Raw genomic sequence first — 144,179 nt, forward strand, 5'->3', positions numbered from 1 at the left:
CCCCACCCCGAGCTGCTTGTCGGCCCCAAAGCCCTTCTGAAGAAACACACTCAATAAAGTGTTAAATCAAACATCAAGTTGGAGCTCCTTAAAATTCTGGAGCAGAGATGTTCCAAGTGAAAAAGGCTTTTGGATCCAACACCTCCAGCCCGAATGTTCCAGCAGAAACCTCCATCCCAGTTCTGAACACCAACATTTCTGCTTCCAGCTCAAGGAGGGCAGCGCTGCACCCAGCAGCCTGGAGGTGGGAATGCCCATTCAGGAGCCCCAGGATGCACCATCGTTTCCTTTTCTTAACAAACAACGCATGGCTTCTCATGTAAAAACCGGTATTTTAATTGCACTCAAACACCCTTCACAAGCAGTCACAGAATTCACCGACTGATTTCCTTTTTAAATGAGGACATTCATTCCAAGTAGGTAGAGCACCCTCTGCCCGGTGTGATGCTGAGGAAAGAATTCTGCTTTTTTTTTTCTCTTGGAACAGCTCCTGCTATTTATGCAAACAGCGATGTGCTGCTGCTACGCTGGGAGTCTGCATCGTCTGTTTATGAACTTGCAAAGCTTGAAATCTCTCCCATTCGATCTAACGTGAGCCTTACACGTGTGCACTGAGTTCCTAACCAGGCTCTAAAACAGTAGCTCAGAGAACTAATTAGAGTCCTTGTTAAGCAACAAACAGAACACAAGGCTCCAAATGCAATGGGTTTCAGCTCCCTGCTGGGAGCCGGTTGGTGACCTGAGTCTGCTCCAGGACCTGGAAAGTATGGGGAGAGCTCCAGCATCCTGCTTTCAATGCCCAGCCCCGTATTCCCATGCTGTCACCTCTCAGTGCCGCAGAAGAGGCAGCAGAAGGACCTTGCCATGCAGCACAGCAGCTGGAAACAATGACATCCACTGGAACAAACCCAAATCCTTCTTTATGGGCTCAAGGGCCTCACGTCATCCATAAAACATCACTGCAGATGTACCTGTGCTGCAGCCCCTTTGCCTTGGCTTTGTGGTTCGGCAGTATCTCTGCTGTGGGTTTCTGGCTGTGGTGATGCTGCTGGCACCCCAACCTGTGCATCACTGCCCACTGCAGGGGGTTGTGCTGGGCGTCAGCCAGCCATGTGCCATGGAAACACACCTGGCACCAGGGCTGAGTGATGGACCAGCTTATTCTTCCTATTGCTTTCTGCCAGCAATATCCTAAATAACATACTCTCTAGCCTTGGGACCACTTCAGGTGCATCACTGCTGATGTGAGCCCAGGGCTGTCATGGGGCTGTTGGGGACCAGACAGCATCACCCCGTTCTTCCCTTTCATCCCATCCTCAGCCCAAACCTCCCCATGCTCCCCAGGGAGGAAACACGATGGCACAGCCCCTCATCTACCACACTGCTGCTGTCCCTGCTGTGAAACTGGGGAAGGAAGAAGGCTGCACACTGCAATGCTCTGTGGGTTGGTCAAGAGTGCAGCAGGGCAGCACAGACACCTGGAAGCACATGGCAGAAGCTGGTATATGAGCTCAGCAGCAAACACTATAAACAAATCAGATCCATCACAAAGCACCAGCAGGAACTTGAGTTCCCCCTTCCTTCAACAGAGAGTGCAAAACTAATGCATTGCACGCCCCTTCCAGCAGGGCATGGATGTGCAAAGCCCACCCCCAGCCCCCAACCATTCCCAGCCCTTTGCACAGCAGCAGTAAATTTGGGAAAGACAGTTACCTTTTATTAGGCTAATGAAATAATGGCCCTATAAAGCTCCTGGACCTTAAAGGTCGTTCAGCCAAGTGCAGGGCACAGCAGTGCTCCCCAAGGGGTGGAAATGAGGGTGAGATGCTCACAGCATAGTGGGGTCTGACACGCTCCTGGGGGGGGATCTCACCTCTTTGGGGCTCTCCTCATTCACCTGCCAAGCTTTTCATTTCCCCTGTTTTTCCTCTCCCCTTTTCCTTTGCCAGGATCCCTCCTGCAGACTGCTGTGACCACGGGGAAGAACTCATCCCCTACTCGCCCCAAACTCCCCCCCTCCCCACCTTGTTTATATTAACCACAAATTGGCTGATTTCCCATAATGTGACACAAGTCACATTAATGTGGCACATTTGGCTGAGATTTTAAGCTCTCAAAATCTGGAATTGAAAAGTTATGGTTCCCACAGCAACCACAGGTAGCAATTATCCCAGTGCTGCAGATTTCCAGAACAGAAGGAGTATTTGCTTTCTGCAGCCCTCCCCTACCCGTACAGCAATGTGTTCGAGCACAGAATTCAATGTATTTTCCTTTTTCTGTGTTTTCAGCTGTTTGCACCTTGGAAATCTTTTCTTTATCAACATTTTTGAACAGCTTATTTTTATTTTTTTTTTACTATTTTTTTTAAACTACTGCTACAGAATACAGAACGTCCTAAACCACATCGTGCTTCATTTATTTCCACTTGGCCCCACTCTTTGCAACACGCAGAGCTCCCCGCGTTGGCTGCACCGTGCTTTCTCTCTTCGTATCTCATGCAATGAATATCACTAAAATAAAACTCCTTGTTTCTGACACCCCTTATTAATTGCAGCTTCTCATAGAGCAGAATGATCACCATCACTGTTGTGGATGTGTGCAGCCCCTGTGTTTCCTGGCAGGGACACACAGCAACACTGCTGCATGGAGGCACTGCGGATGCCACGCTTGTGCAATGTTTCCACCAGGATTTTTAGGAACTGTCAGGGCTCCCCAAAGTGAGCTCATGGCATCACTGTGGGTAACAGATCAGCAGCTTGCTGCAGAGCTTTAGTTTGTTTTTAATTAGCTAATCAACAGCCCCTTATATCCACGACCCGCTCTCCTGGGTGCAGATCCATCCCTACCCTACATTGGGAGATGCTCTTTTATTTGGTGAAACTCAGAAACATTGCAGTCACCTGGAAAAGGTTCCTGCTTGCTCCCAGCTTAAGATGCAGTTACATGCTCACTTTGCCTCTGCAAACTGCCTTTGGTCCTCTCCCTGCATTACCAGCTAAATTGCAAAGGTTGAGCCCTGCTTTCTAACCCAGCTTTGCTTTCTGCCTGCTTCATTGGTGGCACTCGTTAGGACCAGGAGCAGCCCCAGCACCTCCACCCCGCACAGCTCAGCTCAGCTCTTCCCATGGCGCTCAGCTTGGTGGCAGAGGATGAATAATTAAAGCCCACAGCTCAGCAGCTCGCCTCTGTTTAACGTGTATTAATGTTGCAAACTGTCTCGCCGAGTTTAGAACATTTGTTATAGACTTGGTCCTCTTACAGCCACGATGCAGCACCTGAATTAAATTTCTGCTGTCAGATTTGATTAAAAATTAAGCTGAACACAGTTGTAGGGAAATTAAATTAACATTCTTCTTCAATAATACCATATAATTTAGTGCAACAATTAATACAATTGAGTCACGCAAGAGCTGATGTATGTGCAGTGCAGCCCAGCCTTGGAGGCAGCAGGGAAACCTTGCCGTGTCCTGCTGTGAGGAGCCTGAGATGGAGAGTGAATCCACTGCCATGTGAGCATCCCCACCACAGGGCAGCACTGCACCTCTGGAGGCACAGCCACCTTGCAAGGTGGGCTTCTCCTGTACAGCTTTTGGAGAACATACAGCCAGCAAACAACAGAAATGTCTGGAAATCTCTTTTAGCCCAATGCCAGCTGCTATGATCAGCACCACCATCCTTATCCTTCCCCTCCAACACAACACACGTCCCAGTTGCAGAGGATTTATGCCATCCTGACGGGATGAGCGTAAAGTAATTTGTTCCCCATCATTCTGATGAAACATCCACGTCCCCAGACGCTGCAGACAATGGAAATTACAAAAGCACATCTTGACCACATCCCAGGTGCTGCTCATTCTGCTCAAACACAGTGTGATTGATTTCCAGCCCCCAGAGCACGTCAGGATAATCAGAAAGGCAGCAGCTTGAGCACAGTGCTGACACCCCTGCTCTGGGGTCACTGGGGCAGCTGAGAGCCCAGTGTTTGGGAATGCAGCCAATCCCTTCAGCCCCCTATACTTCCCAAATGAGAGAGCCTTTCCCTGCATGGCACCCCCAGACCACCCCATGCTACACCCCAGCAGCTCACCAGGTGTGCACCAAACACTTTGTTGTGATGCTCCGCGTGCCACAGCCCAGCCAAATACACGGGGCCAGTGATCAGCCTCAGCATCCTTCACCCGACCACAAAGCCATAGAATCATCACAGCATTGCAATAAGACATCCACAGGGAAAGCATTGCCTCTTTCCAGGGGCTGAGCAATTCTGGACAGTTTCTATTTCTTTGCAGCTTTCACAGTGAATGGAGACAGCTCACACACCGGGCTTTCAATGCACGGCCCATTTAGGATTGAAAAATAGAGATGGGTTTATACACAGAACGGGAGCGTTTCACAGAAGCTCTGCACCTCGCTATCTCTTCAAGAATTATTGTTCCTTATTATCCCCCGACAATAGGAGGATCTGCTTTTTTGCCAAGGTGAGAGCGATCGCTTCTCCTGTCATTCTGCAAAATGGAAGAGGAAAATAAAGCCAACCCCAGGGCTAAGCCATGGGCTGGGGCATGGCCCTGCATTGCTCCCACCCCATACAACCCAGTGCCACCGGGAGCAGCAGGCAGAGCGGCCCAACGCTGACTCACCCGCTGTGGGTTTGTGCCATTAGCAGCATTCTGCAAACGTCACTCCGACTGCCCGCTGTTCTGAGGGTATTTTTGGCTGCTGTGAGCTCTGAGGGCCGTCGCACAACCCGCTCATTGCTGTGGCTCTGAGCATCTATTTATACCCACATGCATGCAGGCACGGAGGTCTGGGTCTTCAGGCAGCAATGAATTAACAAGTTGCTGGTCAGCCTGCTTCCTATTGCTGCCTTCTGTGCTGTTCTCAGCCCTTCCACAAAGGCCTGGCTGGGCACTCTGCTGGACAAGGTGTGCACCCAGGGATGGGTCACAATGCTGCATCCCCCCTCCAGGTGACACTGCACAGCAGCTGGGAGCTGAACACAGCACATCCCAACACACATCCAGCTGGTTGGTCTCTATAAGGACAGAGATCACTATGGAGAGAGCTGCCACGACTGGGTGCATCCCACGCCACATCCCAAGGCAACACCCACACCTCCCCCCACATCCCACGCTCACCATGCAGGTCACAGCAGCACATCCCCATACACTGCACACTTCCCAAGCCCTTTCCCCTGACACCATTTCCCAGCAGGTCTCCCCTCCTCTCTATCCATCCCAGAACGGAGAGCGAGCAGAAGGAACCCAATGCTTACATTCTCCCTCCCTAAAATTAACGCCGGGCTGCCAGTTGTGTTTGTTGCATCTCAGCCCACATCTGCCCATGGTGTCTCTGCTCCATCCTCCTCCAGCTGAACGCTTTTGCCTCACGTCTTTAATAAGAGGAGTTTTGCCATAGCTTATTATCGCTAAAATTAAATGTCACCTTGGGTTTTCCTTGCTCACTTTAGCACACTCTGCTGCTGCCTGCTACCTCTATAAAGGGAGATTTTATGGCTCTTCGCTCTCTGCTTCTTAAAAACTGCATGCAAAGAGGAAAATATCACCTTTTCTTCTTCTTCTTCTTCCTTTTTTTTTTTTTTTGATTAAAGACATGCACAAATTGTGCACGTTCACTGCACAGCAACTTTCTGGGAAAACTGCACCACTGTGCAGCACTGATGCGAATGGATTATCAGTGGCAAGAAAAAAAAAACAGGTGGGAAGCAAACATTCTGCACTGCTTTATTCAGACCCACGGGACTTCAAATCATCCTAAGTGTGGGCAGCATTCAGCTACAAACCCCCATCTCAACCTGCTCTGCTGCCCTGACCATGGCATTAGGAGCTGTCTGTTCAGCTGATGGGGCTGAGCTGCAATGGTGTGAGGCTGTTGCTCTTTCAAGCCCAAAGAATCATAGAATCATGGAACCATAGAATGGCCTGGTTGAAAAGAACCACAATGATCATTTAGTTTCAGCCCTCCTGCTATGTGCAGGGTCACCAACCTCCAGATCAGGAGCCTGGGTTTGGATGATGCAATGTAGATCCCATCTGGGTGTGATGCAGAGCTCCCAACTGGAATCTCTTATCTAATAATTAGCGTAATTTGTGCAACTTTACTTAAGGACAGAACAAACACAGAGCTAGACCAGAACCCCAGCATGGCTGTGTGCCACCCCTGCATCCCAGCTCTGCAGCAGAGCTCCATGCACAACCATCTCCCTTTGTGCCACAGCAGCCGCCCAACGATGCCTCTGCAAGAGGTCAATGCACTCCAACTCTGCACTGGGAGAGCCCTGCATTAAATATCACTGCTCACTGCTTTCCTTTCTCAAAGCAGGCTTAGGGCTGGGTGAGCTCAGGGGCTGCACCCAGCAGCTCTGTGCTGCTCTGTAACACCTGCAGATGGATTTTCATCTGTTTGTTTTCAGGAGGATCCCCAGGTAGCCTTCCTGCTCCTGCCACCAACCCTTCCTTTAAACTATTCTCAATTGGATTCTTTCATCCTGGGAGAACACAGCTCCTCTCCCCCAAAATAACTGGGGTACGTTTGAAGTTGTTTTGCCAAGCATCCAGATCGAGCTGGGTTCATTTTTAATGACATCCTCCCGCTCCTGTTACACAGCTACAAAGGTTGTTTTGATACTTCAAGAATACTTAACTCATCCATCAAAATAAACTACTGCAAATGAAATAAAAAACTGCCCCCGAGTACGGAGATCACTGATCATCAACACGAGCACGTTCAGTGGGATGAGATCTGGCCTGACTTCCCAATTAGTGACGATGCTGGAGCCTTCCATTGGAACCAACAGCACGAGGCGGTGGGCTATTAATTAACTGTAGCAGTTTGCTTCAGTTTTTGTCAGCTCCTAAATTGCTTTTTCTCAATGAGACAGGGCGTGTGTACCAAGCAGGCGGGCAGTGAGGAAGGCAGGGAGTTTGGAGCAGAAGGGTTCCATGTTCCCAATCATGGGACCACATGGAGACCTATGGGCCACAGAGCTGTGGGAGCTGGGTAGCAGTGCATGGCTTTGCCTTCCCATTGCCAGCATGCTGTGAGCCCAGTGCATCAATAATCCTGGATAATGGAGAGTACCACATTTCTAATGCACCTCCACATCGCCAAGCCAGCCTGGCTTTGGCTTCTTCATTACTGTTATTGCTGAAAAGCATAAGAATTAGTTCTGCAGTGACTTTGCACTCTAAGCTGCATTTTCTTTCCAGAAACCTTATTTTGATGTAAATGTTGTAAACAGGGGACTGGTTCGTTCAGCTGCTGAACACAAAAAGCTCATCCAAGGAACCAGATCAAGCGTGCAGTTGGCTTGAACAGCCTGACAGTTGAGTGGGGAAGTCTGCATGGGTGGTGGAGGAAGAGACAGATTTAAGGGTTTCGTTGGAAGGAGAAGTGCAAAACAGCAAAATAAAGAAAAAAAAAAAGGATCTGGGGGTAAAACAGCCATTGTTGGAGGCGGAACAAAATGGCTGCACAAAAGCTAAGTGCTGAGGCAAACAGAGAACTCAGACCTTTAGAAAAACTGTTCAATATTTAAAGCGTTTTCTTTGCAATCAGGTGTACCCATTTGGATTTCTTTTCAGGAGTTGTATGCCGTTCCCCAAAATGACTACCAGGGGATAATTACAGCACTTTCCACAAACGAAGCACAGCCACGGAGCAGCAGCAGAGCTGTCGATAGCGCAGCAGTGGTGCAGAGGCTTTGTTTGGTGCACAGCATTGAGCCTCCCCGCGCAGCAATGCGTGGCACTGCACGTGGTAAGTGATGGGGATGCTCAGACCTTGGCTGAGAGCATCCCCACAGCTGCTGTATGTAAGGGTTTAAGTGAAGGGCTGGATCTAAAAAGATCCTCAAAATCCCAAAAAGATCCTCTGAAAAGAGAGGGAAAGGGCAAACAGATGAGCAGATGAACCGCGTCACATCCCTGATCCAATCTGGGTGAAGCCCAGAGTCATGGGAGCACTGAGCTCTGAGCCCTCACCTCTGGGGAAGGAGAAGTAAATGGTTAATGCTGGAAAGTGAAAAACAAACGGCTTCTGCTTTTATCTAATCTTAGCTGGACACAGCAGATTATGCAGAACGCCAAGAGAAGGAGCGCAAGCAAGACGGGTTGGTACTTGAAGTTATCCACATTATCTTGAGAACAGATCAGGCCTACTGCCCCTTTGAAGTGCTGTTACTGTTTTTAAGCGTGGGGTTGGAACACAGCTTTTTGGGTGACTCCATCAGTAATTTGTGCTAATAGATTTCTGTTCTCATGCTTTGTGCCCATCTCCAGCTCCACCTCAGCAACGGCTGCAGAGCAGCAGCGCACGCAGATGTGCACATGCACCGAGCACTGCTGTGCTATGGCTGCACCCCAGCGTGCACCCAGGCTGTGCCACGTGTCCTTCCCACAGCCCAGCATGGCACAGACAATGGGAAAAAACATATTTTTCTTCTTGACATGTCGGCATCTCCCCATTGCAGAGCAGCAGGGCTGAGGAGTGCGGTTCTGCTCTGCGCAGCCCACGGCAGCTGCTGTCACTCTGTGTCTCACAGCCTCGTGTGACACCAGCGCTGTCTTTTATTGACACACAGGAGAGCTTCCTATAAAATGCATGTGTTAAAGTTATGGTGCTGAAAGGAGAACGTTTCAGCAAAAGCTTCTTGTGAAATACAGCAGCGTGGCACAACCCAAGGGCAAAACATGCAAGAATGTACCCATGCAGGAACGGCTGTGGAACACCAGGGGTTGTTTGGGCAGGAGCTCACCTGTTTACCTGAACTACTCAGCCCTGTGATGTATGCAGACCTATCCAGCCTTGGGCACTGCAACATTTGCAGAGTGATCCCACAGTTATGCTAACACAGCATAAAGCAGCACCACCAAACAACGTGGGGGCTGCACCCTTGCAGAGCTCCCAATGCATGCAGACCCCCAGCCCTGCTCCAACAGACAGACTGCACCAGCGATGGGTTAACCTCAGGCTGCAAAGCTGCTGCAGGCTTCACTTCCCCAAAGGAACACCTCCAGACAGAGGGGAGGGATCACAGCACTCCGTGAGCACTGCCCTGCTTTTAAGTGAAGCACTAAAATATAAAGTGAACCGCTTTAATGTCGAATAATGTGAAACAAATCCCCACGGAATATCTCACCCGTGAAGGGTGATTACATTTCCTTCCCATGTAAGGAGGACCTTAAATAACAGCAGGTCTTACAGTTTTCGGGTGGGAGAACGGGCACATCACCTTCATGGCCAAGGGGGCTGTGTGATGGAGGGGCAGGGAGCGAATGGGGCAGGTTAGGAATGGCATGGGAAAGGCTGGGAAGGAGGAGATGTGATTACTGAGCATGGGGATGGGGTGAGGGATGAGCACGAAGTTCTGTCCCCAGGCTCTGCTCACACCAAGAGGCACAGAGCAGGGGCAGTGAGTGGGGGGAGCAGAAATGAGTGGGGCTGGGGAGACCCAACTGAGTGGTACCCAACCTCTGCCATTCCTATTGAGCTCTGAACTTGTACACTTAGGTGTTACACTCCAGAGAAGATGGGGAGCATCCTGTTCTGAGGGAGTTTGTGCCCGTTGTCATAAACTTTCCCATGTTTGTGCTCTCCCGCCTCCTCTGTAATAACAGAAGTGTAAGGGAAAGAAAAAGAGCATTCATAAAACCAAAATTCAAATCAAATCTCCAATTCTACTGGAATTAACTCAAAAGGAAAAGAGAATCAATTGCAGCCCGCTCCCAGCTCTTTAAGGCAGCCTCATATTGTCTCTAATGAAACAGAAATCAATAAGAAATGCTTCTTGTGTTTTTGTTTTTTAAGCTCGATACCAGCTATGCAATTTGGTTGACAATTATGAATGATCTGTTATGTCATTCGGCCCTTTTGCTGCTGCCCAGCTTGCCAAAGCCTGCAATCATGTATTATTGCTTGCGGGGACATCTTTAAATATTGGTTTGCTTTCCACTTTTCTACAATAATCACTCAGAAATGAACCGAATTTGCTGATCAATCCCATTGACTTGAAAGCAGAGGCTATTAATGCCTTCAGCTTGATGCTGGTTCCAAACTCCTCTGAACCATGAGTTATGAGACCCATTGACTGAGCACACACATCTCCCCATGCTGCTTTTTTTTTTCCTCTCCTCGATAAAACGAAGATCTTTTGAGAGCTGCATTCCCCCCAGGAGGTGCAGCTTGGTTTTAAAAACCAGCACGAGATGATAATGCCATTTCATCACAATAACCTCCTTGGCGGGTAAAAGTGACAAAGCTATTTTTGAAGTGCTTCATTAAAGATGATTTCATCTTCTTTCCAAGTCGCGCATCCTTCTCATTCATCTCCTGCTTGCCTTTTTGCTGCTGAGTAGTGTGCAGTGGAGCTGGGAGGGAGCTGGGATCGACCCCATGCAGCCCCATGCTCCTCCAGCCACACTCTAGGGCTCCTCTGCTGCTCCCATGTCAAGAGGATGGCTGGAATGTGATGATGCCCCAACAACGCTGTCCTCAGAGCAAACCATTCCCCTCCTGCTCATGGTCAGGAGGATGAGGAGGGCAAGAGAGAGGAGAGCACGAACTAGAAGCCTGGAAATATATATATATTTCAAGGGGGAATGGCTTTAAACTGAGACAGGGGAGGTTTAGGTTGGATGTTAGGAGGAAGTTTTTCACTCAGAGGGTGGTGAGGCACTGGAACAGGTTGCCCAAGGAGGCTGTGGATGCCCCATCCCTGCAGGCATTCAAGGCCAGGCTGGATGTAGCTCTGGGCAGCCTGGTCTGCTGGTTGGCGACCCTGCACACAGCAGGGGGTTGAAACTGGATGAGCATTGTGGTCCTTTTCAACCCAGGCCATTCTGTGATACGATGATTCCATGATATTATTTCTATTTCTTACCCTTACGAGAGAATTGCATTGGAACAGAAGCACACCTATAACATCAGTGCAGAGCTGTGGGATGGGTTCACCTGGTGGGACACAGAAACTGCCACAGTGCTCCTTCAAACCTGCTAAATATCTCGTAAATCTCAAAAAAAAAAAAAAGGGGGGGGAAAAAATGGAACTGCATCTCATTTGGAAACCACGTTGGCTTGGTACGATTCTGCAAATCATTTAAGCACGCTCTTATCTCAAAGCTAATGAATCAGCTTACTGAAATCAAACGATACTTAAAGGCCTTTGAAGATGCAATGCAAAACACTCAGCCTCCGGTGGGGAGGTGGGAGGAGGGGTCCAGCAGTGCTCCCAGAGATGGGATGGGAGCTGTGGGCACACTGCAGCCAGCATGCACCCATGAACTGCTCCAAATGTCCCAAAGCTTTGCATACATCTCCAAATTGCAAGCAAAGCCATTCTACAAGAGGTTAAAGTGATCGTTTTGTCTCATTTAAGTGAGGAAAAAAACACTTTTTAATGTTGTCACTTCGCTGATGATAAATAATCAACAAACCCAGGGAACCCTTGTGCTTGGAGCACATCTAACACTGTGCACCATCCCCTTCGGTGGAAGATATTCCTGAAAATGTCCTATTGATCCTGAGAGCAGAGCCATTCATTCTTCCCCGAAGGCCGTGCTGGAGCCGATCAGTTTGCTGACAAATGGAAAACTCAGCACTGATCAGCAGCAAGGAGAGGTGAGACTGAACCCATCACCCTGCCTGGGCCCCCAGCACCAGCCAACAGCTCATCCAGGGGTCTGAGACAAGAGAAGGGTTGGGAAAACAGGTTGTGTTGGTCTGGAGTGGTGGGAACACCAACGGCACTGCACCACTGCTCTGTGCTATCAAACACAGCAAGTCAAAGCTGAGAGCCTCAGTGATCCTCCTCAGTGATGGTTTGTGATCTGGAGCATGTGATGTGGGCTGCAGGAGGAGGAAGGAGAGGGAAAAAAAACCCTGAAGCCATTTCCACTTGTTCTCCTTTTGGCTGCTGCTGCACCCTTGGGATCACCCTTCTCTTGGAGCGCGGTGGTTTGGAGGAGAAAGAGGGTGACACGCTCTCAGGAGGTTATTTACAAGGGCTCTTGTGTTGGAGATCAATGTGCGGAGCCGGCTGAAGAACGATTTCAATTTTGCCCTTAAAACTTGGATCAAACACTGCTGACAATGCAAACGTCCCTGCCATCCAGAGATTAAACTTGTTCTGCTGTTTTTAATAGGGGGCTGAGCACACTGCCTGCCAGCGGGCGCTCAACGCTGCACCGTTTGTCTTAAAGCAAGCACAGAGCATGCTGCAGAAATAACCCATGTGTGCCTGCACTCTGCTTGGGATGCTCCTGGGGCAGCAGCATGGACCCAACAGAAGGGATATCCCACAAACTGGGTGCAAAGTGAGGGTTCCTCGAGGCAAACTACCCGGGTTTAGCTCTGGATTGCTTCGTGCTCTTCCCACGACCTTCAGCAGCTCCTGATGATTGAGGACACGATGGCAGCATGAGGACACAAGCAGTCCTGTGCAGTGCTGGAGTCTATAAGAGGTCTATATTCACACATCCAAAGCAATTTGCAGCAAGAGGCACCCCAGGCATCTCCTGGGACACGGCTGTCTGGCTGAGGCTGATCACCCTTGACTTCACCTACAGCTGTTTGCTCCTTGAGCCAGAAATTAATCCCACAACCTCCCCACCCCAGAGCCTCTCTTGTGAGAAGTGCACGTCCAATAAGAGCTGCAGGCAACCACTGAAATGAGCTGTGGGTCCGACCCAGCGGGAGCAGCACCTGGTTCTGTCACATCCACCTTCCCAGCAGCATCGTGCAGAGCCACGCAGGGCACCAGCAGAAATCCCAGAGATGCAGTGACCTCAGAACCCACTTCTGCTGCACCTTTGTGAGGAGCCCAACACGAGCAGCTCCTTGCCTGGGGATGGCTGTGGCTCCAGGCTGTTCTCTGCAGCGTCTCCCAGCTGCAAATGAACACAAGCCAAGGTCAAAGCCTTCTCCTCCTGAAAAGCAAAGGTGTTCCTGCTGTCACCATGTGCCTCAAGGAGGGATTGCGATCCTCCAGTAGGAACATATGACAACGTGTTTTCTGTTGGCTCTAAAATGATATTAAGGGATAGTGGATTAAGCCCTGGCCTGAGCTGAGGAGCTGCCCTGCAGTACCCCCAACCTCTGTAGGGCACACTGTAGGCTGCACACCCCAGCAGCAGCTCCTCTCTCTGCAGGACATTCCCCAGAGGCTCTGACGACTCATTAGTTCCCTTCAACTAACGAGTAATAGCAGCAAACAATGAGATGCATTTTGGCTTTTTTTCTAGATCAGCACCATCCCAAAAACCTCTTCCGAATTACCTCTAAGAGCAGATGGCAATGCCTTATTCTGAGTTACTCATCACAACAGTACATTAATTCATTATTAATAAGAACAGTGTTTGTTCTATTCACAACGCTTTGAGGGGGAGCAGAGCTTTATGTCAAGGATCTCAGCTCTCCTTTCCTACCTGCAGGAGAACACCGACAGGCTCACCCAAGCATTTCACCTTCCCAGGGCTTTCAAGCTTGAGAAGGAACCGTGTTTCCCCTTTTGGCAGTCATCTCTTTGCATGAATTAATGATCCCCAGAGACACGATGCTGTTCACATTGCTTGAGCACGGCGTCAAGGCGTTTTGCTGCAAGGTTCCTGTAGGATCCTTTGCTGCAAAGTACAGAAGGGACAGTTTGATTTTTTGCTGCTTCTCAGACCCAGCAGCATTTCAGCTGCTGATGTGGGGCTGTTTGCTCCCTTATCCCCCCACAGCTGCAGAGCACAGCTGGTACCACACACAGCAGTTTTGCTCAGAGGGGTGTCCCTTCATCCTCACTTTGAAACCCAGCACCAAGAGATGGCCCATGCCAAAGAAACCCTCTCCCCAAGCCAAGAAACTAAAATTACAACAGCAAATTACATATCCATTGCCCTGATCCCTCACACATGGCAGTGAGCTCTTCCAGCAGCACTCAGACTGCTGCAGCAGCGGGCTGTGACTGTGGCACAGCACTGCTGTCATTACTGTGCTCTGCATAACGAGAGGACACGGGCACACAGAGCTTCAAAGACCCCAAATCCACCCCCCACCGCCCTCCCCAGTGCACCTCTCCCTGCCTGGGGGTGCCCCCATCGCAGTGCCCATTGCTCATCCCCATCCCATTGCATTCCCACCACCCTCAGACAAACCCTGCCCTGTCCAAACGTCACAATGCTGCACAAAAATTGGGACTGCGTTCCGGGAAGGATGCACATCCCCTTCTTATCAGAGCACAAAATCACCTGACATCCCTGATGCTCTTCAGCACAATATGCAGGCAAACACTAACCGATGGATTTCATGCAATTTCAGACATAATTTGTTAAAAGCCACTCCATCCCATGTGATTTCAGCCTTAATTTGTTAAGAGACAGGTCTCAGTGCAGGCAGCAGCCTCCCCACACCATGGGAAGGGGCTGAGCCAGGAATGGCAGCACGCTGTGTGCCTCTAGGATGAGAAAAGTGGATTTGAACCCCCCAAAATGGTGCAGAATGCCCAATTTTGGCCACACGTTGTTCCCCCTCCCCCCAGCGAATGCTTATAATACAAAACCACAGTTATGCAGATTTATGCACTGCCTTCTTTTACACTTGAAAAAAGCCAACACAAAGTACTTCTTTATATATGACATTCTGCTTTAAATATCTGATGTTTACTGGACGCTGTTCTATTTTTTCCTTATGCTTGGAAAAAAAAAAAAAAAAAGCTCCCCATAGAAAATCGTGAAAATTTGCTCTAAAGAGAGGCTCGTTGCTTTCCAATCAGGTTTCCACATGCAAACTGTGCTCCCACCATGAAGGGGAACCGGTGCACAGCAGACATGGTGCAGCACAGCTCTGCACACCCTGCCTCAAACACAGCCAGCAAGCAGAAGGAGATGGGGCAGCCGAGAAGGGGAAGCGAGGAGCTGGGGTCAGGTTGGACTTAATGATCTTAGAGGTCTTAATGAGACTCTGTTATGACTTTACAAAGCAAATAGGGTCACATAGATCCAGGCAGCTTCCTACATTGCACCCCCAACTCATGACCGCTGCACCATTCTTTTCTAATGGGATAAACTTTGGGTTACCCAAGGAGGTTGTGGATGCCCCATCTCTGGATGCATTCAAGGCCAGGCTGGATGTGGCTCTGGGCAGCCAGGTCTGCTGGTTGGCAACCCTGCACATAGCAGTGGGGTTGATGTGAGATGATCATTGTGGTCCTTTTCAACCCAGGCCATTCTATGGTTCTATGAAAATGGGATGTAACTCATTGCTTGCTAAGCTGGGAAGTGCCACAGCCAATCCTCTGCCCAGGCACTGAGTGGTGTTTGGAACAGCCCTTCTTTCCTCGTCTTTTGCATGCAGGGCGAGAGGAAGCTTTCTGTGACTCATCCCAACTCTCTACGTGGGCAATTGGACATGTGGGGGGTAACTGCCCAGCCCCACTTTGGGACTGACAGACAGAAAAGAACGCTGCTGGGGGATTTATCAGAAAGCCAGGAGTGTGCCGATGGGTTTTTTTGTAAACTGGTTCCATGGAAAGATAATTGCAAGCAGACTCTAATTCTGCAGCCTCTAATTTTCTTGTCTGACTAAGCAGGCATAATTTACACCCATCAGTTGCAAATGGCTTCTCCCACCAATCCTAAAGATGGGGGGGGGGGGAAAGGTTGCTTTCCTACCTCTGCAGAAAGAGGATGAAACACACACAGAGCTACAGAGCTCCTGGCACAGCTCTGCATTCCCACCTGGCCTCAGCCACACCATCGTGCAGCCCAGGAAAAGCAGCACCTAATGGAGCAGCTCCTGGCTGCCCCTGCTCCTGCAGAGCCACAGGGCATCCTCAGGAGATGCGCCATGAAAACAAGGCTCCCCCTCTGCCTCCTGTTATTCTAAGAGCGTCCATCACAGAATCATTGAGGTCAGAGAGACCTCTGAGATCCCCAAGTCCAACCACCCCCATCCCCTCCATGCCCACTGACAGTCACCTTCAGCCCCCCAGGGCCACAGAGGGATGGAGCCTTCGATCCATGTGGCTCCAGCATTGCCCCCAGCTCCTGCTCTTGTGCACACCTTCCTTCCACAACAACACGCAGCAGAACCAGGCGTGTTTCAAACCAGCTATCAAGGCAGCACCCTCCAACACAAACACACACCGTGTGGGGCTGCGACCTTTCTAGGAGCATTATTCTGGAATCAAGACTGTACCAAAAAGTGCATTTTCCCCCCAGCTCCAGCACTCGCACCACCACCCTCCCCCTCCCCCTGCAGTGCCTTCAATGAGCAGAGAAAAGAGCCTGGGAGAAATCTGCCGAGTGGGAAACCTCCATCTCTACCCATCGCCCACCCAGCACTTCTACATCACAGCACACAGAGAGGACGAGGAGATCGATGCGGTCCTGGGGTGGGCGGCAGCCCCCGCAGCGCTCAGCCCGCAGCTCCCGGAGCCGGGGTGCGTTCAGCAGAGGGCACTCACGGCCCAGGAATGCGCTCCGCAGGATCGCGATGTACGGAGAACCCAAGGAGCTCCGTAACGGGAGCGCTGAGCAGCATCAGTCGCGGAGATCGCGGCTGTACGCGCACGCATGCAAACATAACGCACGTGGGTCGCACCGAGCGGTTCACACAGCGTTAGCAATGAAAAGAACCTCTTTTTGTTCATTGGTACGGAAATGTGTGTCGGCTACTGAAGTATTTGTCTCTCTCTGAGGTCTGCGTACTTCTGAAGCAAGGATCTGAGTGAAGGAGTCCTTTGTCAAGCAGTATTTTCCTCGGATATTAACGAAATTGTTGCAATATTTTTTTTTCCCCCCACTTTGGCAAACAGTTTCATACCCAACACGGAGAAGCCTTGCACTAAATCCACCCTCTTTGGAACAACCGTAAGCCTGCAGCTCTATCTGTGGGCGAGTGAAGCAAGATTTCATGCATATAAAGAATGTAAAGTGTAGATGAGTAACCTCCATGTGTGATATGCACGGCTCCAAACGCCACGAGCAGCACTGAGGGAGGAGAAATCCAACAGAGCTGAGAACCCTCATGCTCAACCAGGAGCATCCAAACTGGTGCTGGTATCCTCAGGGTTGCACAGAGGAGCACACAGAGCCCAGGACAGCAGGTCTGCACCTGAGCTCAGCCCTCTGAAACCCCACCGTGCTGTTACAGCAGCGGGGAGCAGAGAGCAAAGCAGAAGCTGGAGCCTCTCATCATCTGACAGCAAACATCACCCCGGCTACTGCCTGATTCTAACGGTTTACAGAATCACAACTTCTTGTCCTGAGTTACTGAAAACCAAACTCACAGTTCTCTAAGTGTTACAGTTAGAAGAGCAAAGAACAGCTCTCTCTGTAGTCTTCCTCCCGAAAGCATTTTTCTAACTCCAGGTGCACAGATTCACCAGATTGTGACATTTGATTTCACACGAAGCCCACAGCAACAGCTGTCCTTTGTTTAAGCACCGAGTAAAGAAAATTCCTCGCATGCACTTGTATTGAACCCTATTCCTTTTGGTGCCCTGAGAGATAGAAGCACCCTCAGAGCAAGGTTGCTCTCCTTCCCTGGCACTGCCAGGAGGTTTCTTGAGGGCACTCAGCCCCCCTCCCAGAGCTTTTTCCAAAGCTCCACAACAACCACCGCTCCCTATAGCACAGGATCGGCCCCACAGCACTGGGTGCCCCACAGGGGGACCGCCTCACTGCGCAGCCTTCAGTCACACACAGACCCCAAGGAGCTGTGCTCCGACTTTCAGAGTGATGGATATTTGCACACCACCCCCCACCCACCCCCCCGAGGTGCCCGGCGTCCGGGCGGAGCTGCGGCACTGGGATGAGCTGCAGGCAGAGCGAGATCGGCTGCTCTTCCAACGCCGAGCGGAAAGACGGGCAGAATTAAAAGGATGAACAGATACGGACTAATAGTATGTTTGCAAGAATATTAAAGATTTGCTCTCGAGATGTTCCAGGCGATGTAGTTAGCAGACAGCTCGCAAATGGGAGCGATTGGAAATGATGGAATAGATCGAATTATTTAAATGAGAAAAAATAAATTCGCCCTCTCCGAGCCCCGCCGGTTGGCAACGCTTCCTCCTCCCCCGGCTCTCCGTCTCTGTCACCGCAGTCGTTCTGCTCCCCCATCGCGGGGCTCAGTGGTGGCACCGAAATGAAACCCATCCCCAGCCCGAGCCCACACCCAACCGTGCAGCTGTGCGCTGCCCCTCGCCCCGTGGGGCTGCTGGGGACACAGGGAACAGTGGGGACCTCCGGGGACATAAGGGACAGTGGGAATCTCGGGAGACAGAGGGGATGGGGGAATTTCTGGGAGCTCTGGGGGACACAGGAGACAGTATGGACCTCCAGGGAGAGTGGCACCCTCAGGAGCTCTGAGAATAGAGGGAACACCATCATCCCTAGCACAGAGGGGCATAAGGAGACCGAGATTCCCAGGAGTTCCGGGGACACAGGGGACAGTGGGCACTTCTACGAGCATCGGAGACACCTGGGACACCGCTCCGGGGACAAAGGGCGCCAGCATCCCCGCGACACGGGGACAGTGGGGACACAGAGGGGACACGGCGGGGACACGGCGGGGACACTGGGGACAGCGGGACGCCGGGGGTCGGGGCGCGGAGCAGCCGTCGGGGCGGGCCGTTCCCGCAACCCCCCGGGGTGAGCGTGTCGGTACGGGTGTGAGCGCGGGTGTGTGAGTGTGTGAGTGTGCGTGTGTGCACGCTCCACTCCGGGGCTTTGTGAGAGCCGCGCGCATCAGTGGTAGGAGGGGACAGAGCCGCTCCTGCGGGCGCACCGACAGCCCGACTCCGCAGGTGCCGCCCGGCTCGGCACGGCTCGACACGGCACGGTTCGCTTTGGACCCGCACGGCTCGGAGAGGCTCGGTTGGGCACAGCTCGGCGCGGCTCGGCTCGGCACGACGCGCTCACTACGATGTGCCATGGGCGGCCGTTCCGGCTGAGCCCCGGGCCGCAGCCCCCCGCCCCGCTGCCCCTGGGGCCGTAGGGCCGCGGCCCCGCGCCCTGCCCGACGATGACCCAGCCGTGGCCGGCGTTCCGCGGCGTGCTCTGGGAATACTGCGCGGCTCTCCTGCTCGGAGGCTTCTGGGGACACTGCTCGCATGGGATGCCTCATGTCATCCGGATAGGTGAGCGAAGTGCGGTGGAGGGGGGGTGCGGTGCGCTGCCCCGCCCGGGGATGGGATGCGGGGAGCGGGGCTGGAACCGGCGCGTCTCTGTACGGTGCCGGGAGGGAGACCCGAGCGGGGACACGGGGCGGTGCGGGGCTGTGCCGTGTAAGGGGGAGATGGACACCGTGCTGGATCGGAAGGGGGATGCTGAGAATGGTACGAGGAGCGTCGCGGTGCCCGGTGCGAGAAGGGATGCTGCGCCCCGGAGAGGGGGATGCTTTGCTTTGGAAAGCGGGGTGCCGTGCCTGAGGGATAAAGGGATGCTGTGCTTTCAAAGGGGGGGATGCTGTACCCTAGAGAAGGGGATGCCGTGCCTAAGAAAGGGGGAAGGCTCCGCTTCTGGAGAAGGGGTTGTTGTGCTCCTGAAGGGGGGAATGCTGTGCCCCGGAGAGGAGGATGCTGTGCTTCAAGAGTGGGATGCTGTGCACCAAGAAAAAGGGGATTCTGTGTCCTGGATAAGAGGATTTTGTGCACTGGAGAAGGGGACGTTGAACCCCGGAGAAGGGGATGCTGTGCCCCAGAGAGGGGGATGTTGTGCCGGTGCAAGGCGGGTGCTGTGTGGCTGTGAGCAGAGGTGCGAGCCTGCTGCAGGAGGAGCATTGTTCGGAGGAGCTTTAATCCCGGCCAGGAGCAGCCCTCGGCTCAGGCCGGGCACGGGGTGCTGCCGTGGGGCTGCGTAGGGCAGGCAGTGCTGGGAGCCGTGCTGAGCCCGCAGCCTGAAAGGTGCTACGGCGCTGCGGGGGGCCGGGTGGTATTCATTAAATAGCTGAGGTTCTGGGGAAAATTAATTTTTAATGATGTTACATAAAGTAATTGCACAGATAACAGCTTGGGAAAGAGGCTATGATCTTTCTTTCTCTAATTAAACTAGATGCAGGAATGTGTCGTGTAAAGAAAGTCTCTGATTCCCTGCTACATCCCATGCACTTTGCCATCAGTTCACATCCACAGGGATTTGCTGTGTGCCCGTAACAGCAGTCAGGACAGGGTTACTGCCTGCACGGGGACCAGAGTCCAAGCTGGAGAAACCAGTGAAAAACAAATAGATTTGTGGATATTTTTTAGTGTAAAAAAAAAGAAAAAAACACCAAAAAAACGGGACTTGTTTATGCCGATGTGAATGCACAGCAGCCATGGGAAAGCCAGAAAGAGAAAAATGTCAGTCCTGAAGGGCGACTGCGTTCTGAAATATTGCCACCTCCAGAAGGGCTGTGTGAGTGCATGGCCCTGGCACAGACTGGGGCTCGAGTCCTGCAGGGCACACGCTGCTCTCCTGTGCTGCTGTGAGCCATGCAGACGTGTCCTGCGTGTGCTGCAGCACCCCAAGTTGTGATGGGAAAGGCAGATGGGAGATATCCCGAGAGCATCAGTGCTGCTCATGGGGGTGTTTGGAGCCGGGAGCATCCCTGGGGCAGTGCTCAGCTCAGTCAGATTTTCTAGGCAGGGCTCAAAGCAATCGTACAAAGGGATACGGGAGATTCCAGTAGGGAAACTGTGCCAGCCCTTCCCAAAATGCTGTGGTTGGGCTGTGGATCTGCTCCTCCTCACCGCAGGCACCAAGAGGAGCAATGCCAGCACCCAGGAGCAGCGCCGTGCAGGGCTCTGTGCAGCCCCATGCAGCCCCATACAGCACCATGCAGCCCCACTGCCAGCCACAACCAACAGCTCAGCTCCTCACTCAGCCCTCCCTCCACCACTAAAACAGGAACAGAAGGGTCAGAAAGGAGTAGTAATGGGGCTGCAGGAAGATCTGCATTTACCTGTGCTCTCAGCTAGAACTGGAATAATTCCGGCCTTTTTCACTGGGAAACTGCAGCTTCTCAACCCCCCCCCCCCCACACACACCGCATTCATTTGTGCAAAGCTGCTCTGGCTTTCAAGTAATTATTTTAATTATTAGGTGATGCCAAGAACTGGAGAACGCTTACATAAGTATTGTTTTAAAGCCGAAAATTAAAGCGGAGAAAACAGGTGACTTTCCAAAGCTCCCTTGTTTTCCCATGAAGCTGACAATTAAAATAAATACAGCGGGGCTTTGGTTCTTTTCTAGGAAATATCCAGGAAAGGAAAGGAAGAGCTAAAAGCGCTCCTTCTCTCACATGTAAAATATAAATATTTAATCTACACATCTAACCATAATCTACACAAATACGCGTACAAAGGAAGCCTATCTCCAGGTTTTGTTGTTAATAGGTAGGAGCTGGGATCTCAAGCTTCCCCAGCAGCTGTTTAATTATTATGCAATGATAAATATTTGAAAACGACGCATCAGAAAACAGCCCAGCCATGTGCTCGGGGTGCTGCTGTGGCACTGGGCTGTCCCAGTGCAAGGATGAGTGGCCGGGGCTGGGAGTGCAATGCTTCCATTGGAGATGGCAGGGCTGGGCTGGTGCTGGCTCACAGCCCAGGGGTCGGCGTGGGGCAGCAGAGCCCATCCCTGAAGCATTGTTGGGATCCACTTGGGATGACTGTGCCAAAGGATGACCAATTAGCAAGACGTACTGGCTGAGATTAATAGGAAACGGTGCAAGCTGCAGCACAGGAGCACTCAGCACAGCCCTGCTTGCTTGCATTGCTGGTGGCTGTTCCCATCTGCACAGCCCTGCATGGGAATGGCAGCAGCTGCAGCCCTGCAATGACAGAGCCACCCCAGCCTCACTCCCTGCCCTCCTCTTTGTGGATACATTCCATTTTTCTCTCTGGTTTTAGAAGCAACCACCCGCACCGTTGGCTCTTGGCTCTTCTCCTGGTTTTGTGTTTTCTTATATATATATTTTTTTTTTCCTTGAGATGAGAGCCCTGTGGTGCAGCAGCAGCAGTGCCCACGGGATGGGTGGGGACGGTGATGCTTTGGGAACGTGGGCTCTGTTCCTCAGAGCTGTGTGCACCCAGGGAAGGGCTGCACACCGACTGCATGCTGTGCAGAACAGACAACCCAATGGGATTGGAATCGGTGCAGGGGAAAAAAAAAAAAAAAAAAAAAGCATTGATTATTTTATATAAATACACAGAAAACAAATTCCGTGGATAATTACCCTCCTCTGTGTGATTGGCTTTTTGGAGACTCATTACGCCCGCCTGGAATTTAATTCTGCAATCACCTTCCCACACACTGCAGACAAAATTGCCATCAGAAATAAGGCAGCATTGGGAGGGAACTGGGACCTGGGGGGCACAGAGCTCCTGGGCTCAGCGCTGCACAGGGGCCCCCCAGGCTGTGTTCCTTTGGGGCTCTGCTGCTGCTTGCTCCCTGCTGCCACTAAAAGGCTTTGTGATCACCTTCGTGGAGGTTTCTCCTGCAACCCCACCTGCATTTGTGTGGCCGTGCACCCACTGCTTGTATGCTGAGTGGCACAGGGAGGTGTTGTGGGTCAGGAGATGCTCTGTGCATCAGGCAGCGCATCCCCGTGCTGTAAAACTGTTTGGTGGTAAATTAATTCTGAATACATTTGAATAACAATGTTACTTCTTTATGGAGGAATAGCCTAATTGTTTGATCTCGGCATCCTCATGGGAGCATGGTGCGGGAAATTAAGATCAAACCACACACACAAAAATAAATAAAAAGGAAGGTAAAAAAGGTAATCGACCCCACTCCGTCATGGGGAAGGGGTGTCCTGGGATGAGCGGAGCTGCACAGTGCCCAAAGTCACAGATGTGATTGGTACCTCAGTGGGGCAATGCACGGGTCTGTGTGCACAGAGGGGTCTGTGTGCATGCAGGGCTCTGTGTGCATGCAGGGGTCTGTGTGCTCCCTCCATCATTGCAGCCCCCACCTCCAGCTCTGCGCCTGGCTGTGCCATAGAGCTGCACGCTCGCCGCGTGTTGCAGCCAGAATTCTGCTCTACCACCAGCGGGTGCAAATCTGCCTCCACTACCTTCTGGATGCTTTTCTTGGTGAGAGCAAATGGAGGCTGATGTTAGGAAAAGATTTTCCTGGAGTTTTCAAGACGCAATCCTACACAGAACGATACCAAAAGCAAAAACTGCACGCCCTGCGGTGCTGCTGGGATGCAGCAGTGCTCCTGCCCGGCCCCGCAGCAGCAGAGGGCACTGGTTCCTCGCCATCTCCCACTGCTGGGGGTGAAGCAACAGCTCCAGCCACCTCCTCCCCCCAGTGCTGTTGCAACCCTGCATGGGACGGTGCTGCCCGAGGAGCAGTGTTTTGTGGGGACAAAGCTGCAACCAAACCCGACGCTGCGCATCTGTCTGCAGCACGCCTCCTAATGCCTCCTAATCCAATGTAAAGCATTTCTGCACCAGTTTTGCTGCGTGATCTTTATTCCCTCTTTTTGGCTAGAGGATTAATGCGATGCCGTCTAGACTGCTTCCCTCTCCCTTTCCATGTTCTGAAGGTTCTGAGGAAGGCAGAGCACACACAGAGCACCTGAGCTCCGCAGAGGTGAAGGCTGCAGAGGGTGGGCGAAGGCAGGGGCTGCAGTGAGGGCTGTGCAGGTGCTGCCGTTGGCAGTGGGACAATGTGCCACTGAGCACTGCAGCTTGCGTGTCCTTAAAAAGGGGTTGGTGAAGCAGGACTGCCTCATTTCAGATGGATGTAGTATGATGGGGCTGCGCAGCACTACTCATGTTTGCTACCAATAAAAACAGACAACCTGCTTGCTTTTAGCACTCATAATAAAGCCCCAAATAGGCTCAGGTCGTTACCAAGAAGCAACAGCTCACAGCACAGGGCTCTCCTCCCAAGGAGAAGCCCTATCCCACAAGAAGGAGCTTCCCTTCATGCACTGCATCTGAGCACTGAGCACCACACAGCCACGGATGAGACCATTCTGCTATGGCTGGGAGAAGAGATAACCAGCAGCACCCTGCTCTGATGCAGACATTGCTTCCCAGAGCCGTGCAAGATGCAATCCACAGCACTGCTCTGAATTTCGCCATACATACCCCAAACAACTCCAGAGTCAGAAAAGTATCCCCTTTTAGGAAGTCTTTAAGCATACACATAGACCAGCCAGCATCGAGGGAATAAAACAAAGCCTTAAAATTCCAGAAGTGTGCAGATGGATTCTTGAATTTGCACTTTGCTCATTGCTGGGAAGTGGGCACCAGGGAGCCCAGTACGGGGTGTGCAACGCTGGTATGGAGAGCATTACAAAGGAGTGTGAGGCTGATGGATTGAAATGAGCCTTCCATTCTCCACATCTGCAAACAGCAGCTTTGGGAGCATTTGCTGGTGCCACTGCAGCACTTCAGACCATCACAGTGCTTTGGATGTCCAATAGGAAATGGGAAAAGGCCACTGGCTGCCTCACAGGGGCCACTGGATGCTCATTAGCTGGTAATGACATCTGATTGTGAAGGAAGGCTTCGAGGTGAGCAGGTCAGGGCGCTGAGCCCCCCAGGTGTGTGGGGACATCTGCATTCCTAAACCAACAGCAGCAGTACTGCAAAAACCCACATTTCATTAAAGATGGCCACGGATGGTGAGAAACCAGCGAGAGCTGTGGGCGGCTTTACTTTAATGAATAGATGGCTGTCATCTCCTCCTTATCTCCCAGGATGAAACAGTAAATAAAATCTGGTATAACCCACAAATTTAGCTGAGTTATGACTGTCTATTGGGACTGAAGTGTTAGACTGGGTGGTTGGTTTTGCAGTGAATGCAAAGCACTCAGATTCTAACAGCAGCGATCCCGAATCCCACCCCTGCAGGTGGGTGCACACAGCTCAGGCAACCCCAGCACAGCACAGGTTTGCTATGAATGAAGCAGTGGGCGCTGAGCAGAGGATCCAGAGATGGGGTGGGCAGAGCTGCAGCACTGGGAGCTGCACCCAGTGCCTGGATTGAGTTCTTACATCATATCATAGAATGGCTTGAGTTGGAATGGACCTCGAAGATCATCTCATTTCAACCCCATGACAGCCTAACAGGTGCTCTGCTCCATGCTGTGGGCTCCATGCTCCCTGCAGTCCCTCCCAGCTCAGGGTTCTGTGACCCTGTGGTCCTCCTGGGGATACACCATCACCCCAGGATCCCCCCAGCTCCCTGCACAGCTTTCCATTCACCTGCACAAGACAGATCTATGATGTTTTCTCTTTCTTTCCTAACACTTCATTCCTAGCACAGCTGGTGATTTATGGAATAATCCATTTAATACATTGAAGCGATCCATCAGTGGCGGATAATCAATCCAGCTCATGATTTTAAGTGTGCAAGAGTGTATGATATGGACTTGTGTACATATTTTCACCCCGAATCGCACCGTATCGTTGTCAGACCAAATAAAGTCTGCCTTGCCATCTTCCTTTCCCAGTGACTTTTGTTTATGGTGTGTAAAAGAAAATCACAGCATTATATTACACCTTGTAAGTTTTACGGTGCTTGAGAGGTTTATGCAGTATGAATGTAAAGGGCAATGCAATAATGCAAAGGGCAGTGAGACATTTTTAAGCGCAGAAGGATACACAAGGAGCTGCAGAGATAAATCTGGGCGGATAATCATCCCAAAGTGTCTCTCCTATTTATGAGATAAAAAGACATTCGCTGCAAATCATGCTCCGGGTCATTCCTGCCCCACTCTCTGGCTCTGCTTTGCATTACGGGCAGCTCAATGGTTCCTAATGGTGTTCCTGCCCTGGCACACATCCCGGCTGTGCTGTGCCCATGCCAGCTCACCCTGAAGGATGCTGCAGCTCCCAGTGCTGACGGGGCACGTCGGGTTTGCCCAGCTCAAGGACTTGCTTACAAGGACCGCTTTGTTGCCCTCTGTGAATCAGAAAGGGTTCATCCAGAGAATGAACCGTGGGAAGAAGCAGAAGGAATCCCAATTAGCCAGACTGCTGCTCACAGATATGAGGGGTGAGCTGGGTGCTGGCTGCTGGGAGCCTGCTATAAGCTGAGCTGGGTGCAGAGCTGCACACAGGAGCAGCTCCAGGCGTTCGAGCAGTGATCTGTGCTGGGACAAACCCCACAGCACGGCTCTGCTGTTTGGATTTTTAAATAGTGAATAGTGAAACTTGCTCAGATTTGAGTACTCAGAATGCAGCATTCATAACTGCAAGCAGAGCTGAAGACAAAATGCCATCAAAATCTCATTTGCTTTGTGAGCTCAGGAGGACAGAAGTGCTGTGACCCCTCTGGGTCTGATCCACCTCCATGTGCAGTGCTGCTACAGCTCTGAGCTGGAACAGGGGCCCGTAAAAAGGAACTTCTTCATTTAAATTTCTGGTCTATAAATTCTTAAAGACTCGCTCTTCATTTATGGGGAAAGAAAACCATTTTCTTCCCCATTTTACGCACTTTCCTTCTTAGGAATTTTTATTTCTGCAAGATCAGTTTTTGTCGCCTTTACTTTGAAGAAATTCAAAGTGAATCCTTGGGCACTCAGCTCCGGGGTTTGGCTCATCGTGTTTGAATGGAAATGGGCTCTTAAATTTCTTTTCCTATTCACCTGCATCGCGGGGAAAGGGCTGTCCACAAAGCAGCTGCATCACCTTGGATGGAGCTGCCATCAATTCACATTCACACAGAGCCCACCTTTGCACAGCATCACCTTCAATTAGAAGTTAGAAATAAAAATATCGGATAGAAACAATCCTCTGCTCTTCTACCTGCAGCCCTGGTGATGTGTTTTAACAGACAGGAGTGGTTCTGTACATAAACCCATCTGCTGTAAACTCATCAGTAACAACACAGTTATCTTCCACTGGCTTCGTTTCTTCATACATTAACACAGCAGCAGTGATTTGAGGAAAATCAGGAAATATTTCCCCTTCTGCAGCACGACTTTATATCTCAAGTGTGGCCGTTTGAGTTGTTGGATCCATCTCTTCCAATTAGGAGGAGAGCAATGGCACACTAAAATCTGCAACCCAACCTGATTTGCATGCCATTATCGTTACATTATGAATCTGCATTTAATTTTCACACTTTTTGGAGGCGATTCTGACCTGATTAACTTCCACTCCCTTTCTTTCTCTCCTTGTTCCTGCCCAGATCCAACACCCCCTGCCCACCCCCAGCTCCCATTCATGCAAAGCTCCCAGCAATGGTTGGGACCCCACACTGCTGCAGCCCTGCTGTTGGAATTTCTGCTTATGCCAGTGCTGAGAAACAAAGCACTCACTCTGTGCCTTTATTTCCTACAGACCCAGATCCTATGGGTGTCACAGCACAGCCCAGCTCTGAGTTTTGGGGGGATGATTCCCCAATGCACACAACCACATCGCCCAGCAGTGGGTCTAGGCTGCACCACTGAGGTCACTCAGTCTTCTCACATGTCAATTTGTGCCATGTGAGTTCGTGGGGAAAACCTATTTTGCTATGAAATATGGAAGGTTTATGCCAACAGGACCATAATTCGTAAATTGTTCTGACAGCTGCGGTTTGAGAGAAAGCACAGGGAAACTGGAGCAATAAACCTTGCCATTGAGGGAGTGGATCTGGGAGTCCTGCAAAGAATTCTTATCCCGGGATTATTTATGATGACTGCAAAACAAAAATGCATTTTTGCATTTTACTGCTAGAAAATTATTTGTCAACCCAGTAGGGAGCGAAGGATTTTTCCTGTGTGAGCGTGATACCTCAGTCTGATTTTTGTATATACATTTCTGTGACCAGTTTAGCCATCGCTTTTGATTTATAGCAACAGTAATTATTTCTAAATAGTCGGGATGTTCTGGGGTTAACCACTGATTTCAGTCGGCAGAATGGAGGCTCTGACAGTGATGGATTTCAAAGGGGATTGGCTGGCGGTGCGCTGCCGTTTTTCCTCTGGATTGCTTTAATGGTGCTAACGGCCTCTAATGGGGAGCACGGATTATTTATGTTCTTCAGTAGGTCCTCATTAATTTCACAGGGTACTTGGTTGGAGATTCCCAATTTCTTGGTTTCTTAATTAGCTCTTCAAGTTCAACAATGCAGAGCAGTGGAAATGAATTCTGGAAGTACAACGCATTCTGGGTCCCACTCAGAAGTAAGATACTGCAAAGGCTCCTTGTGCTATGAGCACCTCACCTGCTCAGAGCAACAACCCCGAGAGCAGGGATGGATGCAGGATCAGCACCATACACAGTGCCACCTTCCAGACTGACCCTCCTGGCACAGAAGGGCATCCATCCATTGGGGAATACAAAGCCATGAGGATTCCCTCGCCCTGTGTTGGACCCTTAGGGGTCACTGACTCCAAGGAGAAGGGCAGGAGGATGGGTGATGGCAGCTCCAGGGCCAATCCTGTCTCCAAAATGTGCTCCCAGCACCACACATGCACCCAGCAGGGCAGCACCCATCACAGGAGAACTCCTCATAGCAGCACCACAGAAAGCTGTGTGAGGCTCAAGATCGAGCTTAGCAGAAAGGTGAAGCCAGTCCTGAATTACCCATCGCCATGGTTACTGGGTTGGCTACACCTGCTGGTTCTGGTGTGCTGCTCCAAACCCTTCTGATGGAGGCAGGGGGTCCAAGCAGCCCCATTGCATGTCCTTCCCTTCTGCTGTGCCCCCGATATGAGCAACAGCCACCAGAACGTTCATCAGACATCACAGTGTCAGCCACATGACTGACTGCATTTGGGATTGTAACACAATTTGTTAGAGTCACGTTTCCTCCACAGCCTTTCAAAGCCTTATTTTTAGAGAAGTAATTTTTGATCTGCCACTGGCTCCCGTTCTGCCCCGTATCAGACTCCCCACCTGGCTTTGAACAAATGATTTTGCTCTTCCGTGCTTCAATTCTGTACTTGCCAAACAGGGCTAAGCCCACCTCACGCTGCTCTGGGCTGCGGTAATGGGGAGGGCTTTAAAGTGTGGGCATGGGAATGGAAAGAGCTGGGAGAGACAGTGATGGTGGTCTGAGGCAGAGCAAAGAGGGAGAGCAGGCACAGCCCTACTGAACAGCACAGACTGCAAATCTCTCATTTGATTTGTTTGGGGAAAAAAGAAAAAAAAAAACCACGTATCCGAAATACACTCAACTGCTTATTTATTTTTAAAGTTATTTATTGAAATGTAACGACTGTTTGCTCAACATGGGACTGGAAAGCCTGAAAACATACTCTTAATAATCCCTTGGTATTTAACTGACGTACAATAGTCTGTGCTATTACGTCCCAATTACACAGCCCAGTATTACAGCCTACTTGAGACGTGTAATTAGCAAGGAGAAGGCTCCCAGTGCCCAGCTCCTGCTTGGGTCCATGCAATGCTCTGCCTTGGTCATGGGCACATGGGGATGGCTGCTCCCACCAAAGGACTGCTCTGCCTCTCAGAAATAGGAAAATCCCAAGCCCTGTAATGTCTGAAAGAGGAAGTGGTAACAGCTTCGTGTGTCACAATGTGACACTAATTCCTATACGTGACTTTTTTTGTTTGCTTTTAACTATCATCCAGAGAGCCAAAACTAAGCAGTCTGGTGGTGTTCAAGATCAGGTTGGATGGAGCCCTGGGCAGCCTGCTGTACCAGATCTGGAGGTTGGTGGTCCTGCCAACCTGGAGGTTGGTGGCAGGGGGTGGAGCTCGGTGATCCTTGGGGTCCCTTCCAACCCAAGCCATTCTATGATTCCATGAAATCTGGGGACTGCTTCAAGGATGGGGTGTATTTGTCTATTCCAGTGCTTATACAGCTCTTAACTGTGGGGCTGATGATTCTGAAGGATCCCAAATTGTGTCCATCTCACCTGGAGGTGGAGATCAGTGCTCTGGGTATGGGGAGAGGAGAAGTTCCAAATTGAAAGGAGGACTGCAGCATCCACTCCTTTGCTGTTCCAACCCCTCTAAAATAATGTTTGGACTTCATGTATTGCTAATTACATACACTGCTGTTCTGTGCTACTTAATGCCAGCCAGTGATGGATGGTCTATAATCTTATATAAGAGAGAGCACATTTGTTTTCTAAGGGTAACTGCACACAATCTGTTATTGTATAACGCTGAATACTTTGCGGGTTGGTGCCTTTCAGCACTGAGCATACAGCCAGGCCTCCCTGACAATAACCCCCATTAATCAGAGCCTCCCTGTGCTGCAGCACTGAGGACCACGATGTCTTCTTTGCATGTCTGAGCCGGCCGGGATCACGTTCTGAAAAACCTCCCATCGTTTTTCCCTGCTTTTATTTTGCTTTATTTGCTTTAAATGGGAAAGCACCCTCCCGGTGCTGCTCTCATCATTTCAGTCGTGGCTCCAATTTGTCAGCGTTTCCACTGCTTTTAAATGAACAGCCTGAAGGGGTGGGGACATCTGCAACTCGCTGGGAGGACTTCACTAAGAGAGGGTTTGGCTTCTTTGGTTTACACAAGAGCTGCTGAGTGCCCAAAGCTTGAATAAATGCAGCCCCTTGTCCAGATCCTGAGATGGACTTGGGGGAGAGGTGTTCTGAAGGCACTGAGGAGATGGAGAAGTGTAGGTGAAGATCGCACTGAGCTGTGCTGCACGGAGGATGGATTCCTGCAGGAACGTAGCAGGATTCTGCTGCTTCAGCTCGAGGATCCATTGCTGCACTTTGATACAGCTCAAACTCACAGCTGCTCTAAGCAGGTGGAAACAGAGCAAGCCCATCTCCCTAGGAGAGACGGAGGTCTTCCTCTGCTCCTGGGTAGCAGCTATAGGATGAGAGTACTGGAACAGCTGCCCAGAGAGGCTGTGGATGCCCCATCCCTGGGGGTGTTCAAGGCCAGATTGGATGGGGCCCTGGGCAGCCTGGTCTAGCATGAGGTGGGATGGTTGGTGGCCCTGCATGTGGCAGGGGGGTTGGAGATTCATGATCCTCGAGGTCCCTTCCAACCCTGGCAATTCTGTGATTCTGTGATTCTGTGAGGTGATGGCCTCATCTTGCTCCAAGTGAGGGCCAGGTTGGGTATTTCAGGAGCAATTTCTTCTCAGGAGAGCAGTGATGCTCTGACACAGGCTGTGGGTGGCAGTGACCTCGTGCCATTGCACCAGCATCATTTCAGCTCTGGCTGCTCAACACTGCTTAGGAGGAGCAGTGCCTTCCTGCCCTGTGCCCACACGGCTCTCCCAGGTTTCACCACGCACTGAAAGTTTTTGGGTGTCCTCTTTTTTTTTTTTTTTTTTTTGCACGGTACGTTTCAAATGCTTCATTGTCAAACTGCTTAAAAGCCCTTATTTATAAAACGTGTGCGTCTCTTTCAGCTTAACTGAAAAGGCATTAAAATAACTGCAGCTGTGGAAAGAATAATTACAGCGAGTTTTGTCAAGGACTCTCTTGTCTGATGTTGCCATCTGTGACATGGTGAATGCAAAGATCATTTTAAACATAGGCAGTTAATGTAGAGAATAATTTGGGAGCTTTCGATATTTATGGTAAATTATTTAACTTTACAGTTTGGTTTTATGGCCTCATTGTTCCATGTAGGATGGAACTCTGCTCTCTGCACGGTTCTGCACTTGGATTTTCACTTTGTGATGGAAAAGTAAACTGCTGCAGAAGTAACACTTTGCACATTGCAGAAGGGGACGTGGCACTAATCAGATTATTTTCATGCTCTCCACCACCATCCTTGATGCTTCTGAAAGAATCTCTAGAGAGGAATGTTGTTATTGACCACAGGTGTTAACAGGCAGTCCTTCAAGCATGGGCAGCCCTGGGGGCTTTGTGAACACTGTGATTTCACATCTATTTTCTCCCATCTCTTAGCATTTTGTTTTTAAGGCTCCCACTATGAGGATATTGCATTATGTCCTTCACCAACCCCCTAACTGCCAAATTAAGAGCAGTGAATAACTGAATGCCAGAAAGAAGAGGGGAACTTGTCTTCCCCAGAGCTCTTGGCTTCTCCAGGGCCGGTTGGGTGAATATCACAGCTGAACTCAGACCGTGCTTCTGACAGCTGAAATTGCATCCATCCCCCTTTGGAATATGCACAATATCAATGGGAAGGGAGAAGGACCTCCCCCTTGCTCTGACAGCCCCTTCCTGGCTGCTGCCCATAGCTGTGCCCGCTCCAGCTGCTCAACATCTGGCCGTGCCCATGAGCTGCAGTGCATCCCCACCGCCAGCACGCAGTCTGAGGGCGCAAGAAGCAATGTGTGAAGAGTGGCATTGGCACAACCCTGCAAGTTTGGCACTGCTGGGTGCATGAGCAGCAAGATGTACTCACAGTATTTCCCTCGCTTGGCATCCTCCCGTGCACACAGGACATTGCCCTTTGCCAGGTGGGAGCCTCCCTGGGTACATCCACGCTGCAGACAGCAGTTCTTTGGTGGACACTCAAGGATGCCAGGAGCCAGCAGTTGTTTCTCAGCTGAAAAGGCTCTTCTCTGCACCCTCCCACATTTTGTATATACGGAAGAAAGCCATGGAGCGCTTGCTCTGCATTGGATGGAGGTGGGCAGTGCAGGAGTGGGGTGAGTGGGGCCATGTGGTGCCAACGGGGTGGAAACATCCCCAGCTCCACACTGACATCGGTTCCCATCTCATAGAGCAAAGACACCATCAGCTGTTGGTAATACAATGCTGCTTAAAGACGTGTCGTATGGGGAAAGCCCTCCTCTGAAGACCATAGAAGCCTGTGCCAGCAGCGTGTGCTCCTTTTGTCCATACGTTCCCTTTCTGAGCACATAAAGGCACAGATGGCCGAGCCCTGCAGGCGGGCGTGCAGCTGAGAGGACACGTGTGTGTGTGCATGTGAATGCACACTTGTCTGAGGGAGTGGGGGCACACACAGCTCTGTGATGTTGGTACCTCTGAAGGAAGAAGTGACACAATTCCAGGCTTTGCCATTGACACGGGCATTGATTTTTCTTGGTATGACTACAGAATAAAGGTGTGTACAGAGGTACCTGTGCACAGGGCAGCCCGAATGCATCTGACACTGAAAAGCTCACCCACCAAGGCCTTGGTGATGTGGTCTTCATTGGGTCCAAAGACCAGACATTAAGAGCAACTCTGCGCTCTCCCATTCCCATCACTGGCTCTGCCTTTGGGTCTGCCAACAGACACCCCGATCTGAGATACTTCCACATTCTCTGAATGCAACTCTGTAGCTGAAAACAAGAGGAAATGGGGCAAGCCGTTGGAATCGGGCAGCTCTGGGATATGCACTGAAATGCCATGGGGCCAAAGCGCCCAGCACGACGTCCATCCAAACGCAGTGGATGGCAATGGGAGATGGGCCCAGGGGCTGCATGCACTCAGTGCCAGCAGTCCTTGCACTCTTTGGCTTCTTTTCCCCAAGCCACCATCCTCGTTAACTCAAATTAATGTTCGTACTGCCAGATCTATAGGGACATGCCTCCCAGACTCACAGGCATTTCTGTTATGGTCAGGATTAATCACAAGGGATAATTAGAGTATTAAATGAAATAATTAGAACATTATGACTCTAATAACCAAATTCATGGATATTAGCTCCTGAGAGAAGACAAATATGGGAACTGCACAAGTTCTGATGGGTGCCTCCAGCTGCACTTATTTCTCTTTGCATTTTCAATCCCAGCACTCCCAAACATTGGCTGCACTGCACGAATTTCACCGTGGGGCTGGAGGGGCTGCAAGAAGCATTGCTGGAGAAGCAACGCTTTGTAGCACCAATGCATGTGGGCTCCTGCCTACGTTCTGTGTATGCCAAGGAAGAAATGAATGCACAGAAGTACTATGCAATTGCAAATATGGAAAATCATGCATTCTGTGAGCCCACACGGCAGTGCATGCAGCGCTGCAATTGCTGCTGCAGCTGTCAGCATCTCAGAGAAGGGAATGCAATGCTCCCAGTATGCGCTGGGTCTTAAAACGCAGCGAAGTTTACAGCACAGAATGAGCATTTTCATCATCTCAAGAAGTGTGAAGTTCTGGCAGTGGGCACGCAGAGCTCTGTGCCACACACACCGAGCTGTTCCCATGCAGCCCTCAGCTCTGCACTCCATCCCCTGCACAGAGAACACATCACAGCACTTCGGGTCCTGAATTCCTTCACAATAGGCAGCGATAAGAAAAATTCTGCGTCATTCCAACAAAGCAGTCAAAATCCAGTTGCAAATGCTGTGCTGTTTATTGATAGCTCCATAATACAGGCGAGCTAGGTTGCCAGACAGCTGCATTTCCTGGCATTTAAAAAGAATTCACTGTAATGTATTGTAATACATTAGCATAATAATTGGTAAGCATTCGCAGATGAATAGTTTACTGACTGATAGATTTTGTACAGAAACTGTGAAGGTTACATGGAGGGTGAAAACATTTCACTGTGTCAATGAACATACTTAATTTTTCTGGAAGTGCTATTTAAATTGTGCAGCGCTGGGGCATTAGCATAACAAAGACATAATGCATGAGGCTGTGCTGTAATGGGGAATGCTGCCCTGCAGTCCCTTCATTGGGTGACCCATGAAGGAAGGGGTTGGAGCTGCTCGTGTCGGTGCAGGGATGGCTGCTCCCTCTGTGTGCTTATTGGGAGGGTGGGCAGCTCACAGTGAGCGTGTGGGATTTGGTGGACCACAAGTGATGCAGATGAAGCTTTTCCATATGTTTTCCCTATTTATGATAGAATCAGAGAATGGTTTTGGGTTGGAAGGGACCCTTAGAGGCTGCTTGGGGACCCACACCCTGCAATGCACAGAGACACCCACAGCTCCATCAGTGCTCAGGGCCCCATCCCCTGACCTGGGGGGCACCAACCCCTCTCAGTGCAACCTGTGCCTCATTACCCTCATCATAAACAGCTTCTCCCTTACATCCAGTCCAAATCTCCAGTCTGTATCCAGTCTATATCAGGCATTCTGTGTTTTACCAGACTTCCATCACGGCTCAGCACATCACCTCCACCTGGCTTGCTGCTTTACATTTGTTCCCAGTGACATTGCTGAGCACCAACAGCCCTAACTGTGTCCCTGATGTCCCTGAGCCCTCATCCTTGTTGGTCTGAAGCAGAACACCAACTTTGCCATTATCTCAGAGGAAGCAGAGAAGTGGATTGCAAGGGGCAGAGCTGAATCTTTTGGACAGAAAGCTTTTTTTGAAAGCATTTCGAGCCAGATTCTTGCTTGCCATTATATATGTTAATTCCATTGTCGTTTGGAATAAATTGGGGAAAACAGATGTGAGGAGGAATGCGATGTTCCTGCAGATGAGGAGACAAAGCTTTCATCTCTGCTTTGACCAAATGGAGAAGATCAGAGGGACGTGGAGGCGTTGCTGGTGGAGGGATCCCCAGTCGCTGTACCACATGGCTGACATTCATCTCCACATCAGGAATGTGTTTTAAAAATAAATCAAAGGAGCTTTTTGCCCGAGCGACAAACCAAAAATACTTTCTTTCAGTGCAATTATGTGACCCGTGGTTTCAACCAGAAATGTACACATTTTACACTTCCCAAGCTTTCATCTGAACAGCAAACTCTGGGGTTCAATGCATTTCTTCTAGGAGTGATGGAAGGATGAATCAAACCTCATTTGTGGAGCTCTTTAATCTTTGATGGCATCTGTGCTTTTGCTTTTCAGAAGGTTCCTATGCACAGAGAGGGGAGGTCCAACCAGGTTTGTGCCTACCTTTAGATCTGGTAACGCATCTTCCTGTGGCTTTTTCAACCAGGGTAACATGATGTATGCAGGGTGGACAACTGCAGATTAAGAAAAGCTTCCCAAAGGTAAAAGCATTTCATTGCCAGAAGGGATGCTCCAGCTAGGAACGGAGCACCTGAGGACTATGGATAAAGAAATCCACTGATGGGATGTCCCCACAGACAGACAGATCCAAGCAGAGCTCTTCCTGATGCATCCCCACCAGAGGATGAGCCAACACAGCTCCAGCTCCTTTGATTTCAGCCCTTTTCAGCCCTTTGGGGTTAACCTCACACTTGCTGCTGTACACAAACGTGACCCGCCTGGCTCTCCTCATCTAATTGGTAACAAGGAAATTGAAATGCAATTTATGGTAACAGATTTCTTCCTGCTTTACAGTTGCAACGTGTTTCATTAACGCTTCCACAGCAATTTGCACTATTAAGGAGACATTTGCTTCCCGTGAGAAGAGAGAAAATTGAACAATACGGAGCTTAATTATGGGGTCAGTGTGACACGTGTGGGTCCTGCTGCCATGCTGAGGGCTCCCGGCAGGGAAAGCTGCATGGAAAGCTGCAGGAATTGCTGCAGGAATTGCATTGCTGCTTCCTTGCAGTGTCCCTGTGCTTTCTAGGAGCTGAGGAGCAGAGTGAGCCCAGGGCTCAGCAGGTCCACCTTCACAGCCCTGCTGTTTTCAGGAAGGTTTTGATACTATAGATGTGTTTGTCTTCACCAGAAGAATCACACAAACTCCTCATTCTGTTTTAAAGAGTGATAGTGATAAAACTGGCTGGTTTTAGGCAGGGGACTGGCTATAGATCCACCGACCAAGAAGATGCACTGATTCCTAAAAGGTTATCCTTTTTCTTATCCTGATTCCTACAAGGAGGGCTTTGTCAGCACAGCACATAGACCTTCTCCTCTGCTTGAAGGCAGATTTCTCCTGAGCTGGAACAGCCCTATACAGAGCTTGGTACACATTCCTAACACATCTAAGGTACCTCAGGACATGCTTTAGTGGTGGGCTCACAGAGTTAGGCTGAGAGTTGCACCTGATGATCCTAAGGGTCTTTTCCAACCTAAATAACACCGTGGTTCTGCAATATACCTAAAGTCTACTTCATCCTACAGCCTGTATGTTAAGAGCACCAAGAAGGGGCATCCCGTGGTGAGATGCTCTGTGAACCCAACATCATCAGTGCTCCTAAAAACAGCTCTTTGCAAGGACATCAAGTCAGCTCAGCACAAGGACTGCGGTACCCAGAGGGCTGGGGCTGCTGAGAGCAGTAGGGGAAGCCCCAAATCCACCCTGAGCAACCCCACAGCAAGCAGCCACCAAAGCCAAAGGAACAGCAGAAGGACCTGTGCAGAACAGCTCTGCTAATGCAGCTCTGCTGCCCTCCTGCAGCCCAGGCTCCTGCAACTTGAAAGGGAACAGCACCACAAAACACCAAACATCCATTAATTTTTACTTCTGCTGCTTTAAAAGATATCTATTATTTATTTCTGCTCAGATATATTTGATAATTAGCACGAAAGAGAAATCGAGTAGCAGATGGGGACATTCCTGGGGAAAATTTCAGTGCTGAATATTTCATAAAGTACAAATGTAACTTTCAGCCCTTTGCTTTACATCGAGCGCGGTTTTGCAGACAATCGGCGAAGCTGCAAATTAAAAACAAAACAAAAAATCGCTATTTGCCTAACAAATAAAGTGTGCTTTATTAAAAACATCCGTTTTTAAGTAGTCCCGAGGACTACGTGGAGATTCGCTTTAATGCTTTAAGCCAGACAGTGGTGCCTTTCCTGATGGTCTCCATAGGAGCACCGGTGGCTTTGGAACCTTGCAGCCAACCCAAAGCAGGGGCTGCAGTCACCTCTTTGGGGAAAAGCCCACAATTACAGCATCACCTGGAGCCTGTGCTGAGCAGTATCCTCACAGCACCTTCATTGTATTGCCCTGGGGATGCCCTGCAGCAGTGCAGTGCTGCCATAAAGCAGTGCCCCAGCATTAGGTGATCCATGTGCACAACGCTGCCCCATCTAAACAGGGCAATAAATGCCCCTTGGGTATGAGGAGAGAGTATTTCATTGCAAAAGTGAAACATACTAATGGGGGGCAGTGCTATTTCAGCTTGCTGCATAAGCAGCTACACCAAGCAGTGTGCCAGCATATCGTTTGGAACAGAGATTAATAATTCCTGCACTGAGTGGCGGTACCACCTGATTTATGGCAGGGATGGTATTATGGTCCCAGACTTTATTGTCCTCTAAATTATACTGCAGTCTATACAGGAGGCAGACAGGGATCTAAATCAAGGATTATTGCCTGTAAATTTGGAAACAAATAGTAGTTTTCCTCCCTCTAAATCACGGGGTTTGTGGTTTTTATAAGGTGAGCATTACGACTGTTCTGTGACCACGGTACTTGTTTCCTCTTGGCTTTTTCCACCCCAGAACCCTGCTCCCATTCCTACTCCCGTTCCTGCTCCCATTCCTGCTCCCAGCCCTGCTTTTATTCCTTTTCCCATTCCTTTTGCCATTCCTTTTCCCATTCCTGCTTCCATTCTTTCAGCTTGCTGCAGGGTCTGTGACTTTTCCGCTGTCTCTTTGCAGTCCACTTTGCAGCAGTAATTGAAAAGGAGATAAGAGGAGCTGTCGCTGCCAGCCCTGCTCACCCTGCTCTGCTCACAGTGCATTTGCAGGTGCCCTCACTCTGTGTGTTGTCATCTCATGCCTGACTGCCTGGACCCAGCTCCTTTATTCCTGCCCTGCCCTGCGTACCACTTGGTGTGCTCTCAGCCTCCCCAGTGGTTCTCCACTTTGATGGCACCATGCAGCGATGGCAGCACAGAGCTGACAGTCCCTGTGGGTCTGCTTCCAGCCTGGTATTCTGTGATTCTATAGAACACTGTGGATTGCTGGTCAGGGTGGGGAGGAAGCAAGGGCAGGACCCTGCACCCACTGCTCCCAGCCCCATCCCTCCCCAGGAGGCTGCAGGCACCAACCTGCACTGTGTGCTGCCTTTCCAACTGCAGCCATAGTGCAGCCTTGCAGTGCAGTCCTCCACTCAGCACAGTACAACACAAAGGACTTCGTGTGAACAGGTATCAGAAAAGGCACAATCACATACACACCTTATTGTTCAGCAATTTACACACAGCAAGGAACGACCTCATCAGGAACGGCATGCTAAATCCCAGCCCAACACCTCCTCCCTCATTCCTTAAGAGCACAGCGCCCTCACAGCACAAACAGCAACGACACTTCAGCACTCAGAGCTCCTCACAGCCCATCGTTCCTCCTGCTCTTTGCAGTTCTGCTTTGTGCTGAAGTGGGGATCTGCACTCCAGAGATGCAAAAGAGGTGTAAAGTGCCACTTGGCAGAGCTATGGGCATCTGCAGTGCCCTTACGTGAGGAATGGCACCGGGAAGAGCCCCAACCCTGCAGCACTGCCCTGTGCCCCTGCAGACTCCCCCAAAGCTTTGCTCTGGCTCTGAGCATTGACCCAGATGCAATCCAGGCCCACACCAGCTGACGGAGCTGAGCTTCGAGCCTTGCTCCTCAAGTGGCCCATGCTTCTTTCTGGTAGCTTTTTTTTTTTTCCCCCTTTTTGTGATTTATAAAAAGCAGTGAAAGTGCTCCAGCGGGGCACCAGCACCGACGTCAGCGTTGTGAGAGCCACTTCCCTCTGGCTCCTATTTTTAACCAACCTCCCGGCGTCCCCGCTGCCCACACACTGCTGAGAGCTCTCCAAAGCTTAACAGCTTTGACATTTTCCTTTCTGTTTTCCTTCAAATCCATAACATCACCCGACTGAGCACTACAGCCTGTTTGCATCCTACTGCTTGCACGTACACATCCCCAGCCTTAAGGCATCAGTGGGCACCGAGGCATCCTGCTTCCATAGATGGCTGCAGATGAGCCCAACCCCAGCCCACCTCCCCATACCCACTGACCATGTCCCCAAGTGCCACATCCCTGCAGTTCTGAACACCTCCAGGGATGGTGACCCATCACTCCCAGGGCAGCTCATGCATCACAGCTCTTTTGGAGAAGAAAATGTTCCCAAATCCTGACCGAAAATCTCAAAGACATTCGGGGGGTTCATTCTTTGTGCTTCCCATCTCATGCACACCCACCCTTCTCGTGTCTGCTCGGCACAGTGTGCACAGAGCAGGGCTGGCATTACCACAACCACACTTAGTTCTTCCCTTCCTCTGGAGCCCAAAGCTCGGTGGGGTTCAAAGGCCCCCAGCAGCATGCTATCATCTCTGGGTAGAAGATTACAGCCAGTACCGAAAATTGCACAAAATGCCTTCCTAATGATGGAGATTGCAGGGAGCCTGGGAAAATTACCTTTTTCATTACGGCTTAAAAACACCGCAATCTCAGCCTGTGCTTGAGATTCCAGGAACTGCTGCGCTGCTCAGAACAGGGAGAGCAGGAAAATGGAGCCAGGTGTGCTGGGAACCCGTGACCACTCCTCTTAAATCCCTGCACCGTGGCTGCTGCTGAGCTTCCTGCAGCACACAGACAGCAGGGAGAGCTGCATGAGGAGCTGTGCGTGGGGTTTGTGGGCTGCCCGGGCTCCATTCTTGTCTGGGTAAGAGTAAAGCTGACCAGAAGTGCTGGGGCAGGAGCACAGCAGCAGGTGGCAGAGCCCAGAGCTCCAAAATCAAGATGCCTTTTGCCCCAAACCTTTGGGAAATTGTAAAAGCGAACAGTGCAAGAAATGTGGGGGTTCTGAAAATTTACTCAACTATGGAAATATATTTTCTTTGGCAAATTAGAGAAGGAAGACAGCATTGGCTCGCAGCCCATCCGCTTTATTGCTGAACCGAAGCCAATAATAAAATTAAAGAAACAGGAAAAAAAAAAAAAAAAAAAAAAAACAGCACCAAAAGCATAAAGAAATGGAAAAAAAAAAAAAAAAAGAATATATGGAGCCGGTAACAATAAAGATAAATCAGAAGTTTGGCAAAGTAGAAAATGTATGTGAAATGCTAAATAGATCTTGGTAAAATGCTCACGGTCAGCAAGGCAGGTGGGAATAGGTGACATCCCCCCACGAGCCAATCCATCAGTGGGACACCATGAGATGAACGTGGTGCAGCTGCTAACTGCAGAAGCAATATGCAGAATAGAACATATTTTCTTTACATGAAAAACAATGTGCCATCCCTGCTAACTGGGGATAAAACACAGCTCAGCACGTTTTAAAGCACTCCGTGCTGCTGCTGTAAAAAGGTGTTTGGATGCAATGCGCCGGTGTGGCACAGCAGCTCTGCTTCCTATTGCTGCTCCATCCATATTTCCTCTGCCCGGATCAATTTCTTCCCTCATATTTATCAGGCTGCGAATCTTATTTCTTGAAGCAGTATAATAGTGGGGTGCTAAATAATTTCATTAAGGTCGGTGGGAACAGATGCATCCTGGCTTTGAAAGCATTACTTCCAATTGAATCACCCGCGTGCATTCACTCTCAGGCAGTCCATTCTACAGGGACACTTAATAACAACAGTTCCTCTTCTCTGCTTGCTCTCCTAGGGCACAAATCTAATACACTGCTTTCCAGCTTCACTCCCTGTTGCACTGGCACTGAGTTTTTCCCAGTGCAGACGCTCAGTGTTGGCCATGCAGCGCTCATTGCTGCTCTCCTGCTCAGCACCATGCAATGATCCGCTGGTACCTGGCACCCACAGCCAGCATCTTCCCCAAATGAAAGCAGAAAGTGCACGCAGGCACAGACTAATTGAAAAGAGCCCTCTCCCCACCAAGCTTTCCATTAAAAAAGATGTGCAAATAGCCCTTCTGCTGCCACCTGACCCCTACGCATGTGCTCTGTCCCTTTTTATGGCACACCTGTAAGAACAGATTTCATGCCCTGTCGCTTTGCAGACAGCTGCATTTACTGAGCTGTGCTGGGTGAGCAGATTGCCACCTTCAGCTGCTCCCCAAATGTGGGGCAGGGAGGTACAGGGGGGGGTCTGGGACCTGCCCTGAGTGCTCCTGCACGCTGCAACTGCAGACAGCCAGCAATGGACCTGAAGAGCCCTCAGAACCTGCTTTGTATGAAAAATCTTTGTTCTTCCTTTTATCTGCTTGCTTTGTCAGAATGGAGGAGTGCCAGCTGGAAGGGGCCGTGCAGAACTGTGTCTGCAGAGCACTGAACGTTGCCACCATCAGTTTAGCAGCACTGGGAGGGCTGCTCCCATGGGCATGGCAATGCCTGGCACAGACTGACACACCAGCCAGGCTCCCGAGGCCCCTCAGAACAAAATCAGTGCAAGCCTGTGTTCCTGCAGAGCCCACCTGCCCTGCCCTGCCCTTGCTGCCTGATGCTCCCTTAATAGATCCAAAGCTCTGCAGGGTGTGACCTTGTCTGAGTGTCTGAAGCACAGTTTAAAACAATTAATAATAAATGCCAACATCAGAACACAGCAGTGTGGGGGAAAAAAAGGAGCAGCAGGCACAAATCCAATCCCAACCTACCAAACACACCCACCAACCACGTACCCCTGTGCCACATCTCCACGTTCCTGGGAAGCAAAAGACACGAGAGGCCCTTTCTGCTGACTTTCTGAAGATGCTGCATGTGATGTTTGCATCCTCTAAGTCCACTGGCAGCAGAAATACCTGTGACGACGCGCTCTCATTAGATGTTGGCGTTAATTGCAAATGCTGTTGAAAGCCGAGGTGCATTGTTGTGCTGTAGCCTATGTGACCTCAGTGAGGGATGACCAAAGGAGCTTTTCTCCATTGAAGAGCTCAGGGAAGAGATGTCTATCACTGCAGCACTTGGAAACTTTGCTGCATTATTATTACAGGAGCAGAATGAATTTGGCACCATCGGTGCAGTTGGTGATGCCCCCAGCACAGGCACTATTCCTCTTCCCCTTTCCATTCCCTTCCTAGCTAGCCTGACACAAGCAAAATATGTCTTTAAAAACCATCTGATCCAAGTGCCCTGCAGTGGACGAGGACACCCACAGCTCCATCAGGGGCTCAGAGCCCCATGCAGCCGAACCAGGGTCAGCCACAGCGCAGTGAAGTTTCTCCCTCCTTGAGATGAATCCCTGAGAACCAGCAGGGAGGGCTGTGAGACACGTTCCTGTTTGCTTTGCGTGGAGGTGGGGTGGATGTTCTTTTCTGGCAGGGGTGGAAAACGAAGCTCCTGCAGGCTCAGGTTGCTGCTGACTGCTGTAGGAGAAGCACCAGCAGGCAGCGCGCGGGGTGCATCTGTTAGGGCAGCTTCAAGGGTACACTTGAAAAATTAAGATACAAGAGAGCGTCTGCGGATCTGAAATACCACGTACATGTCTGCGGATTTGGAGAACAGGCTCAACAGACAATGGAGCATCTGGTTGCAAAACGCAGACAAAGCCAATAATCAGCCTGATGCTTATTTTTATATCATCATTCACTGCGGTCGCCGTGCCCTGCTTCCCGACAAGCAGCCGATGGGGGGAAGGCAGCAATGGCTGCGGGCAGCACGAGGAGCACACAGCAAAATGCAGTGGGAAAGGCAGCTGAGCTGCTTCCCTGCTGCATAACCTCAGTGCTTCCAGCAGTGCTGGGGCAGCCCCATGGCACGCAGGGTGCCTGCAGCACAGTGTGACCAGGGCAGGGTGCTGAGATCCGCTGCAGTTGGCAGGGAGAAGCAAAACGACCCGAATGTAAGCGACAAGTGGTGCTCGAGCAGGAAACGGTGCCTTGCTGAACTCTGCACATAAAATGAGTGGAGAGAGTGGAAAAACGTCTGAAGCAATTTGAAGGAGTTTATTGAATCCCCGCAGGGAGCTCCAGATGGTCTGTGTGGCCAAAGCCGCGCTTGTTGCTCATGCAGAAGCTGCACTGAGTTTTCAAGAGCATTCCTGACAGCAGCGCTGTGCAAAGCCCCACAGCCACGTTTTTCCCTTCTTTCCCCACCGAAGCACTTCAGGGCCCCTCAGCACTGCCATGGGACCCCTCCTGCACAGCCCCACAGTGCCACGCTCAGCTCACAGCCTCCCCATGCTGTGTTCTTTGGGAATCAGCCCCATTCTCAGCCCTGCTTTATGCTGGCAATCTGTTGTCATTGAGCCGTAGGCTCTTCCATTCGGTTTTTCAGCCACGTTTGGGCTGCGGCAGCAGATCCTCCAGCATTCTTCCTGAAGTAAAGAAAGAAAAGGATCCGGCGTTGTCTTTCTCCTATTTGTGCATTTTTAATTGGACTGTAAATCCCACTTTGTTGTGTTTTAGAAGGTTATTTCCCAATAGAACTGTCTCTTCTCTGATGAGGGCAGAGATTTATTACCCAATTTCCGAGCTTTATATTTCCCTTTCGGTGTGTTGCTTTAGCAGCTCCCTGGTTAAACAGACAGCCCTTTTTCCCCATTATTTTACAGCTGAATTTCCTCCAGCTCCTCTTCACAGCACGGTGCTCTCAGCACCTCCCCAGGACGCACCCTGGTCCTCCCATGCCCCATTCCCACTTTCTCTCTTTGAGATGCCCATAACCAGGCACTGCTCTGCAATATTGCAGTGCTTTTACAGCTTTGGCCCTGGGCGCTCTGCACAGAACCTCATGGAAAGGACATCTGAGGGTTTAATTTCATACCCCCACGGAGAACATAAGGGTGACCTTCAGTCCAGCTGGTGGTCATTAATCAATGGTTACAGCCACCGCAACGCCCTACAGGAACAGTTGGAAGCCTGCACCACTCAGCAATGTCTGAACCACTGAGGAGCAATTGGAGTCACAGCTGATTTGGGTACCAACACCGTGCAGCCCAGTGGTGAAGCCAGTTCCCCAGATGTCCTCATGGTTGGTGTGGTCCCTCCTGGGAGCTGAGCTGCCCGCAGACCCCTCTGCACACCCTGGTGGCGTTTGTTTAAGGAAACACTTTGCTGCCACACGCTGAAGAAGCCTCATTCTCCGCTGTTATATCAGCCTGCTTATACAAAATATCTCAGTACAGACTTCAAAGGTGGCAGGGGAGCCCCAGGAGTTAATTGGCCCCGTTGTTTCCAGCACTGCTTCTGGCACAGCTCTGTAATCAGAGCAGGAGCAGTATCAGCTATTGGTGTGTGACACTGCTCAAAAGAATGAGAGCTCACAGAATAATTCAGCACAGCTGAGAAAAATGGGCTTTCTTCCCCCCTCGTGGAAAAGGCTGTGATGTTTCCACCGGTGCTGAGTGAGCACTGAGAGGACCACAGAATCATTGAGGCTGGAAAAGTCCACCAAGATCCCCCAGCACAACCACAGCCCACCTCCATGTCCCCAAGTGCCACATCCCCACAGCCCTGAGCACCTCCACCACTCCCTGGGCAGCTGTGCCACTCCATCAGTGCTCTTCTGAGAAGCAAATATCCAACCTGACCTACTCCTGGCACATCTTAAGGTCATCCCCTTTCTCCTATTGCTGCCACCCAGGAGCAGAGGCTGACCCACCCCTCACAACAACCTCCTTCCAGGGCATTGGACTGCAGATCCTGCCTGCTCCGGGAGTTTGCATTAGAAGAAGAAACGCAGGAAGAAATGAACTTGTTTAAGTGAGAGGAAATAGGGAGCACAAATCTATGCCTCAGACCCGGACACTTGTTTCAGCAGCACAGCATGCAGCTCAGACAGGATCCCATGGGCTCAGAGAACTCAGCTGGAATGAAGAGCACGGCGTGTTAATCCCGTTAGGGCTTCCACACTCCTCCCGGAGTGTATTGCAGTGTCATTACTGCATTAAGGCTCAGTTACACAAAGCAGGAGCAGGGGCTGAACCAGCAGGATTTGGGGTTTCGTGAAGCCTGCTGTCTCCGAGATAATGCATTATTTTCATCTCCGTTTGAAAGCATTAACAAAAATGTGTTAGCTCAGTGTGAACGCTTTAGGGAGAGCCTCCCAAATGCAAAATGCTGAGCGCACAAGCTTGAGTGCACCCAAATTGACTCACGTTTTTGGGGAAGCACGCACTTAATTACTACAATATAGAGAAGGATTACGGCTATCAGAAGTGTGTGAGGTGAGCGTGGAAGGTTGTGCTGGGAGATGGCAGTGAAGGGGACATGGATGGGGGGGATGGATGCACGCAGCCTGAACCCAGCAGCAGCACCACTGGTGTAAAAAGCCAACAGTAGCACTGAAACATTGCATCCAGTGGAAAGGGCAAGTTTTGACTAAGAAAGCATACATGGCTTCTCCTATCACCTCTATTAGTAACTCTTTACCTGTTCTTCAGCTCATGCTTCTAAATAACATCAATATCAGGTTGGATAGTAGGAGAAATTTCTTCTCAAAGAGCGGTGATGAATTGGCACACGCTGCCCAAGGAGTGGTGGGTCACCATCCCCAGAGGTGTTCAGAACCACAGGGATGTGGCAGTGGGAACATGGTCAGTGGGCACAGGAGGGGTGAGCTGAGGCTGGAGCTGGGGGTCTGAGAGGGCTTTTCTGACCTCATTGATTCTATGTGTGTCCCCAGAAGATGGGCTGCTCCTGCTGAGCAGGAAACCACATGGAATTCTGATCTCTGCTGCCCTGTGCGCTTCTGTACCATCTGAGAGTTTGGCTCTTTGCCTGGGACTAAGCTCCAGAAGTTCTGATGCATTTGCTATAGCTTTCAGCTACAAACACAGCCACTTCCCCAGCTGCCCTGCTGCCTTCCAGCTCCCTGGCCATGCTCGCAAAGCAGCTGCTGTCTGAGCTCACACACCTGGAAGGACACACAAGCATTTGAAAACGTCATTGGAGAGAAAAGCTGCAAAGAGCTCAGAACCACAGGGCTCTGCTTTGCCAGTCAGGCCAATAATTCCCCTTCTTACCCTTTGCTTAATGCTTTCAGTGCCTGCCTGAAACCAGGAGCTTAATATCAAGCACCACTTCTCCTTCCCTGCTCACCTCCATGCTGCTCGGGGGCAACAAACACCCAAACAAGCAGAAGCTGTTATATAAAAATAAAAGTGGTTGTGAGCAGCAACCAAGCACCCCCAGCTCAGCCCTTCACCCCATCCCCAGCTGCATTTTAGGAGCAATGAGTGATCCCCCAGCTGCCGAAGTGCTAACACAGCAACGGTTTGATTCCCCACTCCCATTACTATTCCACCTGAGAAAAGCAATTACAGCTGAGAGCCTGTCTTGCTCTGCCTGGTGCTGTGGCCCTGGGGAGCCAGCACAGTGCTCAGCCCCAGCTGTGCTCAGCTTTGCTGCAGGTGATGATGCTCTGGATGGAACCCAGGTGGAGCAATCCCACAGCACACAGGGCTGGTGGGCGCATGGATGCCAGTTGGATTTTTAGTTGCTGCTGGCAGTCAGTGCACAGGAAGGAGCGAGATGTTGGCTGATAACTGGCACAGATTTCCACCCTGGGAATATCTGTCCTTTCATCAGCTGAGGGCTTTCAGTGTCTAAAACAGCTCACAGGAGCTCAAAGGCAACACAAACCCGGGGTTCCTGCAGAGTGAGCCTGAGACCTTTTCCTCCCTGTGAATTTCCGACTGCTTTCCTGGTGGTCCAGCATTGCCAGGCCACACCGTGCAGCTTTGTGCTGCTTGTTCCATTCACTCTGCAGCCCACCAGGAGAGCACATAACAGCAGTTTCCTTTCTTTTGAAAGGACAGATGGGGGGGGATGGCCCCAAGCAACTGCACTGCCCTGGTGCTGCCATGGGGACAGCACAGAGCTCATATGGACCACGCTGAGCCGGGCTCAGTTCTGTGATCCTGAGCAGAGTCCCATCCTTCTGAGCCACGATTCCACCACCTGCAAACAGATTTCAAACCCACTCCTTCCCCTCCTTGCCGTCGATAGCTGCTGTCGTTTTGTCTCTTTAAACTATAAAGCCACAGCGTTCTCTTTATAGTACAAAGCCCAGCGAAATGCTGAGCAGTGGGGTTATTCCGACTCATTGTCTGGTGAGATGAGATTGAGGTCAGGCCTTGAAGTATTTCCACAAACAGCATTTAAGAAGCAAAATAATTCACATCGTGCTTCCTGTGAGCTGCTGCCTGAGAGGGAACCGCATCCCTGCCCACCCCTCCCTGCATGGGAAACAGGGGCTGAGGGGGCACCCGCAGGAGGAGCCTTCTGTCTGCTGTGCTTTCCCACGTAGTGCTGGGCTGGGAGGTGCCAGAAGCACCTTTTCCAAACAGCCTTTAAATATATTGCACGCATCAAGGATGAAGATGCTCTGTGTGACAACAGAACCGTCTCTCTCCGAATTTGCTTTCACGTGGACGGCTCTGATTCATCTCACGTTCTCTTGCTCAGCACTGTGAGACTGAAGGCAACTTTTGGGTTTTGCAATGAGGGGATAAGAGGGGTTCAGGTCTCTGGGCTCAGTTCCACGAGCGGGAGGAGGAGTGTTTTGCCCAACGTTGTGAGCTTCCCATGCAGCCCACCGCTCACTGCAGACACACCATGGGGAGGAGAAGGCTCTCGGGCACTGCACATGGATGGGGTGGGCAGCGGGCAGCCTTCACTCCCAGCTTTCCTGCTTCTCTCCCTTGAACGCTGTTTAACTGAAGCCAAATTCAGCTCGCTGCACCCCACGCTCCCTCTGCACCTCCCACCCACACGCAGCCCTTCCTCCCGATTTCACCCAGCAATCCTCTTTTCCATTGAAGTCATGCCATTCTCAGCTCATCACTCCCTGCTTACGCCCAACAAATAGCACACAGGAAATGCCAATTCTCCTAAAAGGAAGGGAATTGCTGAAAAAAGCCACTTTGGGAAAAGCAGCAGGCGGTCATTTCCCATGCCAAGGCAGCTCCTCCTCTCACTGCCACACCTGCAATATCTGTGCACCACAGAGCTGCAGCCACGCAGCAGTGCAGACCCCAGGTGGGCAATGCAGACCCCTGTTACAGCACCTGTAACTCAGTGCATGGCCCTCCACCCCATTAACCCCAGCCCCCTGCAGTAGCGTGCTCCTCATGATGCTCGTTACAATGGCATTTGCATCTCATTATCTCTGCATGGATCAATGCCATCCGTGGGAAGCCATCACGCAGCAACACACCACTGAGTGCCCACACAGCCCCCAGGCTTTGGGGTCAGCTCACCCACTGCTGTTCGTGGTAAAGTTGGGAGCCCTCAACAACGCCGCTCCTTTTGCACTGCATATGAATCCTTTAATAAAGTTTTCCTCTTCCACCTCCTTTATAAATGAAGCATTCTTGAAGTTTCCCCTTTTCCGAGCTACCAAACTCATAATTTACCCGCTTCAATTTGCGATCTGCTCGGTTGGCTCAGTGATATTAATGAACATGCAGCTCCATGAGCACGCAGCTCAGGCTGCGCTCAGCTCTGCCCCTGTGGCAGTCAGATCTGCAGCCCCCCCATTGCAGGGGGCACAGACGGCTCCTGGGCTCTGCCACGTGCTTTGTTCTCCTCCTTCAGAGGGAAAGGGCTTTTTTTTGGCCCGTTCTGAATGCTTATGGGACACTCAAGTCCTCCTGCAGCTCCAGGCGCATCCCTCTGCTCCATGTGTGGTTTGTGAGCAAAGAGCGAGAGATGGGGAAATTAAATCTATTACAGAGCTTTCATCTCTTTCCCTGCAGAGAAGTTTGGGCAGAGGGCAGAGGGATGCAGCAGAAACCATCTTTCCAGAGAACTCTTTCCTCTCTCACACTGCTTTCTATTAAAAAGAGTGGGGAGGAATGGACAGGATGCCAACGAGGAGGACCTCACTATGGGTTTGGGATTTTCAGCTTCAAAACACAGCTCTGTTTGCCAATCAAACTCCGTATCTATCAGGAGCAAATTCTCAGCAGGTGGCACAACAATCTTGCAAAACCGAACTGTTAAATATTTAGGGCAGATGACAAACAATATGTCATAATATTTGCAGAACCGCGTTTGCTATTCCGCTCCTCATCTCGCCGTTTTTGGAGGCATCCACGGGAGAATGGGAAACAATTGACTGCCACTATTTGGTTACATTGTGAATGAAGTGTAGGATTTAATTTCGATTCCTTAAGCCTAATATTGCAGTGCTGCACGCCAGGTGGATTTTAACACTTATTAGCTGGGGCCTCGCAATGAATATTGAAGAGGAATTTAATTAACATGTGGGAACTCGGATTTTAATTGGGTTCGGGGTTTTATTTCAGATTTCATTCCAATGTGGGACACCTCTATGTCCCACTCCCACTTCCAGGCAGTGCTGCCAGGACAGCTGCTGAGCATACACAGCCCCAGAAAGGCCTGGGGAGCAGAGCAGTGACAGTGTGGCAGGGCACGATGCAGGGAGACACTATGGGTGAGTTCTGTATTGGTGGCAACCTCAGCAAAAACAGATCCAGATCTACGTGCTTCTGTCCCTTACACCCAGCTCTGCTATCCTGTCTGCTCCCAGTCTGCTTCCACCTGCACCCAGCTCTGCTATTCCATGCACCCAGTCCTGCTGTCCCATGCGCCCAGCTGTGCTGTCCCCTGCACCCAGAGTTGCTCCCTCCTGCACCCAGCACTGCTGTGCCACACTGTGCATTGGGTAAACCTGACTCTTCCTGGCATTTCCATCGCCCTTACCTTGATGGAATCTACTCCTAGAAGACCACGATGACACTTTTTGAAATTAATTAATTGAGCCCGCTTAAAAAAAAAAAAAAGAAAGAAAACAAAAAAAGCCCGTTTCATTTTAATCACGTACTATGCAAATGAGAAATGTAAATATCATTAGGAAATCTGTTGCTCACTTAATTCCTTTCTGCTGTAGCACTGCAGAAGGCCTTTGATCTCCTCTCGGCGCTTTGATCCACTCTTGGCCGGGGCTGCTGCGAGGGCACAGAGCTCACCCCATGCAAACGAGGAGCAGTGCCAGGAGCTGCAGCAGCCTCCACCCCATCCCTCAGTGTCCCCGAATTGCCCCGGTGCACCAGCAGCCCCCCACCCCTACAGCCCCCCTATCACAACCCAGCAGTGGGAACACAGAGCCAGACACATCCCTGTAGCTCCCTGCAGGTGTCCCATTGGGCACAGCCCCTCAGCCCTCCCCGATCTACTCCTCGTTACAGAACGAGCCGCCAAATTCCATTAATTTCTCATTTAGTGAGGCTAAAGTGCTGATACATACATTTTAGCTACAGTGCTCTTAATCAGTTAATTTAACCAGAAACATTAATAATGTATTTCTTTGCCACTTGACTGCTCATCCGTTAAACGGCTTATCCATAGGAGAAGGATGTCACCCCTCGTGACATGGAGTACCTAATACAGTGCAAATGAAATAAGATTTTGCATATTTAATATCGGAATGAAGAAAGAAGGAGATGCCGTCTCCTGGGAGCTGCACTGTGCGGCTCAGCGCCGAGCTGGGCGTGCTGCCCTGGCAGGAGGAAATCCCTCCTTACGGGACAGATTTCATTTTCTGCTCAAATTCATCTCCTTGGCATTACTCAGCAAATACCTCTCTGTCCCCGTGCTGCACACTGTGGGTTGCTCTGATGCTGACATCACCCCCAGGTCCCTCACCAGGGGGGCACAGAGCACCCGGACCAAGTGAAGCTGTGTCCAGGTTTGGAGTGTTCTGTGGTAGCAGCTCGTTAGGAAACATAGTAAAATTTATGGGGGAATAAGTAGTTGTTGCTCTTTTTTTTTTTCTCTGCGGTGATATTGCCTTTGCATTCTGTTGCCTCCATCACATTTGGTACTATTGCAGCAGCCATGTGCTGAGTGGGCAATCCTGGTAGTGGCCTTCAGCTGCACCAGGGGAGAGTCAGGTTGGATAGTAGGAGAAATTCCTTCTCCAAGAGTGGTGATGCAATGGCACAGGCTGTGCTGGGAGTGCTGGGATCACCATCTCTGGAAGTGTCCAGAACTGGAGAGATGTGGCAATGAGGGATGTATGGGCATGGGGGAGAGGAAGGGTGTTGGACTTGGGGACCTGAGAGGGCTTCTCCAGCCTGAATGGTTCTGTGATTCTGTGTTCACTCCATCCTCAGCGCACAACTCAAGGCGCTCCCTTTGCTTTGTTTTCCCATTTCTCCCTGAGGGTTCAGACACAGCCTTGGGAACACACAAAGCAAGGCAGTGCCATCCCCTGACTGCACCACTCCCAGCAATGGAAGCAAAGTGCCAAACCTCCCCCGGTGGATGCACAGGCAGGAGATGTGCAAAGCTCAGCCCTGTGCTCACACCATCCCCAAACGGGGCGCAGTAGAAGAGGACGAAGTGCCAGCCCAGGGCTCAGGGTGAGGGGAGGCAGCAGCTCTCGTGCTGCACCCAGCGAGAGCGATTTCAAACCGAGCACTTCTGCCAGGATGTCACACGGAAAGGCTGTCAGGAAGCTGTCTAAATGTGTTAACAACACTGTCAGCGGGGGAGAGAGAAGTGCTATCGGAATGGTTGTTCTTCAGAGCTAAATAACTCCGCGATTTTGTGCGGAGTAGAAGACGAGATCGCACCACGCACCGAGCGCTGAAGGAAGTTCTCGCTGAGGACGGAGCTGTTTGTTTTGTTAAAAAGGGGGAGGGAGGAGAAAGAGAAAACCTGAACCACACTGACTTTTCGTGACCCGGCTTCCTGCAAAGCTGAAAGCAGCTCTGATTGCAACCAACAGAGCAGAGCTGAGAGGGTGAAGCAGAGGACGGGGACTGGACACAGCTCAGCTCTCCTGGCACAGCTCTGGATTCCCACCATCCCAGGTTGGGATGGGGCAGCAGTGCACAGGTTTGGGCTCAGCTGTGTACAGCCCTTCCCACAGCTCCACATCCCAGGCACAGGTTCAGCCTTTTGCTTTGGGTTCTCGTTATGAATTGCTGCTCAATTCCCACCTCAGCAGCAGTGTCAGTGGCCATCCAGTCAGATCGAGTAACACAAAATAATAAGACATGAAGCAGATCCTAATTAGTGTGCTTTCTCATCTGCTGATTGACATTCTCTGGAGAGCAATTAGCCTACTCCAAAGGGAAAAGACAAACATTTACTTAACCTGCCTGGTGATTGATACCTGAACTCCAAGAAGTCAGAATCCCAGCCATTGCTGGGATGTGATGACTCAGAGTTTCTCCCTATGCCTTCCCCAGATACTGCAGAAAAGCACAGAGTTGCAGTGCATGGAGCCCACCCAACAACCCACCACTGCCACCCACCCCCACCCTGATCATCCCATCCTGCACTCCCTAGTCTGCTCCACCACCAACTGCTTACAGTCAGTGCTGATGATGGAGAGCATCCAGCAGCACTCTGCACTCTGCACTGAGGCATCTCCTATGGGCTGGTTCCCAGATCTGGTTCCCATCGTACCAAACGTGGCACAAAACCAAGGTTTTTTTGGGGAAAAAAAAAAAAAAAGTACATGCAAACAAACACAGTCTGAGTTGAGTGTGTGCTGAGCAGCCCATAGCATTGCAAGGTGGACCTGTGTGTCATTGCATGGAACAGCAAGGTCCCTTCCTGGGTGTACTGTGCAGCAAATGCCCTCTGAACCTGTGCAGGACACTGCACAGCAGCTCTGGGTGCTGCCAGCATCCCTGAACTCAGCACAGCACCGTGGGTGAGCGGGAGGAGAAGCTGTGATCTGCAGAGACAAAGAGCAGCTCTGAGAAAAAGCCACCAGCCCCACATCAGGGAGCAGCAGCCACTGGTCTCCTCAGTGCTGGAAATAACTTCAGCAACACCCGGGTGGAGACAGAAGTTGTTGAATGAGAAGAGGCCACACCAGAGAGCTTTTAGTTTTACTATCTCTGATAAAACTGCTTTACAAGTATATAAAAGTGGAAGCTGCTCTGCTGTTGGTTTTTAACAGCCTGTTGGCTCTCCGTGTTCCACCCAGGAGGAGCGCAGCACAACTCCTATCCCTCTGCAGCCATTGCATCCTGCAGAGCTGACAGCCCTCCGAGCTCCCTCTGCTCTCAGCACCACTGGGAATTCTGGTGTGCCCATGGAATGACCACTTTATGCCCATTTTGAGGGTAAATGCTCAGTTTTCAGACCTTGTACTGACTTCCCTGTGGTGCTCAGTGGAAGGCTGCTTGCTGGAGCCCTGCAGCACGTTGCACTGAGGGGTACAGGGGGTCCCAAGTCTCCCCATGATCTGCAAGCTGATGCCATCCCACAAATCATCTCCACTTCGTTCAAATGGAAAAGCTGCAACAATTATTTTCATAATTAGCTGCCTTTTCAAATTAATGCCAGTTATGCTATGTAATCATGATGAAGATTATGCATTAATCAGCTGCTCCAAGCCGGTTATTAGGCTCTTTAAATAATGATTGCAATGAATATATCTGAAGGAGAGACCCAGAGCCAGGAGAGAGGCAGCACACAGCATCCCTCGGTGCTGAGCACTCAGTGGTGCCTGCTGCTGGCACCTCTGAAAACATGGATTTCACACTGTCCTGGTGTTTGCAGCATCCAGCAGTGCAGTCAGAGATATATGGCTCCTTCCTGCCCTCTTCCACTGCCTGGTACTAAATTCAAGCTATTGGGTGGTTGCACGGAAAATTTGTTTCTGTCAAAAAACCTATTATATCCAATTGGATGTCTGGAATGGGAATTTATTTGGGCTCAAGAAGCAGTAATCCACATAGGCAGACCTTCTGTATTGTGCCCTAATAAGACGTGCTGCAAAAGAACTCTGAAAGCTCTGGGCCTCGTGTCAGCTGCTCAGTGATCGATGTCACACGAAACCAGTTATCATTCCGGGATGATGCTGGAAAACAAAAAATCCTCTGCTACAATGTTCTGGGCAGTAAATCTTTGAACAGAAAGGATGAACCTCATGCTCACTTCATTCCTGTTTATTGTTTCTGGTGTAATATTGAGCAAGAATCTTCCCAACCCTGTGAAACTTGGATGAGCTACCAGTGTGTACAAGCTGATAGGGATGAATCCATCTCTCAATAGCCAGAGGTTACAGCAGGATCCATTGAGCATGGGGCTCTGGGACAGCCCTCCTGGACTCTTGCCCACACTGCTGGGCATTTTACATTGGTCATAAGTGACTCCTTGGAGATGCCATAGGATTGAAATGGGTCTCCAGAATCTTTTCTTTACACTTCCCCCCATTGCCCATGTTACTGCTGAGACCTAAAATATTTTTTTCCCATTGGAAACATTCAGTGAACAACTCCAATGTCTGTAATGAAATACTTTAGATCCACCTTAAATTGAAAAGGAAGATTTTCTTTCCACTAACGAACCCAGAGCCCATCTGTTACCAGTTGCACTTGCTTATCTCTCTCATCCATTAATTATTTTGGTTTACTTTTTAATAAGATGGAGCAAGGTTTGTGAGCCTTTCTGCAGCAGTAAGCTGTGCCTACAACGATGTACAAGTGCATAATTTACAGCCACCCCGAGTTGCTTCCATTAGGTTGGCTGTCAGCAGGGAATTGAGGACAAGACGTAGCAATCCGGAGCTGAGGAGCCAGGCAATGCCACGACATGAGCTCACTGCCCATGGGGAGGTGTAATGGCACGAACAGCTCCTGAGCACGGGGAAGCAGCATCCGAGATGTGCATTATTGAGCTGATATGCTGTGGGGTAGGCAGATCTCTGCTGGTCTGGATTAAGGACTTGGATGAGCAAACACGAGGAACGATGGAAGACGAGAAGGGCACTGAAAGGCCATGAAAAGCAGCAGCCCAGCCCAGCAGTCTGCCCCTCCCCAGGGCTGGACCTGCTCCCACAGCATGCCACACACCTGCCTCATACAGATGCTCCAAGACATCAGATTTGTCCCTGAAAAGCCAACACCAGCACTTCCCCAGGCAGCACCTACCAAAAACCCCAATGGGCAGAACCATTTTATGATTCTGCTGCAGCCTGGGACATGCTGTTGGTCAGCTCACTGATGGCACAGCTCCATCCGAGCCTTCTTGCCCTTGCTGTGTACCACCATAACCACAGCATCCACGGCTCCATCCTGCTCCTTCTCTCTTCCAGGAGGGATCTTTGAGTACACCGATGGCCCCAACACGCAGGTGATGAGCGCAGAGGAGCAAGCCTTCCGATTTTCTGCCAACATCATCAACAGGAACAGAACGCTGCTGCCCAACACCACGCTGACCTACGACATCCAGAGGATACACTTCCACGACAGCTTTGAAGCCACCAAGAAAGGTGAGCAGGCGATGCATTCCCCTCAGCTGTGGGCTCAGTGCACAACTGCACGGGGCCGACCCTCCAAGGCACTGACACAGGGCAGCAACTGCTCCTTTTGTCCTCACAAAGCTCCTTTCAGTGCTCGCTTCTCATCCTGCACGCAGGTCTGTGGGCTACGTTGTGTTTATTTCATTGTATCCCCAGCAATTCAAACCTCCCCGGTGTGGAACGTCGGCTTCCCTTCTTTCAGGGCAGCTTTCCTCATGCGTTGCAATGAAGCAGAGCTATCAAAAAACCCCATGCTGCCCTTTGATTTGGAGGGAGGCAGCAGAGGCGACAGAGAAATAATCTGTTCCTGTGAAAAACTTTAGTGTTTTTTCCCCCCCAAAATGCCTCCAGCCCTAAATGCAGTTGTTCTGCTTTAATTTCTCGGTGAAAGCTTCAGCGGAGCTCAGGGAAGCATTATTTGGCAGAAAAGAAACTCTATTAAAATTGATGGGAAAAAGCATTTGTCAGGGCGATTTTGATCATTTCTGTGCTCATAGCCAACACAGCCCTAATGGCGAGCTAACCGGGCAGCCCCCATCCACACTCCCATTAAGAGGTAATTACCCTCTGAAGCATATTCAGCTCAGATCAATGGAAATGAGCTGCTCCAAGGGGGATATCAATCCCAGAGCACACCCCATGGGGTGGGCTTGGGGGACTCAGCACAAAAGATGCCAAAGAGGCACCCAGTGGCTGGGAGGCCTTCTGGTTGCAGGTGGGTGATGTCTTTGGTATCTCCACAGCTCAGTCTGTCCATCCACCCACTGCCCCCACCCCACACTGCTGCCTTGCTCTGCTGATGGCCTCTCCCACTTTGCAGCCTGTGACCAGCTGGCTCTCGGCGTCGTAGCAATATTTGGACCATCCCAAGGCTCCTGCACCAACGCCGTGCAGTCCATCTGCAATGCCCTGGAGGTGCCACACATCCAGCTCCGGTGGAAGCACCACCCGTTGGATAACAAGGACACTTTCTACGTCAACCTTTATCCTGACTATGCTTCCCTTAGCCATGCCATTCTGGACCTGGTGCAGTACTTGAAATGGAGGTCAGCCACTGTGGTTTACGATGACAGCACAGGTAGGTGAAGGAGGTGCTTTGAAAGGAGGAATCTGGGAGATTTCTTATTGTGGGTCCCATTTAGGAAGTGCTCTCAGGAACCCTCCTGGAAGCCAAATGTCACAGTGTGCAGAACATCCTGGTATCCATCCCAGAGCTTTCCATCCTTGGGCACATAGAAGCCAGGGCTGGGACACGGGGGGGATCAGAGCTGTGGGGCAGTGCCTGGCCCAGCTCCACGGCTGCCATTGGGAATGCACTTTCCCAGCTGAAAGCAAAAGCAGTTCTGCAAAGTTTTTTTGTTTTCTGGCTAATTCTGTAAAAAAATAGCTGACAAAGTTTTTCACTTAAAGAACGCTGTTGATGGTTAAACAAAGCAAAGAGCCGCACAGAGCTATAGATTAAAAAAGAGCAGAAACAAAAGACACATTGGAGAGCCTGTCCAACCTCATTCCACTAAACCAAATGGTTTCTTTAGGGGAGGGCTGATGAGAACACAGTTTGACATTCCTGTTTTGCAAATGTGGGTCACAGTATGTTCCCTTCGTGGCATATTCTAATGCACTTCTACTATGCACGAGGACTCGCTTTGCTTTTCCTGCCTGCGATAGGCATCTGCTGAACTCCTTCTTGCAGCATGAGATACCAATAGCTCCTGCTCAGCTGCATTCAGCACAGCTTTGTACCTTCCACATAAAACAGGAATGAATTCTAAGGACAGCGAGCCGGTTACAAGTTGTGATTAAGTGCCCGCTATGAACCACGCTATTCATAAATCTAAGTGCGTTTTCATTTTTTCCTTTTGCTGTTGCGCATGATAAATACCGCGGATTTTAATTTGTCATGTAGATAATTATCACAGCCTGTCCTTTCTCAAGGGCATATTTGCTTAAGAAAAAAACAGTTTGACAACAGAGATGACCGAGGTTGGGAGCAGCCCTATTTCCCCTCTTCCCACCCAGCGCCAGGACCCAGCTCTGCCCTTTACTCTGATAGACCTTTAGCATCCAGGGCAGGGAGGAACGGCTTGTCTGCATCCCATATTGTTACCAAAAGGAAACATCGTACTCTGATGCCCGCCTGCAGGGCAGGGCAGCCCATCCCGTAACGCTCTGGGTTTGTCTTTGTGCAATGCCTGAAGGCCTCATCCGGCTGCAGGAGCTCATCATGGCCCCATCACGGTACAACATCCGCCTGAAGATCCGCCAGCTGCCGCTGGACACGGACGATGCACGGCCTCTGCTGAAGGAGATGAAGCGGGGCCGGGAGTTCCGCATCATCTTTGACTGCAGCCACCTGATGGCAGCCCAGATCCTCAGGCAGGTGAGCGGGGGGACTTTGGGGATGCGGGGGGATGTGGGGACACGGGGGGTGGGGACACGGGTTCAGTCCTGCCTACAGCAGAAGGTGCAATGCGTGCACTCCATGCTAGCTCTCCTAAGGCAGCCTTTGGGCCATCCTGCACAAATGCAAAAGTGGCACCACTGAGCAGCAAGGAAAATGTCAGCTCTCAGCCCCACTCCTTGCAGCAGGGCGGCAGCCGTGTCCTCTCACTGTGTGCAGCTCTTGCACCCCAAGCCAGATTTCAGTGATCTGCTGTCACCAGGCTCCCCCCCCCCCCCCCCTTCCCTGTCTCCTGCCTCTGTCACAGCTGCTGGCCCAGCTCCCCTCACCCAAGTGCCATTACGTGGCAGAGTCAGCATCAGACAGAGGGAAACATCTCAGGAAGATCGCTGCTCAGATCAGCCCAGCAAGACGCTGCCACACAGATTAAATAGATGCCCTGAAGGGCTGGGAAAGCAAGCAGAGAAAGAGACTTCTCCTGCAACCTGCTTGATGCAAAATGAAGAGAAATCAGAAAGCCTAGGAGGGATTATTAAAGAAAGCAATAGAAGGGACTCATTGTTTCCTGCCTATTATTTTAGCATGCTGGCTGTGCTCAGTGCTGTTCACTTATCATGTGGTTTATTATAGTTTATTGTGCCATCTGCTCCGCTTGTCGCTGCAAGTGCAGCATGAGGAAGATGGAGGAGGGGGGGCTGCAGGGAAGGAACTTCTCCGGAGCCCTTCTGTGTGTCAGCAGGGTTTGCTCTTTTGTCAGGAGCAGCGGCCACTCCATTCCTTTCCTTCCTGGACAAACAAATCACTTTAGGACCTTATGGGAGAGCTCTGCCTGCTCACGGGTGTTTTTTGTGTTCTCCAGCTATGCCCATTTCTGGTCACTTTGTAATGCTGTACGCCTGTTCTCTTGCTTCCCAGCCCCTCTGCTCCCCTTGGCAGCTGTCTCCAAACAGCTGCAGCTCTCCACAGTATGTAGATGTGCTGCCTTCACTTTGATAGAGCTCCCATCCCATCCTGGGGCTCACCCGCAGCTCCCACTCCTGGTTCACCACCGATTTATTTCCCCACCAACCCAGACATCAGCTGTGCTCGTGCTGCAGGAGCAGGGCTGGCTGCCTGCAGCAGGACAGGGCTGCCCTCCACCACCACCTCCTGGACCTGAACCCCCCATTTACTCCTCTGACTTCACATGTCCTCAAAGACACCTATTTCTGCACCCAGGTGTGCAGCTCTGAGAGCCCTGCAAACCACAGGCACAAGGCTCTCGAAAAGACATTCCCAAGAATCTTGGGGTGAAGATGCACCCCAGAGTTACAATTTCAAGGCTTGTGCTCTCCATCCTTTCCTTTACCCGTGGTTTTTGACATCCTGCTTCTTTCCAAACTGTCACTTCCTTCCTCGGAGCGAAATTCTGCCCTAGTAATTTCAGCAGAAAACAAGGGAAGTAAACATCTCCTGGGGGACGTGAAGTTGCTTTCCCATCAGTGGAGATTTTAAAGTGCTCCTGCATGTGTTTTTCTGCATAAAGCACGCTCACAGTCAGCACCACAGGGAGAGCCACGACTGTCTCCCGATTATGGAATCAGAGAATCACAGAATCGTTGAGGTTGGAGAAGCCCTCCAACATCCCCAAGATCCAAGCTCAACCCAACCCTACCATGCCCACTGACCGTGTCCCCAAGTGCCACATCCCCACTGTTCTGAACGCCTGCAGGGACAGTGACCCACCAGTCCCTGTGCAGTCTGTGCTACTGCATCACAGCTCCTTGGAGAAGAGCTTTTCTCCCTCCTTTCCCTCACTAACCACCTTTCCCTCCTCTCCCCAAGGCCATGGCAATGGGAATGATGACGGAGTACTACCACTTCATCTTCACCACCCTGGTAACGTATCTGCTCTGTAACCCCAACTATCCCCCAATGGGGGGCTGCAGGGTGAGGGGTGGGATGCTGGGGAGGGGTGGGAGCAGAGCAGGGCTGAACAACCCAGCAGAAGCATCAGCAGCTCCACCATCATTACGGCTCCATCCTCTGTGCTCTGCAGAAAGGACTCTGCACGAGATGAGCTCTGCTCTCATTATCCATGGGCCACTTCTTTCCAACACCAGGAGCCATTCTGGTCTGGGCTTTCCAGCATGCTGCTTTTGTTCCCACTCGGGATGCTATTGTCTACTCTACTGTTGAGTGTTGCGTGATTTTGAAAATCCAATTTATCTCTCTGCCTTTAGGAAAGCGGCAGACAAAACTAACCCTTAAAAACTGCAAAATTTATTTTTCAAATGCAAAAGACATTTTAATTACCCCTGCTACTATTATCTATTCCAGGCAGCTTTAAGCATTTCCCAGATAACCTCCTATTAATCAGCCCCAGCTGAGCCTAGAGTACATTTCATGTGTAGGTACAGCCTGGAGGCGGGAAAAGAAGAATTATAATAAATTAATAGATAAGCAATCACAATTAATGCCACTTTCCTGAAATAACAGTTATATCATGGGAAAGATATTTTAATCTGTCATTCCTTAAGGCAATGTTTTCCTAGCTTGCAACGCATGTGCTTCGGCGTCTACAGTACTAGACCCATGGGGTGCTAATGAATTAGTCTATTATGTTATACTGAATGTTTCTAAAAGGTCCCCAGTCAATACCGAGTGCAGTGCATCAACACTTGGCACGAAATGCTGCAGCAGTGTGCTCAGCAGCACAGCTCTGCTCAGTGCTCCAGCAGCAGCAGCCCCAATCTGGTCTTCCTTATAAGAGCACAGCTCTCTGTGCAGCTCTGCTATCCCATAATGTCCTGAGCACGGATGGTCCTCTGAGCCCAACGCTTCCAGAGATTTCCCAGCAGCTTTGGAAAGCAGTTCTTTGCAAACATGGAAGCTTCCCCAGTGCTCGAATGGAAGCAAGGATCCTCCCATGCTTTGTGCAGAGAGAAACAGAAATCACAGCCCCCGAGCTCAGGTTGGGGAGTGGGGACATGAGGATGTCATGCATTCGAGGTGCCCACCCTGAGTGCCCACTGCTGCTCCCATGGGGAATGGCATCACCTGGGGAGGAGCCCCCCAAGCCTTGGGAGCAGAACTGTCCTGAAAGCAGCGGGATGGAGAGGAGAATAAATCTGCAGTAAAAAAAAAAAGTGGCGAAAGAGAACGCTGATGAGGTGGAAAATAGAACCAGATGTTCCAATTTGTGGCTGTACAAGAGCGGAAAATGTGGGAGAAACTGATAGGGCAATTCCCCCCCTGAGCCTGCTCTGATGCTTGGTGGGGCTCTGCATTGCCCAGCTGTGCTGGTGGGAGCACAACCCAATGCTGCACGGAGCAGAGGACCCCACAGCAGATCTATGCATGTCTGAGCTTAAGCAGCTCCATGTGCCAGCAGTCACTGTAACCCATCTGAAAGTCAGCTCACAACCAGGCCTGAGCGCTGCCCTTTAATGAGACGTGAGGTTTGCACTTGCCATTTTTCAGCAAGAAAACAAAAATCCAACAAATGCCTACCCAGCCCAGGCCCTGCACTGTGCTGCCTGTGACAAACAGCACTGCAGGCTGCTCCAGCAGGTTACAGCCCAGCATCCATCAGCAGCCAGCCCTGGGTGCAGGGTCATGGGGAGGCACACAGGGAGAGATCAAACCCCTAAATCTTATGAAAGCAAAACAGCTGTAGGAGCTCAGATCTCCCACTGAGCACGAAGTGCTGGCTGCTGGTGAGTGCTGATTGTGTTCTGCTTTGCTCAGGGCGCTGCATTTCAGGGCCGGTGTTTCTGCAGCTGCCTGTGGGCAGAACAGAGCTTGCTGCTGTGTCCTGGGTGAGCACACAGCCCAGCTACATCCTGCTGGTACAGCCACAACATACAAAGCAGCTCCAAAATCTCTGGCTGCCATGCATCCCATGCCCCAACCATGGGTATGCATGCAGCTCTTCCCTCCCATCCGGGCTGTGCAGGCTCTGGGCTGTGCCCTGGGCTCATCACTCGGCCCCACAGCAGTGATGGGGCACTGAGGATGGTCCCTGAGCTGGAGTCCATCTCGAGCTGAGCGCCGGAGCCAGGAGATGCATTAAGGAGTGCCCATCCCTGCTGTGTGCCAAGCCATGTCCGCGGGCCGGCTGCCAGCAGCTCAGGGCTGCCTGGCTGGGAGACTTTTTTTTTCAATTGCATAAAGGGCCCTCTCATTCATTTGCAGACTGTGTAGGCTGGTTGGAATGTCAAGAGATGTGTCTCCGTTCCTCTTTGATAGCTGTCTGCAAACTGGATTCAGAATCTCTCCACCATCCCCAGCACCCGGAGGGCTCCGGTGCTCATAGCAAATTCTCTCCCATCACCTCCCAGCCCCACCAGCACTTGGGTTGCAGCAGACAGCCCTGCAGCATCACTGCCTCCTGCCCACATGCTCTGCCACGGCACACACACAACCCAATGTAAAAGAGATGAACACCCCACAGCTAAACCCAATGTTTAACCCGGTTTCTCTCTTTTTAGGATCTTTATGCACTAGATCTAGAACCATACCGCTACTCTGGAGTGAATCTGACCGGTTTCAGGATCCTCAACGTGGAGAACCCCCACGTGTCCTCCATCATCGAGAAGTGGGCGATGGAGAGGCTGCAGTCTGCGCCCAAAGCAGAGCTGGGGCTGCTCGACGGCGTGATGATGGTACGGGGCGTTGTGGTGTGGGGTGTGCTGAGGGTACAGGGTGTGATAGGACGTGGTATCGTGGGCTGGGGCATGGGGATGTGGGGTGTGGTGGTGTGGGGTGTGGTGGTGCAGGGTGTGATGGTGGTACAAAGCATGGTGATGGTACAAGGTGTGATGGTGGTACAGATGTGATGATGGTACAAGGTGTGATGGTGGTACAGATGTGATGATGGTACAAAGTGTGATGGTGGTACAGATGTGATGATGGTACAGAGCATGATGACAGCACAAGGCATTCAAATCCAATGTTTTCTCTGCTGCCAAAGACAGAGCACAATGGGGTTTGTTACCCCAAGCAGTCCTCAGAAGGAGCAGAGCACATGGCTGGACTGGGTTAGGCAGTTTGCTGAGATTGATGCAGGGAAGAAGAGCCACAGCTATGCCCAGAGACAGCTTCTGCTGCAGCTTTGATGACTCCTTTTAGGGCCTGATGGCAGCTCTGTTCCACTGAGTTACGGCTCGGAAGGTGCAGCACCTGCTCACCCATCTGTCTTCCCTGAAAGACTGTCTCTAGCCCCGTAACTGCTGACTGTCTGCCTCCCGATCCTTCCCACAGGTAGCACAGCTCCCAGACTTTCACCTTGAGAGGGCTCCTCGTATCCCTCTATTCTGCTTTATTTTCCCTCGGAGAACAGTCTCATCACTCTTCTCCTTTTACTCCTCTGCAGTGCTGCGCACAGGGGTGCAGGAGGGTCTCAGCACCACACTAATTCCCCATGAAACTGCCTGGCCACGTCTTTGTGCCCCTCTCCCAGCCCCAAACACACAAAGTCTGTCCCCACTGCTGTGCCAGGAGCCTGCAGGACACACTGCCCACTTGTCACGCTTCGGTGCTGCAGCCATCGGGACAATGCCAGTGCTGGAGGATTTTCTCCACGGCCATGTCCTGATGGATATTCCCCTTTGTTTGCTGTGATATTTGCTTTGTTGTGTTGTACACTGTTCTTCAGCTTTGGGAAGCTAGTAAACAATGTATTTTTTCCCTAGCAGGACTCATCACAGCAGGGTGTAAAATTAACCCAGTGCCCTTGAGCAGTTTGGAGGAGAGGTGGGACACCTTATGGTACCCAAAGCCATCACCTCACAGAAACAAAAAGTCCTCCCTGGTTCAAAAACTGAAATGTGGGCAGATGTTATGTAGCTGTGATGTGCCTGCTGGGTCATTTTGGAAAGTTTTCCATGCACAGGGACAAGCCACTTTGCTTTTCTGGTTCTTCTTTCCCCTTGTACGTGTGCGCATGGCTAAGATGCTCTCATGTAAGACTGCTTTACCCTCCTTAGACTAAGCAGATGAAATAAGAAAGCTCTGTTTCTACCTCCTACATTTAGAATTAGCTTCTCCATTTGACAACACAGCAGTTAGAGCACCAGGAACAGCCCGGATAGACGCATGCAGACAGATGACATTGTGCCAAGCTCTGATTTTCAGGACAGAGCTGTGCTTTTTCAGCCTGAAGAACAGAACCCCGCTCTGCTGCAGCTCTGCCCTGTATGCACGGATGTCACCAGCGCTCTGCAGAGCCACAAATGCTGTTCCCTTCCCTTTAGACAGACGCTGCCCTGCTGTATGATGCTGTGCACGTGGTGTCCGTGTGCTATCAGCGCGCCCCGCAGATGACGGTGAATTCCCTGCAGTGTCACCGGCACAAGGCCTGGCGCTTCGGCGGACGCTTCATGAACTTCATCAAGGAGGTGAGAGCCCAATTTGCAGCTCTAATTGCTCAAAACTGCAATTGCAATTGCTCAGAACTGCAAAGGTTCTGCAGCAGGAGTGGCGCGGCGTACCTGCACACACAGCAGAGGGTTTCGTGCTTCCAGGGCTATGAAAACCCTCCCCAGCACCCCGTGTGCTGCCCTTTGTAAGGACAAATGAAGGCAGAGCTGCAGGAAGATGGTGCAAACCTGCCAGTGTGGCTTTGTAGGAAAGTCACCTTTTTACCCCCAGGCCTTTGGGAGCTTCTGGGGCAGTGGCTTTTTGCATGGGGAGTCAGGGAATCAGCTGCAGCAAAGGACACGTGCCCAGGGTTGCAACTATAAGGTCCTTAAACACGAAGACAGAAGCACACTGCTGGTGTCAGGGTGCTGCAGCATGCCCTGCAGACAGCCCTGCACCCAGCCTGGGCAGCACAACCACGCAGCCGTGGGAGCAGTGAGAGGAATTGCTCCCATCACAGGCAGAGAATGAACCTCCTCTTAATCGGCTCTGAAGATTATATCTCTTCTCGCTCTGCCACTCTCTCTCCCCTTTTTCATGTTTTGTTCCCTTCTGTGGAAAGCTGCTCCAGCTGGCTGCCAAAAGACAGTGTAAATAATTTGTTTGGTTGGTTCCTTTTGCAAATTATCCTGAGCTCACACGCCAGCGCCCTCCTGTCATTTCCCATTCTGGCACCAACACAGCACAGTGCAGAGATAAGTGTGCCCCTATTGCACCCAGAGCAGCACTGCCACACACTGTGAGCACGGCTGCAGGGATGGCCGCAGTGTCACCTGCTGAGGTCACACTGCAGGAGTGCCAGCATTCCCACAGCTGCCCACTGCTCGGGACATTCAGGCTCCCATTCCTCTCAGGAGCATCAGCATCCTGCCAAAAGCAGCTCTTAATTTATGAGCTCAACCAGAGCTGTCCCAGAGCCGGACTCCCTGCAGCCCAGCATTTATCAGCACCACAAGGATAAATGCAGCCCGCAAGGATGCTATGATGAATGCAGGAGTTTTTTACTGAGTCATCACAGCCTCAACAGCTGTCGGACACAAAAGGTGCGAACAAAACCAGCACAGGGACTGCAGAGCGCTCCGAACATCTCCATCTGCAGAACACGGCGATGGAGGTGGTCATTAATTAATCATGTTCTTTAGGGAGAAAGAACCAGGAGTGGGACTAATTAAAAGATAGTAGAGCGGAGGGCAAGAAGCTTATTTACGATGCCAACTGACAGCCCTGTGTTTTTCCTCCCCCCTCCAGGCCCAGTGGGAAGGACTCACCGGACGCATCGTCTTTAACAAGAGCAGCGGTCTGCGCACAGATTTTGACTTGGACATCATCAGCCTGAAAGAAGACGGCCTTGAAAAGGTAGGCAGAGTCTGTCCTGCCCCAGCACAGCTCTGACGCAGAGGAGACGGCTGGTGGTTGCGTTGTTTCTCTGTTTTCTGGGTTTTGTATAGAAAGGATATTTATTCTGCAAGATTTCTCTGATCCCTCTCCATGCCTTCGCTGTGACTCACGGCCCCGGAGCAGCGAGTGGCAGATTACAGATCCCAGCTGCAGGAGTGCTTGTGGCACTTCTTGGGGACACGGCAGAGCGTGGAGCAGAAGGAATGCTCAGATCAGCCATTAACCTCTGCTCGCCCAGCCCGGGGGGGGGGATAAAACCCATCCCACCCAGCTCCTTGCTCAGCTTGCTCACAGAACACCAAACAGCTCTTGAAAGCATCACCTTGGTGTGATTTCCACAAGGAAAATTGCTTGGAAATGGCACTGACTTATTACAGGCTAGGTTCTGGAGGATGCGCTGTGTATTTAATTTGCCTCTGTGTTATTTAAGGGATGATAAGGAAAAAGCAAAGCGTGTTTTCTGGCTGTCCTGGGAGCTGGGCTGCAGCCTCAGCCCCTTGTGTTGCTGCAGGTCTCAGGGGCACAGACACCATGCTGGTCATTGGGTGGTCACTGAGATTTCATTCCCTTTTCTCCAATTACTTTTCAAAAGAAAAGCACCAAAGCCTCTAACACAGCAGACTCAAGGTGAGGTCTGTTTGTTTAAGGCAAAACAGAGCAGCATGAGGCTGCCTCATGGCCACCACTGACCCCCACTGGGCTCCAAACCCACACACCAGGACACCGAGGGCTCCCAGAGCCCTTTGCATCCCAGAGTGATGCTGAGTGCTGGCCCTGCTGAGGGCTGTGCTGCAGGTTTGCAAGCTCCAGGGCAGCCATTCATCTTCTCTCTGGAGCCGTCTGCTTTCAGACACGCACAAGGTGATGGGCTGGCAGCAGTGACAAGGCACTGAGCCCTGTGCCCGTGGGCATGGACAGGGTATGGATCCCACAGGGACACCAGCTGGGAGCAGTCAGGAGCAGCCTGCAATCCGCCGAGGGGAGCAGATGCCTCCTCAAGTTGGGGTTGGGGATCAATTGCAGTGCTCACAGTGTGTTTCCATCCCAGCTCCCAGCTCCTACCCCATCCCATCCCCGCTCCCAGCTCCATCCCAGCTCCTTTCTCTCCAGCAGAGGCTGTCACCTCTTACCCTAAGTGTTTTCATACCACCATAGTAGCTCTGTGCTTCCAGCAACAAATCTCCAGGTCAGCAGAGCCCTCCCCTAGCAGCGCGTTTGTTGCTGCCAAGCACAGAATAAAGAAAACATGATTTCAGATAAACCCTGTGACCCCCAGCCCCATTTGCTCAGAGCCCATCTCACACAAACTGAGCACACGCTGATCTTTGTACCCCAACTGCTTCTTTTTCCCCATAGAGTCTGAACCAAAAAAAGAAGCAGCACCACCCAAAACTCAGCTTTCTGGAGTGCTGGAGTGGCAGAGAGATGTGTGAGGCGCCGCACAGTGCATCTCCATGTTGCACATCTGTCTGCCAGGTGCTCCATAGGGCCGCGTTGTTATCAGTGCTGTGTGCCTCGCACCGCCCGCAGCTCCGTGCATATTGTGTGCAACTTTTGTCTGCAGCAACCCCGACATCTCACAGCTCACCATCTCATTGTCTGGAAGCTTCCTGTGGGCTCAGGAGGGGCTCTCGAGTATCGATGTCAAATCTCCGCCGACGCCGCGCTGCTGTCAGTGGTTAATCTGAAATAACAGAATGCTGAACGGCAAACAAATCCTGCTCGGGTTCTGCATTATGTAGAGCAGCTTATGTCTGTTGAGCTTTAGGATTGCACTCCTGATCCCGATACCTCCTGGATGTTCCAGGGATTACCGGAGCATTAACTAAACCTAATTACAAGTGCTTTGACTATCTGAGCCGCACAGCTCTCTTAAGGCACTTGTTTTCTTTTTCCTTTTCTTTCTGTCATTTTGTTAAACTCATTACTTCTGCCTTAAGTTCCGTGGATTTCCTTCTCCTAAAGAAGCCTCATCCTGCAGAGCTTTGAGCAGGAGAGACGCGCTCAGACCCCCCTGTGCCCATTAGCAATGCAGACCCTTGCATTGCAGCTGCTGGGACAGAAGGGAGGTGAAGGGCAGAGAGATTTCACCTGAAACACTCAGAGCCTTTCACAGCGCTCATGGAAAGTCCTCTGGAGTTTATGAGTTTTCTTTGCCAGGCAGCATCACCCATTACAAAGCCTGCTGACCCCACACCATGCCGTCACGCTCCTCCAGCCTCCAGTGCTGCACGGTCTGGGTTAACAGGCTTAGAGCTGCCCGGCCAGCTTCTCTAAATAGAGACATGTTTTGCTATTTCTGGGTCAATAGACACCTTCAAAGCCTAACGACTTATTGAAATTGACAGCTGGAGAAAAGCAGAGCACCTGGAAGAGCCGGGGGGTGGAGGAGATGTGGTGCTCCCCGCAGCTCCTGGCACCTTCCTGGGAAGGCCCCGCTCAGGGAACTAAAACCAAATTTTGGTATATTTTTGCTCCCTTTGGTTCTGCTTTACCCTGGCCCAGAGCTGACAGTCAGTGTGTTCTGACCACCCACCCCTCGCAGCGCTGCTGCAAATGATGCACTCAGCTCCAAACCCCAACCCTGCTGCCTTCCCCGAGCATCGCCCCACACAGCACACAACCCATTGCACAGCACAGCAGTGACCCATGCCGAGTGATGATTGCAGACTTTGGTTGGGTGAAACAAGCTGATGTCAGCTTTGCTTCCAAAAGAAAGCAATTTCCATTTCCAGGGAACACTGCTGGTGTTCCAGCAGCTCATCTCCTGTCTGCTTGCTTCCTTTCAGGTGGGTACATGGAACCCCTCCAATGGTCTGAACATCACTGAGATCTCCAAGGGACGAGGGCCCAACGTCACGGACTCACTGAGCAACAGATCTCTGATTGTCACCACTGTGCTGGTAAGAAACTGCAACTCTTCCCCCTCTCTGCCCTGAGCTCAGCACACCCTCTGCCTCCCATGTGCATCCTTGTAGACACCCCATGGGGACCCCCACGGCCCCACTGTGGGCTCCCACAGCTGGGCTGCCAAGTTGCCCCCATTTGGAATGCTGGTGTTCTGCACAGTGATGCCAGGAACAGCCCCAGACTCGGGCTGAGCTGTGACAATCGTGTTTCTTTCCCTCTCCTAAGCATGTCTTTGATAAGCCAGCTCTGAGTAATGCCATTACCCAGCAAAGCACGGCTGCTTAGCGGGCCTCTCTGCTGCCAGCTGTCACGCTGCATTTTGTCCGCACGTTGGCTATTGGATTTGATGGCAGGCATCAGATCAGAATGAATTTTTATTTTCTATCTAATGAGTTATGACGAGTGGCTTTGGTTTGGATACGGCCGTATTGCACAGTGCAGGTTTGTGGAGTACCAGCAGGAAGGAACGAGGAGCACCAACCTCACACAGACAGCTCACAACCACACGGTCCTCCTGTATTTTTGGGGAGGGAGGGTGGAGAGCTGCTACTGGGGGGACCTCTGAGGCTGAAAGCTTTAGGCTGTGCAATCCGTGAGACCGAGGGCTGCGTATGGAGCAGAGGCAGTGGGTGCAGCTCCCCAGCAGATACAGGTATGGAAAGCAACAGCCACAATGGGAACTGTGGCACAAGTGCAAGCGAAGTGACAAAGCAAAAGGCAAGGGGAGAGGAGGAAAGGGGGGAAAGGAGGATGTGTGGGGGGCACTGGGAGGTGCAGGAGCCCGCAAGGGTGGGGTGAGGCCATGGGACTGCAGGAAGGGCAGGGATAGATAGAGCTGAGAGCTGGGCTGAGCTGGGGAAGGCATCTGCCAGGATGCACTGCAGGGCCTGGAAACATCCACTTGGGGTGACCCTCCAAGACCAGGGCATAATGCAAACGATGGGGCCAGGAGGGGACCTGTGAGCCATCTGCCTCTGATATGCTTCTCTCGGGCAGCGCTTTCATCCCATGCTCTGCAAGGATGTACAGACTGCAAAACATGCAGACAGCACCAGTTCCTATGAACTGTACTGAGCCAGGGGTTGCGCACGGGGTGGGGAAACCCTGCAGCCCACGGGGAATGTGCTCAGCCCCCGTCTGCAGCTACTGCACCCTCTAAAAACCCACATCCCTAAACTGTTTGTGCATTTGCACTCTGCCTTTGTCCTGCTGTGCCGGAAAGCCAGAGGAGGAGCCACAGAAGGGGAAGCACGAAAGGTTATTTTTTCCCCTTTTTGTTCATATCACAGCAACTTGTTGGAAGAGAAATATTACCCCAGCAGCCAGCAGCGCTCTCCCCAAGCAATATAGGAACTGTGAAGTTATGAAATTGAGGGCACCTTCACTGAGAAATCGATTAGCAAACCGAGAGAGCTTGTGAATTGGATGTCTGGCCATTTTCAGTAATAAATTGTGAAATAGTCCGTGAATAAGTGGTTCACAGAGTTCAGAATTACCCCCTAGGAAATGTTTGAGACCTGCAGATGCATTACTGAAGCGGGCGCCGTGCTAATGTTCGGCGCTTCGGCTGTTAAATATGTATGTAATCCCTACAGCGCTTCCCAAAATTAATAGTGCTTTACAGCTGCTCTGGAGCTGCCGTATTTATATCCAGACCCATCGATCGGACCGATCCACAAACAAAGCACTAATTCTAGAGATAAAAAAGAAAGCCGGGGAGGGGTGTCGGGGAGCGGGGTGTAACAGAGCTGCGTGCCAAACTCAGCCCTATCACAGCGGTGCTCCTGCATCACTCTGTGCTTCTGCAGACACTGCTCTGTGCTGCAGGCGAACACCAGCACCATCCCTGCTCACCAGCACGGTGCCAGAGCCCAGCCCCATCGGCAAGGACACCAGCCTTGTGTGCAGCCCTCACTGTGGCCATCTATCAGCTGCTGCTCCTCCGCCTGCCTCCCAGCTCCTGCTTGCTGCGTCCCAGCCTTTGCCATTCCCATCTGTCCCCTCCGTGTTTCCCCCCTCAGGCTGCCCTTCTGCCCCCCGTTCCCTGCCCTTGGTGGCTGCCCATGCCTGATGCCATCCCAGGCCGTGCCGCTCGCTGCACCCACACCTGCTACATGCTGCCCCGTGGGCATGGAGCACTTCTCCAGTTGGAGCTGCTGCCCCAAACTCCCCACTTCCCAGAGCAGAGCCCTGCATCCCACAGGGAGCACTTGAAAACAGAACAGAACCAAACTGGGGAATCATTGGGCTGCAGTAGCCATGCACAGAGCCTGCTGGGTTCAGCCCCAGCCCCACAGCATGGGGGGGGACCTGACTGTGCAGAGCTGGCGGTCCTATTCATCCCCCTGACCTTGCACTGCCCCTCAGCACTTCATTTCAGAGCATGAAATGGATATTTTTGTCCCTGAAATCCCACCAAATGGAAAACAGTTGGCCGCTCAGAAGAGACAAAATTAAATTTTGTGGGGTAAACAAGGTTGCTAATTAGCTGCTGCGCTGTGCAAAGTTAATTTACTCCCAGCGCGTCCCCGTGCCAGCACAGCCTGGCGAGCTGACCCTGGAGCCAGGCTGAGCCAAAATGGGGTCTGTGCTGTCCGTGCCCAGGAGGAACCCTTCGTCATGTTCCGCAAATCTGACACGGCCCTGTTTGGGAACGACCGCTTCGAGGGCTACTGCATCGACCTGCTGAAGGAGCTGGCTGTCATCCTGGGCTTCACCTACGAGATCCGCCTGGTGGAGGACGGCAAGTACGGAGCGCAGGACGACAAGGGCCAGTGGAACGGGATGATCAAGGAGCTCATCGACCACGTGAGTGGGGCACGGGGCTGCAGTGGGGCTGGGGCACAGTATGGCCAAACCTGGGTGGCACAGCCGGAGGGCACGGGCAGTGTATGGGGCACAGCTCTCCCTCCCCACATCTGCACTTTTAATAAGGCAGCTTACTAAAGCACACTGACACCAGTGCAACTCCAGGGGCAACCCTGCTCTTGCAAAAGGTCACCTAGCCTGAAGCCAGGACACACAGCCAAGGGATGCTGAGCTCCCAGTTGGGTTCTGCCTCCAGCACACTCCATGCCCCCTCAGGCCCACTCAGGGCTGTGGTGTTTGTACAAAGCTCTCCTTCCTGGAAAAGGTCTCTGGAAGAAGAGATGAGGACAGAATTCACCTCTGATCTCCATTTCCCAGGCAGCAGCTGCAGCTCTATAGCTACAGCACATCTCTCCCTCCTTCAGTCCTGTCCCAGTGGTGCAGCACTCAGACCCCCTCTCAGCCTCACTGACACCTCCCAGCCTCACTGACACCTCCCAGATTCATTGGCTGCAGAAAAGAGACAAAAATAATCTCTTGTACGTAGCAGCCGTGATGCTCGTCCAGGCTGTGTGAGAAGGATGCATTTGCTGGGTGAGTCACTTTGGTAAATGAGCTTTGCTGTGAGCAGATAACAGAGCATTGTCTCGCGGTGAGACGGCAGAGCAGGAGCTCAGGGATCTAGGTTGTGTTTCCAGATTTGTCTTGTCTGCCTTAAATGACATTGGACAAGTTGCTTCTGTGCAGTACTTGCTCCATCTGTAAAATGCAGATGATAATGATTATGTCCCTTAGAGGGACACGGTGATGCTCCGTCAGTTTGTGAAGCACACAGCAGTCCTTAGATGGCTCATCCTGGAGAGGCAGGAGGATGGCAAGGGCGCACGAGGACAGCCCTGGGGACCAGGACACGTTGCCTCACAGGGGAGTGTGCCACAGGCTGTGCAAATCTGCCTCCGTGCTTCTGCTTCCAGACAGGTCCATGCAGCTCAGATTGAAGGGTCTCTTACACAACAGCCCTGGCTATTGTGTGCCCTGAGCAATGTGTGTGACACGGATGTGTGACACGGATGTGTGACACAGGCTGTGTCCCCTGGTAGCGTGCCAGATCACAGCATCCCGCAGTGCCAAGCAGGTCCCTCCTCCCAGCACAGCATCCCTGCTGCAGGTCGCTGGGGAAAAGCTCTGAACAGGAGATGAGATATGGGGAACAACAGCCACACTGTCACTTAGTCTGACCCACGTCACTTCCAATGTCCTGCAAGACGTTGCAGGGCTCTCAGGGGCTTTTCTGATCTTCCCAAGACTGGAAGTGACAAGCTGAGAGGATACGGGGAACAACCTCATTAAGTCATGCCCTGAATTCACGGTCAGTCTGCACTGAAGCATTTCTTGGCCACTTAATAAAACAGTACATTAACATTCAGCAACAGCAAAGGGCCAAACCCCTCTTCGTGCAGGTTTCCTTGCAAGCAAGCATCAGGCTTGCACTCTGACAGGTATGGCTGGGTGCACACCGGGCAGTGATTTACAACCGCTGCCAGACCCTGTCTGAAGCCATTCTTTTCCTTATCTACACGTCATTGCTTTTTACAGCAGTGTTTATGTAAAGCATTAAAAAACGAAACTGCAACCAGATGCGGCCCATCCTTAGCAGCAAAGCTCCTTCCTACCATGCAGGGAGAGGAACAACACCTGATTGCTGCTCGGGAGAGTTTGAACCCATTTCATAACTCTAAGGAAAAGTGCTGGAGATGGCATTCAGACACAGTGATGGGAACAGCTCTGCCCACACTGCGAGGCATCTCCTCCTCACCTGCGCAAAGCAGGGGGGTCTTTGGGAAGTCTCAGCACATAGGCAGGGGTAACTCCCACCCCCACGGACCCTTCTGCTGGTGCTGTGAGATGCCCAGGCAGTGGGGCTGCTTGGGAGGTGTGACGAATGAGTTTTGGGGTGGTGGTGCTCAGCTCACAGCAGTGCACACCGCAGCACGTGGTGAGGATGGGCTGTTTGCACAGCTTGCTGCACTGCTGCCTTTGGAGTCGCGCATCTTTCTGCTGTCCCTTCTGATCCAGACATGCATGCCCATAGGCAGCGATGCCTCGGGCAATCCGCCTTTGTGCAATTGCTTTATTTCACTCTGGCCTTAAGCATAAACAGGAAAAGCAACAGCAGTCAGAGCTGCTCACAGCCTGACCCCATTTGTGCCCCCAGGAGCAGATAAGCCCCAAGCAAGCAACCCTCTGCCCTGCGCCCGCCTGCTGCTCACCCTGCACAGCATCACCACCCTGCTCTGCATCCATGGGCAGTGAGCAGCGAGCTGGCAATGGCACATCTCTGCCCCGCATCAGCACTGAGCTATTACTGCTGCTTATTCATAGAAATTATTATTGATACAAGCAGAGCTGCGCTGCGCGCTGTGGCCCATCCATCCCGGTTCTAAATCGTAGCTGTCTGCCAACAGAACGGCTGCAAATCTTCCGTGTTGTTTGTGGGCAGAGCCACATAAAACCACAGCGTGAATTGTTCTGGACATTTTGCACAAACTCGTTCACAAATAAAACTTGTCTTCTGCTGAGACAGTACATATCAAATTTCCATTCCATCTGAAAACTTCTTGTGGGAATAAAAAAGGCGTGAAAAATAATAGGGTTTCTAATGGAAATCCCTGCCAATGGTAACTATAGAGAAGATGTAATGTCTATCCTTAGGGACGATTTATGACAGCTGATTTAACACTTTCACAATAAATGGGCATTTATTGACAGTACATTCTGGCAGAAATACATATTGCACCACATTGCCACGTTCCCATTAGCGCTGTGCACTGGTGGGTGTTTATCTCAAGTGCTGCAGAGAGGGGATTCATCTGGGAGCCACTGGGCCAGCAACAGGAAAACCAATTGCTGGCGGATGAGGCTCCTCTTGTTTCACTTCTTATTTATGCCCTGCAGGAACTCAGTGTCAGGAGATGGCAGTGAGCCCCAGCAGCGGGTTTCATCCCTCCTTTGTGCCCAGCACTGCTAATTGGGAGCATTCAGACTGATCAGACCGATGGAGCGGCTGATTGAAGCTCTCCGTGGTGTGGGGAGCAGCCCCAGCTCTGTGCTGGCTCCCTGCTCTTCCCTCCCTGCTGCATCCATAGGAATTCGGTTGCTGTCACTGTGATCCTTGTGACACCCTGAGGTGTCCCTGTTCCCTCTCTGAGGATCTTCCCTAAAGAAAAGATTGGAAGAGCCTCAACGCTCCCCGCTTTGGCCCAGCTCCCTGCTAGGGTTCCCTGCCAGCATTGCCAGCACAGCGGTGCTGTGGGCAGAGCTGTGCCCAGCAGGGCAGCTGCACCTGGGGATGCCCCAATAGGGGATGAACGTTTGCCAGACAGAGCCTGGATAACAACCCAGCAATGCACGCACTATTTACCTGTCTCTCAGGCAACGCACACCTAATTAGTTTATGTAAACACCGAGCTCAGATTGGCAAAATAAGCACTGAGGCAGCTTACTTTCTTGAATAAATATACGTCCTGGTGCTCTGCTCCAGGGGCTGCAGAGCTGTGACCCAACACGGCCCCACGGAGCAGAGCTGCAGATGGGACTGCATGGTCCATGGGAGTAGTGCAGAGATCTGCAGTGAGCACAGTTCCCCTGCACGGAGCACACAGTGATGCAGCACCAGCGCTGCCCTGTTTTGTGTTGAAAATGTTGGCTCCCTGGCCTCGGTTCAGAGCAGCACTTGAGGAGATCCGTAGCACTTGGAGGGTGTGCAGGCTCCGAGAAGGCAGAAGCATGTGCTTAAGTGGCTTTGCTGGATAAGGGCCTTTAAGCTGTTGGCACTCACCATAATTCCTCATTTCTAATAAAAGCCATCTAACCGTGCAGAGCACAAAGCTGGGGATGGGAGAAAGAAGCATTCAGGGCCAGTATGTGACACCCAGATTGCGGTGACACAGTGTGACCAATGGCAGCTGCACCTATGGGGGGCTGATCCACAGCCTCTCCATCAGCAAAGCCTCAATCAGAGCCACCTCCAGAAAAATCTGCATTGAGAAAAAAGGGCATCAAAGCACCCTGTCCTGCCCTGAAAGCTGTGGGCACAGCACAGCCCGGGCTGCTGCTTCCTACTGGCTGCATGGGACACGTGTTGCTGAGGACGTGGGGCTGCCATCAGATCACAGGAGCTGCTGAAATGACACAGTAAAATTTTATTACTGTGCTAAAAGCGTTTTGATCCTCGGGCATCCATGCAGATTTTTCTCTTCTCATTTTCTGTGGCAAAGCACAAGCTCCTGGCCGGCATTCTGCTTGCTCCATCATTCTGACAGTTCTGGCTTGCAGGATCTCATGCAGGTGGCTGCTGGCCCTGGCCACAGCACTGCTCATTTCCTCCCTCTCTCAGAAATACCAGGAGTGAAATCCTTCACTATTTCCACCAGCTTTCACATTGGGACACACACAGTGCTGGGTTTGAGCACTCTGATGAATGACAGAACCTCTGCATCACTGCAGCATGGGCTCTGCTGTGGCTCCCAAGCCATCCCAGCAGTGCAGACTTAGCCTTTGGGGTCAGGGCATGATGATGCCTTTCAGCAGACCAGAACAAGCTGAACTCAGGCTTCCCACAGCCCAGCACAGCTGAAAGCCAGGCTCTGTGCCTGTGGCCGCGCTGCCCTGTGTCCCAGGAGCAGAGCAGGCAGCAAACACAGCTCCATGTGCTGGGGAGCAGGGCTGGAGGGATGAGGATGCTCACTGTCTAATGGCTTCTTTCTCTCTCTCTCCCTTTGTGTCTCTCCCCCTGCCGTGCACAGAAAGCTGACCTGGCTGTTGCTCCTCTCACCATCACCCACGTACGGGAAAAAGCGATAGACTTCTCCAAGCCCTTTATGACCCTGGGGGTCAGCATTCTGTACCGGAAGCCCAACGGGACCAACCCCAGTGTGTTTTCCTTCCTCAACCCTTTGTCTCCTGATATTTGGATGTACATTCTCCTCGCCTACCTGGGGGTCAGCTGCGTGCTCTTTGTCATAGCCAGGTAAGGGGATGCCCACGGGGCCCCGCTGCTCCCCGCAGCTCGCAGAGGATCCGACTGCACCACAGGAGCCACGATGTTAATCCTGTTTCATTAACGAGATTACCATGACCCATTGCTCCGCTCCACTCCTACCCTTCCCAGAGAGGGAGATCCCAGCATCAGCTGCAGCACAGGGTCTTAGGGCATCCGTGGCTTTGCAGAGTGCAGATGGCTTTGTGCTCAACGGTGGCACTGCTCTGTGTTAAACCAAAACGGGACCAACTTTTATCTTCCCTGTAGTGACCCTACTCTGTGCATTCCAATCAGTGCCTCCCCTCCTGCACAGCCCACTTCCAGCAAGGGTACAGCCAGCCCCACAGCCTTCCCAATGGCAAAAGAACACGCACTGCTACGGACCCGACAATGTGTCTGTTTACAGAAATTAATATGCATCTAATTAACATGTTTAAAACCTCTATATTTAAAAGCAGCAGAATTTGCATACATTTGCATGTGTTATTAATTTCACAGCGTCTTTGATGAGATTCACAGTCCAGGGCTGCTCTGCATACGTGATGCCACCTCCTCAAAGCAGAACAAAGCCTTTGCTTGCTCTTGGCCATATCCCTGGCTATGCACACTCCTTAGGTGCTCAGATACGTGGGGTGAGGCCCAGGGAAGCCTGCTGCACACCTCTAGCCATGCAGCAGTGCTTCAGGAGCCCCTGCTGCCCCCCAGGGCTGTGCTTCCCCACAGCACAGTGTAGAAGGCAGCCCCTGCCTCAGCCCCTGCCATCCATCAGGCAGTCAGAGCAGAGATTAAACATGAAACTGCAGTAACTAGAACCCATTAACCCTCATGTTCCAACAAATCTGCAATTTTCAACCTCCCTCAGGTCCTTGGAGGCTTTTAGAGATGATTTCCTGAGTTTACTATGTAATATCCTAATTACACATCACAGCAGTTGTCAGAGGAATCCCTGCCTGGCAGACAGCACCAGCGCTCCCCAGCCCACCTGGGGGGGGGCAAAGCTTCTCCATCCCTGACCCCCTGATGGCACCAAGGGTCCCCAGGGCTGCAGGCTGTAAGGGAAGCATCCTCCCTCCCAATCCTTGCAATGCACCTCTGCCATGCAGCAGAGCCCTGGGGCAGGGCAGAAGGCACTGAGCCCCCCAGTGCTGGTGCTCTCAGCAGTCAGGTGCTCACCCGGGACAGAGAACCTTGGTAATTACAGAAAGGAGAAATACTGCGATGATTAATGGAATTTCTTCACTTTATGTCTCTGTCAGCCATGCAGAGCACAGCTAGATGGACTCTGCTGCCGTAACGTCTTTGGCTCGAACGCCATCAATTATAGGGATGCTCGCACAGCTTGGAATTAGAATTCAAATACAGTTTTAACTGTTATGAGTTTATTTCTCCCTACTCATCTGAGTACCAAACCCAGCTCGAGGACCCAGATTCTTCTTCCAAAGCCTGTTTGTTGTGCACTCTGCACCCACACAAGGCACTGCAGTACAGGACAGTGCTGGCAGCCCCCAACCCTCACAGCCCCCGCTGTATTGGGACCCAGCACTGCTCAGCCCCACTGCACAGCACTGCACTGCACTGTGTGGGCTACACAGGGGTTGAAACACAGCCTTATAAACGGGTTCTTCTCCACGTGTTCTGTTCCTGATGCTCCTTCTGCCTTCAGACTCTTTTAAGAACATCAAGCATTCCGTGTAACTAAGGTTCTGCAGGAATGACAGAGAGTTAAGAGCTTTCATGAGGGCAATATAGGATGTATTTACCACACTTAGAAGCAACACTGCCAATAACTGCTTCTGACCCCGGCCAGGCCTTTCAGATTCCATCCTCTGGAGAAAAACACTCAGCATCACAAAGCCTCAACTCAGAGCTGTGAGCCCCAAACCAGGCACCAGAGTCATGTGCTGCTGTTGCAGCCATAGGTCAGTGCCACTCACAGCCAACCCAGGGGCTGCTCAGAGGCAGGAGAGGATGGATGTGATCCCCTCCCCCTTTAATCAGCCTTTCTGCTCCCAGCCTTGGAGAACCACGATGCCAACAGCTCTGTGGGATCTCCTGTGAGGGGACACGGTGTGGGGTCACAGTCACCACCCATCACTTCCAGCACAGCAGGGTGGGGATCAACACTCATCTTAATTGCAACCAGGACTGGGTGATCCGTGGGAGATTTCTCTGGAGATGCAATTTAGACTCAGAAGCATTTCGTGTTAGATCTCACCTTTAACTAAGCCTTCTTTGAAATGCTCCCCTGCCAAAAAGAGACAAGAAAGTAATCAGGGGTTTTGATGAAATATTTCTCAGCCCCTGTTCTGCACCTGAGGAAGAGGGATGCCGGCCCATAGCACATCCCAGGCAGCCCAGATTGCAGCTGCATGGGGTCACCAAGCAGTACTCACTGCTTCCTTCCTTCCCCACCCCTTCTTTTAATGGTCCTGCTGCTTTTCAAGCACTGAAGGTGGTGGCTGCTTTGCAATTTTCTGAATATTTCCCTGTAATCTGAGCAGCACTGGTAGGTTCTCACTGAAGTTCTGCAGTGTGCCATCCTGCCTGCCTCATTTGATCTCAGCAATTCCTTTCTGTCTCACAGCCCACCACGGGCAGCCTGAGAAATTTTCTATCCAGCCCCAAACTCCACCTCTACCCCACAGCTGGGGCTCAGGCAGCATCGCTCACACAGCACACATTGACAGCAGGTTGAACAGATGAGGCAGAGCACAGCTCAGCCCAGTGTTTGCTTTTCCTCTCTGATTTTCTCACATCTCAGAGGGAGGGGGGTGGTGGGGGTGGTTCCAAGGACCCCCAGCACAGCTCCATCCTGCTCTATAATTTGGGTTCTGTGAGAGGTACGTGCAGCAAGCAGAGGTTGGGGCAGCTCCTTGAATCGTGAGCTCTTTGTGTTGGGACAGAGGTGTTCTGTGCTCTGAGCACATCCCTCTTCATGCCTGTGGACACGAGAAGCAAAGCACCAAACCTTCTGGGGAGCAGCACATCCAGCATGGGTTATGGGGGAACAGGGCAGCCCTGTGAGCTGCAGGCTGGGCTCTTCCACAGGGCTGCTGCAAAACTACAGGGATTTCAGAAGGAAGCGGAGATGGTAATTAATGCCTGGTTCAAGAACAATTATGTCAATTATGGTTTTAATTTAATCTCTGCAAAATCTGGGACTCTAAGATAACGTAAACAAACAGCTCTATAAACTTCAGCATCCCTCCTACGGGGCATCCTCCCAGCTCCTGGCTAACAGAGGCAGAGCCCATGTACTGCTCCTGGGCAGGATGTGTGCAGAGATGGCTGAATTCCTTCTGTTTTACCCATGAATAGAGGGCTGTGCATGGAGATTTCCCCTGGAGCAGGAGTGCTCTCCCATGGCCCGAGATCACAGCAGCCCTGCAGTGTGCCCACAGTGAGCACTGACACACAGAATTGCTGCTTGTGGGGTTGTGAGGAGCTCCACTGAGTGCAATCCCACAGGCACCAGCAGAGTCCCCTGCACCAGAGCTCTGCCCCAGCCGCCTGCAGGGTCAGTGCTGCACCTCTGCTCAGAGGCACAGGATCACAGCTGCTCCCACATCTGTCACGTCCCATCTCTGCAGCAGTGTGGGACAGAGGGCTTCACAGCCACGCTGGTTACTGCCCAAAACCCAGCACTGAATTTGCCTTTTTCTTTAAGGAGCAAATGGAGCAGCAGCACCGGGTGTGCATGGCCTGTGTTCCGTGCCACATCCCAGCTAATGAGCTCCTGCTCTGTGTCCCCACAGGTTCAGCCCATACGAGTGGTACGATGCACATCCCTGCAACCCCGGCTCAGACATCGTGGAGAACAACTTCACCCTGTTCAACAGCTTCTGGTTCGGGATGGGCGCGCTGATGCAGCAAGGTACAGAGCTCCCTGCTGCTTCTCCCACACCGCCTTTTGCTGCGGCTTTTCAGACCTACGGCTTCATTTCTATGTGACAGGAACAAGATAACATCGCTGTGTCTGTCAGATCCAAGCAGACACCACAAAGGGACGCTGCCAGCCCTTGGGCACAGCTGTCAGGGGATGGGGAGTGGGGCTGCTCTGATCAGGCATAGCCCATAATGGGGTTCCTACATCCGTGTGCCCACAGAGCCCCCAGATTTCTTCTGGGTGAGAGCAGCACTGAGCATCTCAGCCTTTTTTTTCCCCTTTTTTTTGGGCGCTGGCTCAAAGCCCATCCCATGAGCTCACCCTGCAGGGCACAGCCCCTCTGCAGCCAGCTCACATGTGCCCTGCTAACAGTAATTACTCTTGATGACATGTGCAGGTGTTGGAAGGAGCAGCTCCAGAGCAGCTATTGGGAATCACAGTGCGGGGTATGCAGGGGCAGTGCCACACATAGCAGCAGCCTTCCAGCTCTGTTAATTCAGCCATGTGTTTAAATATGTGATCTCAGATCTATTGCAGAAGACAGAGCTTTGTGCATGCTGATCTGTCCCTGTTTCCATCCCTGTCTGGTCATTCTGTGCGCTGGGAAATGGCTGAGAGCCCTTTGGAGCATTCCCAGAGCTGCTGGTGTGGGTTACCAGCATGGCAGGGAGCTTAGAAACGGGCACAGATAGGATTACAGCTGTATCTATGGATGCAACAGAGCAAAAAGAATGTATAGAGATGGAATGAATAGAGCAAATCCATTAGGAAGACAGCACGGAGCGAGCTTGTGAGCAGTGCTGAATGAGGAGCAAAATACAGCTGTGGTCTAATTGCAGAAAATCCAGGAATAGGAATCAGTGGAAAACATCAAACACCCTTCCCATTTTATTTATCCCATAGTGGTGGTGGCAGCCAGCGAGTGCCAGACCCACAGCACTGCCCCACAGCAGTGGGGCTCCTACCCACACCTGCCCCGATGGGCAGCAGCCGTGGATACATGAAAAGATCTGTATTCTTTTTAACTCAATCCCACATCTAAGAAGAAAAACATTTCAAAGGTAGACTGATGTCACACCTCCCCGTGCATCAAAGGGCGAGGGATGGGATGGAAAGGAGAGGCGTCTTGAGAAGAACTAAAGCAAACTGGAAACCCAACGCTTTGCTTCCTGGCGCCTCCTCGCCGCGCTCAGACAGGAGAAAAGCTGCACTCCACACCAGGCTTTGATGCCGCTGCACAAAATTGCTCTGCAAAGCCAAAAATTGCTCTTTGTTGCAAATTCCAGGTTGGATGTATCCTCCAAATGCAGCTGTTTCAAACCCAGAGCTCTTTCCTGGCTCTAAAAGGTGTCTTGGGTGATTACAAAAATAGCACAGCCCATTTAGTCCTTCATGTTTGCTCAGTAAAAGTCATTCCAGTCCTGTTACACCTTTCATGCAGCAGCATCTCCAGCTCCCCTACTTCTAACCACCATTCAAAGCACCGGACCCTGATAGTTCCTTTCTCTCAGTGTTTGATTTTTTTTTTTTTTAAACCTTGTGTATTTGAACACACTCCCTGGAGTGAGCGCTTTGAAAAGCGATCTGTATAAAAGCGAAGCACTCTTTAAATGGCAGAACAAAACACTCATCAAAGTTCATCAATGCCTCGCTATTTAAATCTCATAAAAGCTGCCTCGTTAATTACTTCGGTTTGAATGTTTCCTGTAAATTGTGCACTGTACCCAAGGTCAGCAAGAAAGGGACAGAAGGACCCACTGATCTCCTCGCATGCATCTGTCTGGTTGATGTGCCTCAAAGGCAGCTGGCTTTAATTGCGTAGCTGTTACAGTTTGACAGTGGAACCCAATCCTTGATGTATATGTACGTATGCACGTGGATGATGTATATAAAACAGGTCCCTTCTCTGGTCCCACCCCCCCCTGCCCCCTCCCCCAGGCTCTGAGCTGATGCCCAAGGCTCTCTCCACGCGGATCATCGGGGGCATCTGGTGGTTCTTCACCCTCATCATCATCTCGTCCTACACGGCCAACCTCGCCGCCTTCCTGACGGTGGAGAGGATGGAATCCCCCATCGACTCGGCAGACGACCTGGCAAAGCAAACCAAAATCGAGTATGGGGCTGTGAAGGACGGCGCAACCATGACCTTCTTCAAGGTGAGACCCGGCTCGGGATGCTGCCTCCCCTCTCCAGCAGGTTGTTCCTGCCTGCCATCTTCATTAAGACATTAACCCCGTCACTTTAGCTTACCTAGATTCACATCATGGCTAAATCCTTCTCTCCCAGTTGCTAATTGAAGTCGCAATTATAAAATTACAGCAATCTGACGGCTTTGGGGGCTGTACCCAGCACAGGCTCAGACGCTCCAACCTACAGCAAAGAGGATGGATGCTCCTAAAGCCTACAAAAAACTCCTTCATTCCCTAAGAATCCCCATTTCCACACCTCACCCACTGCTATTCCTCCATCCTGGGCCACACTGCTCTGTGTGCAGCCAAAATGCCCCTCCTGCCCCCAGGTGCCCCTGCTCACATACCCACGTTACCTCCTGAAGCCCCACGCATGGCAATGCCAGCAACGCTTCAGAATCAAATCACGTTTATTTCTGCTGCTTAAAACATAATTTCAGAAGTTAGCCAACACTGCAGAGAAGGTGCTGAGAGCATTCATATTTCACTGCTGCCTCGAAAATGGAAAGAAACCCAGAGACTTAAAAAGACCTTTGGAACCGCAGCTGGCCTTTAAAAACACACTTTTAGAAAAGAGCAAGAGAATAAAGGAATCGAAATGAGGGGTGATTAACCTAAGCAATGAGCATCCCAGCTTGGAGAGGAATTTAAATTTAATGGTGACCTTAAAAAGCTGTCTTGCAAGAAAAGGCCACGGCAGAACACAGAGGCATGCTTTATTCTCAGTGCCAAATGCACGAGGGGATCCTTGCACACTACCATGCGTGCCTTGCACGACTGATCTTCAGCTTACACGCATTGCTTGTGTTACATACACAAAGGTTTTCCTGGGCAGTATGTATGTATTCAATGCTTCCCCCGAAATCATGAAAGCAGGGTTCTGCCTCCTTGCAAATGCTCAGTCTTTGTGCTGCGGGGGTCTTTTGGGGTCTCTGATGATCAGCAGTAGGATTCTCACCATGGCTGCTGGCTGAAGCTGGAGCAGCACAGTGCTGCCTTCTGAAGGCGCAGCCATTTGGAGATGCAGCCTTTTACTGGGGTGTTTTAACTACTCTTTCCAATAAGAGTTTTTATATGGAAATAAAAGGAAACTATCTTTTTTTTTAAACCAAGGACACAGCATCTTTATAGCTTCCTATCATTACGCATCAGGATCGTTCCCTGGGCTTCTAATGGGCACTTTGGCACAGCTTATTGCTGCAGCACATTTCCCTTTCTCTGCGTTCTGCCATTGCTGTTTGGAGATGAATACCAGCGCTGCCCTCTGACACACACAGGGGCACAGCACAGGGGATGCTGCACTCGCTCAGCCCTCACGCATGGGCAGTTGGCAGAGCTGTTTGCTGCCCACCCTGAGACCCCCACACCCCCCCATAGACCGCAGCACTGAGAGCTTCCCGACTGCATCAGCAGACTGCGACTTCACGAGAAGAACCTTGGAGCAGCTATTTATTTCCTGGCAATGCAGATTGAGTTACAGGAGTAAACAGATCAATTAATTTGGGAGCAGCATCTCGCTTTCATTGCGGATCATGCCAGGAATCCTTCATATCATGCAGGAGATGCTGTCTCGCTCCGAACAAACGTGGGGTTTAATGTGAGGGTGTGTGGATGTGTGTACACATACATTCACTTGTACAGAAATGTTAAATCCTCCAGAGTAAGTATCTTCAGTTGGGGAAAATCAATTTATTTTTTCATACAGGCTGGAATTGAAAATCGTCAGCCTGAAAGTTACTTTCTTGCCAATTTCACTGATAAAAAAGCATATATGTCTTGGCAAGATGCCTCATATTGCCTCCTCTAAACTATTCCATTAATTTATTTGGGTGACTGCTCTTGAAGCATTGGTTATTAAAGGCAGCTCCTGAGCTGTGACTCTAAAGAATGAGCTCAGAAACACTGAGTTCCTGCATTCCCTGCATACAGTGGGGCTGCTGCCCACTTCTGCACGCCCCTCACTCCGCTCCAGGGCAGGGGCTGCTTGCCCCTTGGCTGGAAAGAACCCCAAGGATCATTAAGTTCCCTCCAACCTGGTCTTGAACACCTCCAGTATTCACATCCCAGAAGGCGTACACACGTATGTACTCATATTTGATACTCATTGAGTATCAATTTATTGCTAACAAACGGCTGTGCGTAACGAGGACGGGTTTGTTTACGGCAGTGGTGTGTCCTCAGGGGACATCACCCACATCCCACAGATAAATGAGACCCTCTGAAGGCCGCAGCGCCCTGCGAGGTGTGAGCTGCAGCTCCACATTCCTCCTGCAACGCCTGATTGATGGCTGCTCTCACCATGACTGACAATCACTTCTAAATTGGACTCCTAACAAATAGCCGGCTCTATCAAACCGCTGGCGCCGCGCTGAGAATTACAGCTGGTGAATTTTCACTTGGAAAGGGACTGCTCTTATCTCCTGTTAGCCGAGTTAAAGAAACTAACTGGAAATAAATTCCCCGTGGGGAGGTGGAGGGCTGCAGACTGCAGAGCTCCGCCAAAGCAGAGCTGTGCCAAACTGCACCAAGCTATGCTGAGCTGTGCCGAGCTGTGCCAAGCTGCCTTTGCAACCACTGCTCACCCCAGGGCTCTGTTTGGGGAGGACGAGGCCACAGCAGCTTGCTGGGCAGACACAAGGCTGGGGCTGCAGCAAACAGGAAGGTCTGCAGCCCAGGACTCCATGCTGGAGCCATGCAGCATCCATCCTGCTATTTCCACACAATGAAGTCCCTGCAGCAGGTGAAAAGAAGGGATTTAAGAAGAGCAGAGAAGAGAAAAGTGTTTTTCTTTCTGTTCCAAGCAGTCCTGTCTCATGTAATTTAAGCTGCCTGAAGAGCTACAATGCCTCATGCAAGTCCTATTAGCTTCACTAAATGCAGCCTATTGATTTTTTGCCAGTTTATTTTGCTCTGTGCTTTAAACTGGGAGAACAGTGATGTTGTTTAAGAGCCCTGTGTCAACACCCAAGGAGCATTAAATGCAGGAAGAGAAAGAGCAAAAGGGAGAGCCAGTGAACCCAGAGGCCTCTGATCTGAACTATATAAATGTTAAACAAGTCGTTATCGGCAACTCGAGTGCGCTGTTCATTTCAATTACCCATCGTAATGCACAGATATTTAATAATCCTTTTGGAGGCGACATTTCTTGCTGCTCTTTGAGGCTTGATAGATGCCACAAATCTAGCTCACGGGCACTGGACCGGATTTTCAGGCGAGGGAGATTATCCTGCCTCCTGAATGCAGCTCGCTCCTGCACCGCAGGTTCATCAGCGGATTATAACGAGGATGAATTCTAATTGACATCACTGAGTCCGTGGCTGTTCCAGCAGGGATGAGCCCATGGGTCAGCAGCAGAGAATGGCCTTTGTCACCACGTGGCACTACTGGAGTGCTGGATGGGTGACCACAGCCACAGACCCAAAAAAGGAGGTGGGCAGGCAAAGCATCTGAAATATCAATCAGAAAAAAGGACTGTCTGGCTTAGCTCATTTTCCCCTGTATAAATATATGGATAACAGCAGCCAGAACCGTGTGCAGGATGAGCTTTGTGCCTGCCCCCAGCACAGCAGCCAACCAAGAGCATGGTCACAGACAAAGGCTGTATTTAAGACGTTATGGAAAGACCAAAAAGAGCCACATTTCTTCTCACCAACACGTTTCCTAGAAGAAAAACGTGTGCTCTGTACAAAGAGCAAGCTAGACAGCATGCTCCTCCTTTCTAACAGAACGCCTGCTGCTCATGGAAGAATACCAGAGCCTATTTTTAACCATAAGACAATCTTCTCGAATATTTCCAAACCTCTGTTTATGTGGGTACGTTAAATTTGTTTGGCAGTTGCACATACCTCAGAGGAGACGTTTCCTTGTGGTGCTTGGGGAAAGACAGAAATACAACAGAGCGTGTGAAAGAGAGAGAAAAACAGATCCTCCAAAACATTCTCTGTCTTCTCTCACTGTCATTTTTTTTTTTTTTTTTAACTGTAATGATGCAATTTTTTTCTTTTCCCCAGCAAATAGAATACTAATTCTTATTTTGGTATCATTTTCCCAGAAATCCAAAATTTCTACCTTCGAAAAAATGTGGGCTTTCATGAGCAGCAAACCCACAGCTCTCGTTAAGAACAATGAGGAAGGAATCCAGCGGACCCTGACAGCCGACTACGCCCTGCTGATGGAGTCCACCACCATTGAGTACATCACCCAGAGGAACTGCAACCTCACCCAGGTCGGGGGGCTCATCGACTCCAAAGGCTACGGGATTGGGACCCCCATGGGTAAGTGGCTGTAGGGACAGAATCCTCTCCCAACAACCCATTTCCAAACACCAAAGCTCATATGGACCACCTTCCCAAAGAGAAATCTGGAGGTCCCCTTCACCGGGAGGGCATCCCCATTTTTTGTGCTGTTTGCCCCCAGGCTCACCATACCGGGACAAGATCACCATCGCCATCCTGCAGCTGCAGGAGGAGGACAAGCTGCACGTCATGAAGGAGAAGTGGTGGCGGGGGAACGGCTGCCCTGAGGATGAGAACAAGGAGGCCAGTGCCCTGGGCATCCAGAACATTGGTGGCATTTTCATCGTGCTGGCAGCAGGCTTGGTGCTGTCGGTCTTTGTGGCCATGGTGGAGTTCATCTACAAGCTGCGGAAGACGGCGGAACGCGAGCAGGTACCAATCCCCACACCTCCCTGCTAGCCCAGTGCTGAGGATTTCCCTTTCCCCAGCCCCCAGCATAGGGCAGAGCCACAGCACCCCTGGGTGCCCTCCCCGTGCTCCCTGCCTGTCCCATCCTGTGGACAATGAGTGCCCGTGGCATTTAAAGGCTGTCTGTAGGAATGCCCTTCCTGCGTGCTGTGGTGCTGTAATGGGAAGCACATCCATAGCAAAACCACAGCAAAACACTCAGCCTGTGTGTCAGGGCAGACAGGTGCAGACACCTGCTCACTGGCAAGTCCAGCAGGACTCTGCCTCTCTGATTCATAACCGTACCAGCCCCCAGCAGCATCACACAAACCCTCCAGAGCTCTGCCTTCCTGCAGGAGTTAGCACACCCAAGGTATAACCTTACCAGAGCAGAGAGAGTCAACCCCAAAGCCTGCACACAGCTCAAGTCCCACTGAGCACAGATGATCATAGAATCACAAAGTCACTGATGTCAGAAAAGCCCTCTCAGCCCCCAGGTGCAACCCCATCCCACCCCCCCATGCCCAGACATCCCTCAGTGCCACATCCCCACGGTTCTGAAACACCTCCATGGATGGCGACCCCACCACTCCCTGTGCAGTCTGTGCCAGTGCATCACTGCTCTTTGGAGAAGAAATCTCACCTAATATCCAACCTGATGCCTTCAGCACGGCCCGAACCTCTGCTGCTGCAGAGATGAGCTCCAAAACTGCAGGCACGGGGTGGTAACGATGCGTTCTGTGCCTCCTCTCCGCAGCGCTCCTTCTGCAGCGCGGTGGCCGATGAGATCCGGCTGTCACTCACCTGCCAGCGCCGGGTCAAGCACAAACCACCCCCACCCGTCATGGTGAAGGCAGATGCTGTGATCAACATGCACACCTTCAACGACCGTCGGCTGCCAGGGAAGGACAGCATGAGCTGCAACACCGGCCTGACGCCCGTGTTCCCATAAGCAGCAGAAACTGGGGGCGAGAGGGAAGGATGTGCGAAGGATGCGCAGAGAAGTAGGGAAGAAAGGATTAAAAAAAAAAAAAAAAAAAAAAACAAGAGGGAAAAAAGAAAGAAAGACAGAAAAAAAAACACAGGAAAAAAAAAAAAGGAAAAAAAAAAAAAAAAAAAAAGCTTGGTTTGGTTCATTTCGAGAACAAGGCCTTTCAACACAGCTGCATCCATCACCGGCACAGAAGCAACAACGTCAAAGCACAGACTGCACTGTGGGTCTCGGGGCTTTTCTGTTTTGTTCTTCTCGTTTTTCATTCCTCATTTTTTTACAGCTTTGCTCCCTGGCCTCGTGCAGCCCAACGCCCCACCAGAGTCTGATGTTTACACACCGACAACACGCGGAGGCACAACTGAATTGAGCCAAACTGAGCCCCAGCGGGCAGCGAGGAGCCCCCGAGCACAGCTCCTCCAGCATGGCAATAAAGGGACACGTTGTCCATCGGGTGTGCATGGCACACCTGGGAGAAAGGGACAGGAGAAGCCCCCCGACGCACTGCAGCTGCTGGCACGGAGGAGGCACCCCAGCAGCCATTGGTGGAGCCGAGGCAGCCCAGCAAGCTGGAATGGAACTGCAGCCAGGCAGGAAGGGGCTGGCATGGTGTGTGTGGGGACTGCAAGGAACTGCTGCCAGCCTGGGGCTGCCCCAACACCCCACACCACATAGTCTGGTTCCTCCCCCTGCTGCCAGGCAGCAGAGCCCGTGGGCTGCAGCAGAGATGGGAGGAGAGCTGTATCCCAGAGGAGGACAGGACGGGTGCCATGAAGCTGGCCACAGCTCTGTGTTCACACCTGAGCATCCCGGTGGGGTCCCAGCACACGGTGCAGCTCAGCCCAGTGCCTCTCACCCACCCACAGCTCCACGCAAACGCACTCATGTGTTCTTAAGGAATCTTCCATGCACTGTGTTCTTCTTTTCAGGTCGCTAACCCAGAAGGCTGGTCCTGAGCACCAATCGAGTCAGAATTACCAAAGACCCCTCTGCTAACCGAAAGGAATGCTGAGTAGCGCCGCTCCGCTCCGTCCCTCCATGGGAACACAACCCATATCTTCCAAACCACTGCAAAAAGAAGCAAGCAGACCCCGAGCACCACGAGCACCCGAGCACTGCAAAAAGTGCTTCAAAGCTCTGGTGAAGATTCTGGTGTTGAAGAAAAGCGCAGCCCCTGCCAGCGTCCCACAGCACAGGGAGCTTCTTCTCACCCTCCATCAGGAAGGTTTCCTTGGAGCTGATCCCAATTAGCAACCTAGATCAAGGGGAGACAGCTCCTTCCTCCCTCCCCCCAAAAAAGAATTTGTCTTTATTTTGTTCTCCCCTGATGTGAAGAAGTAACGTAGAGACCCGAAACTAAAAACGGATTTGTCATAGTTTGACTCAAGTAGAGATATGCAAAGAATTTACATTTATTTCCACCTTTTCATAAAAATTGTAAAAAGTCAGAGCTGAAAGCTGCCACCTCAGTGCACATCACCACGGTTGTGTTTTGCTGACTGTGCACCCAAGGCTGAGGATGCACCATGAGCACAGCTCTGCTCCCTGAGCTGATGGGCACCACCAGTGCTCCTCACCACCCCAGGGCTGGGCAGGGCAGCAGAGCTGATGCTCCCCTTGCAGATTTATAAGCCATTAGACAGAGGTTTTTACAACCACGACAAAGATAAAAACAAAGCCTGAAACCTGCTTTACATTTCCTGAGAGCGAACCACCCCCAAACCAGCATTCCACTTTGCTTCTCCGCAGACCTCTTTTTGTTACTGAGCTAAATATCACTACTGCCGTGAGCACCGGTTATTCATCTTTGACACCAGTTCAATTTCCTTTTACTCACAAATGCCCCAGAGTGACAGGTGAGCACCAGCACTGCTCGTGCTGTCGGCCAGCAAGACAAACTGCTGCGGCTCTGCTTTCTCCCTTCTCTCTCCAACCACACACCAGCTCTCCACGTGTCTGTGTGGTTCAGCCATCGCAATCCTGCTCATCCCAGGAAGCACCAGCTCTGCTGACAGCACTGTGCTGCTGGGCAGGGAGCTCACAGCACAGACAGCACAGACAGCACAGACAGCACAGACACCACCGGCCCCAAGCCCCCTCCTCCCCCCCAAGCCCTGCTCACTGTGCTGGGCAGCCCTGATGTCAGCATCGCTGCTGTATGCTGGAGCAGGCTGGGATGCAGATGGGATGCAGATGGGATGCAGAGGGAACGCAGCTGGGATGCAGCCAGGGCTGTGCTGTGCTGTGCTGTGCAGGCAGCAGTGAGGAACCTGGCAGATGGGGAGACACCGTAAGGAGCAGATATGATGACGAAGCATCAAAGCCTTTTGCAAGCTGCCCTGTGACCTGCTCATGGCTACCAGCGACTCATGTCTTAGGAATGTGACTTCCAACTCTCAAGCGGGTTCATTCCTTGCTTGGTGGGCAGAGGGACTGAAGAAGTGAGGAGGAAATGAAGAAAACCCATTAGGGCTACGGAACTGTACCCGCAGCGTTCCCATTCCCCTTCACTGTCCCTTTCTCACCTGCTTTCTCCTTCCAGGTCTCCTGTGAGACAGAGCAGGGACGCATGGGCAGCTCCCTCCAGGGCTGCTCTTCCATTTTGGCTGATCTGATGAGATTTGGGTAAAGTCACCAACACTACAAACCCACGGAGTCAGCACATGGAGGGACACTGCTCAGCCCCACAGCACTGCAGTGTGGGATGCACTGCACTGCCCACACTTCTGTCAAACAAAAAAATGGACAAGAAGAAATAAAAAGGAAAAAAGACAACAAAACATAACCAACTGACAACAACAATGGAAAAGAGTGCGGAAAAAAAAAAGGAAAAATAGAAAAAAACAAAAACTGGTCTCCTTGACATTCAGGGGAATTTCCTTTGTGGACATGCAGAATTTCTATTTTGTAATTTCTACATTTTGTAACGATTTTGGTTTCATAGTAACTGTGTTACTTGCTGATCATTCTAGGCTGATGTAAATAAAATTTCCAAAAAAAAAAAGAAAAAAAAAAAAGAAAAGAAAAAAAGAAAAAAGAAAAAATTCCAATTATTTTCCTTTTTAAGACACTGTGATATATCAAAGTGCACAGTTTGCTGTATGAAGTAATATGGTTTTAAATTTTAAATAAAAAATAATTTCTAGAAAACAACGAAATCTGCCCCAGTCTGTGCCTGATGCCTCCATCTCCCTTAGTTGGAATGTGGCTCCTAAATGCAGCCAGCCCATCACAGCCCAGCCCACAGCAGCTGCCCGTGGTCCCCAGAGAGGGACAGCACTGCATGGCTGTGCTCACTGCAGGGATGGCACAGCCATGGGTGGACCTCAGCCCCCCTGGGGTTGCATCGAATAACCCCCAAAAGCTGCCATTCCCTGGGCATTGGTCAAAAGAATCCCTCCCCACTGTAATTATTCCTAAGGGTCGTCTCATAAATTGTTCTCATCTCTGTTATTCACTCCAGCCCTGGAAAGCTGCAGCATCGACGTCCCCACCAAGGAGGGCCCTGCAGAGCTCCTCTTTTTATTCCAAACCCTGATCAATATGCAGAGGATACGGCAAAAAGAAGAAGGGGAAAAAAGGTAAAAGCAGCCGATGCCTTCGCCTGGCTCCTTCAGCACTGGGGCACGTGGGGCTGCTCCTGGGAGCCTCCCAGCGCCGTGCTGCACTGTGCCTTATCACCAGGCAGTAATTAACCCTGTCACTCAGCCCGCACAGTGCTGCCAATCATGTGTGATGAATATTTAATCAGACAATGGATTTCACTCGTAAAAAGGCGCCGCGCTCCCTGCGAGCATCAGTCCATATTGGGCCAAATAGGGCAAACATCAGGGAACGGTGCTTGCTGTCTGCATTGTGGATTCCTCACCTGCGGAGCCCCAAATCACAGCAGAACTGCTCTGTCTGCAGCAGCATCCTCTGATCCCAAAGCACAGAGCAGCACGAGGACAGCGGACACCACCAGCAGCCCTACAACCAATTAATCCCATCCCCAGGTCTGGACTGAACGTTCCCATGAGCCGAACGCTCCTCACTTCCTCAAAGATCTGGAGGTGGAACAGAGAAAAGGAGGATGCCTTATTGAAGAAGAGGACGTGGGTTTTCCTCTACACTTCCCAACTCTGAAAACAAATCAAAAGGCTCAAATGCTTCCTGGTGCTGTCATGCCTGGAGCGCTGCCTGCAGGGAGCATCTCCCAGGAGCCATGGAGATGGGCTTCCAAACACTGCAGAGGGATGCAGCTGCAGAGGGATGCAGCACTGCTGGATCCAGGAGCACGGAGCAAACTGCAGGCAGGCAGTGTGCTGACACCTCTCACTTGGAGCACTGTATCAATGGTTCTGTGCTGCACGCTCCAAACGCAGAGCGAAAGTGTGATCTTAGTAAACAAGAGATCTTCTGGCAGCACTGATGTAACATATGGGCTCCAGCTAACGTGCTTTCAAAGGGGTTCGTAGGGCAGGGAAGTGATGGTGCACAGCCAACACACACAGCCCCATGGTGCTCTGCCATGGACAAAGTGAGTGGGTTCCTTCTGCGGTTACCAGCATGGAGGGGGTGTTGTTACATGAAGGAGGGGCAGAGCACGGGGTGAGGGCATCACTGCAACACGGGGAAGAGAAGAGGTGTATCTCGCAGGAAGGCTCTGGGTTTCACTGCAAGAATCTCGCTCATTCTGCTAGTGGCTGAAACTGCTGGGAGAGACATCATTAAAGTGTTTAAGAAGCATCTGTCATTATTAAAACAAAGTTGCTTTGCAATTTTACTATTTTGCTGCAGTTTCATTATCTTATGCAAATGAGCCATCTATTCCCTTCTGTAGCGTGGGCTGCAGCGGGACGGGAGCCCCAGCGAGACTATTTATTACCAGCCTCTCACTCTTGAGATTATCAATTGCAAATGAAGGAGCATAAATACATCTTCTTTAGCTGCTTATGCCACATTAAGGAACACGCTCGCAGCTAATGGCTTTGCAGCTCTCATCTGCTCAAACAGGAGCAGAGCACGGGGGGACTCCTTTGGTTGGCAGCAGCGTCAGGCTGGTGAAGCCCAATCCTCAGCAGTGTGCTGTGCCAACAGCACTGAGCCCAGCCCAGCCTGTGGGTGACCACGTAACGACACCAGGTGATACCATTTGTACGTCCTTCAGGGTGAATTCTGGTACTGCAATGCTCAGAACACAAAGCCCTGCCCTTGGCTCTGGCTCTGCAGCTCCTCTGTGCACAGATCTCCGCTCCCCTCTGGCTCTGCTGTCCATGGCATAAGATCCACACCTGTCTCACTGCTGGCCCTGAAGCTCCCAGCTGGAAATATGGCACTACTGTGAGTGGGACCACTGGTGTGGGTCCGGATCAAATGGCTTTGGGTTCAACAACCCTGGAGAAACTGAATGTGGCTGCTGCCTTTTCTCCTCCATGGAGAAGTCTACAAGAACACCAAGGTGCCTACACTACCAACATGTGCCACATCAGTCAGTGGAAGCATGGCAGGGTGGCTCAGACGTGGCACAGCTCAGCTGCATCCCCTGAATCCCAGCAATTCCACCCCCAGCCCTGCAGAGCGGTGCAGAGCAGCCTCCAGGCACCCCACCAGCCATCACCACGTGCCCCTCTCTCTGCCACCCAGCAGCCTCCAGCTTCAGCAGCCACCAAGGGGCACGAGAGAAGATGCAATTAGTAAAGGAGACAGCCAGGCTGTAATCAATATGCAATCTGACAGGCTGCCAAAGCAGTTGTATTCTGCAATGGGAATGCCACTGCGCCCGGTCCCCAGCACAAGCACCACTGCAGACCGAGGGATGCTGGGTGCAGTGCAATCCCTGCAGGCAGGAATGGCACAGGGCTGGCAGCCAGCACACAGACATCCCCCACAAGTGGGTAATTGATGCTATCTAGGGCCAGGTTATTGCAATCAGCATTGCTCTCTTTACATCAGCATTCGCCGCAGCCGAACCCTCTTGTGTTCCAGAGGGTTAGAAAATGTTATTATCCAGACAAACCCTCTAATTCCAACCAATTCGATTAACCAGGCAAATGAAAATGACACAAACAAAGCTGTCTGAGATTCGGGTGGCTCGATGGCTTGCTGCTGCTTTGATTTATTCCTAACTGGATTTACAGAGCACACCCAGGGCACGTCGGTCCACCAGTGCCAGGAGCAGCGCTGTGCCTCTGCAGCCCCAGGTTTGTGCCCATCAGCATCCTCCAGTCCTCCTCACCCACCTTGAGCTCCCCAGATCCAAGCTGTGCTCTGAGATCATTTGGAGACACTTTGCTCCGTTACATCCTGGAATATGTAAAAGTCTCCCAGAGTCTGGTGGCAGGCCTAAGGCAGAGCTCTAATTAGGCCATCAATAACCCAGAGCAGCTGCTCAGAAAGAATTCAGCTGTTCAAAGACGGAAAAGTCCATTAAGTTTATTGCATGAAATGTTGGACATGGTTTAGACAGGGGATCACGGCCAAATTATATAAACTACCAAAAAGCTGCCAAATGGAGGAAGTACGGGCAGGACGGGGCATTTTTAAACTGTCATTGCCCCGAAGGGAGAAGCAGACCCATTTGTCTGGTACTGCTGTCCAGAAGCAATGTCTGATGACAACTGCAGAGCCAGTGCTGAGCTCACACAGCTATGGTATGAGAACTGGAATAGAAGGTAATTATCCAAGTATTTCAGTAACCGTGGCAATTAAGTATTGTGGTAACACTTTGAAAACACAGCAATAAAATAAGAAACACAAGCAGCTGAAACGTTCTGCAGTAGTGATGAGGGGAAGCATGTCCTGCTCACACCTCCGGGCTCCCCAACCTCTCCATGATGCAGATGCACATTCCCAGCCCATGGCCTCTGGAAGCTGTGCTGCTGAAAGCAATGGGCAGCCCAGCAGCAAGGGCATGCTCAGGGACATGGATGTGTTGAGGGAGGGAGGGATGTGGGCAGTGTGAAGGTGATGGGCACAGGATGGAGGCAGCAGTGCCAGCTGGGGACAGGCTGACTGCAGAACTGGCGGAGCGATGCTGGAGCTGAAGACACTGCACAGCAAATCAAAGGGCAGCCACTGGGGAGGCATTAAAGTACAGCACATGGCTGGCCCCGGCGGCTGCTGAAGGATGGGATAAAAAGAGGAACAAGAGAAGAGACTCAAAGAGTCCTATTTTTAGGCAGAGCTGCTGGAGCTCAGCACTGCTGGTGGCCGAGCACCGACAGCCACCAGGTGTACCCAAACCGTGTGCTCAGAGCCTGTGCTGGGGGGCCAGGCCACACTCCATGACAGCCCCTCTGCAGGGAACCAAGAGGATTAATTTGTGGGGGTAAAGATTCCCATCAGAACCAATAAAGAAAGACTGAGGCCACGTCTTATCAAAAAATCCTTTTCTTCCCTCTCCGGGTGCCAGAAATTCCCATAACGCTGTGAAAATAGAGAACAATTTTTAAGCACTGCTCTAGCAATAAAATACTGATCTCCAGCAAATGGAATTCGGAACATACAACAGTGGGCTATACATTATCCTGCCTAAAGCCTCCCCCGAGGGAAACGAGGTTATCAAAACTTTGGAGGACTTAATGCAAACGCTGCTCCTTCTCCTGCGCAAAACGGCCGCTACGGGGAGGTTGGCACCGCACTGCAGAGCCTGACCCCATCATCTCCGAGCTGCCATTCCTGCAGCAGGCACTGCCCAGCACTCAGCACTCGCTCGGGGAAAGTTCACTCTCACGGCACCCTTGCTGCAAAGCTCTGCAGGCTGGGTTCACAGAAACAGCATGCTTAAATGAGAAAAGCCATGAATTGCACTACGAGGGATGAGGGGGGGATCAATCCAAACCCTGAGCAGGTACAAACCAATTGTTCCCGTGCTGCCCTCACAACCAGGCTCGGAGCCAGCTGCAAGCAGAGGAGCACAGCAGAGCTGTTTACCCAGCTGCAGGCCCATGCATGGGATGTTTTGCTTCTACCTGCCTGCCGTCTGCTTTAAACCATCACGCGCCTCCCTGGGGTGCCGCAAAAGGCTGATCCACGGGATCCAGGCTGAGTGTTTGTTTTGTTCTGCTGAGACACAGCTTCGCCGTGTTTAGCAAGAGGAAGCCTTGGGAAGAGAAATTGAATTAGAGGAATCCAACTGCTCTGCAGGATGAGGCTTCACCCCTCTGCTGCTGGGAGGGAGGGAGCGGGGGGCTGCTGTGTGTGCACCTACTGCTCACAGCCTCTTTGGGTGTCTACAGAGGGAGACACGGTGATAATTGTCACCTATGCCATCGATTTTCAGGCAGAAATTATTTTTCCTTTTCCCCTGAATAATACTGGATTAATTCCTAGAGGACATCGTATGGGAGGGGATGGCTGTGCTGAGCTGCAGGACGGATGCGGGCAGCGGTGCCAGCACTGATGAGCTGAGCAGAGAATTGCCCCCAGAACCCCAGCAATGGGGTGGGACAAAAGAATCAAAGATGGGGATCTTCTGCTGCGCTGTAGCCTCACAAAGGGAACACCAACCAAAACCTGTGATGCCAAAGACAAGAAATTTAGAGCAAAATAATACTAGTCACTTTTTTTTCCCTTTTTCTCGCTGTTTACAATTAATGAGGGCCTCACATTCTCCCTAAAACATGGAATGATTTCTTCTGTGGTCCCACGAGAGACATTAGGCTGCTGGAATACCAATCCAGTTCAGGCCTTCCTGAGATTTCAAATTAATCGCACTGATTGCAGCTTTATTTACTCACTGAGGTCTACTTAGCCCTTCCTTTGTTGCTGTAAAAGGCTTGTTATTCTCTTTAATTGAACCGCTTTTGTAAACTGCATGCATTCCCACTAATTATTTTCCTTGATGAAAGTGGAGCTCCTCATCACTAATGCTATCCTGAAATCTGTCATCTGGCAGGGAGCAGCAGGGCAGCACGTGTGCCAAGCTGGGCAGGAGGGGCTCAGGACCCGACCACACTGTGTGCATGGCAGGGATGGGATGATGGAAGCACCACTGTGAGCTGTGTGATGCAGCCTTCCAGTGATCTATGAGTGATAAAGTGCTCTGTGTACATCGGAATTATTCAAAGACTTGGGCTTGTTGAAGGCATTTGCCTTTGAAATGTAGAGTCAAAACAAAGTGACTTTTTAATGAACCTTTTCTCTTTCAATAAGATAGCTAATTTCCCTCAATCTAGCTTCAATTCAGCATTTAAAAAATCAGAAACGTTTCTTTCAGCTCGCAGACAATCAAAGCAGCGTTTGATCAAGAAACGTGTGGGGATTTTGTCATTCTGGCTGCACTCAGCACATGGGGAAGAAGTGAGAGGGGCAGCAGGTGAGGAGTGGAGCTCTGTGCCTGGCAGGGTCAGGGTCAGGGTTAGGGTCAGGGACAGGGTTAGGATAGGGTTAGGATTAGGGTTATGGTTAGGGTCTGGATCAGGGTTAGGTTCAGGGTTAGGGTTAGGGTTAGGGTCAGGATTAGGGTCAGGGTTAGGGTCAGGGACAGGGTTAGGATTAGGATTAGGATTAGGATTAGGATTAGGATTAGGATTAGGATTAGGGTTATGGTTAGGGTCTGGGTCAGGGTTAGGGTCAGGGTTAGGGTTAGGGTTAGGGTCAGGATTAGGGTTAGAGTTAGGGTTAGGGTCAGGGTTAGAATTAGGGTTAGTGTTACGGTTAGGGTCAGGGACAGGGTTAGGATTAGGGTTATGGTTAGGGTCTGGGTCAGGGTTAGGTTCAGGGTTATGGTCAGGGTCAGATTAGGGTTAGGATTAGGGTTAGGGTCTGGGTCAGGGTTAGGGTCAGGGTTAGGTTCGGGTTCTGGACTGTGCTGTCCAGCCTGTTGGAAACATCCAAATAATTTTTGTCAGGACGGTATCTCTGATAAAAGCAGATTTTATTCGCGATTGCAATGGCGGGCGTCCCGCAAGCAGGAGCACCTATGGACACAAGATGACAGTCTTTATACCCTTTTTTTCCCTTTATCCATCCCCCTGCCCTGTTTCCCCATTGGCTGGGTACTCCAGGTTCACAATCTTATCAGTTGACGTTTGTTGATTCGTGTGTTATCTGGTGTCAGTCAGCAGCCATCCTGTTGTTTCCAAGATGTCTCGGTGCTCTTCTCGTCCTATTGATATGGTGATTGTCTCCGAAGTCTTCGTTAAACAGAGAGCACGGGGGGGAGAGGGGGGGGGTACAAGGGGGGTGGGAGGGGGAATGACGCCAGGCCTTCAGATGTCTCTTCAGGCGCTTCCTCGGGCATCCCATGCCTTGTTCTCTGGTTTGATCTGGTGCAGGATCTTCTTGCAATGTGTGTGACAAAATATACATATATACACCTATATACACAGCGTGCATTCCTGGGAAGATTTGTCTAGAGGATAAGTGATGCAAACTATCAGAGATCTTCCCCAAGTTAAGTAGAAAAACTCCCAAAAAGAACAATGACAACGGAGTTCATGAAATAAAAAATATTATCCAATTCTAATGCAGAAACAACATTTGATTCCCACAAGCCCAAAACAGCACCACCAGCATCTTCCTCACTGGGGCACGGGTTCAGCCCAGCCTTGCTTCACTCCCAGACCAGCTGAGCTCCATTTGCAGAGACGCTGCAGACACCTCCAGCAGCTGAAAATACACCTCAAATGCTTCTTCACATGTGTGTGTTTACCCTTCCTCCCAGCAGTTCCCCAGGTTCAGGTCAGTACAGCTGCTGTAGCACTCGCTGACTGTGACAGAACAGCTTCCATCTCTGGAGGAACGCAGGAAGCATCAGTGCTGAATGTGACACAGGTCAGGGCAGAACGATCCGCTAACCAGATTAGCTGCCATTCGCAATCTCTGGAGAGCACTCATAAATGCATTACCGGATTTGCATAACAACAGGCAGTTTAAGTGGCGCACAGAAGGAACAGATGATGATCTGCTAAACAAATGTGCACGTCTGAACACGGTGCTCAGCAAGAAGGGACCCAGCAGCTCCACAGCATGGCTGCATAGGGGTGATGGGGCCTGCCTTACACAGGAGATGCAAAGACATAGGGCAGAATGGCTGTGTGGGAAGCCAGAGCCAGGCAGGCAACAGGAGACCTGCATGGGAATGCTGGGCTGGAAAGGAGCAGAGCTGGGGAAAGCAGAGCTGGGGAAAGAGCCCGAGGTTACAGCTGACTTTCTGTGTCGCTCAGCTCCACAAACACTAGAATTATCTCCTCTCATCCAAAGGTATATTCTTTTTTTTTTTATATTTTTTTCAAAGAAAATCCTCCTGGAAATGACATTCTTTGCTGTGACAGAGGGCTATTTGCATTCCATTACACATCTCCCCCTCCCCAGATGTGGCGAGAAAATTATACACTCAGCTCAGAGGCGCAGCTGGATGCCAACCCCAGCCTCACCTCTCCCAGGACTAATGAGACGCTATCAGGAGAGGCTTTGATAGCTCAGCACATTACAACAAAGCACCTCGGGTCACGCCTGCAGCCGGGAACATTGAAATGAGACGACCCCAGTTTTAGAGCAGGGCCGCTAAGTGGAGAGCTTGCTATTTTGGGTAGACACAGAAGAGTCTCTGGCGTATTTAGAGCTCTAGGAGGACTGTCGTGATGGGCAGTTCTAATGAAACCTCAGCTGCAGAGCTATTTACACAGATGTTTTACCAGCACACAGTGCGGCAGGCTCTGCATCGAGACCTTCTGATGGACCCAGGCCCAATTATCTCCCAAATGTTCTTCAGCTTTCCTCTGACTAGCACTAATGGACCCATTTACAGCTACAAATAAAAATTGCTTAGCTTTAAATTGGACAAAATACTTCTCTGTGTGTTCATGTAGGGGGCAGGGTTGGACTGGAATAGCAGAGGGACAAAGGAGCTGCAGGACTCGGCTGGATTGGCAGAACATAAAGAAACGAAATATGAGAATTGCAGCAAAAGCCCCACTTAAAGTGACTGTCAAACCATGTTTACTGAGAAAAGCTGCACAACAGCTTCGAAACGCCCATCTCCCGACGAGCACCCACACAGCACCACGGGCAAACAGAGCAAAAGCACAAAACAGATGGAGAAATTAGCAAAGAAAGGAAAGTTTTCTGTCTGCTCTGCACGTTTCCTCCGAGTCTGAATAAGGGCCGACGTGGACACAGCTCTGTGTGAAGCAGCTCCAAGTGAGGTTAAAGCTCAGCAGTGCTCTGTGATTGCGCTGCCCGAGGGGAGCTGCAAGGAACGTTGCTCTCACAGCTGCTGCACAGAGCTGCTTCCCAGCAGCTCCACTCCATCCCAGGGGCGCTGCCACCAGCTGCTGACCTTTGCCTGCACATCACATGTCAGATCCTGCCCCAAATCCTTCTTTTCCCTTCTCTGAATTTTGCTTGGGATCTCCTTCTTTGCTTGGGTATGTTGCCCAGTTTTCACCTTGAACTGATCTTCACATTGCTTTCTCTTCCATCTCCCCCCATCTCAGCACTGAACTCTGCCATTTCCTCTCTGGTGCTGCATCTCTACTTGTGCAAACGCTCTTCCTTCTGAAGTTTTAGATTTCCTCAATAGTAGGTCAATTAAATCGACAGCACAGCAAGGACTTGCCTTGTTCCATGCACTTCATGTGGACCACATGTGATCCACAGAAGGATCATATATGAAGGACCACATTTTCAACATGATAGCCTAACTCTGGGGTTGGCACAGAGGGCTTGTGCTTGCCCCATCCACGGAATTCCAATCCAGACACACGGAAGAGTTGTCAGCTCCCAGCTGGTTTGAATGCAGCAGCTGAAAGCCAACCCCAAAACCAACCCCAAAACCAACCCCAAAGCCAACCCCAAAACCAACCCCAAAGCCAACCCCAAAGTCAACCTCAAAGCCAACCCCAAAGCCAACCCCAAAAGCCAACCTCAAAGCCAACCCCAAAGTCAACCCCAAAGCCAACCCCAAAGTCAACCCCAAAGCCAACCCCAAAGCCAGCCTCAAAGCCAACCTCAAAGCCAACCCCAAAGCCAACCCCAAAGCCAACCCCAAAGTCAACCCCAAAGCCAACCCCAAAGCCAACCCCAAAAGCCAACCTCAAAGCCAACTTGAAAAGTCAACCCCAAAGCCAACCCCAAAGTCAACCCCAAAGCCAACCCCAAAGCCAGCCTCAAAGCCAACCCCAAAACCAACCCCAAAACCAACCCCAAAGCCAACCCCAAAGCCAAACCCAAAAGCCAACCTCAAAGCCAACTTGAAAAGTCAACCCCAAAGCCAACCCCAAAGTCAACCCCAAAGCCAACCCCAAAGCCAGCCTCAAAGCCAACCTCAAAGCCAACCCCAAAGTCAACCTCAAAGCCAACCCCAAAGCCAACTCCAAAGCCAACCCCAAAGTCAACCTCAAAGCCAACCCCAAAGCCAACTCCAAAGCCAACCCCAAAGCCAACCTCAAAGCCAACCCCAAAGCCAACTCCAAAGCCAACCCCAAAGTCAACCCCAAAGCCAACTCCAAAGCCAACCCCAAAGTCAACCTCAAAGCCAACCCCAAAGCCAACCCCAAAAGCCAACCTCAAAGCCAACTTGAAAAGTCAACCCCAAAGCCAACCCCAAAGCCAACCCCAAAGCCAACCCCAGGCTCTGCTCAGCTTGGAGACATCAGGACTTGTGCACACTGTTTGTGCAAGGCTTGGCACAAAGAAGCCAAGTCAGTAACAGCCCTGGTAGGAGCTGTAATAGGGAGGAGAGAGGCTGCTGAAAAGAAAGTGCTTGTTCTGACAATAATCCCGCGCTGTTTTTCCTGAAGTGCTTTTAGAACCGAAATAACATCAAGTTAGAAGGCTCACACACCATATTTGAGGTGCAAAGGGGTGAAAATCAGCAGCTGATAGGAATTTTCCGCCAGCGGTTCTCAGAATCAGCTTTGACAGAACTTGCAATTCCGAAGAATATTTCCTGACCATTTCATCTGTCACTCCGGGTCAGGCGGGGAGATGGAAACGCAGCCGGGTTTGAAAGGAACCAGCTTTAGTGGAGGAATCGGGACGAGAGCACAGAGCAACAGGAGCGGAGTGAATAATGCATCATTTATTCACGAACTGTCAGCTCGCTCTCCTCGCTGAATTGTCCCGGCTTCCTCTGCTTTATCCTTCAGCCGAATAACGCGTGTGATGAAATACCAGCTGTAATTCATTTCGGAGCACTACCCTGACATTACAAACAGCTGCGGTTGGGCTCAGAGGCCACAAGATACATCATGTTTCTGGCTGAGCGAACACAACCTCACGGCCCTCGGTCTCAAGCCTGGGAGGAGGGCTGTGCTTGGGGGGATGCTGCTGTGCACAGAGCACACGGCGAGGGTTGGGGGGCACAGCAGGGAGCCCTCTGCCATGGCAGAGCATGGTGTGATGGCACTGAGGCAGCAGCACAGCTGTGGGGATGGGGTTTGGTGAGCAGCGTGCAGCTTCATCCCAGCTCTGTGCACGTAGCTTGGGTGCTCGCCGTGTTATCTGTAGGAGCCCGAAGAGCGAAATGTCGTATTCAAAAGCATGTATTCATAGCTGGCTAATCACAGCTTAATTACAACAGCTCAGCAGGCTCTTGTAGGAACACCGCGTCTGAGGCGGTTCCACTAGGAAACTTTTTATGAGATAAGCAGAAGCATCAAATTGCTTCAGATGTGTGAGAAAAACCTATTTAGTGTTAATTGGGGCAATTACCTTTCCACTAATTTGCATGCCTCATGAATATTAAACGCATAATAAAAAGAAAATGCTGTGACTGGCCAACTGCTGCCCAGAGGAGTGTGTGGGGAGGAGGGAGCAGCACGGGGCTTCGGTGCATCTCAGGCGACGGAATCCTCAGCAGAGAGCAGCCAGAGCAGCACCACCCCTGCAGATGCTGATGGAGCCCTGCTCTGAGCTCCGATGTGCTCACTGGGCGTTGAGGCACTCTGCTTTCCTGCTGCTCCTCCCCTGCTATCAGCCTTGCTTTCACTGGTCCCGTTGCATTCAGACAAGGGCGCGGAGCACAGAAGTTGGGTTTCTCTTCTTCTTGAGTGCTGGAGAACGGCTCTCCTGACAGCTGGTGAGGAGGACTGAGGGTTAGAGGATCACTGTGAAGATGCAGATGGAAGCTGTGCCTTTTTCTCTCCCAGGAATACATGCTGCTGCTGCTTAAAACTCCCTTGTGAGTCTTCTGGGAGCAGATTCCAGCTCCACGATATCCATTTGAACACAGTTTAGGTCGTTGCCTCCTTCCCAACCCCACAGGTTGCACAGGGCCGGATCCATATCCCAGCCAAGCCAGCAGCAGGGATACAGCTCAGCAAATATTCAGAAGATCTGGAGCCCAAACCCTCACTCCTGGCCCATTCAGTACCCCTGGAGCACGCAGCTACACAGACAATTTATCATCATCCAAGAACAGCATGTTGTCATTGTTCCCTATGTTCAGTAAACACCAGCACTGTGCTGCTCCAAGCCCCCCAGAGCTTCACTTGCCAGCTTTGGATGGTGGGCAGGCCAGCACAGTGCATCCTACAGACCCCTCCTCTGCTTTCATCATTTACTGCTACTAAAGAATCATAACAGAGCTATTTACAGCAGCCATTAAATAAGGCAATATTTCAGCATTGATTTTGTGTCTTTCCCGGCAGCGCACACATCTTTTGATAACTCAAAGCCTATTGATTTTTCTATAAACAAAAAATTAATACCAGCAGCAGCAGAGCACAGGGCCGGTCACAGCAGTGACAATCCAGGGCCTGGTGTGCACTGCAGGAGGACAGAAAGGCAAAGGGGAGAGGAGGGAAGCAAACACACTTGTGGCTGTCTGTCTGGGATTAACTACAAGGAAAGGATGTCTGAAGAGCAGCAAGTGGCACAGCCTGCTCCATGCTGACCTCTCAGCTGCCTGGGAAACACTCTTCATTTCCTTTATTTATTTGTATTAAATTCCAGCTCTCCTTGGCAGACCCGGACCCAGCATCAGGAGCCCCACAGGGTGCCAGGATCCAGCTGAGAGCCAGCACACAAACCAAACCCAGCATCAGAACCACGCACTGCTGCAAGCCCAAGAACCCACGGGTCGGTGCTGCTGCTGGAAAGGAAGCACTCCTCACAGCCAGCTTGGTGCCAGATTTGGCCGAGTCCTTTGGTCTCCTTTCTGCACACACCAAGCAAAGTGAAACAGAGTGAAAAGTGGGATGTGCTGCAGCACGGTGACAACACGCATGAGACAAAGCACTTTTCCACGGCCAGCTGGCATCCAACCACTTCCACCAGCAGAGCTGTGAGCCTTGCTGTGCGCTCATGGGTGGCAGAAAGCAGCTCCAGGACTGCAAGTACTGGGGCAGGAAACAATGGCAAGCTGCGGATGCAACTGGGGCACAGCATGGCACAGCATGACAGAGCACGGCATGCATAGATGGCACAGCATGGCACAGCACGGCATGACATTGCATAGATGGCACAGCATGGCACAGCATGGCATGGCATGACAGAGCATGGCACAGCATGACAGAGCATGGCATGACATTGCATAGATGGCACAGCATGGCACGGCATGGCACAGCATGGCATGACATTGCATAGATGGCACAGCATGGCACGGCATGGCACAGCATGGCACGGCATAGACAGCACGGCATGACAGAGCATGGCATGGCATGGCATAGATGGCACAGCATGGCACTTCATGGCATGGCACACCATGGCATGGCACAGCCTCCCCCACAGTGTCAGCATGGCACCACAGCAGCTCGCAGCCCGGCCGTGGGATTGGAGAGAAATGGTTAACACTCACAGTGCGCCTGCGTGCGTTATCCTTCTGCTTATTTGTGTTTGCTGGGTTGTTTGCAAACGGCTGCTGGTTTTTGGCGGGCAGTTTTGGATCACACACATCCTGGTTTGACAGGGATGATTGCTGGGGGAGCTGTGAGATTAATAAAACAAAAGCAAATGATAGGGCAGCCGTGCCATCTGCTTTTGTGAAGACAAAAGGGTCAGGGAAGCTGCTCCGCTAATGACGATAAACGGTTTTCTCTATGCCATGACATTTGTATGCCAAATTCACTGTAAAACAAAAATTACTCTTATTTTTTTTAAGCAAAAGGAGTGAGCTCACGGGATCGCTCACTAAGCAAGCCAATTTGCAAGTTAATTCGGACCTCAGGCTCCTTAATGAGGCCAAGCAGGGCAATGTGGCTCGTACCGCTCCCCTGTTTGGGTGTCTTTTTTGATTCTTTGTCATTTTGCATTATGAGAGTCACAGGAAAAGCAGGGGGCAGATAAAGGAATCCAACCAAACCCTAATGGAGAAACCCATTTCCTTCCAACAGCCAAGCAGTGTGACAGACAGTAATGGATTTCATACCCGCCTGATGCAAAGCTTATGTTAGGCTCAGGAAAATTTAGTGATAACAGTTTATCAACATATTGATGGAAGATAATGGGCTCCCGTCAGACCTGTCCACACTCCTCAGCCTGTCAGCTATTCCAGGTCCGCACCACGCCGCTCTCTCCCTCACATTAATCCCCACTGGCACCGTGTGCCGCAGGCAAAAGCCATGACACGGGATTAGCATAACGCCTTCAGCTCTCCATGCACAGCAGCAGCTGTGAGCCCAATGCAGAGACCTGAAGGACACAATCCCTTGGCTGCCACAGCTTTCCATTTCAGGAAGCGCTACAGAATTGAGGTTCCGTGCCAGGAAGTGGCAAAAAGTCAACCCCAATTTTGAAGTGCGCTCTTTGCAAGTAATACAAATAATACAGATGTCATCATAAACATGAAAACTAATCCAGGTAGCTGCGTAAACAACAGCAAGGCTGGTGCAGGACCCGGATTAGCAGTTCATGCCTTTGTAAAAGGATTAGTGGGATTGCACCGAGCTGAGGGAGAAGTAGGAAGCAATTCTGCATCGATGAAGATGCAAATTCCAAGTGTGCGACGCTCCCAGGCACCCCTGAGCCTTCATGGCTGCTGCAGTCAGACACTGCTATGCAGTGCATCAGCACTGCTCCCACATAACACATCTTGCAATTACAGACTTCAACCTTCTCGCTGCTGTGGGTCCTGGGAAAACAAAGACATTCATCCAGAAAGCACCAGGCAGCTTCCTGCAATCCCTCCCTGGATGACACACCAAGCCCTGACGCCCCACGGTCACTGCCAACGTGTGCTCACACAGCAGCCAGCAGGATGAACACCAGTGCCAGCTGCACCCACAGCTGAGACGGCAGCAAAGTGACCCGCAGAAGAAGAGCTTCTTTGCTCAGGTGTGAGACAACAGCAGTTGAACCACCAGTTTAGTTCTGATGGGGTCACAGCTCCAGCACAAACACGGAGTTCCCCCAGTCCTCTCCCTCTGCACACACCAACGCTCACCTTCACCCCTCACCCCCACCCTTCGCAGCACTGATCACATACGTGACACTGTGCTGCTTCTCCTGCTCATACCCATATGCATCCCCAGCACAGCATGTAAATAAACAGCCAGTGGCACGCAATTTATCTTCATTTGTCAGCAGTGACAGGATAACTCACTTGTGACTGCCCCGCTCCATCCTCTCCTCACTCACAAAGATTGATGCTCACGCAGACATCCCCACCGTGGTTGCCAGCCATCCGCATTCCAGTTTGCTCTGTGGCCAAACCCTCTGGCCCTGCCCCACAGCCCTGCCCCATGGCCCTGCCTGACAGCTCTGCATTGCATCCCTGCCCCACGGCCTCTTTCAGGCCAAAGGAAAAGAAGAGAAGCCCCAAATGCACTTCTCGAACTTTCCCCGCTCTGCAGCACGGGGCTCTCACCGCTCAGCTGTTTGGTCCAGTGGGTTTGAAGATGACTCACAAGAGCTCCTTATTTCCAACACAGCTGGGAGTCCAGAAGCATCTCTCAGTGGCACACCAGTACCCAGGAGCTCTCCACGCCCAGGGTTACAATTACCAGGGAAAGACATAATGGAATGAGCAAACTGTTTAATAACGCACACCTGTATAACAACATCAGCAGTTGCCACGCAGCATAATGAGCACAGCCCCTTTCCTGGCTATACAGGTGCTCCCCAGGTTTTAAATAAGATTGCGTGTGCCCCGTAATTATAGCAGCGATGGTGCACTGGTGTGTGACACAGCCCAGCATTCCCCATTCCCCAGAGAACAGAATTATCCTTTATGCCATCTTTTAGGTAATGACAAGATTACGATTCTCACAGAGAAATGATAATGAATTAAGGGTGATGGGATTTCCCAATCTTACTTCGAGCTGGAACAGACTGACTCTGTGCCAACCCCTCCTGCTGCTGCTCGCCCATCTGATGGCATTGGATGGGCAGCTGTGGGGAAGAATGCAATCCCTACAGTTTGGCTACAGCATCCTTGAGATTGACATCACGTGTCAGCAGTGTAAGTACCAACACGGCTTATCCACCCGACCTTAATAAAAAGAACCAACTTTCCTTTTCTTTGGGGTTTGGCCATGGCACAGAGAGCTGCTGCCGCCAACCCAGCCTGCCTGTGCTCCTCCCGCAAACGCTCAGTGTTAATTTGTAAGCGAGAATTGATGCACATTAACACAGCCTAAGGAACATGCTGTGAACATTTAGAGCTGGAGCTCCCATACTGCGAGGCTGACAAAACCAAGCCCGGCGGCGCGTTATTCTTGCCAACATATGCTAATAGCAAAACATGTTAAAACTATTTTTATTTCAATATCACCGAGGACCGATTCAAAATTAAACCTAAATTCACGCAGCAAAACACAGAGAAGCAGGCTTTGCCCCGGGCTGCCGATGCCCTGTTGCTGTGACAGCAGTGATGCACATGCAGTGCCTGGTTCATTTTCTCAGCCAGGAGCAGCGGCTGAGCCCCCGCCCTGCAGGGTGACACAGCCCCCTCCGCGGTGCTGCTCCTCACTGCTTACAGCTGCACGGAGAGCAGCTCGGGATGCAGGAGGTGGGCAGAGCTCCTTTTGAAGGAAATAAGGCATTTCTCTCATAAATGTAAAATGGTTGCATATAGCAATTAGCGCAGAATTGCGCATCTGTAAAGCGATTCACCTCTAATTGGTCAGGCGAACGAGACTGGAAATGAGGAATGCTGAAGAGGTTGAGTCCCCAGCACCAACGAGGAGGAAGATTGGCGAAGGTCAAGCACAGACCAGCATGAATGGAAACCAAAGACCCAGGCTGAGGCTTCTCCATTTCTCCAAAGTGCCCACGGTGGAGCAGGAGAACACAAGGAGCTCAGCACAGCCCTGTGCTCATTCACATTCCTCTGCACCGGGCTGCAGATTGCACTCAATCACATCCACACCTACAGCCATTCTGCTCCTGAGCGTTCTGATTGCGGTTTACACAGCCACTTGCAGCTGAAATTACACTGCCTACAGCCCTTATTGATGGACTGGCAAGGTAATTAAAAAGGAGGCTTTTCCAAAAAAGCTTGTATAAACATTGGGGGAATAAATCCATACGATTACTCTTTAAACTTGAAGAAGGACGGAGGAGAACAATCCCCACTTATAATGATGTTCTAAAAAAAATCTATTAAAACCAATAGTGCCGCATATATCTTACGTATTATGAATGTATTAATATATAATCATTTTTTATAAATATTAATAGGAGCTCACATCTGAAGGAGCCTGAAACCTACGTTCTTAATTAATCCAAAACTCGCTTCACCTCTAAAAATACACATAATTTTGGGCCAGGAAGCACAGACCTGCAGGACAACTGCTAGAACAGAATGCTCTCCATCGCCCATCATCCCCTCTGCAATGGTCAGAAGGCAGAGGTGGGCAGCAGTTCTGCTGAGTGCTGCCCTGCTCCCACTGTGATGCCAGTCCTGCCCACAGGGCAGCGTTGGCTGCTATAGGGAGTGCAGGTGTGATGGAGGAGCCGGCCCTGGGAGGCAGTCTGGCACTGCCATGCACTGGGAAGTGAAGGGGAGCATCTGCCCGAGGACTGGCTAACACACAACAGATGGCTTTCGTTGGAAAGGTGCAAATGAGAAGCTGCCTGCTTGTTGAAGGATTTCACAAAATCTCTGCTTTTGTTTAAAATATTCTCCTGTTCCGTTCCTTTCCCGCTCAAGTATTTGCAAATATGCCTTCGCCAGCCTCCAGCAAAGCTCAGGAGCTCCAGCCTCCTCTCTACAAACATCTCCCAGGCATAAACCTCCTTACTGCTGGCTGAACTCCTTTCACCATCCGCGCCACTTCTCACAGCCTCAGCAGGCTGAGTTGGTCAGCGCGAGGCAGAGGATGGAGCACAACATCAAGAGCCAGACCCTCAGGTTTTGGAGCTCAGCAGCGTGGAGGAGCCGTTCCGATTCCACCAATGCACAGCTCCACGTGGGCACTGTATGTTCTGTTTGAGAGGGGTTGATGCAAGCCTACCTCGATATGGGAGCAGGGTTCCTTATCCATTTGCTGCCCATGTTCAGGTGGTGGGATGCTCCAGCATGGAGAAAAGTCAGCTTGGTGAAAAAAGTTCCAGCTCCCAAAAACTGATGAGGGCTTCATTAAGCAGTGGCAGGGCTGAGCTGGGTTTGCTCTGCTGGATGGGGCTGCCTGAGTTTCCCTCATCAGAACAAACCCAGCATTGACTCTAAGGAGGAAAAACAAGTTCCGCGTCATCATTAAAAGTATTACCACATCACTACTGTTACAGTGTTTTATCGTTAAATGATTTCAAGATATGCCTTCCTCCATTAATCAATAAGATAAAATACTAATTATAGCCACAGAGAGGATTTCACTGGGCTTTGGGCAAGCACAGAACAGTTCTGAGAGCAGAAGCCATGCATTACTGCACCGAGTGCTCACACAAACACGTCACCCAGGTCAGTGTTTTCCTAAGATGTCCCTTCAGCTGTGCTTTCTACATCCTTCAGGCTCTGCACAGGGTGAACGAATGGAACTGATACAGCAATCCCTTTTTTGGCAATACATCACTTGTTCCACACACTGTGCTTCTACAGAAAGCTGCCCTGAGCTCCAGCAATGCCGAGCCCACAGACGTCACCCTGGCTTAGATGTTATGTTATTAAAGCATCGCTTAAGTAAATACAATAAAAAACTTCAAGCAGCAGAATGAAATCGAAACAAAACACGTTTTTTTTTTTTTAATCTCATTTAACCGGCTGCTGAATTCATATATACTTTTTATTTCAAGCAAACTCAGGACCTGGTGTTTAAAAATTAAATTCTCCCTCTCTGCATGAGTCATTGCCTTGTTAACTGCTGACCTACTTTAGCTGCCAGGCTTCGCATTGTTTCGCTTTCTGTTCCTGATTGATCAGATTTTTGCTGCAAGCACAATCTTCAAGACCTTCCTCCTGGGTTCACACTTCACTCATCTCTTGCATTTTCCGTGGGTTATTCTAAGAGGCACTTTCACGCTGTCATCCCATACAGAACCCGACGCCTTTTAGGTGCCAATTGAAAGGTCTCCTCTCTGCTATACCTTTCCCATTATGCCTAATGTGGTCCCTCGTTAGATGCACAGTCAAAGCCATTTGTAAGTCGAGAATACAAAGATCATTCCATTGAACCCCACGCAGAGCATACACAGCCACTTCAGTGCCCTTCTTTCTAGCAAAAACCACCAAATAATTAAGCACACACACCAAGGGGTGAACGTGCTTCATGACAGCAATTTAATTCATTCTTTCCGTGGATGCCAGCACTTCCTCAGTGATGAAGGAGAATTCGTCTTCGTATGGCTGTGCTGCAGCCCATGGAGCAGGAGCTGGGCAGAGCCCTGTGCAGCTGCCAGGACCCGATGGGAGCATCCCCCCTTCCACACAGCCTCAACCTGCAGAGTTGTTTTTCTGTTTTGTGGTTTTGTTGTTGTTGCTTTTAAAAGCTGAAATACTACTGAAAAACTCCAAATCCATTTAACTTCTCCAATTAACTTGGGAGAGACCCCCCCCCCCCCCCAACCCAGCGTTTGCAGTTCCTATTGCAGACTCATAGGACTCAGTGACCAAAGAGATCTCCAGGTCTGCCAGAGGAATCTGTGATGTGCTCTGCCCCATGCATTGGGGTGGACAATGATAGGACAGGGGGAATGGTCTTAAACTGAGACAGGGGAGGTTTAGGTTGGATGTTAGGAGGAAGCTTTTCACCCAGAGGGTGGTGAGGCACTGGAACAGGTTGCCCAAGAAGGCTGTGGATGCCCCATCCCTGCAGGCATCCAAGGCCAGGCTGGATGTGGCTCTGGGCAGCCTGGGCTGCTGGTTGGTGACCCTGCACACAGCAGGGGGTTGGAACTGGATGAGCATTGTGCTCCTTTGCAACCCAGGCCATTCTATGATTCTATGCTCTGCCCTTGGTAAAGCTGCAGCAGAACTGCACCACCTCCCTGCCATCCCTAAGAACGCTCCTGGTGATCTTTAGGAGCTGCAATTAGCGCAAAGCCAGCGCTTCAGCTGACTCCAAATGCCACTTTCTTAATTTTTTTCTAATGACCTTTTACGTCCTTCTGCTTTTCTCTTCGTGGTATTTCAACGAAATGCCCGGAGTCTCTGGGGAGAACAGAACACTGAACACTTATTCTCTGCTACTTCACAGAAACGGTCTCCAAAATACCCAACCTCTCCCACCTCTGGAGACACAGCTAAATGTCACCCAGGAATTTCTCGTCTCTTGAGACAAATTAACCAGAGATGGGGCTCAGGTGCACAGTTGACAGCTGCCATTCAATCTTCCACGACATCTTTTTCTCCCTGCACTCGACAATTCGCGCCGCGTTTCCAGCAGTCGGAGCCAGCAGGGCCACAAAGCAGACAGCAATTTCTGCACCCCGGATTGGGATGCAGTGCTGCACCAACGGGGCAGGGTGGGAGCAGAGGGAGCCCAGCTCAGCACAGCGCGGTCCTGGCTGTGAAATTCTGCTTCTGCTCCTTTGTGGAAAGTTTTGTTTCTTTGAGTTTTCACTCCGAATAAATCATTTTCAAATGCCAGAGTAGAAACCATCCGTTTTATGGCCATAATTGCAATTTGCCGTTTCTCATTCTGCAGGTGCTAAGAGCATTGCTTCTCCCTTCCTGAGATTCGCCTCCTTTTTTGGCTTGCAGTGACTATGAGGCAAAACAACCGAGCACATCCCCAGCCCAACGCCCACTGCGCACCCTGTGCTCTCACCACAGAGCATTACCCTGTGCCTGGGGCTGATAAAAACCTTCCCATTCAGCAGATGAGATCACTGACCAGAGCCTGCAGCCAACAGCAGGTGCTTCCCTGGGAGGAAGAGAAGAGGCAGCAATGCTCAGTGCTGTGCCCAGCAGCACCTTCCCTCCTGCCTGCCCTGGAGAGGAGCTCCCGCAGCCCTGACTAAACTGAATGAACTCCGTCCTGCTTCTGCAATGCATCTTCATCACTTCTGTATCAATTCTTAAAAAATAATTTAAGGAATCATTACTCAACACGCAGCACAATCCCTCGTGTGCTCGCGGTGCGTGTCCTTATAGATCTGTTGAAGCAGTATTAGCAGAAGTTTGCAACCAGCTGCCTGATAACACCTCTGAGAAGCTAATGTAAATTGACAAGAAGATGCTAAGTGATGTGACTCGGGTTGCAAACTGTGAGAGCAGCTCGTCTGCTGTCCTTGAAAGCAGTTTCTCTTACGGGTTATTATTATTTTAGAAACCAAATTCATACGTTTGCAAATGATGCAAAGGTTTCTATTGGTGATTGCTCCATCCTAGGAGTGCCCTTGGTAATCGGTCACCTCCCCGCGCACAGCACAGCACAGCATCAGGGTGACAAAGCCGAAGCTCTCACTAATGCAGTAGATCAATCACTTGACTGAAAGATACACAGACACAGAAAACATGTTTTATACTTGTCATATTCAAGGGTAAACTTCCAGCACTCGAGAAAGCTGCTCAGATAATTCTGCAAAGCAGACAGTTGTGCCAAACCGCGGTGTCTAATCAAAAGAAAAATATGTTGTCTGTTTAACAATACCAACACCTGCAGACTCCTCCGAGCAGTTAACCCATGGGCACAGATCAAAGGCATCTGGAGTTTGGCTGAGGACGCACATGATTGAAAACCCACGATGTAAATTTCAGTCATTGAAAAGTCAAGCTGAGCCATCAAACAAAAACCACGTCTGTATCCTGACGTATCTGGGAACAGACATTGCACTTTTCAGGTGATAAACAACCACGAGCAATCCTCCTGCTCTGTGCTGCAGCCTGCTTTCATCCGCTGGAAAGTTCTGCCCAACTTTATTTGGGCAATAAGAGCTGAAGGTCACACTGCCTATCACTGGGATGACATCTCAGTAATCCCTCTGCCATCACGTACACGGGATTAGAAGGTACCCAGTGGTGTGGAATGGTGATGAGGTCCTCTGAGCATCCACTTCTGCTGGTGAGGGCTGGGAATGCAATGCCAGGGAACGCCCATCAACACTGCTTTCAGACAGGAACGGATGAAGTAGTAGCAATAATGGAAGTTGTACAGGGAGGGATGTAAACCCCTCGTGCTGTACCCATGGGCACACTTAGGCCTCCTGTCCTATTTCTGGTTGAAGCAAAGCCTTTTAGCTGGCTCTGCTAAGGAAATGAGACCCAGCAATGCCACACAGGAATCTTTTCACCCCCCTCTCCTCCAGGAACTGCCCAATTCATCAGCCTGCTTCAGCCACACCTGGAAGAGAGACCAGAATGCTACCTAAACAAGCTCTGGAGAAGAGAAACAATGCAAAGACAGCAGCCCGAGCTCCAAGCTTTACCTCCTGCTGCAGAACCTGTAGGGATGAGGGATGGGGAGTGAGGAGGGATGTTTGGAACGCTGCGGGCAGAAGAAAGGCTGCACATCAGAGCTCAACGTCTAATTAGACCTCAGAGAATCCAAACACAAGATGTACCTCTGCAAACAGGATCGATACGCAGACCTCATTACCTCAGCTGCACGTGGAACACGTTTTCCTCACACCTGTGAATGAGGATTTTCTCCTGTTAGACGTCAACCCAGCCTCCAGAACACAAGGATGTCAAAAGCAAAGCGAAGGCCAACGCAATGAAGACGGGGGTCTGTTTGGAAGAGCAGTGCTGATGCGTGCCGTGGGCCTCCTGTGCTGCTTCAAGTTCCTGGAGCACTTTGCAGCTTAAGAAGCACCAAAGAGATGAAATGCTATGACAGTCGGGCCGCTTTTCTGCTTTGTTGTGCACTATAAAAAACCACAATTGGCAGGTGTTACATCACACTGCAATTTGTCAGCATCTCTGCACTTTCTTGAGCGGGATCAGCAGCACACAGAGCATCCCTAAGAAGGTTGGCCACTGCTTTGCCTTCACTTGCCTCCAGTCTTTGCCATTTGGAACCACATCTCTTAAGAAACCATTGTTGCAGCTCTTTGGCCTCAATGAGCTGAATAGAAACGTTTCATCACAGCTGAACTCTGCAGAGGAAGATGGAGGATTCCGGGGGGTTTCACACATTGCACCATTAAAGGCAAGACACGAAGTGCTACGGCAGGGCTTCCATTTCTAACCAGAGAGAAAAAAAATTCCTCAGACAGAGGCAGGCACATTTCAATTCAAAAAGGGGAGCTTTTCCCTTTACCTTCACAGAAAGGACCAGAGATCACAGCCCAGATATTCCATCTTAAATGGTAAAAGCACCTGGGACAGGAAGAGACACTTTCCAAGTAGCCAGACAGCAAAGTGCCTCAGAAACACTTGGGCTCCTGGTGCCCTTTGCAGGCACTGCCTGCTCTGACAGTGCAGCAGATGCATGCATTAACCACAAGTGCAGCAATCAGGGTCAAGGACCCCTCGGATTATGACCTTGGTATATAAATATTGGCTTTAAAACACGTGCAGAACTGGCCTTTAACACAGCAAATGCCTTGAGGGCAAGCAGCCAAATGAGAACCCCGGAACAACCTGCAGGATCTGCACTTTTGTCTTTGTTACAGTGACCTCCAGAGGCACGAGGAACAACTGAAGCTCCCGAGCAGCTCATCCACACCTACCGGGCTGCACGGGAGAAAGCGGGAGATGGAAATTATACCGGAAAAAAAGAAAAAAAGAAAAAAAAAAAAAAGTATTCCTGGAATAAAACCGCACCCCCAGCCTGCCCACCAAACCCAGCACTGCGATTAGAGATGCTGGTAGTTTGAATGGTGCTTCCATCCGTGCCTGCTGCTGCTGCGAGCGGCTCTGAAGCACGGATCCAAACGATCTGAGAGTGCTGGAGGGCAGCTGAAAAGCAAACCATACAAAGCTATTCTCCCTCCGAATAAACGCCATTCTGCTGAATGATGAGAGCAAGGAACATCTCCTCTGCAGCTTGCAGTGGCACTGGGCAGCCCAGAGGTGCAGCATTCTGTAGCCACACAGCATTGCAAACAAGGGGAGGGGATGTAGGGAAGCAAGCATTGCATTGCATTTCCTAACCTCGTTTTTATTTCCTAATAGAATTTCCCATCTCGGATGGTGTTTGGAACCATTACACAACAACTCATTAAATTCTTCATAACTGCGGTACTTTATTCCAGTTTAAATTGCAGACATAGCCTATTTTTATGCAAACAAATACTTTCTGAACAACTTTGAGCTCCCATGTACACTAATTAAATCTGTCACATGCACAGTGGAACCTTAAATTATATTTGTTCAATCCTTCGGCAGTAAATGGTGCTTTGAACTGAGTACACGATGAATGAAATTGCATTTCTTGTCCTGCTTAGGGGAAGGGATGGGGAGTAGAATTACAGAATCACAGAACGGCCTGGGTTGCAAAGGAGCACAATGCTCACCCAGTTCCAACCCCCTGTTGGTGACCTGCAGGGTCACCAACCAGCAGCCCAGGCTGCCCAGAGCCACATCCAGCCTGGCCTTGGATGCCTGCAGGGATGGGGCATCCACAACCTCCTTGGGCAACCTGTTCCAAAGTGGTTTAAATTCAATTCTCTGCTGTTTTTTGCTCGGGCAGAAGTCAGCCCCACGTGTCAGTGTGTCTGCAGGGGTGTTCTGTGCCATGTGGGGATTGCAGGGGTGGGAGGGAAGCACCCAGCTCTCCTTCCCAATGCTTTATCAGCGTGCAGGGAACAGCAAAGTGCTGAAGTGGGGTCTGGCTGGGAAAGCACAGCACGCATCCCTTGCCTTTAAGTAGCAGGAGTCAATGGGAACAGTCCTTATACCTGTAATGTGCTCCTTCTGATTGCCCCGCATTTCTGGGAGATTAGCATGCATTATTCATAGCAGCAGACAGCTCCAACAAAAATACCCCTTCACTTTGCATCCCTTCGCTTTGCACTGCTTTTGAAGCACACAGAAGCTCAGCTCGGTGTTGCTTTGCTCCAGGGAGCAATGCCTGCAACCCAGCGCTGCTCTAGCATCGCTCCTCTGCAAGCAGGGGCTTCAGAGCTCCTCCATCCCACGTCCAGATCATCCCTTCAACTCAATGTATTTTTAGACACGCCATTAATATTTAAGGAGACAGCCCACAGCAAGTTAGATAGCATAGCAATTAATTTTTAACTGGTGACATTTATAACAGCGTGTAACTGCTACCTAACTTGCTGTGGGCTATCTGGATAAATGTCAGTTAAATATCTAATAATTCCTTACAACTTAGTATGAGCATTAAAAACAAAACAAAACAACAAAAAAAAAAACAACCACCCCGTAATTACCCATTATTTGCAAAATTTAATTGAGATTTTATTTTTGGCATTTGGATTTCTTTGTCAGATGTCCCTCCTCCAGCCTCTGATTGCTGGTCATTTATACATTGATTCGTTCATTTAGCTCCATGTCTGTGTCCATGCATGCTGGCAAGGTCTGAGATACAACAGGGAAAGCCCCGAGCGATGCTGCAGCAGCATGCAGCAACACCCAGCAGCACCAGCAATGCTCTGCATCAGCCCAAGGCCTGGACTGGGTCTTGTAACCCCTCCCCATGCACCAATTCCTCCCACTGACCTTACACCGAGCCATTCTGAGCAGAGCATTTTTGCTTCCACAACTACTAAATATTCTAAACAAAAGAAAAACATCAAATTTATTAAAAAAAAAAATCCCACTTTGCAGAAGTTAGGCAAACTTTCTTATAAAACCCTGCACGAAGAGCATCTTTGCTCAAGCACGCAGCAAACCTGGGAAATCTGCACCTACAAATACCTACAAAAACTGCTCTTTCCAAAAATACAACTGTGTGCAAAAAAACTGTCCTTTTAGCTGTGCAAAAACTTGCCCGTTCAGGCAGCCTTTCTGTTGGGACAGGATCTGAAATCTTTCCATTGGAGAGCTCGGTGTGCAGCAGCAACATGAAAGCATCCGTTGGAGATGGCAGCAAATGGGCCCAGCTTGATGCAGGCTCATCCTTACCAAAAAGGCAGAGGGGTGAACACAATTATTGCAGGTCTGCTACAGAAGTGCCACAGGAATTGTAATCAAAGCGTTTCGGTGCAGAAGGAAAGCCACGCAGCAGTGCTGCAGCTTCAGAAGCAGCTCAGACAGCCCAGCAGCCATCCCAGAACCTCCGTCAGCTCCAGCCAGGTTTATTCACCCTGAATTACCCAAATGGTTTGAAATCAACCGGCGATTTAAACGCTTCCCTCCGCTGAAATAAAACAAAAGCCACCACAGGATCCATTCATCTTCCCTGCAATAAAAATGATGCATACCCGCAGCACTTGCTGAGATGGAGTTTACTGTGATTATTCCCCTTCTCCCGCAGCGCCCCGTCTCCAGCCGCCCCCTCCCCACACACACAGATGCCATTCGGAAAGCAATCATTAGCTCAGGCAGCAGGGAATGCTTCCCATCCCACCATTTATCAGCTGCCTATGGAGAAGTGAGCCCCCTGCTTGAGATCATCTCCAAACACTGAAGGCACCTGCAGCCGCCGATGGAAACTCCAGGCCGACTGCTGGATGGGGGCTGCATCCCCAGCATTGCAACTGTGCATCCCCAGCATTGCAACTGTGCACTCCCTGCACTGCAACCATGCACCCCCAGCATTGCAGGCATGCACCCCCAGCATTGCAACTGTGCATCTCCAGCATTGCAACAGTGCATCTCCAGCACTGCAACTGTGCGTCCCCAGCATTGCAACCGTGCATCCCCAGCATTGCAGGTATGCAACCCCAGCATTGCAACTGTGTGCCCCCTGCACTGCAACCGTGCACCCCCCAGCATTGCAGGCATGCATCCCCAGCACTGCAGGTGTGCATCCCCACTATTGCAACTGTGCATCCCCACTATTGCAACTGTGCATTCCCAGCATTGCAGCTGTGCACCTCCAGCATTGCAACTGTGCACCCCCAGCACTGCAGGCATGCATCCCCAATATTACAACTGTGCACCCCCAGCATTGCAATTGTGCATCCCCAGCATTGCAGGCATGTATCCCCACAATCGCATCTGTGCACCCCCAGTACTGCAACTGTGCATTCCCAGCATTGCAACTGTGCACCCCCAGTATTGCAACTGTGCACCCCCAGTATTGCAACTGTGCATTCCCAGCATTGCAACTGTGCATCCCCAGCACTGCAGGCATTCATCCCCAGTATTGCAACTGTGCAAATCCATAGGCGTGCTTCTTCATTCATGTGCTAACTAAGAAGAAATACAGAGGAGAGAGTAATGCCTTGGCCTTAAAATCATGCTGGCACTGTGATGGCGGAGCAGGAGTTGAAGTCTTTCTGGCTAATTAATTAGCTCTGACAGAGGATAGTCCAAGTCAGTGCTAAATAGGTGCTATGTGCAGGAACTATTCCTCTCGGTGGCCCTAAATAATGGCTGCCTGAACTGAAGTCTATACCCACAGCAACACTGCAGCCCAAAAGGAGAGGGGTAAGCAAAGCAAAGCTTGGGCTTGGGCAATGCTCAGCACTCATAAGGCTCCAGGGCTTCTTCCCACTGTTCCCTGAGCTGCCTTCTCCCCTGCAGACTCCACACCCCTTCCCTAAGGGGACTTCCCCACCTCAGCACAGCACCCACTGCTCACGCACAGCCTGATCCCACTTTGTGCTTTGTTGCTAACATGGCCCACTGTATAAAAAGCTATTGAGGCTTCATAGAAACACACTGCTTTGGAAACAATTCTGCTTGTACATCATACATTTTCCTGTCATTTTTATTCCCTTGGTATTTTATTACTGAGAGATATTTGCATGAAAATAGAATCTTTGTTTCATAAGAATTCATCTGCTTCTGCTATCCTGGTCCTGGAGGAATTTACGGTGAATGAACACTCTGTATTTCTCATGTTCTCACACGCACAAAAAAAAATGCCAATTATTTAAATTATTGTATCTTCTGGAGGCTTAATTTCCCACCATGAATCTCCCATTCAATCAATGCCACTGCAACCTCGAGAACTGAATGGGGAGGAGAGCAAGGCAAGCAGCAGCTGCAGGAACACGGCGGTGTATTTGGGCCAGCCAAGGCTCCAGAAATGCTGGTCTTCCATCCTGGAGGGGATTGCCATGGGACTGGGGCTGTCAGAAGCATCAGGAGCTGTACGGTGGGGCAGCACGAGGAGAGGATTATCTGCCATCTGTCTGTCAGCACCAGGCAGTGCCCTTCCCCGAGGACACATCTGTGCCCCAGAGGGCAATGGGTGGAAATGAGCACGTTCATGTTTTTCATCAGAACAAATTACTTTGGGGAGCCCGCCTGTACCAGCGCGCTCCTCACGTTTCAGTCCTCGGAGCCTTAATCAAAATTTGCTTTGAGATGCTTTTCAAAACGTTCACAGAAATATTGTATTTTCCAGGGGCTATAGGAAGAATATTTGCAATTGAAAAAAGCAATAATGGCTTTGGAAAGTAACGTGATACAACTTCCAATTAAAATCTTTCACTTGAAACCCAAGGACTTCATAAAGAGGAATCCAGGCTTCGTGAAGAGGAAATGAGGCTTTGGTTCCCGGAGCACATCCATGCTGCAGGGCAGTGCTCTTCACCACGCCAGCATCAGCCATCCTCCTCCTCCTCCTCTTCCTCCTCTTCCTCCTCCTTCTCTTCCTCTTCCTCTTTTTCTTCCTCCTCTTCCTCCTCTTCTTCCTCCTCTTCCTCCTCCTTCTCTTCCTCTTCCTCTTTTTCTTCCTCCTCTTCCTCATCTTCTTCCTCCTCTTCCTCTTCCTCTTCCTCTTTTTCTTCCTCCTCTTCCTCCTCTTCTTCCTCCTCTTCCTCCTCCTCTTCCTCCTCCTTCTCTTCCTCTTCCTCTTTTTCTTCCTCCTCCTCCTCCTCTTCTTCCTCCTCTTCCTCTTTTTCTTCCTCCTCCTCCTCTTCCAGGCACTGCTGAGGATGCAGGAGGAGCAGCACACCTGCACTGTGCAGCCGTGGGACCCTTCCCCATCGCACAAGGATTCACCTCACAAGACCTCCTCCTCCAAACCCCGCGTTTCAGCTGGAGCTGCAACGTCTCAGTCTGGCTGCTGAGCTCCTTGTTGGCTGTTCTGCCCTTATTCTGCTGCGGGTGGGTTCCTCTACAACAAAAATAAGCTGTTCTTAAGACCCAAATGCAGAGGCATTAATTCTTGGGCCAGAAATCCAAGTAAATCCCATGGAATCCTCAGTCTAGGATACTTCTGAGCAGGCGTTCGGTTCCCTCCTCCTTCCATAATTGAAACAAATGCATCCATTTAAATCTACACATCTTCCAAATTTTCTAATGCCTCCTGTAATTCATGCCAATCTTTTATCACTTGAAAAACAATCAGGTTCTTTACTTGCCTAATTCTGTTTTGCTTGCTCCCAGGCAATTTAGATCCTGAACCACCAGCTCGTGCACATGTTCATTAGCCTCATCCATTTAGCTGCTTGGGCAGCTGTGCTTTTTAATGGAGCTGAAAAAGCTGCATGAACGCTCCCTTCCAATGCAAGCTGTAGGGACGGAACCTGCAGGGTTTGCTCTGGCAGAAGCAGCTCTCCCAGAGGCAGGGAATGAGCAACAGAATGAGCTCTTCTGTTGGAGGCTGCAAATTCTTGGGCTTCCTGCTCGCATTTCCCCATCTCCTCGTGTCAGCTGATAAGAGAGAAAATCTCACTGCTGGCTAGAAACAAGTGCAATCTCACTGCACCGAAACAGGAACAAAGAGCAATCCAAAAGTACTTACAAAGGGGTTTTACAAGAGTTTCACAATTCTGGCAAGTATTAAGTTGAACGTGTTGAAAATAATCAGCAAAACAAACCTCCCTCTAACCACAAAGCAGCAAGCTGTGAGCTGTGCCCTCAGCACACGGGGACCAGGCTCTGCACTGCCCTTCCTGCACAGCTGCACTCCCGTTGTCCATCAGATCCCAGCTTCCCTGTGCTGGGAGGAATGAAGGGCCAGGAAACATGTGGAGCTGCCTGCAACATCTTGCTGACTTGCAGATGGAGTCAAAGAGCCGAGCAGTCCTGCAAAGCAGCCTCCTGGTCTCCACTTGAATGAGATGATGCAAACAGAAGGGCTAACAAACCCCAATTAGTGCTCAGGAGCATCGCCCAGCACGGCTCAACACTCAGGAGGCTGCTTACACTGCTGTGGTGTAAACTAATGGTTCAAAGCTGGCTTCTGTTCTCATTCCTTCCAGATGAGCAGACTACACCCGTGTCTGCTTTTCTCCCCAATAACCAAATCAAGCATAAAAACCAACCACAGAACTGCTCACATTGCACAAGAAGACACGAGGCTGAGCGCAATACAAAAAGCAGTTGTGTCATCGTTTGCTAACAGGCCAGAACTTCAGTACCCAAACTGATGCGTCCTGCTTTAGGAGATGCCTGTCCCACATCCCACACCGCTGCAGGAGGGGTTTGCACAGTCTGGGATGCACTGCCCAGAGATGAGCTGGCAGCAGCCTTCACCTTTCCAAAGGGCACTCCGTCATTATGCACCATTTCCAGCACTTTGCAGCACATCCTGGAGGACTGGGAGACGGGAGGCTGTGTGAGAGATAAGCTCTGAAAGCTCCAAATCTGCTGGGCCCACAAATTAGGATGAATTTACCACGAACCCCTGGAGGGAACCACACGTGGTGCTCATTGCTGGGGCAGCAGGAAAGGCTTTGTCAGAGCTCCTCTCTGCAGGGAGATCATCAACACCAGAGATGCAAAACGTTTCTGCTTCTGGCAAAGGCGAGCACAGACCTGGGAGTTGATCAGACTGCAAAATCCATTATATGGGCTTCAATTGTGTGTCATTTCCGAGAGCGATTTCCAAGGGTGGAAATACCCATGTTTGTTTTGAAACACGGGGAAACGTGGCATCACCAAATCATTTGCCAGACACCCTTTGGAACAGACGGGATAATTTGCAAGCACAGACGTCTTCCTTGCGTGTCAGCCCACAGCAGCACGTACAGCTCAAGGTACCCCCATGGCTCTCAAGTTCTATTCACCCAGAAGCTGCAGGAAGGGAAGCTGTCCCCTCCTGCTGCTGGTGATGCTGGTTTATTTCTCCAAAGGGAATGTATGAACACACGAGCACCTGAAACAACGCACGTGTAATCCACCGGCAGACACAAAAAGCCCTCGGAGCCTATCAGTTCTGACAGCCATTTCCCCAGGGCTATGCAATTACAATACAATGAACTGGAGCTACTAAAAAACCTAAACAGGAGTGCGTGTCTCTCTGATACAGAAATGAGCCTTAAGCCACAATTTAAAAGCCATGCATGCAACGCAGAGATACGGGTTGGCTTCTGAAGGGGAGAATGGAGCAGAGCTGTGGAGCTGAGGGGCTGCACGGCCCCAGGCACAGCACAAACAGCATGGGGGGCTGCTCACAGCCCCTGCAGGAATGGGTCCCCGTGAAGCACTCATTAGCAGCATTACAGCCTTCCTATCCAAATAGAGCGCTGCTGGAAGCCAGAATAAGCAGCAGGATGGGGAAAAGCCCTTCAGGTATTTGGGGACTTTGTGGAGCTCCCCCCCCCCACTGCTGTTTGCAAACAGGTGCGCCGGCGCTGCACTTCGGAGCTGCAAACAGCTGGTTTTCATACAAAAGGTTCTCAGCCTGAACTCACCTGACTGCGCTAATCACTTCACCTGGTGCTAATCAGCCCAATGAAGTGCTCCTCATTGTAATAAATCACTCCGTTTAACAAGGAGTGCCACGGAGCCCTGCCACCAGCACCATAAATTCGCGGAGCACACGGGGAAGCGTTTGCCGGTGGCAGAACCTGAAGAGTAAAATATTGCCTCGTTTGTCGTCCCTGAGTGCTGCAGAGGCAATAAGGCCCTCGGTGACTTCAGTTTGTGTGCGCAGGAGTTGAACACGAGGATTTATTTTTGTAGATTTTTATTCGACCAGAAGATGCCAAAAGCAAAGACAGAGCTGTCCCTCAGGCTGCTGTGTCCGACAGCAGCTCCAGGGCACAGCACTGGTAATTGGCCATTAGGGCAGAGCTGGGCACTGACCATTGGGGTGGGTGCAGCTCTGTGTAAGCAGCATAGGGAAATCACAGTCCACCTCTTGCTGGGAAAGCTCAGGCATCAGCACGTTTTCCCACCCCAATCTGCAGCCAAGCAAAAGAATTACTAAGGAAATTATTTTTTTTTTTTCTAAATATCTGCTCTACAGAAATATTTCCTTGGAGGAGGAATTCTGTTTATTTGTTTGTTGGTTGGTTTGGATTTTTTTCGGTCCAAGCAGCAGCTTTATCTCTGCTCATCCTTGCTTCGTTTTTTGCTTCTCTGTGTATATTTTAAATGGTAAAATCCTGGCTGCTGATGCAAGCTCACCCCTTGGGCCCCCAGGAGCATTTCTGAGCCACCCCCGCAGCAGCCCAGCTCAGCCCCAGCCCCACAGCTCAGTGCAGGAGTGTGGAGGGCTGGAATTCACTTTAAAGCATTAGGAAGGAGCTGCCCTGCAGTCAGCCCATTGGAGGGCTTTAAGTATCTCCAGATTAAATGGATGTGACTAAGAATAGACACAAAATATTGCTTTGATTCTGCTTTCAGATGGGGAATTTGCTCGCGCACCGCTGCCAGGAGACTGTGTTAATTAAGTACTCGTGCAGGCTGGAGCTGTGCTCAAGCCACGAGCTACAGAGGGAGCCTGCACACTTCAGCAGGGCACTAGCAGTGCCAACACACACTGCATGCAGCCCCAGTGCCTCCGCTCCCCCCAGGACCAGGGCAGCACATCTGGATGCTCAAACACACCACTGGAGGGCTTTGCTCACGTGGCCAAGGATCCATTTGACCTCTTGCTTCCATGCCACGGCCACAGTGTGAGTCACTGGGGAAGGGATGCAACTCCACGCAGCATCCAAACAACCAATGCACGTTTGCTCCGTGCACAGACAGTGCAGAAAAACCACAACATTTTTGCATCCTCCGTCATGACGAAGAGATGCTGCTGTGATGTCAGCTGGGTGCCTTCCCCGAGGTGCCCCAACTTCAGCGCAAAAAGGATTAAAGCTTTTGGAGTGACGGCGGTGTCAGATGGCACGATTGGACACGGATGGAACAAGCAGCAGATGACATTTGCATCTTTTTTTGTTTGTGACAGCAAAAGGAGGTCCTGCTGTCAAACAGCTCCAAGTCATTTAATTCCACAGAAGAATTTAGGATTAAAAGATAAAAGTCGTCAGCGCGGTGTTTCAGGCTCGTCCTGCCCACCCTTCCAAGCAGCACATGAAGGGCCTGAAGAGATTATGTCTCCTAAGCATGGAAGACATGGCAAGAAATTGATTACACGGTGATAATAGGAATATGCTGGCTGTTTAGGTGTCAAATGAAACATAATTCTGAAGAATATTTTTGCCTTTAGAATAATACATCATCTTTCCAAACTGCCACGAGCTCCCCTGTTATTAATGCTCCTCAGAACGACGACAATTGAAATGATAATGCGTTTCTAAATTAATATTGCATCTTCCCATTTCGGTATCTGATGAGCTGTATCAAAACTTCATTAAATCACTCCATTTCGTCGGCTACAGCCCATAATCAGCGCTGAGACGCACATCTGTGCTCCATCAGCCCACGCTCCCAGCCCTGCGCTGCTCCCCCTGCCCAGCTCCAAAGCACAGACCCACCACCTCCACGGTGGTTCCCAATTACCTGCCCCGGATTTAATTGTTAAATGACAGAACTCAGCCGAGGGATCGGGCTAACCGAGTTCCAGCAGCACACCGTCGGGTCAGAGTTAATTAATTAGAAAGCTATTTCAATACTTGTAAAAATTTAAATCCCACAGCTGCCAGGCTCCGCTCTCCCCTCGTGTTTTTGTTTATTGTCAAAATTGACTGTAATTAAGCTGTATGTGCCAAGCCAGGATTATACCTGCCTTTTAAATTAAAATGGCCCCTCCAGCGCCTGCTGATAGATGCAGCTAATTCATTTAAACTCTCGTTTCAAGACAGACATTTCATTTCAAGCTTGAAACTTAATTACTTGGTCAGAGCCCAGGAGACCACGCAGCCACACAGCGCAGCACCGCCGGCCCCATGCAGGACACTGGGACCACCGAGGGGCTCTCAGCCCCAGGGCTGCCATGCACAGGGTCCCCTCTGCTCCCACAGCAGCTCCTGCCCTGCTGCTGCACAACCAGAGGAAGCAAACGAAGCTGCAACCCTGCCAGCGTTGCTCTCAACAGGAGCCAACAACCGGCGCACAAAGGAGGGGATGCAACAAAGTGCAACCCAGTGACTACAGTACTTCACTTCTTTTCCTGCACGTAAGGCTTTACATAACTTTTCCATCAAGAAATCCCAGGATGGAATTTATTTAAAGGCAAACGTTACAGTGCATGGAGTTCCACCCTTGGCCCCCAGCAGTGCTGCAGGGAGTGCTGCTCTGTTGCTCAGGGCTGATGGGCCCAATCAGCTGCAAGCAGAAAAGCCATAAATCGATTTGTAGCAAGGACGAAGACATTGATTTTTCTTAAAGCTGGTGTATAATGGCACTTCATCCGATGGGACAGACTCTGGAAAAAATAGATCAGCTGTTAATTTGCATTAATGAGCCTTAACAGCATCGGCCAGGAAGTGATTAAGGAACTGTGTATAACCCCAGTGTCCACTGACACAGAAGCCATCCCAACAGCTCCCCAGGCTGCAAGTAAAGCAGCAGTTCTGCTGGGACAGCCCACAGCCCCCTCTGCTCCCCCCACCCACATGGACACATTCTGCAGCTGCAGCTTCCAAAGCTACAGCCTCACTTTCCCCATGGAATAATCCAAAGCAAAACCCATTTGCTGTCAGCCAGGCTGCGGCTGCTTTCACTGCTGGGGAATTTGGGGTTGAATGTTGTCGTTTTGAAGGCGTTTCTCATCGCTTAGGTTCTCAAAGCCAGGAATAAATGATGCTTTTTTTCTTTCCAGCATGAGTTTGCACTAAAACACGACCCAGCAGAGCTTGCCTCCTATCCCAGTTATTTCATCTATTTGGGCTGTCGAATCGTGACTTTTGCAAGTTGAAAGGATAAAGGGATTATTAAAACACATCAAAACAACAACGGAAATGCAGAACAAGAAAAGCGTTTGGGAAGCGTGGCTGCAGCAGCGTTACATAAAAAGATTTAACGAGTTCTGTGGGAAAAGCAGCAGACACACTCAGCAATTCAGCTGCGAGGTATTTTAGCTCACTTGCTCAACAAATAGGTTGCACTGGGACTTAAACTTATTTTGTCACTTGTTATGAATTGCAGCCCTATGCTCTGTTTTTTTTTTCCTCCCTGTTTTATAGACGCTCACTGCTCAGCAGCTCAGGGCTGCCCTCCCAACATTTGGGCATTCCTCACGTTCAGATTCAGGCACTGCTATCAGCTCCAACGTTTCTCTCATTCCAAAATTTGGGATGTTCAGAAATCCATACGGGTCAGATCAACCATGGCTGGGAAATCAACTGAACGGACATTAAGCAGAAACTTGAGTGTGAATTTAAATGCTGCTGGAATTAGAAGTAAAAATAAGGAAAAATATGTCGATTTCTGGAAGGGAAAAACTCGTCATAAAGAAACAAAGCAAAAACGACCCAGCAAAGGATCATTTTACCAACAAAAAGCTGTTCAACCTTTAAGAAATTCCACAACCCGAGGTCTACTTTTATCCAACCCCAACTCTGCCCTGTTTGTGTCCCCCTTCAAAGGGATGTGCACAAGAAACAAGGCATTGCTTAGCTCTAAACGGTTTAGGAGATTTGTTTTCATCTGCTCTCCTGTGAGCAAAGCCAGTTCACCACAGCCACTGGTCAGCCCCGAGCAGAGCAAGGAGCTGAGTTAATAGGAATATTGGCTTTCTGTAAGTGTTGGGGGCAGAGCTGAGGAAGAAAGAGGAACAGCTGAACGTGGGGCAGCCGGTGTTTAACTCAGCTAAGGAGGACCAGTTGTCAGCACACCAACCGAGGCAGTGATTTGAGGACAAACTGGATGGTAATTTTCCTCCAAGGTACCCAAATTACAGCTTTTACACATCCGGGATAATATTAGCCAGCTGCACAGGCTGGGCAGTGGGCTGCCACAGAAACCCTTTATTTGTGTGTTAATGCACACACTGCTGCCACGCAGAGCCCCACGTGCAGTGCTCCGACCCGCCTGGGTCAGCGTGGGCTCCTCACCCCCCTCCTCGTGCCTCCCAGGTTGCAGATGCTCAGCAGGACCAGCTACTGTAATTTTCACATGGTAATTAGCGCGCGATGCTGCTGGCGGAGAGCAGCGCATTCTTAAAAGCCAGAATTATAAACCACCTCCTGCTCAGCAGCACTGCCCGTGTGCTTTGCAGGAGTGCAGCAGCTCTGTCTTTGTGGAGATGTGCAGGTGGGGTCAAACCCACCCCGAGCTGCTGTGCAGCACTGAGAGCTGCTCTGGACACTCAGCTTTGGCACAGCCACACAGCAGGCAGCAGCACGGCCACCGAGGAACACTGGCAGGGGTTGCTGCACAAGGGCTGCAGAAGTGCATCGTGCCAGGCTTTGTTCCGTGATTCATTATTCTGAATTGCTGAATAATTCAGCACGCAGGATTGATGGCATATGTCACCGTGACACGTCCCATATGGCAGCCAGCTCCCTCAGGACAAGTGCTCTCCCAGAGGTGACAGCGCAGCACCAAGCAGGAGTTGGGCATGGGCTGCCCTGCAGCATGGCAGCTGGGAGGCTGGGGCTGGTGGGGTCCCTGACCCACAGCAATGGGAACGATGTGGGGTGAGCTCTCCTCTTTGCACTACAGGGGCAATGGTAGCAGCAGAGCTCCAGCCTCATCCCGGAACATTTAACAGAACAGCAGGAGATGTGCCAAGGCCAACAGTTTGTGAGCTCAGTTCCCCACTTTCAGTTCTAATGGCTTTATTCTTCACTTGCTTTCCTAGGCAGATTTCAAACACCCCAACACAAAAAAAACCCGACCAAAATATAGAAGGATCTCCCTATAGTACTTACTCACAGCTGTACAAAGCACGACTGCACTTCAGTAATGCTCATTTCTCTCCCCTGCTAAACCAAGGCCAGTCCAAGACCTGGGATGGCCAGTCACCGCCAACACAGCATTTTAAGTCAGCTTGAAATTCGATGGGACATCAGTTGCTCCAAATGAATGCCCACACATGCAAGGTGCCTTCCTGCTTCTGAGAGCTGATCCATGCCACCTCACTGCACGTTTGCTGATGCAAGAACACACTCGGGCAGTTCTTGTGGATGTGAACATGGCACCAGGCCTTCCTTGTGCTGGAAGGGCTTTGCCATGGGTGAAGAAGAAAGGACAAAGAAAAGGGTTGTGCTGGATGCACTGGGAGAGGATTAGTACTGGCATCTTCCCACATCCTAATCAATAATGATTGAACAGAAAGTGATAACCAATTCAGAAGATAGAGATCTCACTAAATTAAATTAAGATGTACAGTGTAATCAACATTCATTAAGCCAATTTAGTCAAGTGATGACCTCAGCAGCTTTTAATCATATACTTAAATGTCAAATCAATATGTAGATTTGGTATAAGTCCTTTCCAATTATATCCCATTAAAAATTTTTGAAGTAAATAAAGGTAACTGAGCCAGCTGTGTCCAAGGAATATAAACACAAAGCCTCAGGCCAGGCAGTCACACTGTGCTCCTCTCCCACCCCACACTTAGAGGTGCCTGCAGGACTCCCCACATCCTGCTGCCTCGGTGCCACTCCTGCCTAGCAGGGATTTCAGTAACAGTGAGGGATACAGAGCCCCAAAATCACACTTTTCTTATAGAAGGATGAGCAGAAATTCACTGATGCCCTCTGCATTGCCAAAGGATGCGTGCTGTTACATACACACACAGTTTGTGGCTGCAGAACTGGAGCAGATTTGTGGCACGCTGCTGCATCTCCCCATCCCCTCACACAGGCTGGATGTCTGGGCAGGCAGGTGCAGGTTTGCAGCAGTGCCAAGGACCCAGAACGAAGAGCACAAGCTGTGCCAAGCAGCCAGCCTTGGCAGATGTTCCTGGTGTCACAGCAAGAAGCTCCAGACCCGATTTCTATTCCTGGAAGGAATGCTGTGAACGAATCCTTGCTGTTTCACCTTGCCATAACCTCCTGCATCTTCACCTGCAAAAAGAAATCCCCCAGCTTTTCTGCTTTGGGGAGTGCAGCTATTTTATTTGTGGGGCAGCCATTTGAATGCAAGAAGCAGGTGAAAGAGAGCCGAGGAGAGGGGGGTCAGCCAGCAAGCTGTGCTCTGCACCAGAACTCTTAGTGGTTAGCTTATCAGACTTCTCATCTAAACCTCCCTTATGTGGGGAATAAATCTGCTTTAATGTATCATACCTATTGCTAACTCACAGAACTGAAAATCTCATTTCATGGGCTCCAGGTTTACCAGATTACAATTCCACTGCGGGGAGTTTAAGTAATACAAACTGCTAATAAAATATTAGAGGTAAGAGCAGCGTTTTCCTCCCAGCTGCCCCCCCAGCAGCCCGCAGAGACACGGCTGCATCCCCAGCCCTGCACAGCCGTGCCATGCAGGCACACGGCCCCGATGGCAGCAGCTTTCCATTGGCGTGCTTATCTAAAGGGAAAAAGCATTTCCTCCAACAATAGCTGCGAATTTATGATCAACTCGAGATGTCAAGATTGCTGAGAGACACCCTCTTTAAGGCTGCTGTAAATTGTTTAGACAATGGGAAGTGACAGCTTCTTTTATAGCTTACAGTGGAAAACCCAGGATGGAGTGCAGATGTATTATTTTTCAGGTAAAGAGACCAGTGAATGAGTATCCTTCAAAGGGAAGCAGGCATCTCTAGCACCGTGTATTTGGTTATTCCATGTTTGTGCTCATAATTCAACCCACTGAACAGCAGCTTAACTTGCTCCTGCCCTGCTCTCACTGCAGGGCTGCTCCCAGGTGCAGAGGGACGGCTGCAAAGCGGGGCCAGGAGCCTTGCTGGGAGGTTCCATGAAAACCCAGAGCCTCAGCCTTGCCCCTGCCCCCCAGTTTGCATTATTTATTCACAGCCAAGGATCAGATTTATCAAACAGACTCCATCATGTGGAAAGCAGAGTGATGAAGCCTAAGTCGCAATTGACTGAAATCTGAATTAAGCAATCAATTGATTAATTACTTGACTTTTGTCTAATAAAGCTAAATGTAAATGATACTGGAGGAAGAGTTGCGTTCCATTACTGCAGCTTTAGGTTCCCCCTGCTGCATGGCATGGAAACCACATTGCAATTAGCACCACATTGCAATTAGCAGAGCAGGCCACCAGAAATGCCCATTATCACAGCCTGGCATTGTTTGCTCATTGTTTGATGCTCAGCCTGCAGAAGTGGGGAATATCTGTGCATAGATTGAGCTACAAACAAACAGGACCATTTCCACACCAAATGCCAGGATGCTGTAGATTCTGGCACAGAATGTGATGTTATGATTTTACAGTCCTTCATCAGCAGTAAAGTAGATGCAACCCATCGTACCTTTCAGATTGATTTCACACTGATAGATGTGAGGCTGTCAGATTGGTCAGCGCTCCCAAATACATTAATCCAGTCTGAGGTCATCCTGGGCTCATTTAAAACAGCTTAATGTCTCTCTCTGCCCCTGTGATACATCTGATAAATGGCCACTGGAAGACAGTCTATCCTGAAGCGTGTCACGGCCACAAAAACGAGGGCTGTCAAAAAATCAGCATTAAAACTTGCTCCATGTGCTGCTTCTCTGAAACCCTTTAAATGGCACGCTCTGCCTGCTGACATTAATCAAGGGTGACATTCTTTGGAGGGCTGAGTGCGTGTGTGTCAAAAGGAAACCTCTTCAGATCCCAAAGATGTGAATCACCTGGAAAGCAGCACGGTGCTACGGCAGGGCTCTTCTTTTCCAGCTGATAGCAGAGCCTTGCCATGCTGCTGTGTGCCATCTGGGACTGGGAGAAAACTGAGCAGCCCCAGGACTGGGTGGACAGGCTGATAACTTTGTGATCATTTCTGCATCAAATTTAATTGTAGCTCTCACAAGAGAGCCCTACAGCAGTCACTCACTGCAACCCTTCACCCCTAGGCAGGATGAACCTCAGCTGGAGCTCCCTGGGAGCAGCAGTGAGCAGCAGGCAGCAGAATGCAATACCTCCCCTTCCCAGACCCAACGCCTGGCTGTGCACACCCAGGACCACGCTGCAGTGATAGATGGAAGCTGTGAGCGCCAGAGGAGCTCAGCTCTGTGCAGATGGAGATGCTGCAGGACAGCTGTGAGAAGCTCTGCCAACCTCCGTGCACCGCTGCTCCTCAGTTTGGCCCACGTTTGACCCAGAACTCATTAGCCACGCCGCAGGGTCCAAACAGAGCGCAGACCTACAAGCTTGTGATGCAGAACAAATCCCTCGCACGCTCCTGCTCATCTTTCTGTTCTCCCCTCTCACCCTGGTGCTGCTGGAAGGCACCTTGCCTCGGCCAACCTCCAACCCTGCAGCATTTCTTCAGTTCTGCTCCCTTGAGGGTCTGTACAAAGATTGTTTTTCCTTCTTCCCCTTAACCAGAAAGCATGCATTTATTTTTAGCTGCTAAAAACCATTGCTTGCACCTCTTACTGACCCATAACCCTTCAATTATTCTCTACTTCTTCTCCCATCAACCACTGACCTGGGAGAGCAAAAGCAGCAGCACATTGCCAAGCACTCCAGTGATGCCCCCCAATGCCAACAGCTGGAGGGGACGTGTGGGACAGCTCTCCCTAATAACAGGCAGTTCTAATTTTAGCAAACGGAAAAATAAATGGCTACAGGCCTATATAATCTACACATCAGCACAACAAGATGCTTAGTCAATAAAATAGTTCAACTAAGTGATCTCAGCATGTAATTCCATAAGGATTTTTTTTTTTTCAAGGGGAAATGCTATCATTTTCCATTTCTGTTTAATGAATCATGTGAATTATAGTAACATTACAAATGGTTCTCTTTGCAGCCTATTAGTTTGTTTCTGTAGGGTTCTAATGGAAGACATGCTTCATTTAGATCTTAGCTTGCCCCTAAGCCATAAAGAATAAATTGTATTATCATAAGCAGTTACCTTTTAAAATGATCTTATCAAAAGAAAGTATTCTGCATTGTTGAGGAGGGTTATTACCATTTTAGGGAAAGTGCTGCAAGCACTTCACTTTTCTTAAAGTACAAATTGCAGCAGCAAAGAGACCGAGGGGCTGGAAATGCCCAGCCACCATCCAAGGATGATCACCTTCCCAACATCATTCCATCAGCAGTAAATTGAATCACTCACAAGTTGACTTTAAGGCCACAGGCAGCAGCCTGAAACCCTGTGCATCACAGCACTGAGCCCGTTTGCCCCCTGCTGAAACCAGAAGCCGCTGCATTTGGGGAAATGTGGCTGCGTTTGCTGAAACACACCTTGCTGCAAAGCCTCTTGTGTGGCACAGAGCAGCGGGTGGGGGGAAGCGATGATGTTTTATGCATCTGAAGAAGGTTCTGCTCTGCCTGCACAGTGCCAGCTCCACGACCTTTGCATGGATCAGCACTGCTCCCCAGTTAGAAACCAGGTCAGGAAGCACCAAGGCTTGAGCAACACTTTAGTATCTTGTTTTCCAAGTAACTAAAAAGCAAGTAATAAAATCTCTGTGTTTTCTGAAGCCCACCAGGATCGCTTAGCTGAGGAATGCCACATCTCACTCTTCAGAACATCTTTTGTGTTAATAACCCTTACAAGCTCATGGCTCCTCTAAGCAGCCTAATACACGTGCACTGAGTCCAAAAATATTATGGTCTGGGCATGGGCAATGTGAGAATCACTGCTAGGTGATAACGTGCAGGTGCTGATATTGTTCTGCTTCAGGACAGCTGAGCTCACAAGCTGCTGCCCAGGTCACCAAGTGCAAAAAGCCTCCATCCATGCAGGACTCTGTGCCACCACCAGCAAAGGGACACAGCTCAGCTCCTACACAGCCATCACAGCCCAACCCACGAACAGCAGCGACAGAACCACCAGGTAACTCCATCACTGTGCTGCTCAGTAAGAATAAAAAGGCAATTCTAATTATCTGTGACTGACAAGAAAAATAAAAGTGCCGTCAATTTCATGCAGTTTTGCTTTTTCAGTTTTTTAAAACCATCACACGGAATGGTAATAATACCCTGTAACACACGAGGTCAAATGCCTCCTAATGACAGGCTGGGAAGCCCACATTTGCTTTGTCCACGTTGTGAATGACATTCTTATTTAAAAGAAAAATACCTCTGGGAAGGAAATATATTAATTACACTGCTATTGTAGCTGTGACACTGGATGGGGATGACAGACTTCACAGGGTTATTTTTACAGCGTGCAAAAAGTGAGCTTTAATTCCTAATAAACCGTATAGACGTTTCTGCATATGTGCTCACAAACACACTTACACTGGAAGCAGTGGGTCTGGAATGGGGATCACACCACTGGGACTTTGAACTGCATGCATCCAAGGCACAAACGTGCAAAATCAGTGCTATAGAAGGCCACGAAAACTGCAGATAACTTTAGACAGCAGCCATGCTCACAGCAATAAGGGCTGCCCCTCGTTGTTCCTGCCCAGGCTCCAGAGGGAAAGGGCTTTCACACCTGTGGTGGAATTCCTCTGCCAGGAGGAGCCGTGAGGAACCAGCATCTCCTTCTTTCCCAGGGCTGCCAGGAGCTGAGCTGTCCTCGTCTCCATGGCCAACAGCACTTTGTGCAAAGCAGACAATGAGATAAATTAAGTGACTGCAAATAAAGAAAAAGCAGCAACCAAATTTAGGATTCAGGCCACGATGGAGCAAAGAAATATTGCTGCCCTTATCTCTACACGTTGCTCTGCCCCCTGATGCCAGAGGCAGGAGCCTTTATGGGACCAAAACATGATCTGGCCATAATTGCAAGCCTCTCCAGCTACCAGGCTTTTAATTGTTTCTGTATAAGTTTTGCCTGAGAGCTATTTTAATTCCAAGCAGCTGTCTTAAAAAAAAAAAATAGCAACAAGAAAACAACTTAATATGTAGTGCTTTTCTGTGATGGCTCATTATTGATTGAGAAGACAGGGAATAATTAAGTCACTGAAAAATGCCTTTTGTTCCTCTGAAAAGCCACAGCAGTGGACTGCGAGGTGGGTTTGAGCATCTCAGCCCAGCAAGAGGCGTCTGCCCATGTGCCAAGCTGCTGGGCATGGGGAGCAGTGAGCCCAGGTGAGGATCTGCCACCTCAACCAGTGCTTCTCCAATACAGCCCTGCTGGGCGTGAGGAAGCTCTCCCACTTTGAGGCACTTTTCATCAATTATCTCAACCCATCTGGCTCCTTTTCGAAGTTGCATTGATTATGAGCATCCTGTGCCCTAGAGATAAAAACCCAGCCCCATTTCCCCCCTGCGCCTTCTCCATATTGGCTCGTAACGTGATGAGACTGGTGATGAATAGCCTGCTGGGAAATCAATATGAGCCCAGACGTGTCACAGCCCCAAGATTAATGGAAGTGACTTGGCACAGAAAACTCCCCGTCATCTGCACAGCCAGCCCACATTGCCTGTCACTTCAAGTTTCCTTAACCATGGGCACAGACCCGACTCACACAGCAACCCTCACACAGGAGCCCACCAGCGGGAAAGTCCACAGCGGGTCTAAAGCAGAAGAGATCTGCAAGATTGAAGAGGATTTTTCTTCCCAAGTACTCACGGGCAGAATACAGAAGAGGCTGAGCAGAAGGACCCAATGCAGATTGGTTCTGCCAGGGTAGCAGCTGTATGTCATTAATGATAGATAATCATTTTGGGGAAGACCAATTAACTTTTCTGTGAATCCAGCCAACCAGTCCCACTCCTTGCCTGAGTGTCCCATCAGATCCAGCTCAGAATCACTTCTGTGCTGACACGCAGCCACACCTGGGGCTGACTGGGAGATGCTCAGTCCTGCACTCCCAAACAGAGCAGCTTCCTTCCTCCCCTCCCAGCCCAGCTCCATCTCCCTGCTAGCCCTGCTCCCCTCCCAGCTGAGTTAGCCCTGCAGTGATTCCAATCCCATCTCAGTTAGGAGGAAGCTGGGCATGTTTATCACCTAGCCTTCTTCGATCCCAGTTCTCCTGTCCTTACAACAACAGAAAGTTACTCAGGTAACTTCGTGTTAATCCAGTTAATACTCACTCCTATGCTAAGAACTGTTTCTTCTTTTCTTCCCAGCACCTCCTCAGGAAGCAGAAAGCCATGGCTTGTGGCTGGAAACCCGTCAGCTGGTTCTGCTGTCTGAGCATCTCCAGGGGTTCGGATCAAGGCACAACAGATTGGGGCCTGCAATGACTCACAGAAGGATTTCAACCCACTGAACGCCTCGTCTGAATAACATTACAGCAGGTAGCATCCCCACCCATTGCTACAGCAGCTTATCCAAGCATTAAGCACCTTCCCCAAAACACAGGAGCAGATGGCCCACCAAGGTCACCCAGGTGCTCTGCCTTCTCCATGAGATGTGTGCAATTACTGAGTTATCCTGAACCTCTCTCTGCTGCTTCCCAGGGTGCTGATTAGCTCCAAGTATCACATTGCTCATGTACACCTAATTTCAAGCACTTTACTCAATGTACAGTCCTGCTCTTGCCCCTGAGCACCCTACAAACCTGCACAATATACCCACACTACAACACACAACGCGAAGTCTTAAAGCACTCCATGGAGTGCAATACCCCAATATCTGGAAAATCATACGCAGGCATTTCTGTGGCTGCCATTTCTATGGCAATTCCTTCATCTGCTATATTCAGATAAATAATACATGCCTGTAAAATTAAAATTACCTAGATGAGTATTTTTGCCATCCTGAAACCTCTGTGGTGCTGCTTGCACAAACACAGCAGAGCCTGAGAAGCGTGGCACCTGGCTCTGGGTCCTTTGCAGACACGATCCAGCACTCACTAAAACTGAGTTACTTTGGAGTCTTGAAGTACAGAAGGCTGTAAGATGAAGTTTAAAATATGCACCAGCTCACACACAAAGCCTGGATCAGAGGGTCCCCTGAGCACCAAGCTCCCCTTCCCCCCATCCTGCTGTCAGAGCTCAGCTCTGACCCAATGCAACATGAAAAAAAATGAGGAATATCAATATTTTTTAATGTGACAAGAAAGCCATTCCTCAACTGTGCTCCTTCCTGACATCTCCGGGGCCTTTAGTGAAAAACCTTGAAACTTTCAATCTATAATGTGCACCCAAAGGGTGTATAATTAAAAGCGTTTTTGATTAACTATCATATAGCAGATAATAGCTGCCATTAAGTACAGATTTACAAGGTCATGCAAACTCCAAGAATCCGTCCTATCACTATTTCCACCCCGGTGTGCAGTCAGAGGCTGCACCCCAACCCAATGCAACACTTCATGCACACCTTGTGATTTTACTAACCTTTCACTGGCCATTGGAGAGCGTGCATAACCTGCACGAGTCCTCCTGCAGGGTGGGGTAGATGGAGAATTTCTGCTGTTTGGGCTGCACAGCTGCCTGATGCTTTCCTATCTCCATCCTCAAAACCCTTTGATTTCTCCCAGAAGCTGCATGAAAGCTGATACAAGTGCAATACATGGCTGAAGCGTGACCTCGGTGTGCACTGGGCATCCTGATGTGGCACAGAGATGGAAAAAAAGCCCCCAGATCCCAGTTCCCTGAGGTTAAAGCTTTGGGATGAGGTTGCTGGGAGTCCCATTCCTCAGCTTATTGGGAAATGAGGCAGGAAGGAAACCTTTGCCCATTTCGTAATATCTTCATCAGGCCTGGAAAGCATTAGGAAGGTCTCAGGCCAGGCTTGATGGGGCTTTGAGCAACCTGATCTAGAGGGAGGTATCTCTTCCTATAGCAGAGGGGTTGGAACTACATGATCTTAAAGGTCCCTTCCAACCCAGACCATTCTATGATTCTATGACAGCACTGCCAGCCTGTCACTTTGCTTGGACCTCTGTGGCAGAGCTCAGTCTGCTTTAAACACAAAGCATATGGTTCAGCCCTTTCATCTGGACTTAATTACTTCCAGTCAGAAAAATCTTTGTTTCCCCCTCCTTGCCACTCCTTCCCCAGGCACCTCCAAGTCCTGCAGCAGCACCACGCGTTGCAGCTTGCTTTGCAGGCTCTGCAGCAAATGGGAGCACAGCTCCGTGCATGGCGAGCTGCAAGAGCTTTCAGCAGAGCAGAGCAGAGCAATCCCTGCAACGAAGTCAGAACAACTGCACTGACCCCCCTCCTGGAACTGCATCTTCCATCACAGCTCAGCTCCGAGCCCGCAGGAACGTTTTTCCAGTCATCAGCAGGAGGAACTTCATGGTTAAGGTAGGCAGGTGCTAAATAAATAAACAAACAATTCGGTTTTCAACCTGTTCCCGTGGGGCTCAGCAAGCACGCAGCACAAAGCTGCCCCACTCTATGCAAAACAACGGGGCGTGCTGCAAAGCCAACCTGGATCCTGAAACAGAGGAGTGGGAGGAAAATGAATGAGCGTGTGTGTAAAATATAGATAAGAAAGCAAATCCCAGCTGTCTTCCTTATCAGCCCTTCCTATTTCTCTGGCAGGAACATGCAATTTTGAGCCGTAATAGCAAAGGTTGGAGTGACTGATGTCACATTTGAATGATACTGCTATAGCTTCCTCCTTTATATGTATCTGAAATGGGAATCTTGGAATCTGTTCTCTGGGTACCATTCGTTTTCCCAGTGCTTGTCTTAGTCCCTCCTTTTCTACAAAACACACCTTTCTGAAGCACGGATCTGAGATAAATACCAATAGTGCTTGGTGTGCTCAGAGCCTTTCAGAAGCAGTATTCTTTATCCTTTCAGTGAGCTATAATTTGTGCTCAAATATAAAGAAAACGGAGACCACGGCAGTAAGATTTGCCCAGGCCCAAGCAAATCCCTGCTGCAACAAAGTTCTTTTTGCCTAGGTGTGAAACGTACACCTAATTCCTTCCTGAAAGGACCAAAGAGCCTGCTGGCATTGCAGAACATAAAGGTAACAGTGCCATTGTATTGCATCAATGGGAAAAGCATTAGCTCAGAGGAGAAGCAAGTAGGTCCATATGGTTGAATGGAACAGCTGCCCAGCTCAGGGAGGCACTCCTGGGGACTCCGCCTGGAAGAGAATTAAGCAGAGCAAGCACATCACTTTGCCAGGCTGTCACAGCTGGTTTCAGCCTACAAGTTTCCTCTGAAAACTTTATAAAGAATCTGCTCAACAACGCAGAACATCGCAGCCTTGAGCACACACTTCATTCCCACTCAGCTCTCAAGAGTTATTTTCCTAACCAGTGTTAGCACTGCGCAGGGATACTATTATACACAATCAGATCCGTATGAAAGAAATGTGAATTTCCAGATAATCAACAACTTTGCAATGCAGCTGTGAGCAGGAGATGAATTAGTCTTAAGGTTTGAAATGTAAATCTGTGCTTAATGCGCACCTGAGGACGTAGCTTGAGTTCTACATGTGCACAGTTGTCAGGTTGCTGACTAAATTAAGGTGGTAAATAGCTGTAGAAAGATAGATTGGGTGAAATAAATCCAGAGAGTTGTGACAGCATCACTTTGCAGGGCAGGAATGCAGCTTGCAAGAGCTCACATCTCCTTCCCCTGTTCTACAATGGGGGAAAATCCAGCCTGTGCTGCACGCTGCTCTGCTGGAGGAGCAGCCCTGCATGGCTCTGCACCCGAAGGCTGAGCTCTGCCCCTGACTGATAGCAGGAAATTGAACTGCACGAGGCACGCATTAGGAAATCTGATCAATATTGTTTGGAAATATAATTGAGGTTTAACCGGAGTGTGAATTTTTCACTCAGAAGGAAAGATTTCTCCGTTTATTTACGAGGAAGATCCGGTGTTACAAACAACGATCGCAGTCAAGATAAATGTTAACCTAAGTTACGCCTTTCCTCCTCACCTGCAGAGCCTTTTTTAATGCTGTTGGTCACTGCTGCACTGGAGAGAGCTGGGATTGCAGGCCTCCGTCCCATCTGGGCTTCCAAACCCTGAGCTACAAGTTGCAAGCAAAGCTTGGTTTATTCTTAGCTCAGCTTTTGTATCAGCGTGGCTCCAGCGCATCTGTTGGCAGCTGTGCCACCAAGACGTGAGAGCAAAGCAAGCACTGAAGGTGTGCTGTGGTGCAAAGCTCACCTCCTGGGCAGCTCTGCTCCTCCTACCTGCACGGTGCTTCACAAATCACTGCAGGCATCTCATACTCAGCGCCAGGTGCAATGGGAAGAGGCTCCTGCTGAGGCTGCAGGGAATGCTGCAGGTTGCACTGCTGGCAGGCTGCAGGTGGGAGCTGCAGGAGACACAGTGCATCACCGCAGGCTCTGCACACACAGAGCAGGTGGCGTTCATCCCCCAAATCTTCCAACCTGACGCATTAAATGCAGAAACACCCCGAGGTGGGCAGCATTCGATTTGCAGAAGAGTCAACATTAAGCAACACTTACTTACTTTCCTTTCCACCCAGCTTTCACAGGTTGAATTCTGCATTTGAATGCAACAAGCACTCACATTTAAACCGTGCAAACATGTGCTCCTCTAATCAGCTTCACTAACAAGGAGCTGCTGCTATCAGCCAACGTTATATTAAGTCAGGGATGAGCATTAAAAATTCCTATATTGCATCGGGTCAGGGCCGGCTCTGGACTTGCATGCTAACAGCTCAGCCCTCCTGCTGGATCTTCCTATTAACACTACTTCAACTGTGCAAACAAGATAGTAACAACACTCCACTACGCAGCAAATGCTAAATTCAGATCCCGGCTCTGTGCCTCATAAATTTTCATCCTGGCATCACTTCTTGTTCTTTTTACAGCATTTTAAAAATGTAGGTTATCCTTTGCATGTTAAGCAGGCACGATGGTATCAGATGCCTGGGTTTTACAGCAGCTGAGATGTTCCTAAGTTTGATGAACTGATCTCAAGCGAAATAAATTGTGTCGGTTGTCGGCTTTGTCAGTAAATCAGGAGCTGACATTTCCCTGATTTGTAAAGGTATAATGTTACAGTGAAGGAAAGTATGCTCTTGAAAATCCATACGGCAAGGTTAGATTAATAAGCAGTTTAAAGAAAACGTCCCAATGTAAAATGCTTGGAACATCCACGCTCCATTCCAGTTCGTTGATGTTTCTGTGGTTCTCTTCTTTAGGAGCTCCAAAATCCTGTGTAAAACATCTCACAGAATATTCCATCTGTGTGCTCCTTTGCTTTACAATAACTGATGGCATTTATATATCTCCCCATGTCTCACCATGCCATAAGTTTGCACATAGCCAGGTAAAACTGCTCAGATTTAAACAGATCGTTTGAATGAATTGCAGGAGCAGATTGCACCTCAGATCTGAACTGTGTCACTCCCAGAAATCGTGGGTAAATGGAAGGGATTGCGACTCAGCCCCCGGCTAAACATTGGCAGCAGTTACTTTTCCAGGGGCCGGGTTGTTGGAACAGCTTCAGTATTGCCCTGTAGAACTCAGTATTGAAGGGATGTGCGTGGTAACAACGGGTGGAGACACACAGCTTTTAAATACTGCTGGTAGGAAACCGATGAAAGCAATCAGGCACTGAAATCACCTCTAAGTGAAAGGGATTCACCACGGAACTCACCATCCTTTATCTTCCACGTTAAGTTCCCTATGAAGCCAGCAGGGTGCTGGTGTAGGAAGCACTGCGCCCTACAGAAGTGCAATTCCCCACAGCAGATGCTGCAGAGATGGATGCACTCATGGCTCAGCACAGCCCAACCCACGCTGCCCCTCCTGCTGCCCAAAGCCCAACCTTCTCTGCACAGCAGGACAGTGGGTTTGGATGGCGATGCAGCACTGCTCAGCATGGCAGCACGTTCCACGTCAGGGCAGAACTGAAGAGAGAGCAGCTCATGTTGTGAAGCCATCCTTAAATCCAACCCAGTTTAACCCAGTTCGCTCAGCCTGCCTTCCAGAGCTGTTTGTATTGCTTGGAAGCAATAATTTAAAAGCACAGATGGTTCCAGGAAGGTTCCTGGAACAGTTATGTGGAAGTGGTGTTTTATTATTTGTTTGGGTTTTTTTTCTCCCCCCAGTATCACTGGATTTGGGGCTGTTTTGATTGACGTTGACCAAAGCATAGCGGGCAGCAGCAGAGATGCCATGAATTGGGATGTGCCACATGGCAGGCGTGTGGACCAGCTGCCCTGGAGGTGTGCAGTGGGTGTCTCAGGACCTCGTGGGGGAAAGGGGCACTGAAAACCACCAGGAAATTACTTATAGGGCCAGGCATCACAGAACCTGATCGAGTAAAGCTTCTGCATTGGAAAGCAGATGGTAAGCAATGGGAGAGTACAAATGCTGCTTTAATGAACGCATTGAGGTGTTTGTGGGACACTGATCACAGAATCACACAGAATCACAGAATGGCCAGGGTTGGAAGGGACCTCAAGGATCATGAATCTCCAACCCCCCTGCCACACGCAGGGCCACCAACCATCCCACCTAATGCCAGACCAGGCTGCCCAGGGCCCCATCCAATCTGGCCTTGAACACCTCCAGGGACGGGGCATCCACGACCTCCCTGGGCAGCTGTTCCAGCACCTCACCACTCTCTCTGTAAAGAATTTCCCCCTGACGTCCAACCTAAATCTCCCTTCCCTCAGCTTAAAACCATTTCCCCTCATCCTGCTGTCACTCACCCTTTCAAAGAGTTGATTCCCCTCCTGTTTGTAGGCTCCCTTTAGGTACTGAAAGGCTGCAATGATTCACCCCACAGCCTTCTTTTCTCCAGGCTGAACAAGCCCAGCTCCCTCAGCCTGTCCTCATAGTGGAGGTGCTCCAGTCCCCTGATCATCTCTGTGGCTCCTCTGGACCCTCTCCAACAGCTCCCTGTCTTTCTTGTACTGGGGGCTCCAGACTTGGACACACTTACACAACGCTCTCAACCTTCTGCCTCCATGGGCAGAGCCAGAACAGCAGTGATGACACCCAGCTCCATCACCTGCATGGTCCCTCAACACGAGGGATTGAGCAGCACTGCAGCAGGGCCTGAGGAGCTGACATCTGCACAAACACTGGTTGTAATAAGAACAATAAAGCAGGGGGAGAAGTGATTGGAGATTATTGGCTGAAAAGCCTCTGCTGCTGAACTCCTTTAGCTCCTATATGTGGTACTGGTTGTACTTCCCAGACCAGCACCAGACAGCCATGACATTTTCGAAGTGACAACCAAATTCCTCCCTCTAGCAATAACCAGAACCCTCAATCACACAGCGAGAGAAATACATCCTACACCTCTACAGCCCGTGTCTGAGATTTGCAAGCAAGAAAAATCCTCCTCTCATCATCTCTGGCTGTGATTACAATCAGAAGCAAATTGAGCAAAGTCAGACAACAACGAGAGTCATCAGAAAATATTTGCCTCTGTCAGACATCCCCGGCCTCCCTCCAGGCTGAAGATACAACAATCAACTCGGCTCAATCCCATCCCCTCTCCCCATCCTTTGCCTCTGCCCACCCAGCCATCCCAGTACCTGGTTTTTCCCACACGTGCACCTTTTACACCTCACTTAGTCGTTGCTTCTAAGGCAAAGTTCTTCTGAAAGGAGATGGCAGAGGGGAGGAAGGACAAGAATTCACACAATAATATTCTTATGGAGTCCAACATTAAAAAGCAAGAACTGAAAAACTTAAGGATACTAAAACCCATCTCTTCATGTAAATACTTGTAGTAATGCATGAAAAGAAATTGAGAAATACTGAGTGTATCACAGCCTTGCAAGATTATCTGTGGAAACAAAATGCAGCTCTAAGCTTGCTAGATGGCACCAAGAGCTCTTTACCTTGATCTCACTTCGTATTATTAGTATTTGCATTACAATAGCAGCGAGAGGCTGCAGCAGAAGTCAGCACACCATGTGCTTAGCATTTCACAAATAGCAGAAATAGATAATTCCGGCTCTGAAAGCCCCCGAGTTCACATTTACAGTGATGGGAAGAAGAAAGATTATAATTAACTTGGTACCACAGGAGCACACTTGAGCTCAGACACTGAAACTGAGCTCAAACCGAGCGCTGCAGCACAGCCCCAGCACTGCATCCCTCCTGCAGGGCTGTGCCCTCTGCTGCTGCAGCCTCAGCCATGGGCTCAGAATCACAGAATGACAGAATCACAGAATCACAGAATCACTGCTTGCAGCCCTCTGGAAGGTGGGGATGGCAGCAGATGAAGTTGTGTTCGTGCTGCTGCAACTTAATGAACTCTTAGAGGCTTCCGAACGGTTGACTTCTTGTGGGTTTTTATAACCCACGTGCTTAGGTGTGTTTAAACACTTCTCACACTGTCAATAAAAGGTCAAAGGCAAAAAATAAAATAGTGGGAAGCAGCAGCAAGGACAGGCTTTAATTTCCACTGCAAGCAATAGCAATAAGCCCCAGGTGCAGCCTGGGGAACCCACACACCTCCTCCCA

General features: G+C 50.5%; 1 protein-coding gene across 1 annotated transcript; it reads left to right on the plus strand.

Annotated features, from left to right (window-relative positions):
- The first annotated feature begins 18,638 nt into the window (after positions 1-18,638).
- On the plus strand, positions 18,639-88,483 carry GRIK3 (glutamate ionotropic receptor kainate type subunit 3). Its single transcript, XM_031594885.2, has 16 exons — positions 18,639-19,141; positions 55,524-55,700; positions 56,551-56,808; positions 57,929-58,110; positions 59,956-60,009; positions 62,604-62,777; positions 64,368-64,511; positions 65,782-65,889; positions 68,721-68,834; positions 71,446-71,649; positions 76,455-76,678; positions 80,446-80,564; positions 82,515-82,732; positions 86,817-87,039; positions 87,182-87,432; positions 88,205-88,483. The coding sequence occupies exons 1-16, from the start codon at positions 19,027-19,029 to the stop codon at positions 88,397-88,399; spliced, it is 2,760 nt and encodes a 919-aa protein (XP_031450745.1). The 5' UTR covers positions 18,639-19,026; the 3' UTR covers positions 88,400-88,483.
- The last annotated feature ends 55,696 nt before the right edge of the window (positions 88,484-144,179 follow it).

Source organism: Phasianus colchicus, chromosome 24 (genome assembly GCF_987193195.1).
Source record: "Phasianus colchicus chromosome 24, bPhaCol1.hap1.1, whole genome shotgun sequence".
Taxonomy (NCBI): domain Eukaryota; kingdom Metazoa; phylum Chordata; class Aves; order Galliformes; family Phasianidae; genus Phasianus; species Phasianus colchicus.

What these genes read in the sequence shown, in the direction of transcription:
- GRIK3 (XM_031594885.2), top strand. Translation starts at nt 19,027, where the DNA reads ATGACCCAGCCGTGGCCGGCGTTCCGCGGCGTGCTCTGGGAATACTGC. An exon ending in CTTTGAAGCCACCAAGAAAG is followed by an intron (nt 55,701 to 56,550) that starts GTGAGCAGGCGA and finishes CCCACTTTGCAG; the next exon opens with CCTGTGACCAGCTGGCTCTC. An exon ending in TGCTCGACGGCGTGATGATG is followed by an intron (nt 62,778 to 64,367) that starts GTACGGGGCGTT and finishes CCTTCCCTTTAG; the next exon opens with ACAGACGCTGCCCTGCTGTA.